The following is a 109,392-nucleotide window of genomic DNA, read 5'->3' on the forward strand; positions in this document are numbered from 1 at the left end:
AGTCAGGCTCTCAACGCCCGAGCGGAGCTGCTCTGCTCCCCCCTGCGCTTCCCTCCCCCTAATCACGAGGCTGCAGGAAAAGGGGACGAGGCAGGGAGGAGCAGGGGAGCTTCGTCCTGCTGCCGTGGGCACCGTTTGTCCCGTACGGCCACAGGAGCCGGGCGGTAGGTGCAATATGGTGTACAGGGTTCAGCAAGCCGAGACGTCCTTGCCACCCCCCCGGCCTTAACACGCTAAAACCAGGCAGGAGCACCCGCTCTGCTCCCACCCAACCTCCCTCTTTGGAAACACGCATGGATACTTTCACAGCTCCGAGAGAAATAAGCCGATTTCCCAGGAAACAGGCTCAAAATCCAAAGACGGATGGCAAGTTTGAGGTGTCTTCCCCCTCTGAGGGCTGCAGCCTGTCCTCCTGCATGGCGCGTCGGAGGTCCCGTCTCCGAACATCTCAGCGAGCGGATAAAGCCCTTCCTCCTGAATCCCAGCTGGCCCTCGCGCGGCTCCGCTCCCTCTCCTGGTGAGAGGCTCCTTTCAGTTTCAGGGCTGGGAAATCACATGCTTGATGGCTTCAACATGATGTAATTGTTTTTGGAGGAGACCTGAGCGCTGGTTGGGTTTGCTTGTTTTTCAGGCGCACACCGACGCCAGGAAGGGGCAGGCGGCGTGACCGTGACCAGCCTGGCCGTCCCTCCCGGCGCTGCTGGCGGAGCTGGGTGACCCCGCTGCCTCAGTGAAAACACGCAAGTGCTGTTCGATAATTATAGTTAACAACCGTCTATTTCATATTATTGATATTTAATAATATTAAACAGTATATTCTTAGTATTTGTGTATATATCTAATAGTCATTTAATAATTGCTCTCTGCAGCATTGCTAATTCCTGCAGAGAGGGAAGGCCCGAGAGCGGCTGGTGTGTGCAGTGACGCTGGAGAACGCTCCGCCGGGGTCACAGAGACCTTGCGGTCCCTCCTGGGCGCTCGTCCCCAAAAGTGGGAACTCCCACGGAAGGGCGATAAGCTCCAGTCCAGAGACAACATCCAGTTCAGAATGTCCCAAAGCTGCAAATTGCTGGAAACCAGGAGGGTTTGCTGGGAAAGGGCCCGACCTGGGGCACCTTCCCATCCACCCTGTTGGCTGCCTTGGGCTCTCCCTGTGGCACAGCTGGAGGAGAGGTTCCACGTAGAGCGGCTGTAGCAAACCCATCCCTCAACTCCAGAAGGCACTTCCAGAGAGCCCTTGCTCCGACACCCGTTGGTGACAAGGTGCTTTGCCAGATGGATCTTCGTTCCGCCTCATTAATAGAACATTTTATTTTTAGCGGTCAAGAACATGAACTGGGGCGCAACCTCCCATCCGCCTCTGCCCGCGGTTCCCCGGGGGTGTTGCATGGGTTTGTCCTCATAGAATCACAGAATGGTTTGGGTGGGAAGGGACCTTAAAGCCCACCCAGTGCCACCCCCTGCCCTGGGCAGGGACACCTCCCACCAGCCCAGGTTGCTCCAAGCCCCGGCCAACCTGGCCTTGAACCCCTCCAGGGCTGGGGCAGCCACAGCTTCTCTGGGCAACCTGGGCCAGTGCTGGTTCCAGATCATCCTGTCCAACCCCCTGCCAGAGCAGGGTCATCCAGAGGAGGTTGGACAGGAATACATCCAGGCGGATTTTGAACATCTCCAGAGAAGGAGACTCCACAGCCTCTCCGGGCAGAACCTGCGCGAGACGTGAAGTGTCAGCACAAGGACGGATGGCCTGGCCAGCCATCTGCCATCGTTCACCCGCTCTCTGCCCCAGCCCGGAGCCACCGCAGTGTCCAGAAACTCAATATCCAGGCCACGAATTGACCCCTGCAAGGGTTGACTTAACCCTGCCTGCTCCAGCAGACCTGTGGCTGAGAGCTGGAGACAGCACAGCTCAGGAGCTCTTTCCAGCACCATCCTGCCCAAAGCTCCCTTGCGCTTTCCCTGCAAGGCAAATCCTCTACAGTTCTCTGAGAAACACTCGAGGCAACCTTGGAACAAGTCCTCGTGCGTGTGGGGATGGACGATTCGAGTGTCCGTCTCCCAGAGCAGCTCGTGGACCGAACGAATCCAGGTGAGCGACGCTGCATTTGCATCGGGCAAGAGAATACACCCCGCTGGCTGTCGCTCGTTCGCACGGGCACGGGGGACTCGGCAGTTTGGGTTTCGGTCTGCACTTTTAACTGGATAAATACAGAGCAGGTGACAGAGACGCTGTTCCCAAAGCCCAGGAGCAAAGGGATCAGTCCTAAAAATGGCATCACTGGCAAAAGTCATCTTGGGATTTTTTTTAAATAGCCAATAGCCTTTGGTGAAGCGGGCAGAGACACGCTGCTTTCCGCCCGACCCGAGGAACGGGGGAGAACGTGCGGGGCCCCAGCTGACGCAGCCCTGGCCTGGCTGCCAGCTCAGGCTCCTTTAGCCAGAAGTCCGAGCACGCATATGGCAGGGGGGAGACTCATGAGAGATTCTACCTTCGAAATATATTTTACCTTTTTCAAAGTACATTCTACCTCCTTCAAGTACATCAGAATGAGCATCCTGTGGGCAGGAGGGGATGAAAGATGCTTTATATTCTCCTTAGACCTGTTTTTCCTAAGACAGACACCGGTTTCTATTTTATTTTCAGAAGTGACTTTTTAAACTTGTGCATTTATGTTAGAGAAGAACCTATTTCTTACCTTCACAGGGCAGAAGCTGCTTTCTATCTCATACGAGAGTTGTTGCTCTTATCTATAATAATTCTTTGATCAGCTAAGACATGCCTAAGCCCGCGTATACGGAGAACAGAACCAGGCTCCCATCTAAACTTGGCAGAGCAACAACTTTTCCCCGCGACGTCTGTTGCAAGGGTATCTTGGGATCCCATCAATGAATAGGGCTCTTTTCGCATCTGGTGTTACACGAGCCAAAACAAAGAGTTTGTCTCCGAGTCAAATCATTTACAGCGTAACACGGCACGGGGCAGGGATGGGACGTAACCCTTGGTTTATCTTGCGCTGCAATTCCATGTTGTGGCAAGAGTCACGTATTTTAACGCAGGAGTTGCTGCGGGAGATGGCCAAGCCTGCAGCTTAGACACTTGGTTTGACTTCAGGACTTCACTGATGGAGAACTGTTGAAGGGGATCCAACAAGCCTTTCCTGCTCTTCGTGCTAGCCTGAAATTGCCTCCTTTCTCCTCCTGGCTGTTGGCACTTGTTATTCTTTTATTTCTTAAAACAAATACCCTCTGACATCTGAATATTCATTGGAAACTGCGATTGAGTCAGTCCTTAATCTTTTTTTTAGTTAAACCAACTCAATATAGCATTGCTTTGGCCTGTTAGGTGGGTTTGCCCCGTCTCCAAGTCTTTCTGAACCCTTCCCAGTTTGTTTTTTGCAGTGGCGGCAGGAGACCAGCGCCCCCGTTCCAATAACCCTGGGGCCAGGTCCGGATAGGTCCCTCCTGATGATATTCGCGGGGGAGGCTCAAGCTGTCCGAAGCATCTGACAGTAACAGAAGTTGATCACCAAACACACCTTGTCCTCTTTCATGGTCCTGAGCACACCTGCAAGAACAACCTGCCTTTCCGGACCCAAACAGTGCAGGGACGGGGATGCGGACGGAGCCGAGGAGGGAGCTCGGGCCACGTGGATGCCGCTGCCCGGAAAGCTCTTGTTGACTCCGTTTCCTTTTCCTCCAAAACTTCCTTCCGATTTGATCAACAGAAATGTATCCATCTGGCCGACAAGGACCGGCTCCATCAGCCAGAGCCCAGCAGGAGTTTCCCTTCCCCTCTTTGCCCGGATTTTGCAGCAGCAGATACGTCGCATCAAACACGGCAAAGGACTGGGTGGAAAATTTGAAGTTATGGTGATGTCCAGAGAGGTTCCCTAAAGCTCAGCTTCAATCTTCATAAATCCAGCTTATAACAGGAATGAATCAAATGCGGCTCCCAAACTTTGCCTGGAGGACTGCGCGGATAAATCCTGGGCACTTTCACTGAGATTGAGAGAATTTAATCGAGCAGCGCTCCCTCACTTCCCCGCGCGACAGACCAGCGATGTTTGCTGGGAGGGCTTCACCCTCTTTTCAAATATCCATCTCGGATAAAGGACTCCCAGAGAAAGAAAACCGTGTGGTAACACCAAATGTCTGGGACTACTCGAAGGCTTCTGGTTCGTCGCAGGATGAGCTGACTCATTCCTCACTTTATTTCAGACGGCCTCGGGATGACAGATGGCCCTACGGGGAACCGTTTTTATAACAAAAGAACCCCCCGGAGAGGAGAGGTTAGTCTAACCAGAAGGACACGGGTTTAGGACAACAGAAACAGTGTGGGAATGGGTTGGTTGAGCCCCAGCGTCCTCTGAAGAGTGCGAATCTGTTTGTCTGGAGATCCAGCAGATTCACCACGGGGTTTCTTGGTGTGTTTTTCAAAGCCGTTTTCTTTTTTTGTTGCTCTTGCTCCCGGATTCCTCGAGCGAATAGCGTGTTCCAGCAACACCAGCACCTCGGCTTTGCAAAACCCAGCGCCAGACAGCGATGTGCGACTTCATCCGTGTGCGCGCGCTGTGGGAAACCAACAACCACTGCTTTGGTTGAAGTCCAGAGGCCGGGTGTTCGGCAGGGGCTGGAATGCTGCGGCTTTAACCCTTTCGGCTGTTCTCCGCAGCCAGGACCAGCCCCGAGCTTCCTCTGGAAAACACGACAGGTCACGGAACCACCTCTCTGGTGCAATCCTGCAGCGAGCGCATTTTGACCTCACCACCAACTCTAACCTGCACCATTGACATCAATGAAAGAACGGTTGGGCGCGCGTTGAGCAGCGCTCCAAAGAGCAAGCGGAGGAAATGAAAAGGTTTGCAAAGGCTGAGACATTGCACCCGCCTCGCGGGTATTGATCGTGCTGAAACATGCTCAGCCTATATCATAGAATCATAGAATGGTTTGGGTTGGAAGGGACCTTTAAAGGTCATCTGTGGGCCTGTGTGAACCTCATGAAGTTCAACAAGGCCAAGCGCAGGGTCCTGCGCCTGGGTCAGGGCAACCCCTGGTACCGGCACAGGCTGGGGATGGAGGGATGGAGAGCAGCCCCGAGGAGAAGGACTTGGGGGTGTTGGTGGGTGAGAAGCTCAACACGCCCCGGCAACGTGCGCTGGCAGCCCAGAAACCCCCCGCAGCCTGGGCTGCATCCCCAGCAGCGTGGGCAGCAGGGCGAGGGGGGGATTCTGCCCCTCTGCTCCCCTCGGGGGAGACCCCCCTGCAGCGCTGCCTCCAGCTCTGGGGCACCAACAGCAGAAGGACACGGAGCTGTTGGAGCGGGGCCAGAGGAGGCCCCGGAGATGCTGGGAGGGCTGGAGCCCCTCTGCTGTGGGGACAGGCTGAGAGAGCTGGGGGGGTTCAGCCTGGGGAAGAGAAGGCTCCGGGGAGACCTTGGAGCCCCTTCCAGTCCCTAAAGGGGCTCCAGGAAAGCTGGGGAGGGACTCTGGAGCAGGGAGGGGAGCCATGGGACGAGGGGGAAGGGTTTTAAGCTGGAAGAGGGGAGATTTAGGTTAGAGATTAGGAAGAAATTCTTCCCTCTGAGGGTGGTGAGCCCCTGGCCCAGGTTGCCCAGAGAAGCTGTGGCTGCCCCATCCCTGGAGGGGTTCAAGGCCAGGTTGGACGGGGCTTGGAGCAACCTGGGCTGGTGGGAGGTGTCCCTGCCCAGGGCAGGGGTTGGCACTGGGTGGGCTTTAAGGTCCCTTCCCACCCAAACCAGTTTGTGATTCTATGATCTAGTCCAACCCCACTGCCATGAGCAGGGACATCTTTAACCATATAAGATTGCCGAGAGCCCCATCCAACCTGGTCTGGAATGTTTCCAGGACGATATATGGGATATATGGGAGACAGCAGAGGGAGAAGCCCTGGCTCCCGCAGAAGCTGGGAGCGTGTGAGGTGGGGAACTGCCTGGCTGCAGTGGGGCAGAGCTGCCTCTGCTGCTCGGGGACTCACGGTGCCGGACGGTGCTCGTCCCCGCCGGGGACAGCCAGCCGCACCTCAGCCTGCGCCCGCTCCCTCCCCGGGCAGGGGCAGCGAGGCAGAATGCGGGCGACCGGTCTGAAGGCAGGAGCAGGAGGCGTTGGGGGGTGTCGCTGCTCTCACCATGCCCCACGCAGGGCGCAGGCTGCAGGATCCCCGGTGTGGGGCAGGCAGAGCTGGAGGGGGAGCACGGGGACAGGGCTTGGTGCCGCCTTCGTCATTTGGCCAGGGTGAATTCTCATTTTATCTAGTGGATGGAGCGCACCTGAAGACAAGACCTCTGTCCTACAGCGTGCATTCAGGGCTGTCGTTATTTTGCAATAGATTAATACATAACTCACTGTAAAGCATCGCATGCATTTTTCTGTAAGATTAATACCAAATGTCTGACTGAATTTTTAACCCATTTATGTATTTTTTTTTTAACAGTCTGGTTTAATTTGATTAGAAATTCCAGCCCCTGACACTTTTGATTTATCGTAATTAATTTCGTAAGCAAAGACCGAGCCAGCTGCTTTTGCTGGAGCGCTCCTGCTTTTAGGAAGAAGGTTGTGGGAATTGTGTGAAGACCTTTGTGTTCTGCCCTTGCTCCATCCTGTGGTCTGTCTAACCAGGATTCTGCCCAATCGTTACTACCAGAATTTCCAAGGCTGGAGCGAAGAGCGGAGGCAAGAGGCGCTGCCTGTTTCCTCCTGCGGGCGCGTTGAAGAAATCCCATTTACTGGCAGGGAAGCCAAAGAGAGCAAAACCACAAGCCCTGCGTTTATCAGCGCAGATAAACGGTGCCTGCGCGCCCCCGGTTTATTTTGTACAGGGCACTTTCCGTGTCAGGAAAGCAAAGATAACTCCGGGTGTCGGTTTTTGCATGTTTTGCCAGGTCCTAATATTAGCTGCGGTTTGCCTGCCTACAACAAACCCTGATTGATCCGTCCGTAAATATTTAGCCAGCGACCCCCCTACCTAGCAGTCAAGTCTGGTGAAAGAAATCTTTCTCCTTTCTAGGTCTTTTTCTCTCAGGAGGAGGAATGTCGTCTTCTTGTCCTGGCCTGTAGAGATGACTTTGGCCATGCCCGTACCGTGTTTGATGCCCAGCTCTGGGCCGCGGTTGCTCACCCGCAGTCGTGCCGGCTCTCCCCTGGGGACAAGCCATGGGAAGGAACCCTGGAGGTGTTTCTCTCCATCTCTCCTCACAGGTGGCAGTAGGGACGAGGACTGTGCCAAGCTGGGCTCCCTCCACCAAGATCATCCTTCTCCTGGGGATTTAAAAATGAAAGGTATCACAAAGGGGGGTTAAAGCTCTGGGGTTTGTGAGGGTTATCTTGTCTTACGGGCAGGGTTTTCACTGGGAAATAAAGGGAGGGAGGGAGGGACAGAGGGATGGATGGATGGATGGATGGATGGATGGATGGATGGATGGATGGATGGATGGATGGATGCATGGATGCATGGAAGAACGGAGTAAGACTTTGAAAGTAGGAGACCCTCAGAGTTGTGGAGGAGAACGCAGATGCCGATGGAGGTAGCACTGGGCTGAGGAGCTGGGTGGGGGCCTGGGGACATCAGGAGAGGAGAAGGACACCCAGAGTCACAACTGGATAAAGCACTGGAGGTGAGACGCCTCTAGCTGGGCTGTGGTTGATGGTGTTTGCTTTTTTGCCTTTCGGTCTCTCGGTAGCTGTTCCCACCACGTATGCGAAATAGGAGAAAATATGTGAATATTTCTAACATTTTATCATATTTCCAATCTCAGAAAATTAGTAACTCCCATTAGAATTGCACGTGGTCATTTTGTTACTTTGCACTACAGCAGCGCTGAAAGGAGCTGGTGGAGTTCCCAGGGTGGGTGGCAGAGGTGCCTGGGCAGGATGACAGCCTGGAGCGGTGCAAGAACCTGGGTGGGGGAGCGGGATGTAGCAGCCAAGTAAAGAATCACAAAATCACAGAGGAGTTTGGGTTGGAAGGGACGTTTAAAGGCCATTTAGTCCAACCCCCCTGCCCTGGGCAGGGACACCTCCCACCAGCCCAGGTTGCTCCAAGCCCTGTCCAACCTGGCCTTGAACCCCTCCAGGGATGGGGCAGCCACAGCTTCTCTGGGCAACCTGGGCCAGGGGCTCACCCCCCTCACAGCAAAGAATTTCTTCCTCAGATCTCATCTAAATCTCCCCTCTTCCAGTTTAAAACTGTTCCACCTCATCCTATCACTACACACCCTCGTAAAAAGTCCCTCCCCAGCTTTCCTGGAGCCCCTTTAGGGACTGGAAGGGGCTCCAAGGTCTCCCCAGAGCCTTCTCTTCCCCAGGCTGAACCCCCCCAGCTCTCTCAGCCTGTCCCCACAGCAGAGGGGCTCCAGCCCTCCCAGCATCTCCGGGGCCTCCTCTGGCCCCGCTCCAACAGCTCCGTGTCCTTCTGCTGTTGGTGCCCCAGAGCTGGAGGCAGCGCTGCAGGGGGGTCTCCCCCGAGGGGAGCAGAGGGGCAGAATCCCCCCCTCGCCCTGCTGCCCACGCTGCTGGGGATGCAGCCCAGGCTGCGGGGGGTTTCTGGGCTGCCAGCGCACATTGCCGGGGCGTGTTGAGCTTCTCACCCACCAACACCCCCAAGTCCTTCTCCTCGGGGCTGCTCTCCAGCCATTCTCCGCCCAGCCTGGATTTGTGCCTGGGATTGCCCCGACCCAGGTGTAGGACCCTGCACTTGGCCTTGTTGAACCTCATGAGGTTCACACGGGCCCCTTTCTCCAGCCTGTCCAGGTCCCTCTGGATGGCATCCCATCCCTCAGGCACGTCCACTGCACCACTCAGCTTGGTGTCGTTGGCAAACTTGCTGAGGGTGCAGCAAAGGTGTTGGTGATAAAGCAGATAAAGAAATCCATTAAGAGGATAGGCAGCATGGCGGCTCCCCATCACTGCCGCCGCTCCTGGTGGAGCTGGGAGCTGGGAGCTGAGCAGACATGGAGCTGTGGTGACCTTCTTGCCAGGCAGGGGGACGGCCGCTTTGCAGAAACGGGGTGGAAGTGCAACACAGCAGGCAGCAGCTGCTGGTTTTTAATTCAGACCATCTGAATGCCTGTAAGAGGAGAGAACTTATCGACTGCTCGGGATTTCTGAAGGTTCAAGTGGAGGACAGGGGCTGGGATGAAAGGGGACATTCCAGAAGGGAGGCTGCTCAGCAGCAGCCGCCGACAGCTGAGCCTCCTCGAGGGCTGCCCATCCCGGTGCTCCCAGGGCTTCCTCTGCTCTCCCACCGCAGCTCTGGACATGTTCCTCTCACAGGCGGCGTGTCCACGCTACCCACCGTTAGTGGGTGTGATGGCTCCGAATGTTTCAGCCTCGCAAGAACCCGGAGCAGCTCTTCCCGACATGGTTTGGGACTGCGCAGGGGCAGGGGGAATCCTGAACGCCTCGCCGACATGGACCTCAGGATGTTTTGTAACAAGATTCCAAATTATGGCATTCAAGAGCGATTGCAGAGCTGCGGACTCAAATTTGTCCGTTTGAGTTTGTTCCAAAGGCTACATCTGCAGCGCTGGGAGCAGAAACGCTTCCAAGCCCCTGGACCGGGAGAGAGCCCGTGTTCTTCACCAAGGCAGGACCCGAAGGTGACGGCTGCGCTCAGCCTGCCAGGGAAACACGCTGCTGTGCAGGACGAGAGAAGAGGAATGGTGTCCTCTAGTCATGGCACCCGAAAACACCGCCCATTGCAGCACCCCCTGCCCTGCCTGCCAGACCCTGCCCGGGTCTTTCTGGAGAAAAGGAGGCTGAGGGGAGACCTTCTCGCTCTCTACAGCTCCCTGAAAGGAGGGGGTAGCCAGGGGGGGTTGGTCTCTTCTCCCAGGGAACAGGCGATAGGACAAGAGGAAATGGCCTCAAGTTGCACCAGCGGAGGTTCTGGATGGATATTAGGAAAAATTTCTTCAAGCATTGGAAGAGGCTGCCCAGGGCAGTGGTGGAGTCGCCATCCCTGGAGGTATCTAAAAGCCGGGCACACATGGTGCTGAGGGACACGGGTGAGTGGTGGGTTTGGCAGTGCTGTGTTGATGGTTGGACTCCATGATCTTAAAGGTCCCTTCCAACCTGGATGATTCTGATTCTGTGATCTCCCACTCACCCAACCGTGCTGCCCACCTCAGCCTCCCCCTGCCCCTCGGCCGAGGCTCTGCTCCAGCTAACACACCAACCCTTCACACCCCCACCCTTGCTAAAGGGCATCATTTGTTCAGCCTCATTTGGCCTCACTGCCCAGCAGAGATCAGTCCCAGTGTGCCGACAAAACCTTGTCTGAGATGCAGGAGTACAGATGCGACGTTGTGTACCTTCCTACCCACCCTATGTACTGAGGAGAGAGGGTAATGGACACGAAAATCATAGAATGGTGGAGGTTGGAAGAGACCTTTAAGATCATCGAGTCCCACCACCAACCCAACACTGCCCAACCCACCACGGACCCATGTCCCTCAGCACCACGTCTGCCCGGCTTTTAGATACCTCCAGGGATGGCGACACCACCACTTCCCTGGGCAGCCTCTTCCAATGCTTGACAATCCTTTCAGTGAAGAAATTTCTCCTAATATCCATCCTAAACCTCCCCTGGCGCAACTTGAGGCTGTCTCCTCTCATCCCATCGCCTGTTCCTTGGGAGAAGAGACCGACCCCCCCTGGCTACCCCCTCCTTTCAGGGAGCTGTAGAGAGCGAGGTCTCCCCTCAGCCTCCTCTTCTCCAGGCTGAACACCCCCAGCTCCCTCAGCCGCTCCTCACAAGACTCGTGCTCCAGACCCCTCACCAGCTCCGTCGCCCTTCTCCGGACACACTCCAGCCCCTCAATGTCTTTTTTTGTGGTGAGGGGCCCAAAAGTGGACACAGCACTCAAGGTGGGGCCTCACCAGTGCTGAGTACAGGGGGACAGTCACTGCCCCAGTCCTGCTGGCCACACTGTTCCTGAAACAGGCCGGGATGCTGGTGGCTTCTTGGCCACCTGGGCACACTGTGGGCTCATATTCAGCCGCTGTCGACCAACACCCCCAGGTCCTTTTCCGCCGGCAGCTCTCCAGCCGCTCTGCCCCAGCCTGTGGCGTTCATGGGGTTGGTGTGACCCAAGTGCAGGACCCGGCACTTGGCCTTGTTGACCCTCACACCGTTGGCCTTGGCCCATCGATCCGGCCTGTCCAGACCCCTCTGTGCAGCCATCCTGCCCTCCAGCAGGTCAACGCTCCCACCCAGCTTGGTGTCGGTCATTTATAAAGCATTGGAATTTGGGGAGGAGGAAACTTTGAAACACGATTAAGCCAATCAGGTTTTGTCTAATTTTGGCCAATCCTATGGACTTCAAAAATTGCTAACTAGATTAATTCTTGTAAATGAAGGCGCTCGTACCCAGAATGCCTTGTGTCTACGTGCGTTCTCCTGTGGAAAGAGCACACCAGCAGATGTACTGGAATAAAATCAAGGCTTTCAAGCGTGAGGAGCACTGCGAAGTGCTGCTGCAACGCGGCAGTGAAAGGTAAGCCACCAGGTCGCTTGGCTGAACAGTAAAGCCAAATTCTTTTTGCCAGGCGTCATGCTTGCAACAAGCCACGTATTATTTTGGAATGACCTGCCCGCCACTGCTCAGAAACCCAGCAAGTCAACGTGGCTCTTGGATTCTGCCTGCCGCTTCTTAGCTTGGGAGCATATAACATAAACCGCCAGGGATCTAATAATACTTACTAGCATTTTACCTGCATTGTGTCATGTAGTGAAATTACAGCGGGATGTGACAAGACTGGCTATCTAAGAACAAAGTCCTCTTTATACACAAAGCAAAACCTGCAGAGCGAATATTGGCTCTGGCTCCTCCTTCTCCCAAACTGCTTCAGTCCTGATCTGCGTTAGCTGCCAGGGACGGGCGTCTCCGCTCGCTCCTCGGGTACTCATCTCCTCACATCGGGGAAGACAAAGTCCCTCTAGAAGCTAGTCCAGAAATCCAGCACAATTTCTCCCCGCAAAAAAGCACTGGATATGTAGATCTAAGTGCTAACGAATAAAAGTTGTAGCTGGTAAGTATTTCTGACAAATGGCTACAATGAGTTGAATTAGAGCCAGCTCCCCCGGAGGAAGCTGTTGCTCATTTTGGGCTAAGGAGTTACCAGTTAAAGCAAGGAGTATTCACTCAGAGTAGTACCGTCAACCTCTCAACTTCTTAGAATCCATGAGCTTGAGCTCTCCAACGTATATATAAAGAATTCTTTTTAAGAAAGCAAGATTTGAATTTTTCATTTACTGCTCAACTCTCAGAGCCGAGGCTTAAAAAAAAAAAACCCCACATGGATATTGTAATATCCTGACGAAGATTTTGTGCTTATTTTCTAATATGGCCTTTATGATCTGCGATGCTGTAAGGTTTATGTGGGTGGCAACTCTGCTTCTGATGCAACCTGTGACTCTCAGAAAAGTGATTTTTAGGGAGCTGAGTCTGGAAACCCTTTAAGCCCCCTGCCCCAAAAGGAGTCATCGTTACAAGAGAAATCCTGTAATCTACAAGAAAAAGAACGCTCAAATTTCTTTGAACTGAGCAGCCGAGGCCCAAAACCAGAGGCTGCTTTTAATAATCTTGGCTTTATCTTTCCAGCGCTCATTTCCCCTTTTTATACACTAGCGCTGGTGCCTCTGCAGAGAATCTGATGAAGATTCAGCTTCACGGAAGTCGGTTGGTGAAGTGCTGAAATCCTCAGATGACCTCCACGGCGGAGAGGCAAAAAATCAATGTTTACTCGATATTCCTAACCATAAACGAGCAAACGATAGCTACCCCTAGCCCTGCTCCGTACACACCCAACTCAGAGCGAGAGCTCGTTCTGAACAGGACACGCAGCTGTTAAAATGCTGACATGTGTTTCCTGATGATAGACCAGAGCCAAAAAGCAGAACTTGCTCAGAAAGACAAGCAATTTGATCATATTTTGGCAAAGATAAGAGGAAGCTGTACAGAAGCATATTCCCTGCAGGGGCCAAACTCCGATTAATTGGAACTGCTTGGTATTCAAAAGAGCTGATGAAAAACTTTTGCGAGCCGCTGAGGCTGCTCGTTATTTTTCACCGACACAAGCCATGAATATGCCATTCAGTTGAAAGGAATTACATCAACGTTGTGTAACCGAGATCAGGATCAGACCCATTCTACAAAGGCCTAAATTTGTTTGTTTCTGTATCTCCCACCCCGGTGAGATAACAAAACCAGCCTATTTATTTCCAGCGTTGGGATTCATTTCTGTGGACCTCTTCTGGTGTCTTTTAACACCAGGGAAAGCCATGGCCAACCTTATACAAGTAAGGGCTTCTAAGGGCTCCGAGACAGGGCTGCAGCGCTAGGCTGCTTTGCTAACCTTGCTCAAGTTCAAGTCTGGCTGTGATACAGGGCTTGCTTGAAGTTATGTTATGCAAGAGGATGAGATAAGACGGCACATTAATTTTTAAATCTATCCATCTAGGTGTCTTCATCTCTTCCTCAATGAGAAAGGGATATTACAAACCTACTCCTATTGAGATACACATAAGGAGAGAGAGGATATTTATATATTTATGCAGGATATTTATAAAACATCAGCACCTGAGCACTTCAGTCTGTGCACTCTACAAAGACAGAGCCTACTGTTTGAGTTTCCAGTATATATATGTACACAACACGTAAATAATGAGAGAAAAGTAGTATCAACTGTTTTACATGGGACTGAAACCAAGGAGCTACGAAATTTGTCAAGGATCATAAATCAGTAGCAGAACTGGAAATTAAAGCAAACTACCTTAAGTAATTCTTTTGGTTTGGGCAGGAAAGTGCTCTGAGATCTGTCGATAAGAGCGTGTATAAAGCACTGTTATTCCTAAAGCAACATCTTTAGCTATGTGATATCCAAAGAGTTGAAGAAGTGAATTTTTCCACATTAAGTGCCATAATTCTGGGTGCAATACTACTTCCCTTTAGTCTACGGCATCCCGCAGCAGCTCGCGGGCTGCAACACGAGTCTGTCCCGCAGAAGAGGTGGGTTCCTTGCCTTGTGTTTACTCCAAGGCAGCTCAAGGGTTAAGGCCCAGAGTATGCAAGTCACAAAGCATGCTGTGTCTCATGTGTGGGAGTAAATGTCATATCCCACTGCACAGGGTATTTATAGAACAGCACTGTTTGGGAAGTGAAACTTTTTAATGGTGAAGTTTTCAACCAGTTGCTTCAGGTTTAAGTTCTGAAGAATGAAACAGCTGAGAACCCCGTTTTACGCTTTCTGGCTCAAGTTGGCTCCGAATGTTACAGCGAAACACATGGGGTCTGAGCCCAGTTACCTCGGGTTTAAAGCTCCAGTCTCTCCCACACTAAAGGAGCATTTCTGCAGCTGACACATCAATCCCGCGTCCCTGCCGGAGGACGGAGCACTGCTTGCCATCCTTCCCCCCACTACCTGGTGGAGGAGCTCTCCCCACGCAGGAGGTACACCGTGGTCCCCCCGCCAGGGTCACCCTCAGGCAGGCGTGCAGCTCAGCGTGCCCTTCTCCTGGCAACCTGGCTGGCTTAGCACCCCGAAACCCCCGAGTGACCCCACACGGGTGATCCAGCGTCGCTGCCCACGGCCTGACACCGAACTTCAACACAAGAGGTGACCCTCTTTTCAAGGGGAGACCTTGAACGGAGAAGAACAGTAACACAGGCTGAAGCTGGGTTGGTGGGATGAGGCTGAAGATCAGCCAGGGGGGTACGAGCTGTCCCCACCTCTGGATCCGGACTGAAGCTCCCACTGCCAAAGTCCCACCTGGCTCAAGTTCTTTACAACTCCCTACTTGTAACACACTGCTCTTGACTCGCACGCATGCATCAAGCCCTAAACTTTGAATAACAGATCGAAAACTCCAAGTTAAAAGCTTTTTTTTTTTGATCAGCGGTCACAGAGTAGATCACCATAATTAAGCCAGGCAGGAACAAAAGGCCTTTTGTGAAACCAACTGTGCTCTCTGAGCTGTAACTATAATCACAGCACACATTCCGAGAAGTAGGTCTTGACATTATTGGGTCACCCAAAGGAAGGGCTATGCATATTCTTGCACCAATTATTAACGCAGCTATTTGTGTTAACTCTCCAAATCGAGTAACTGATACACCAATTTACACAAATAGGAACACAGCTACATTTGCATTCGCTCCATTCGTACTCACGTTGAGAACTACTTGTGGGTTTTATTGCCGCAATAGAAACCGGAGCTTGGCTGTACGTGTCCCTGTCACTACAAAGAAGGGGCAGAGCAGAGGTCGGGCAGCCAGCGCCCGTCTCCCAGCCTTGCCTTCACCAGCCAGGTGGGTTCTGCCCCATGGGTCGGACACGCGGGGCTCTCGCTACTTCAAACACGCTGTTTCTGCTGGAGAGGTGTCAGAAGCGCTCTGCCAGATCGGTACGTGCTCCTGTTACTTACAACTAATGGACTTCTCGCATCTTTGAGCTATTACTGTACGCCACGAATACTGCTTGCTTACTGCAGCAGTCATCATTATTTACACTTGGTTCGTGCTTTCAAGACATTCTTCACAGCTTCAAGAGTGACAAACTCCTCTACCGGTAAGCTGATTGAGACCATTGAGTCATTTCACATAACTTAACCACAAAAGAAACGCAGACTATTCTGGATTTCAGTACTGAATCCAGGCTTGTAACAGGTTCCACGTGTGCTCCTCAAACTCTCAGTCCCGTCCGCCTTCTTCAGACAATAATTACAGAATGGAACTTCAATGGAAATTGCGGCTCATTCAAAACCCACAAAACTAGCATTAAGGTCCACTGTATTTTGTTAAAAGTTTTATTTGATCTTCTTTCCACTGTGATAAAAATGTTGAGGTCATAAATACCTCTAAAAGCAACCTTATGATAACCTCAACTACTCTGGCAAAAATAACCTAATGACGACTCCCTCAGATTTTTAAAAGCAGAACTTGTCAAATTATTTCAACTTCTGAAAAGCACTGCCTTGCCTTGTAAAAATTTCTCTCGTTGTTCTGTATCTTGACTAGCAGATACCTCACATTCTTTAAGCGAGCATAAACTATCAAGAAAGGCTGAAAAAGCTGTGACCAGTCATCACCATAACTCCTTCCTCACTTGAGGTTTTCCTACTGCTTGAACACAAGGACGATTCTTTACTTGGGGGATGTTAGAGATCGGGTAGATCTCAGGTTCTGCCACCGTAATACGTGCTGCACAAGTGCAGGAGCACACAGAACATGACCCCCACCCTGAAGCTCCAGTCTCTCCATACACCCCCCTCAGAGCTGACCACGGCTCTGCTATTCCAGGAAGCACTGAAAAACACCTGTAGTAACTGGCTACCTCCATGTGAGAGCTGACCTGATGACAGCATCCCCACCCCCAGCATTTTCTATTTCCACTTTTAATCATTTCCTATTTCTACTTTTAATCATTTCCAAAAGTATTAGAGTAACCTGCAGAATAGCCTACTGACTATAACACACCATGTATGACACTGACCTACTGTGACATGTTCATTTAACTCTGGTTTTGTGCCACAACCGGGCAACAACACGCTATAGCTCTATTCTCTTAGGAAAGAGCTCTCATGACTGAGAAGTTCTCTCCAAACTACATGAAGAAGAGACACCTGTATGGAGCCAGTCTGTCCTGAAGGTGAGGGATATGGCATCCTGCTACTGCGAATTGCAAGACTGCTCCAAGCACCCTCGCGGTGGTTATCATACACAGGCTCTGCCACAACTGGGAGTCATCCTTATGCATGGGGAAAAGCATATAGTACGCCACGAGGAGCCCAAACCCAGAGGGAATAAGCAACTATGTCAGAGCCCTTTCTTGACAGTTCTGGAATCATTACTTCTGAAATTATTAATTTTTCATGGCCCCCAGCCCTCGGAGCCAAGGGCCAGGAGTTACCCAAACTGACCCCTGCCTTTAATGTCAAAGCAAAAAATGATGCTACTTGGGCAAATTAGAATCTGAAGATTTAACTATCACTTACTGGGGAGCATCAAAGACTAAATGGGGGGGGGGGAAACTATCAAAGTTATCACAAATCACAGAATGGTTTGGGTGGGAAGGGACGTTAAAAATCATCAAGTCCCACCCCCTGCCCTAGGCAGGGACACCTCCCACCAGCCCAGGTTGCTCCAAGCCCCGGCCAACCTGGCCTTGAAGCCCTCCAGGGATGGGGCAGCCACAGCTTCTCTGGGCAACCTGGGCCAGGGGCTCACCACCCTCAGAGGGAAAAAAACTTACACTGCTCAAAAATATCTCCACAGGAGGGCTGAAACCCTTCCAGTCACCTCCACAGCGCCTGGGGATGAAGGCTAATCATCCTCATCTCTCCCATGGCCTTGAGGCAGCTCTGATATCAGATGCAGACAAGCCTTCTTGCAGCTGGTAAAAGGTAACAGAGCCTTAGAACAGGGAATGAACAAAAAAAAAAAAGCGAACAGAAAGTCTCTGCTTCTTCAGCCAGTGGCTGTTTAATTTGTAAGAACCAAAAGAGGTAGCTCTGCTCTTCTCATTTAAAGCTAGACACCCCTGCAGCACCCTCACAGGCAAAAAAAACTTACTAATTTCTCTCAGGAAAACCTGTAGAACCGCTACAGCTTTACACCAGCGCCCTTCCTGAAGCAGGAGCCGCAGGGCCTCCCTTCCTGAGGCGGCGGCGGGGCCTGGGGGAGGCGGCCCAGCGTGGGCGGCGGAGCGAAGGTTCTCTCGCTCCACCGAGCACGCTGGGCCGCCTCCCCCAGGCCCCGCCGCCGCTCTCGGGTCCCCGGCACCGGTCGCGACAGAGACGACGATCGTGAAACGACCGGCGGCCGCTCAACGGTCGCCCGGCGCGCGCGCCCCGCGCCTGCGCACGGGGTGCCCCCCCCGCCTCCTTCCCGGAGCCCCGCGCGCATGCGCAGTCGGGAGAAGCGTCGGCGCCGGGAGGAAGCGGGGAAAATGGCTTGTCAGGAAGCCCCGCCCACTTCTGGGAAACCCAATGGGCGGGGGATGGAGGGCGTGGTCTCACCTCAGACGGTGCGGCGATTGGCTGAAAGGCGGTGGAAGGGGCGGGGCCAGGGCGGGGAGGGGAGGGGCCGGGCCGGCCGCAGCCTGTCAGTGAGCGGGGTGCCGCTGAGGAGGCCTGAGGGGCTGCCGGGCCGCAGCGGTAGGTGCGGGCGGGGGACGAGGAGCGGGGCCGGGATCCCGGGGGGCCGGGAGCGGTTGGAGCTACGCACCGTTGGGGCTGGGAACCGTTAGGGCGCGTCGGCGCCGGTAAAGGCCTGAGGGACCCTGCCGGCTCCGCTTCCGCAGCCGCCTCAGGGTGTGAGGGAGCCCGGCTCCGGCGGGAGGGGAGGGCCCCGGGAGTACCGGGGAGCTTTGAGCGGTACCTCTCGGCTAACGGGCCGGGCTGCCGCTGCTACCCCCACCCTGCACCCCCGTCCCGCTTCCCCGCAGGGTGCCCGGCGCTGCCCGTGCGGTATCGGTTAAAGCTGGGCGCTCCGTTCCCGCTGGGAAGCTCCTCTCCTCCGCACCCCCGCGCTCGCCGGTGCCGCCCCGCTCCCGCAGCAGCCGCCGGAGAGCCGTGGTGAAGCCGCGGAGCTTGGCCTGTGCGAGGGGTCGCTGCCCAGAGGCATCCCTGGCCCTGGAGAGGGGAGAGGGAGACGAATGGGAACGTACAGCTGAAAAAGAGCCAAAGTTCGGTTCAACTCTGCCCCTCGCCTCTTGCATCCAGCCGTAGCGCTCATCTTTGATGCGACTCTTTTTTTTTCTTTTGCTGGCAAAAGGTTAAAATGCTTCTTTGCTGATTAATAAGTTGCTGCTGTGGTTGATCTCAGATGCTTCCTGTCTGCTTTAATCGGTTACATTAGAAACATGTGTTCGGTGCTTTGCACATGTAAGAAGCAGCAATCTGAAAGTAGCATCCATAAACAACCTCTAAATTTCTTTTGCATCTGGCTTTCTGAACCCTTTTATGAGTAATAACTCACGCCTTCTTTGCTGTGACATTAGCGATAAGAATAATCGAATCGGGCTTTGAAATATGTCTCTGCAGTGTGCTGCTTTATTGCATTTTAACTGAGTTAAAATCTGTTATTGGCACAGCCACTAGATTCCTTCGGAATGAGTCATTTGCTATTAACTATTAAATTTTAACTGCTATAAGGGAGTGAATATCTTTGTGTAGCATGCTGTGAAGGAGGAGTGTAACAAACAAACATATAACAACCGAAAACCTAAAAGATTTGTGGGACCTGGTGCAACATGGCTGGAGTTAATGAACTTTGTCTGTCCTGAATCTTATTTCAGTGTTAAATGTGAGAAGGTTGAGCTGAGCTTTTGTTGTAACAGTGATGCGATGCCTAATTATTACTCTGGCTGCTAAACAGAAGGAGGCAAATGTGACCATGCTGTCTCTTTAACTTGCTTTCTGTGACTTTTGAAGTTTGCTGGCAAGTGTCAGTCAAATCTGTCAGGGGAGACAGAGGCATAGAGGTCTGGAAGACAGAAAAATCTCTAATTTCCCAGGAGAGCAGCTGGCTTGGAGTAAAAGAGACCTGGGTTAGGAAAAGGTCTGGAGATGCTGAGGAAGGGAGAGTAAGAGGACGCATGGAGGGACCAGAAGGAGGCCTATGAGGGCTAGACATGTGGGGCTTTAATCTGTAGGAATCTGGGTTTTGCTGGTCACAGTTTAGTGACATCAGGGCCCTGGGGCCTGAATAATATTGACCTCATCTTGCCTAAAAGGCCGTTCTCTCCTGCAATTAAAACGGGAGTTTATCTCATGGGACGTTGCTCAGGCTGGACAGTTCAAACTACTCTGGTCAGTTCACATTTCTACTTTACAGTATAAAATCATTGTCATTGAATTTGCAGGACCAATCATAAATTAAGATTACATAGGAATGCTTCTGTCTGTACTAAATTTAACTAAACCTTTGGGTTTGACTAGCATTTCAGCCTTACTGCTTTCTTGTAGCCTTTCATGGCATTTTATAAATGTAAATTTCAAGATGCGAAGCAATGTGTAGTAATAACTGGTGAAAACTCGGTCCTGCCTGCTTGGGCAGAATTGTTTTTAATATGTGTTTGTGGTTATTGCTGGAAGTTGTCCGTTTAGGTGCTTTATTATATCCTCTTGTTATAATTTAGGAAGTAGCTTCACTCCACAAGTGGGCCTTAAAAGTCAGGATGTCCTGAAAGCCTGTGTGGGAGCAGCTGAGCCAGACCGGAAAGCAAAACCTTGCCGGGTTGAAGTTTGTTCTGATGCTTTCTGTTTGCAAAGCAGTTTGGAAAAATTAGCCCCTTCTTTGAATGAATGGGGTTGCGGTGATGTTTATAAACGCTGAGCAAATGGTGCTATTCATATCTTTGTTCAACAACATGAAAAGAATTGTTGAGCAGTGAGTTGTACTTGAGGAAATGAAGATAGGTGTGTTTAGATACTTTTAGAAAGTCTGATGATGGTTAAAGCCAGGCAAATATTTTCCTCCAGACTTTGTAACCAAACTATTGGAATATACTAATGTCTGGCAACTAAAAAGACAGTTGAAGCTCATTATCCTGGTGTTTACAGTAAGCAGTACAAACGGCTGAAACGGGATTTTGAAGTATTTACTATCAAACCACTTTAAAGAAAGCGTTTACATACTTATTATCATTTGTAACATAACTTACTCGGAAACATCAGGCTGATAGTGAAATCCTTCAAACGGGCAGTTCCGGGGTGGTTTAGGTAGCAGGTTTACCTTTACCTGGTGATGTTCAGGTAAAGCTGCGTGCAGCGGTACTGGTGGTCCACGAGAGACCCCGAGGAACCAGACAAAGCTGTACAGGAGCCCCTCGTCCAGACACATGGGTAACACTGGTCAAAGAAGAGGAGGTGAAGGATGTGAGCATCCTGGAATAGCAACTGGTGATCTGACTCACCGGTATTTTAATCAGTCAGGCATTCTATTTATTTTTACTTTGGAACTCTTAGATATGCAAGGAAAGTCTTTTTTTTCTCTTAATTTAAAGTGGCATTAAGTGTTTTTTTAATGTAGGGGGGTGTGTTGAGTGCTACAACTTTTTTTTTTTTTTTTTTTTAAGTCCCTTCTGACACAAATTGAAACTTCTCCCTTGCTGACAGCACTGAGCTTGTTTAAATAACCACCCCGGGCCCATGCTACAATAATATGCCTTAAACTGACACGGCCGAAAACGGAACCGTCTGAATTTCGGTTCCATCTGAAACATGGGCAGGCGAGGGAGATTGTCGATAGCATCCAGCAGAGAAGGACTCCGGTGGGGAGGCAGGGACAGAGGGAAGTGGTGCCTGGGGTTTGAAAGGATTGTATGTGTGTATCTACTCCTTGGGCCCCAAACCAAATCATTAGTGTGATTCGTTTTTTATAACAAGTGTAATCTTTTTTTTGTTTTTTTCCTTTCTTTGGTGAAACGTGGGTTTTTATAAAGTTTGATGCCTTTGTATGATGATTTTCTAGCTAGTACTCTGGATAAGGTCTTTTGGCTGCAGACTTGGCCCTTTCTCGAATACCTACCGACAGTTGTTAGGACTGGAAGGTCCCCGAAAGGTGCATGTTCGTCTTCTCAGTTGTCATTCCCTGCTCTGGTGATGCATAAATTCCTGGCTCTTCCCAGCTGTTGCTGTGTTGTAGTGGTCAGCAAGGCAACATCGCTAAAATGCTAGTTGTGTTGTTTTAATAAACCAGTAGCAGCTGCACAAGAGAAGGCTAACCTAAGTTAATGCACTGTTCATAAAACCCTTCTCAATAAGGAAGTGGGAAACCTCACTGAGACAACATGATTTTTTTTCTTTTTTTTTTTTTTTTCTTCAAACTAAATGTCAATGTGAAACTGCTGCTGAGAATTTGCACTCAGATTAGGAGAGGAAATCTGCATACTTTGAAGCTGACTTATGAAGCCTTATGTATATTTTAAAGCTCTTTCCCAAGCCTTTTTTAACCAAATCTATGAGCTGTTCCACAAACTGTTAACCGAAATTCTCCAAAAAGCCATTGGCAAAGGAGATCTGACCCAGGCAGACCGAGCAGGACCCCGTATTATGGTGTGCTGCAGAGTGTTTTAGTGCTGGAGAGGTATTTGCGTTCCTTTTTTCCAGCTATGAGTCTCTCTTTCTGTATACACAGTAACTTCATGAAACACAGAAATGTTCTTTTAAGGTCCCTGCTACAAATAGCTTCCTGTTGAGATGGAAGAGCTGAAGAGGACGAACAGGGACTTGTTTAGAGAAGGGAGGAGGTTTTAGAGGAGCAGAAAGCGCGTGGTATCTCTTATATTAATAATGCTTGAGTGTCTCCTGAATTCAGACTCCCTACAAGTCTCGGCTGAACCTATTCAGTATATTAGTTTCGCACAGAAGCACAGTCGTTATTTGAGGGAGGAGTTGCCACTGCCGGCGGACCAGTGCCTCCACCGCACAACTGGTACCGTGTTTGGCTTTCATTCTGTAAAAACGCACTTTCTTTTTTTACAGCAGTGAGAACTAACATTAGTTAACCAGAGGCGAGTGTAAAACCCTAGTGAAGATAAGGAGCAAGTAGTCTTTAATGCTGCTAGCAAAAGCCCATTGTGGGTTAGGGGTGTAATGTGCACTTTTATCTGCTGCATCGTTAACCCGACTTCCCCTTTCTTCCTTGAAAACAATGAGCCCATACACACGTCTGCAGAGGGAAGAAAGTCAGGGATATTGAAATCAAGAATTACAGTTGAGTCTAAGTGACTTGGGTGAGGGAGAGGTGGTTTTGAAAACTGGAGAAGCAGTTTGGGCTACGAAACAACCACCGTCCGGCTCAACAACGTGAAGCTCCTCGTGTTGCACGTATGTAACTTGTGTCTGTACAGGAAGCTGTGCTCATCCCAGAGCAGTGGCAAGTAAATCGGCAGCTGAAACCGCAGCTCCAGCGTGTCTCATGTGGGTAAATCCCGTTCTTAGTGGTCTTGCCGTGGAACCTCAGGGACCCATTTACTGCTCCCAAGGCTCCCTTTTATCCAGAGCTTCCCTGGGAAGGGCTGCACAGGGGACCTGGGCCGACAGACCGAGCACCTACGTCCAAATTAACAGGGCTTATGAATGCTTTGGGTCTCTCTGGATCGCTGTCCCCTCCAGATCTGAATACGTAGCTTCAAGAGAAGTTATGCTTCAAAAATTATTTAAAAGTTCTGATTTTTTTTAAATTTTTTTTAAATCACAGCTCTTGCCAGCTGCGCTTTTGTTGTTCGTACCATAAAAATAGTTGGGTTTTTGATTCTTATAAGGACCTGAAAATTGTTCGGCAACAGTTAAACTGGGCTGGGCTTGCAGCTTCTGTGCCTACACAGCCTTGTAGACCTGAGTCACACATTAAACCGTCTGAGCGCTGGCGGCTGCTGTGTTTGAGGACGTTGCTTACAATAACTACCTCTTTTTTATTTATTTTTTTTTTTTAGTCGGCAAGTGAGGTATGTGCTTTGTTGACTTTAATCTCAGTAATGTTTCCTTGTTATTCTCTTCCATTTCAGAGGGCAACAAGGACTTGCAATTTTGCTTCTCCCCTCCCTCTGTTGTCCTTTAACTAAGCTGAGGAGTGACTGGTAGAATTGGGTATTTTTGGGCGATGGGGATGGGTTCGGGCTGCAGGCCTTGAAGGTCCTTGAAGGTGAGGGGAGGGCAAGGAGAGACAGAGTTAATGCAAATCAGGAGAGAGTGAGTATAAAAATAGCTCTGAACTTGTCAGTTTGGTCACTGGTGGCTTGGGTTAGTCATCTGGCAAGCTCTCTTTCTGCTGCTCCAAGGGATTATTTTACAGCACTGAGATTTGACATAATTTCTGTAGAGGAGAGGGAGCGGGACGGGCGTAATGAGTGGGATACTGTCATCAGCACTTCTTTTGCACAGCAGCTGTTCTCTGTTTAGCCACTGAATGTGGTCATTGTTGACTTTCCTTGTATACCTGCCAGGTTGTTAGGTGACTCATTTACACATCACACCAAGGTTCATGCACTTGGCTCCCAAACGGCTCCCTTTCCCTTTCCTTGGTGGTCCTTTTAGGCACCGAACACCCACTTGTTTTCATTTCCCCAACTGATTTCTGTGTTGCCAGGAGCCTGTTAGAGTAAATGTCCTGTTGTCCCAGGGAGGTGTTCCAGGCGGGGGGAAAAAAAGGAAAGGAAAAAAAGGAAAAGAAAATCCCTGGTGCAGATTTAAACTGATGAGCCTCAAAGATGTGCTCCTGTAATAGTTCTGAGATCTTGTTTTTGCTGGCCACTGTTCAAATGTCCCTCCTCCTCGTCTTACACTGGGTTTGTGGTACTTAACACCTGTACGAGTTTGCTAAGGTTTCTGAATTTTCATGGGTTGTTTAATGATGGAAATGTTAATTTTAAGATTTTGCACTTGAGCTGTGAGAGGACTGGCATGAGGATGTGACCTCTACAGTTAAGGGCCAGTAGACCATATTCTAGTTTAAAACATAGAAAACAACAATGTTTTAACTTTTCTGGAATCCAGAGTGAGAGGATCAGGGGCTAAACCAAAGCTGTATTTCCCGGGGGCTTGTGCTCAGTGTGGTTGTAGGAACTCCTAACTCTTCGTGCTCCTAACTTCCACCCCACAATATATCCCTGTCCCGTCCCGCGGTGCCTTGCTTCCATGCTTCTTCACGCTTCTCCCTTTCCACCCCTGGCTCCCTTCCACCTCCCTCCGCGCTGCCAATTGGCCAAGATTTGGCATGTGCTGGGACTTGTTGGGAGCTACATTTACGCTAACTGGTCAGCCAGCAGCCGTGCTGATTGACTCGCCAGCTGCTGCCAAGCCGAGGGGATCGTCTTTTCCAGCACCGTCACTGTCCTCTCGCCACCACCAACTCGCATTAATCCCATACGCCATAAGAGCTCTGCTTTTGCCGGGCTTGACCAAGTATTTCAAAAGTTATCGGTGATTAAGGGCATGGAAGGAGTTATGTATGGGCAGGCTGATTGCCTAGCCTTGTTTTATTGGAAGGAAAAATGAGAAATGGATTTGAGGGCGACTGAGTACAAGGAAGAAAGTAATTAGCAGGATTTTATGGCCATTTTGTGGTGTGAGAGCACAATGTAATTTCTCCTAGCTGCACTCTAGGAGAAAATCTTTCATGTCTTCTCTTTTTTTTCTTTTTTTTTTTTTTTGGGTGAATATTCTTCCTGTTTAGCGATATGAGAGTTCCCTCTTCTTTATGGTTTCACTGTTTGTGTTTAAGCTAAGGGAATATAACAAGAAATAAATTTCCCTTTGAAACCTGTGTGGTCTCCTATTTTTAGTACTGAGAATAACATTGATTATTCAGATCTTCAGTACAAGAACAGTACAATTATTCAGAAATTCAGGTACGAGTCAGGGATGGAGAGCTGGCATTCTTGGGTTGTTTTTCAGCTCCATGCTCAGAGGTTGGGTAGGACCTTGGTTTGGTTTAAATGATTTAGTAATCCGATAACCTTCAGCAGCCTCCTGTTTCTCAGGAACTTGAAGAGGCCTGTGAAGTTAGGTATTTTAACAAGTGTTTTGCTTTGTTTTTTTGTCTTTACTCAGTGACTCTCTGAAATGGCAGTGATGGGAATTACGTGCCAAGGAGCTCCTGATGCAGCCGTCAAGCACAAGAAGGAGCACACAGCTACGAAGGGGCTGAACGAGACAGTGAGTGAAAAGCAGAGCAGTGTTTGCAAAGTAGAAGATTCAAAGAAGGTCATCTTTGACAGTCAGTGGAAAATCCTGAATGATGTAATCACCAAAGGAACAGCAAAAGAAGAAACAGAAGGAGGCTGTGCATCAATTTCTATTATTGCCCAAGCAGAATGTAAGTAGCAGGGCGGTCTGCTCTTCATTGAGAAAAAGGAATGTGCAGGGCGGTATGAGATTTCACTCACTTTGCACTCCTGGAGAGCTGAGCTGAAATCTATTTGTAATCCCAAGTGGGGTGGAGTTGGTGACACATCCCAGTCTCTATTTAGGAAGCTCATGAAATCTCCTAATAATGTGGCAGCATCCACTGAATAAAGCATAAATAACAGAACAGCATGTGGCCATTGCACCTAGCTGCTTTGAGAATCAACCTGTGTCCTGCTGGGTCATCTGTTCTTGGCTGACTTCTGAAACGTGTTTTAAAAGAGGGGACGAAAAGAGAAGAAAAACAAAATGAAGCTATCAAGTGGGAAAGAGCTAAGGGCTCAGGAGATTGCAGTGCTGGGAAGCTATCTCCTGGTGGGGGAAGGGAGAAGATAGTGTGGATGATGTGGCACGACCGTGTGGTGACCTGTCTGGATCACTGTTTGGTTTAGCAAGTTGGTAGAGTTGTTCCTTAGTCCAGTTGTTACCAGGAGGGACTTTGCCTGATCTTGAAGACATGTGATGATCCTGTTTTCTTTCACGCAGGTGAAAACAGTCAGGAGTTCAGCCCCACTTTGTCAGAGAGATCCTTTATTGCTCACAGTAAGCGTTACAGGTGAGAGACTCCTTAACATGAATACCCACCTTCACTGTTGTGTGTGCTGACTTGTCCCAAATCACCCTGTGTGCTTACAGTGTTTTTTCCAAAAGCTCCTGTTTGGATTAGCTTTTCTGTCTGAGGCTCAGGAAGAGTGCGTCTTTTCCCCAAACATCTTCCTCTTTTTGTCTTACGAGAAAATATAAGTTTAAGCACAAACTACTCAAAACACTTTGCTTTGTCTTATTTTCAGTGCCTGCTGATTGTCTTCTACCTCTGTTTCTGGGTTGTCGAATTTGCTTTGGAATGACTGAGCCGTTTTTTGAGGTTGGTGGGCTTGAAGTAGAAGCATCCAAGGGGACATTTTCAGTCTCTTTGAACTGTCCTGATGCTTTTGAAACCTTGTTACACCATCCTCTTTGAAAAGTTGTGGGAAAGGTAGCTAGCAGTAGTCTTGAGAAAAAGGAACTGCTTTGTTTCTGGGGAGGTTAAACAGCAGGGGATGCGAGAAGAACCTTTGCTTAATGACCGCATCAGCAACAGAAATAGAGTTGTGAAGAGAAGCTGACAGTGGTAAAGGGCAAGTAGTGGTTGCGATAGAAAAAATGGAAGCCTGTGTCTTGTTTTTCTGAAGTCATCTGGGAGCAAGCCACTTTTTCTTCATGAAGAATATGTGCCCGATTGGGGCACACGCTGGAGCTTTATCAAGCAGCTCCAGCACTGGCTGAAGTGGGTAACTGGGATACAGAACTCAGTGCTGCCTCTCTGCTGGCAGCTTTCAGACACTGGTGAGGTGTATGGCTTGACATCGCCCACTGACTTGATGACGTTGTCCCATGAACCAACTGAAGAAATGGAGAATGAACCATTTCTTAGAGGGTTTATGTGGCATGGATGCCAGCTATATGGAATAGAATCATAGAATGTGTTGGGTTGGAAGGGACCTCTAAAGGCCATCTAGTCCAACCCCCTGCAGTGAGCAGGGACATCTGTAACTAGATCAGGTCGCTCAGAGCCTCATCCAGCCTGGCCTTGAATGTCTCCAGGGGTGGGGCCTCCACCCGCTCTCTGGGCAACCTGGGCCAGTGTCTCACCACCCTCAGTGGAAAGAACTTCTTCCTAATGGCTGATCTAACCCTGCCCTGCTCTAGTTTAAACCATTGCCCTTCGGCCTATCGCTACGTGCCCTTGCAAACAGCCCCTCCCCAGCTCTCCTGTAGGCCCCCTTCAGCTACTGGAAGGTTGCTATAAGGTGTCCCCAGAGCCTTCTCTTCTCCAGGCTGAACCCCCTCAACTCTCTCAGCCTGTCCCCACAGCAGAGGGGCTCCAGCTCTCTGACCATCTTCGTGGCCTCCTCTGTCCCCACTCCAACAGGTCCATGTCCTTCTTGTGCTGAGGGCTCCAGAGCTGGACACAGTACTCCAGGTGGGGTCTCACCAGAGCAGAGTAGAGGGGCAGAATCACCTTTCTGGATCTGCTGGCCACAGTGCTTTTGATGGAGCCCAGGATGCGGTTGACCTTCTGGGCTGCAAGTGCACATTGTTGGCTCATGTCCAGCTTTTCATCCACGAGTACCCCCAAGTCCTTTTCCGCAGGGCTGCTCTCTATCACATCATCCCCCGGCCTGTATAGATAAGGAGGATTGTCCTGACCCAAGCATAGGACCTTGCACTTGGCCTTGTTGAACTTCAACAGGTTCGGGTTCAAGGCAATGCAGTAATGCCATCGCCTAGAACTCTACTTGTTGGGTCTTTTAGCACTCAGTGGTGCGCTGAAACAGCAGGAAAAGACGCAGAGAGCAATGCTGGCTGGGAACTGCATCGCTGACCAGTAAGGGCAGATGATATACTGCATGGAGCAACAGAACAATTATGGTTCTTCATTTGAAGATCAAATATCCTGTTTTCTCTTACAACTTGATTTAAAAAAAAAATCTTAACTACTCTGGTTGGTATTAACTGCAGGCAGGTGTTCCTCTTGAGAGTGTATCTCTTTGTACAGCGCCCCAGTAGGTGAGCTAGCCAGTGCTGGTTTGTCTGTGTACGCGTTCCGAGAAATCACGTTGTAGTATTGAGCTTTACATGCCAGAACGTTTTGGCTTTTTGAAGCTATTTTATTTTAGTGCACTTAGTCATCCCTTTTCTTTGGCGCCAAGCCTTTTTTTTTTTTTTTCTTTCCAATAGAGCAGATGTTTATATTATGAGTATTTTTCTTAATTTTAACAATTTTTGAAAATAGGTTGCATTTATACATAATCTTTGTGTTCACTATAAATCATAGACTCAAACTGTCTCGGAGCAACCTGGAGACGTTCAGTGCTTTTCCCTCTACTTTGCTGTCTAGTCTGGCTGTTCTTTGCAGAATTTGCAAATACTGGGAGAGTTAACGCCTTGCTTCCACCACACCCTCCCTGTATTTCTTTCTTACGATGCCAAATATACTATTGTTCCTTGATATTGAAGTTACAAATGCAAAAGCTACAAATACAAAATTAGAAGGCAAGAAGTTATGTTATCGTTCTCTATTCTTTAAATCTCAGAAGGCAGAATTGCTAATTCTTGTTCTCGTGTTGTGGGTCGGAATTGTTAACTGGAGGCGTGCTTTCGCCGTCAGATCTAAGAGACTTCATGCATTTTGGTTTCCAATAGCCGGTCAGACAGTCTTGATCAAATCCCGAACAATGTGGCCCACGCAACGGAGGGGAAGATGGCACCTACCTGCTGGAGAGGGAGGCATCGTGGGAAGACGAAAAAGAAACGTCACAAGAAAAGATCCAAGCTGAAAATGCAAACAGTGGCTGCCGGTAGGCGAAGTCCCAGAACTCCAGAACAAGAGAGCTGCACCCCAATTCCCGTCCAGGTGAGAATCCTTAAGCCTTCCTTTCGTACTGTTGGAACCTCTGCAAACTCCTCCTAATTTTGGATGGCTATATTGAGGTTTCTGCTGAGCTGTTTTGTTTTGTTTTATTTTCTAGGAGGATGAATCACACACAAATAGTCTGTACAGAAACAGTTTTTGGGTTTCAGAATTTAACAAGGACTTGGTCTATGATCCGCTGCCATTTGAGAAACCTGAGAAAGGTCTGTCCACGGGCAAACTCCATTCACCGAGGAGCCCATACAAAACAGAACTGCACAAGTTGATAAGCCCTATTCAGTGCCTTAATCATGTGTGGAAACGACACTATCAGAGGGACAGTGTTCCACAGCCTGAAACTCTCCATCCTTTTCCCTACAACATAATCCCCCCCCATTTCCCACATCTGGACAGTCCTCTCCATGCCATGAAACGTAATGCTCTGGAGACGTACTTCCATGGTGATCTCAACTATCAAGACAGTGAGCATCGCTTATCTGGCCTAAATTTAGAATATAGTTTCCCCAAATGCGTCAACCAGTCCATGAAAACCAGTTCGGATAAAATTTCTGTGGAAGAATACTTGGTCGACGCCCTGAAGGGGAGCGTGAGTCTCGGTGAACCACAGAATTTAGCCAGCTTAGCCAAGACGTGGAGAGGAGGTGGTCTGGACCCGAAGGAACAATTTCACGAAGCGGATGAAAATGAAGGCGTGCTACTTAATGAGGTGATCTTCTGACCCTACGCACTAGTGTCGTGGAAGGCAGTGTTTCTCTTGGGCTTCAGAAGAGAGAGAATCTGCATCCACGCAATAATAATAACTTGCCTTCTGTAACGAGACTGCGTTTTCTGAATGGTTCTTGATACAGTTGAAGACTGCCAGTTAAAGAGGCGGTTTTGGTTTGTGGAGGATGTAAAGCCGTGTCTTAGCTTGGTGGCTCTAATTTGTTTGCTCATTCACAAAATATGCGTGCTTGTTTCGGAGAAGTGTTTCTGTGCTTAGTCGGTCTTCAGATACCGTTTCTCTCTTTGGCTGTGAAAGAACCCAGTCCATTCAGGTGAACAGCCTGCAATATTTTATTGGCTGTAGATGACCTGGGCTGTGACACAGACAGAAACCAGGGACGTGGAGATCGTGAAGGTGCAAAAAGCGTGTCTGCTGCCTCTGGTAGGAACCCAGCAACTCGCCCGTTGTGCCTTGCCAAACGTAGGGCTTGGGCATAGCAAATGCATGTAAATCTTAGAGGCGTGATTCATTTCTTCTGAATTCAGCTCTCTCTTGCTACCTTAAACTCCTCTTGGAGGACTCTTCTCTGGAATCAGTGTGACAGCGTCGGTATTGCCGGTGGAGTTCAGGGCGTCACTCACCCGCCTGAATATGTTTACTCTGAGATCTAAGGCAAATCTCAGTTTGCTGACTATAAAAAAAGGTTTATCTCGCACATAAATGCCTACATTTAGTTACGTGAATCTTGCGTTATTTGTAGGATTTAGCTTTGTAGTTATGCCCCCCATAAGAAGGGAATAGTTTGGAGCTCTGAAACTATCCAAATACTGGTAGCCTTTCTTTATAACACTCATTTACACCAAACAGAGCCCACAGAAACCAAGTAGGTCTTCCCGCATCGCTTCATCTCAAGCCCATGACAGAAGTCATTTGGCACAGGGACTTCTAGAGAGGTGCGGTGGTATCTATCCTTGCGCTTTTTCTGAAAATGTGGATCTCTGTCTGTGGAGCTCAACACTTAAGTGTTTCTTTCCTTGCTTCATCTTGTTTTCTGATTTTTAATTTCCAGAAACTAAAGCCGGTGGATTATGAGTACCGAGAAGAGGTTCATTGGACCAAGTGTCACGGTTCTTTGGGCATTGGCTCTTTTGGAGAAGTATACAAAATAGAGGACAAACAGACAGGATTCCAGTGTGCTGCCAAAAAGGTAATTATGTGTGAGAAAAGGGGGGTTTTCCTGACACAAGGAGGCGTACAGAGGAAAAGTCTTCCCTTTCCAGCTACATGGAGTGTAGGTACCATGTTGTACAGTTACAGTGAAATGCTGCTCTGGTTATGTCCAAGGCAAAACTTCAAGGTGATGGCACCGAGAGAAGGAGCAGGCGGAGACCCTGTTTGTGCTTAGCAGCCAGAAATAGGTTCATTTGGCCTTCAAAGCGTGCCACGAGGCGTCTTGGGTTTTGTGCTGAGACAGGCCAAGAGAGCAGAGATTTCAGAAAGATTGTAAGTGTGTTCCTAGAGACTGCGGGGGAGAACCGGCTGCCTGAGCTGTCTGCTTATCTAACTGTTCTCATCTTCAAACACATCTAGTGTAAATGGTGACACGGCAGGTGTTTTCTCTGTTGAAAAGGGAATAAAGTAGGAAAAAAATAAGGCAGTTGGTAGGCACTTAAAATGGAGAGAGCTTTTTTTCTGCTCAATGAGCGCTACATGCAATACTGGCAGGTTATAATGAGGTGGTTCTCTTACAGAAGCAACAAAGGATGTGTATTTTTCCAGAAGTTGGCATAATAATCTCTTGTACGTCAAGATATGCCATTGCTGTACGATGTGTGAAGCGTGTGGAACATAACTTGAATCGGGATATTGATTTGTAGGCAGCCCTGGGGGGGTGCTCCGAGGGGAAGGGAGAGCGGTGATGCAAGTAGATGATGAGAATGTAAGCTAGTTTGTTGGAACTTAACACTTGAATATGCAAAAAGAATCGGAGATCGCATTTTTCAATATAAAAGAGTTTGCTTTTTCTTGTTTACATTGGTCTCAACTCGACGTATTGCCTCGTGGAAAGATGTAAGTGGCAAGACTGAGGCAGCTTGTCCAGTCTTTTAACCATTTCATTTGTCAGTTGTATAGAAACAAAAGTATTTAAAGCACGTAGAAAACTATTTCCTATTTTGCATCCTTACATTTAAGATGCGGAATTTTGTGGCAACGTGACCGACTTGGTTTCTGGCAGTATGTAACTACTTAAATTTATTATCCATTTTGCAAATACACAGTTTTAGGAGAAATAGCTGCTACTAGTGCATATTTTCAGGAAGGAGAAGTGGAGCGCTGAAAAGACAGACATGAGAGTAGGAGAAACTGAAGTCTTTCAAAATGTCAATTACGTTTTTTTTTTTTTTTCCCCCCTAATTGCTGGAGGATTTCAAAGGATAATTCTGTAGATTAGAAATACGTCTCGCACCAAACTCTTAAACCAGGGAGTTCTAACGTGCAAGTTGAACGCTTAGGATTTATTTCGTTTTACATTGGTAACTGTCTGGAATTACTGCTGTCTGCCGGTGCTAGAAGGGGACTGCCTGCCCTTCCTTCACCATACTTGGTGTTGTAAGCACCTGCTCGCCCAATTCTTGAGATTAAAGAAAATTTAGCTATGGCTGGATTGCTGACAGTGAAGAAACATGATACATCCTTTTCCCACCAGAATCTTAATGACTCATGTTTTCCTTCTGGTCTTTAGCAAATTCTTGTTTTATTTTGTTTGGCCGAGCTCAGCGAATAGAATTTTTCTTTAACCGTTTTTCTGTGCAGGCCGAGTACCATCTAAAAAGGTGGTGTGTCAGTCACTGCTTGTGGCCGTATTTCATATTCCCTCCTGTTTTGGGAGAGTTCCATTTTTGCCAAGTCCTGCGCCATCCTTAGATATTTTATTTTCCTCTTTCATGAAAGCGGAATGCTGGAGTTGTCAGTATTATCTTTTTAACTGAGACACAAATTACTTTCCTCCTGAAGATTACCTGTACTCAGCCGTAAGCCGGAGGTATTGCAACCTGGCATCTTTTTTTGACAAATGTTAACGTTACTCAGCCACCGAGGGCTTAGGGACTCTCATTGTCCTTGTTCAGAATCGTTCTGAGCTTTTCCACTTATTGCTGTACCCACTGATTTCTCTTAATGAAGGTTATCCTTGTGCCTCCGCTGTTAAACGCTGCGGGACGCTCTGAGCCCAGCGTCAGGGAGGGACGATTCTGTGGGGATTCGTCACAAAAATTTGTTCAGTGCTTCTTCTTTGTTTCTCTAGGTACAAGTTGAACACTTCCGTGCAGAGGAGTTAACGACGTGTGCTGCAATAACAAGTCCTAAAGTTGTCCCCTTGTACGGAGCTGTGAAGGAAGGACCTTGGGTGACCATCTTCATGAAGCTGATGGAGGGTGAGAAGGGAACAACCAAATGGAAGCACCACTGTAACTGTTGAATGCAGTGGACATTGAGCTCCTCTTCCTCCTGCCCCAGTTACAAATCTGTTAATTCTTTGGTGTATCCAGAGTGTTCCTAGCGTTAATTCCTGAGCGGGTCGGGATAGGTATGTGTAACCCCTGCTGGTGTGTAGCAATGATCTTTCTTGGGGGAAATCGTTTCCAGTCCTGCCTCACGCCAGTTCAGGATGTGTTTCTCTTCAGCAGCAGCTGCAAATTCTCACTAAAACACATACCTGGTGCTGGTTTTTCCTTTCATGTTCATTTGCATGGCACCATGTACTGGAAAAAGGGACACTGTATAAGCAAACCTAGGTGCTTCTGTTGCCTGATAGTCTTTTTCCAGCCAGGACTGTGGAAGTCACAGCCTGTGAAGAATCGACTGGTGATAAGTAGCACCTAGAAATGTCTGATGTGATCACAGAGTAGTTGCTTTTGATACAAAGCAACGCCGCTAAACTGACACTAAGCAAAAGACTTCATGAAAGAGGCCAGTTTCTCTGGGCAGAACTCTGAATAAACAAAAGGAACAGACCTACATGTGGAAGATAAGGGCTGTCGGACCTGGCAGTTCTCATTTCTACATCAGAAATGACGAGGAACGCTGATGATGCTGGGAAGACTTTAAAGATAAGCTAACATGGACTTTCTGGATTCTTTTTTAGGTGGCTCACTAGGTCAGCTAATTAAACAGAGTGGCTGCCTGCCAGAGGACCGAGCCCTCAGTTATTTGGGCCAGGCATTAGAGGGCTTGGAGTATCTTCATGCTCAAAACATTCTCCATGGAGATGTAAAAGGTGGGATAGTACTTAAGGTACCTTATTCTTCCCTTTTTCTTGCAAGAGGCAAACTGCTTGGAGATTAAGTTACCGAGTGGCAGAAGGTTATTTAGTAGATTTTCAGCTCTACATTTGAGATTAGAGCTTAACTTGGTTCTAAACAGCTGGGCGTATTATAGAATGGTTTTGTTGGAAGGGACCTTAAAGATCATCTCATCCCACCCCCCTGCCCTGGGCAGGGACACCTCCCGCCAGCCCAGGTTGCTCCAAGCCCCATCCAACCTGGCCTTGAACCCCTGCAGGGATGGGGCAGCCACAGCTTCTCTGGGCAACCTGGGCCAGTGCAAGTATCATATTTGTCACCTCTTTCTTTCTGTCATCTGGTGGGTCTGGCAGGCTGCTTGCCCAGGCTGCCTCACCACTGGGGTAGAGCAATCTCCAGGACAGATAATTGGGAACTTATAAATAGAGATAATTATAGCTGTGTACTTGCTTAAGGCAGTGACACACCATAGGAGTAATAGACCTTGGTTTGGGCTCAAAAAACTGTTGTTCTGTGGGCTTTTGGCTTTTTACCATCTCGGTGACAAAGGAGACCGACTAATTAAAAACTTCTCGTTGCCAGCGGAAAATGTGCTCTTGTCTGATGATGGAAGCAGGGCTCTTCTGTGTGACTTCGGTCACTCTGCTCACCTTCATCCGGATGGCCTGGGAAAGTGCTTGGTCACAGGTAAGGATTTCCTGCTGCGATTCTGAAGAATTGCCCTACTGACTCATTCTTTCTTTTTGAACATTTACATACGGCTAATTTGCAAGCAACTGTAATTTCCAGACTTAACGTTGCTCATAGTGTCACATTTATTGATATTACTGTGATGTATCCCACTGACAGCTAAAATGAACTTACGGTTGGAAGGTGGTCCTTAGCTCCCAGTCTAGAAGGCCGATGTATTTTTTGTAAGATTATGTCAGCATACTACGTTCAGTGTTTTGTCCCTGCAAGACACCACACCGAAACTTAAAAATCTAACTCTGACTTGTCACGTAACCTCACTAAACAGCTGGGGAAGAATCCTGACCTCCACCAAAGCAAAATTCCTCGCCGACTTTTGGGCAGTTAAACTTTAGAGTGCTTCTTAGTGCAGCTGTTGAGAGAGAAGGGTATGTTTTCTAATGCCGAGCTCACCAATAGAGTGTCATGTTTTGCCTCCCAAACTTGCTTGGGAGGGGAATTTAATACCTATTTTGTGTATAAGGGATGAGACTGATATGGAGATGTAGCCTTTGAGCAGCTTATAAGAGCACACAGTGCTGCTTTTTGGGTTAAGGTGACCTGTTTCTCACTTTAACTGAAAAGACCAGGAGGCTGCCATAGGCTTCCCAGCAGCTGCACTGGAACAATTCTCTACTTTACACGCGGTGAGTTTTCGTTTGAATGGTTTCAGGGAACTATGTGCCTGGCACGGAGACTCATATGGCTCCGGAGGTGGTCATGGGAAAGCGTTGTGACTCCAAAGTGGATGTCTGGAGCAGTTGCTGTATGATGCTGCACATGCTGAACGGGTGCCACCCTTGGACGCAGTATTACAATCACCCGCTCTGTCTGAAGGTGAGTGGCCCAACATTTCCCCAGTAAAAGGTACGTAAGCCTGTAAAAATCTCGTTATACCCAGCTAGAGAGCAGTCGTTTCAGGAAGGCTGGCTGAGAGCCAGCTGGGCATCTTAAGACGATGCCAACCTTGCTTCATTTCTTACGCCTCTGAGACTGCCATGTATTACACATATGGGGGCTGTTTCTTTCCTATCCCGCTCATGACTTGGGTGTGACTTTTTAGCCATTCAGCTGTAATAAAATTACTGCTCATGTCTCTCATTTAATGCTGTAATTTCAGTTGGGAACGCTCTCGGGGTGGGAAGGACCTTTCTGAAATCAAACGAAGCCTCTCTGGTCTAACCTCTTTCGCTTCCTGTTTGTTACACAGATAGCTAAAGAGCCACCTCCTCTGAGGGAAATTCCACCTTCCTGCAACCCTCTCACTGCTGAGATTATTAAAATGGGTCTGGAGAAAGAACCGGTTCAGAGAGCATCTGCGTCTGAACTGAAAACTAAGACCAGCGTGGCACTTGAAGAAGGTAGAAACGTCCTGTATCTAAAGTTTCTTACCCGCCCTGGTAAAGCGGCCAGTTGCTAGTTGTGTCAGAGTGGTCCCGTGGGAAATACCAGTATGTTTTACTGTTCAGTATATGCTTTGCACAGGCCTCAGCATTGATGTATATTTTGGGGTTGATAGCTTTTGCCCACAGCCGGGTGTTTCTCACCCAAATAAATTAAAATTTCCTGTGTGCTGTCACATGCTCTTTCTCCTTTCTCTGCTCGAAGCAGCCGATGTTGTGCTTTATGTGGGTTTATTAAGGTGTGTGCTGCGGCTGGGCTGGCGCTCAGCTGAAGTATCAACTGCAGCGAGCGAGCTGGAGCCTGGCAGGCAGCAAAACTGAAAGCAGAGGTTTGTTGCATCCTGAGCTATAACTCATACTTGTGGTCCAGCCTGGCCTCTAAGCCGATCCCTAACTTATTTCAGCTTAATCCCGCTGAAAAGTTCTGTAATACGGCAAGAATTCGTAGAGGGGATCTGGTTTCGCCTTTTGAAGAAGCTGGGCATTTTACAGCGAGACACAGTTCAGAAACTCTTATTGTGAAGGAAAACTTTTACCTGTGTGTTGTTTTTGTTTTGGTTTTTTTTTTTTTATTTGATAATGTTTTATGCTTTTTGGTTTTGCAGTGGGAGGTGTGACAAGCCCCTGGAAAGGCGAATACAGAGAGCCGAGACATTTGTCTTTGAACAAAGAAAACAATCCACAGACGTCCCTGTCCCCCACAGTGAGCCCAGTTTCTGAGACTGGTCCTGACCCAAAATTGGCAGTCAAAGTTTCTGGTGCGAGCCCGGTCCCGCCACCACCGCCATGCCTGGAGCAAACGGAGGAGGTGGAGGGAACCCCTTGGAACGCGTGCAAGGAGTTATCAGAGACCTGGGATCCTCCGCCTCTCTCCTCGACTCCTCTCCCCCTGAAGAGCTGCGGCCACGTGGAGAGAGCAACAACCATTTCGGAACAAGAGCTTCAACAGCTGGAAATAGGTAAGCGATGTGCTATGGAGGGAATTCAGCTTTTCGCTTAGGAGCGTGATAAAAATACAGCTGCTTTCTTTTGGCTTCTTGACAGTTATTGCTGGGTTTTGAGCTTGGATGTCATTTTGTTCATAGTTCCTCTCTCGTTACACGAATCGCTCAGCCTTCCTTGAAATTACCAAAACTAGTAGTTCTTAACCAATTAAATACGCCGCAAAGGTAGCAGTTAGGATTTTGTCCCACTCTCTGAAGAGTGGAGCAAACTTCTGTGAGAGGCGCAGGAACCTCTCAAAAAAACCAGCCGGTTTCACACTTGTGCTTACGTGCACTGTGTAAACAGTGTCTGCAGTTCCAACTTCATCTGAAATTTGAGGTTTTCAAACATAATTCTTTTAATAAAGGGATAAGCCTATTGGGTGGGAGATGTCAAACGAAGCAGCATAGTTAAAAACGGTCTACGGCTGTTTGATTCTGGGCATCGGAAACGCTGTCGCCACCAGCCAACGAATTTGATTACCAGCAGCGATCCAGAGTTTGAAAACCAGCAGTAAGTTCAGCGTGGGAATCAGTGGAGTAACAGGGCAGTTCCATTGCCCCGGTATAACTCAGCCTTTCACTTTTTTATCCCATGTTTTCTAATCTTCGTAAAATCATTGAAAACTTCAAGCTAGGAAAAAAGTCCCTTGAAACGTAACTGTTGTCACAGAAAGGAGGAATGGCATTTTAGGGGTTGCTGAGGGCCAGCTTTCTTCTCAGGTGGCTTTGGGTCTTCAGCAGCCTTGTCAGGTCTGGATCTCATCAGTGCGTGTTACGGCAAGAGTCGAGTACATAAGTTTGACCTTTCCCTGGGTGTGATGTGGATGCATCTAGAAGGAAGACTGATAGGTGACATAATGGGCAAGAACTGGGAAATTCTGGGTGCTGGTTCCGTCTCTGGCATTTTGCACGTCATTGCACAATCCATCTGTCCTTTCTGGCTCAGTTTCCCTGTTCTCACAGTGGTAGCAGTAGCCCCTACTTAGCAGAGGAATTGTGTGTCATGTGTTTTGCAGATGCCGATATCAGTGTTTGTTAGATAATGCCGAAGCAGCTTTGGGTATTAATTGCAATAACTGTGATTAGAGCAGGGAGGCGTGAAAGGAATCACTGGAAATGTTTTCCTTCTCTTTCCTTTTGCTCGCAGAACTGTTTTTGAACAGCCTCTCACAGCCTTACTCGCTGGAAGAGCAAGAACAAATGCTTTCCTGTCTCAGCATCGACAGCCCATTTGTGTCAGATGCCAGTGAGAAGGTGAGTCCAACTGGATGCTAACCCTCTTGTTGTGGGGGGGTGGCAGAATAACCCCCGCTGGGAGACTGGAAGCCGTGACTGATCAACATCTGGAGTTTCTCGTGTTTGTTGCTGCTTTTTGACACCCAATTTGCTGGAGAATACCTTGGGAAGAAATCTTTGTTCTCGGACAGTGGGGTGTTTAGGACTGGAGTTGCTCTTTAGCTTAGAGTGCAGCGTGGGTCCCTTTCCCCCAGCTGCTCCGCTGTGCTGTGCGCTCACAGTGAGCAGCAAGTGTAGGGATCTGGAAAACATCAGCAGCTTTGACCCTCACTGTGCAGAAGAAAGGAACTGAAGAGGCAGTGATGAGCGTAGGAGCTGGACCAAGTCGGACAAACAGCTGTGCAGCGCAGGGTCTTCTTCCCGGCAATGGCCGCTAAAGGCATGTTTAGGGAAAGACCGGAAGAACAGAGACCCTAATCTTGGATATTCATTCCCAGCCTATGGTTCTGTTCTCCATGAACTTCTTTTAAACCATTCATACTAATGACTTACATGGTCTAAGTTACTTAAATAAGAAATTTAATGAATTTTGTTTGCTCTGTCTCTGGTGTTCGTAGGGCAGGGAATACCAGTGAGAAACACTGAATAAGCCTTGTTGAACCAGGGAAGGACGCAAGCCCTTCAATCATTGTTTTCAAAAACTGAGTCCAAAATTGTATAGCCTGCCATCTGCAGGAGTCATTTCTAACTGTGGTCATCTTTGTTTCCTATTTCTGTTCCTCTTCTCAGCCTTCTAATGCTTTTCGAGGAGGGCTGAGCAGGGTTCTGTACAGCTGTTAACACAGCGTGGGGTGCAGCATGGGATGTAACTCTGCTTTTGGGTTTTTTTTTCCCCTAATATCTAACCCTAATATTTAATTTGACTTTTGAATGGTACTTACCACTATGCCGATGTTGTCAGATTGACCTTCTATGACTCTAAGATAGTATAGACTTTTCCAAGCAGTACAGCGATGTAGGGTCCGTAGTTGTTTATGTACAGTTAACAGTTTTTCCTGGGCGTTGTCACTTACTGGCATTAGAATTTTATCTGGCGCTTTATTCTCCTGTCACTCAGTACAAGAAAACCCTTCTTTTTCCTCGTCCGGCTCTTCAGCTGATTATTGATTTGACCACTGAGAATAACTTATTATGTCTGCAAACATTGCTATTCATCCTCTTTTTCTAGACGGCAGGTAAATGTTGAATAACTCAAGGTCCTGCCTAGATCCCTGTGGATTTCTGCTTTTTTCTCCCTGAGGTTATTTTAATGTTTATGTTATGTAAGATCACTTTCTTTAGGAACCTTTGACAAACTTGTGCTTACTTCTGCAGAACTCCATGAAGGCTTCTCATAGCTTGCGGGACACTATGAGCTCCGGGATTCATTCCTGGAACAGCCAGGCAGATGGGCAGAGCTTCAGTTGGAACAACCTGCTGAACCGCAGTCGGCACACAGACACTCCCAGCTACTTCAATGGTGCGTCTGAATTTCTAAAGTTTGAATAAATGGTCGGGTCGAACTTTTTTTTCAGTATCTAGAGGGTCTGGGATGTGGAGTCTTTGAGCGCCTCTTCTCCTTTAGTTGAGCACAGACCTTCCTAAAAGGACGTGGGTTGTCGAGAGGCCAAGTCTGCCCCAGTCGTAGCTGGGCGGAAGGCGCTCACGCCTGTGTAGTCTAGTAAAAGCCAGAGAAGTTCTTGAACGCACAGACTCTGGCTCAGCTCTGTAGTGCCTTGCCTCGTGCAGCTACCATGTGCGAGGATATATGCTTTATAACCATAAACGTCTACAAAGTAATTTTGAGGGCACGTTGTGCAAATCAGTACATCTCTTCAGCTGCTTTCTTGCTAAATCCAGCTCTGCTCTGTGAGTCATCGTTGTCCTCAGCAAGACTCCACGCTCAGCGAAAGACCTACATAAATTAGACGCTTAAAGACAAAAACGAGTTCTTCTGATGTATGTGCTTCGCTACTCAATCTTTCTGTGTTGGACTGTGAAGTCATTATGCCTACAGCAGAAGTTAATGACTTCTCTTGCACATTTCAGGAGTGAAAATCCAGATCCAGTTGCTAAGCGGAGAAAATCTACACATCAGGGATTTCCACAGGACGAAGGTGGGAGACATTGCCACTGGGATAAGCAGCCAGGTGAGACGCAAAGCTGGGAGTTAAGCACAGCCTTTTGTCTGAGAAGTGATTTCTCCCACAATGCAGCCTCATAATGCCTTAAAACCAGGGACCCAGAAGTCCGTTCAAGGATCCTCATGACACATTTAGTAACATAACTTCGGTGCTGCTGTTAGGAGTGTGATACCAGAAGATGTTTTCTGAATCATAAGCCGTTGCTAACGGTCGTGGGGACTGTAGGGATCTCCATCTTAGAAAGTACCTGTGCTGCAGCTTAAAAATCCGTCTCCTCGACTATAAAGATAAATCCTTTCCCCTCTCCCTAAAGAACAATAACTGTATGACTTTTTCGTCAAGAGCAGTAATATCAGCCAAGGGAAATGGCCTGTCTTTGGCTGTGAAGCTTCTGACTTGTTAGGTTGGAGGAGATGTTGGCAGACTCCAGTGAACCTCACTGTGGGCCTCTCTGGCAGTCCCTGAAAGAAACTCCTGAGTGTTTGTGGGACTGTGACTCATCTGAGTGTAAAATGTGGCGATCATCTCTAAACAAAGAGGTTGCGGAAGTCCAGAAAATGTTTTAGTGGTGTTGGCTCTCTTTGGTGTACTTTGTTCCCTTGGCCATCACAAGGCCCAATATCGCTAGCCTTCAGAGGAATTCACAGTGCCCAGACACAGGCAGTCCAGGAACCACCAGCAATGGTCAAAAACCTGGGTGAGGCAATTCGACAGCAGCATGAATGCTACCTAGTCTGGTTTCTGAGATACTTTCCTACGAGAGAAGGTTAGGATGTTCCTGTTGGAGCGGGTCCAGAGGAGGCCGTGAAGATGGTCAGGGGGCTGGAGCCCCTCTGCCGTGAGGACAGGCTGAGAGAGCTGGGGGGGTTCAGCCTGGGGAAGAGAAGGCTCCGGGGAGACCTTAGAGCAGCTTTCCGGCATCTGAATGGTGCCTACAAGAAAAAGGTGGGGAGGGACTTTTTACAAGGGCATGGAGTGATAGGACGAGGGGGAATGGCTTCAAACTGGAAGAGGGGAGATTGAGATGAGATCTGAGGAAGGAATCCTTTGCTGTGAGGGTGGTGAGCCCCTGGCCCAGGTTGCCCAGAGAAGCTGTGGCTGCCCCATCCCTGGAGGGGTTCAAGGCCAGGTTGGCCGGGGCTTGGAGCAACCTGGGCTGGTGGGAGGTGTCCCTGCCCAGGGCAGGGGGTGGCACTGGGTGGCCTTTAAGGTCCCTTCCCGCCCAACCTATTCTACGCTAAGCAGAAGCCTCTCTCCAGGAGCTTTTCTTGGGTTGGGAAGCTATTTGCTGCGTTCGATAGAGGGATATTATGTTCTGAAAGAGACTTGAAGTGCCACTCAGATCTGTTCGTTCTGCTTCACAGATCCCAGTCCCCGCTTTCAGCCTGGTTACTAAAGAAGGCCAACCAGTCCACTACGACATGGAGGTCCCCGACTCTGGCATTGAGCTGCAGTGCACCCTTGCCCCCGACTGCAGCGTCAGCTGGACGTGGCGAGTCAAACACGGTCAACTGGAGAACAGGCCATGAAGCCGTTCCTGTTTTGGAGGTTTTTACCTTGTTGAAAGAAGGAATTGCAAAAGCTTCTGACCACCCCTGCCATGGAGCACCAAGTGCAGTTGCTGGTGTTTTGTGCTGAAGTAGGATAGCGGTTCAGCAGCTCACTGCTCTCAGGCCTCACTTCTGTTGTCTGTTCTGATCCAGTTCCAAGACATGTCCTGAGCTTAGATGTTCCCCAGAACAGTGGGAATTACTTGCTTTGGGTGTGAATGTTAGGTTGAGCTTGAGAATGGTGGGTGGAAATTCCTGCTTTTCAGAGGAATGCGATTGTGCTTTTCAGGAGAACAGGGGGATTGGATGAGAACTCCCGTTGCTCAGCCTCTGAGGTGAAGCTGGTAGTTGCTGGGCTTGCCCGAAGGAGGAGGTTGAGTATCTTCAGTGCAGCTGTGGTTGTTTGTGCCAAGGGGAGCTGGCTAACTTCCTTCTAGCTGGAGGAAAAACAACGTTTCTGTAGGCTTTGGGTAACATCATCTCTACCTCAAGCCTTTTGCACGGGGAAAATCGACAGCGGTAACTAGCTGGGTTCTTGGTTTCACCTCCCACCCTTCCCCGCAGACGCTTCGTTCTTGAATCAGAAAAGAACTTTGTTCCCAGAAAGAGCTTTGCTTGCAGCTCTCATCTTCAGGTCTCCTCCCCGATTTAGGGGCTGGTGCTCTCTCTCCGTTGTCTGGCAGGTAGGGCAGGAGGAGGGGGTATGGTGTTCCTTGGTGGGCAGGGTGGAAGGGTTGTATTTCTCCATCCTTATTTCCACCGCTGACTCGGGACTTCACGTGAACCGTCCCGTCCAGGCAGTTTCCCCTTGGAGGGGGAAGGGATGGCGGCTCAGTCAGCTCGGACAAAGTTTGAATTTTGCCGCAGCCTTTATAAAAGCAATCCGTCCAGCCGCTCGGCCCCTCCGCTGGAGATCAGTGCCCCAGTTCTGCGCCGTGTGTTAGCTCAGCCCGTCTTCACCAGCACTCACGGACTGGCACGAGGCTTCGTACTGCTCCCCTTACGTCAAAATGCGCTGAAGGAGTGGGATGGGCAGCTGGGCCCAGGGTGCCTTAAGCTTTGAAGTTCTTTGGGTTTTTTTTTTTTACTGATTTGTGAGTTGTTTGGAATATACTGAAACTCTGTGGGTCAAATTCAGATGGGCAGGTGTTGATAGCCCTTTTACAACCCAGGAAAAAAAAAAAACCAACACAGAGGGAGGTGTAAACTACGAGGCTCCTTGCTCAGGACTTGGCTCAAAGTCCTTGGACACCTGGAAGTCATGGTCACTGCGGCTCTTCCAGAGTGCTGTTAACGTCGGTGACCTCTGCGCAGGGGCTATCAACATCCAGGCTGAATAAAGAAACAACTCCCAAAAAACAAGGTGGGCCCTGCCGGATCCCTGCTGGTCCTGGGGGACGCAGTGGGGCAAGGAATATTTGCATTTTTCTCAAGCGAAGTTCACTTAGAAAATAGCTGGGAAAAGTTATGTTCTGGGCCTCCCTTTCTGAGGACCGGTGCTCCTTAAGGATCCCTCTGATCCTCTTTCCCTTTGGTCTCCCAGAATATCGGCTGGTTTTGATACGCTGGGCAGTGACATCCCTCATCAGAAAACCAAAGTTGTGATGTAATAAAGAAGTGTAACTCTTGAAGAAAAATTAAAGCTGTCACCACTATGGGTATAGTTTTTATAGCACTTTTTGTTCTAAAGCACTTAAAAACGTTGTCCGAAATAGGCACGTAATTGTATCTGAAACAACCACATTAAGAGTCTTTTTAGTAAACAATTAGCACATTACGCACATCTCTTCCAGGAAGGAGTGGGGGGAATGGGTAGGTTGGCTCAATTTTTTTTTTGTTTTTTTCAGATGCCATAAACGACTAAGAATTGTAGGCTCTGGAGCAGGAAGGGGGGGATCAAAATGCCTTCCCGGGAGCTCCCAAGCGCATACTCAGTGCCCCAGCCAGTCTCCCCACGCCTGGCACCCTTCCTGGGCTCCCTCTGAGAGGGGGGGAGGAGAAAAACCTGTTGGTTGTTTCTAAGAAGAGTCTGTTGGTGACGTGTCGGTGTGACACGTCGCTGTCGGTGATGCGTCAATACGAAAGCAGGGTCTGTTCCCGTCCCAAAGGCCGCGTCTCGTGGCTTTCGCTGTTGTCTGCGAAGTGCTTCGACGTACGGGTGCAGGGTTCCGAAGGTCGGTGGGAGACTCGAGTTCTGCCGAGCGGCGGGGCAGGATGCGGCAGCCCTCTGTTTGCAGGACTGCTGAGCTTTCCACCTCAGCTATAGCATTAACCTTAATCTCCGGCCACCTACACGAGTGGGTGGAAGGCAGTAAACCCTTGCGAAGCCGGAATGTCTTTGTTGGGTAGATGGAGGTGTCCGTGTTCTCCTGTACTCTCACACCAGCATTAGCCAGCATCTCCATCCTCTTCGGGTTGTCCAAAACCTTCGGTCTTGTTTTGCGGCCACCTCAAGTGGAAAGGTGAGGCTGCAGCTTTCCACCTAACAAGCCTTTTACGTGACAGCCGGCCAGACGCGCGGGCTGTGGCGTCAGCCGTCCCTGCCGGACGGGCAAGACGCTTGGGTCAATACCACAAACCACTGGTGCTTTCTTACTCTCCTGAAACGTGGTTCTGCTCTCAGGAGCATCTCCAGGGTTGTCACGCTTTTGTTACCTGCCAGCTTGGGATCTCCTCAACTCTCTCCTACTGCCGGGACACTTTCTCCTTAATTTGGCTGGTCATTTTTTTGCTACGACAGGCATAAAAAGTTCAGCTTCCAGATGAAAGCTGGCTGTGCAATACTGATAGAAGTGGAAATCAGAAAAGCTTTTCCTTGTCCACGTTAAAATTGGGCTGAAACGGTGTATAATAACGTAACTAATCTTTAGGACAGAATCCCAGTCCCGGGTAGGGAGGACAAATAGCGGTAGGAGTGATAAACGCAGGTGGCTCTTGTCGCGTGGCTCCTTCCGAAAGTCTGGAAAAAATCACTGTTGGCAAAGCAATGTGAAGCTGATAATCTCTTTGGGATGGGCAGTACGGGCGTGGGTGAAGGCGGCGGAATGACTAGCTTGTATCGAACGAATGACACTTTATAAAACTGTGATTTCTTGACATGAACGTTTTGTGACCTGCATTTTCACAGGGAAAAGAAAAAAATAAAGCTGGGAAAATGGAAAAAAAAACCAAAAAAGATTCTTCATTCTTATTGCTAGTGGTTTGATGTGTTATTCCAGAGAACGAGACAAGGGTGGGTAAATAGGGCATTTTTTTTTTATTTTTTTTTTTTCTTTCCCAAAAAGAGGAGCCTGGTTTGATTAAACTCTGCCGTATTTTACTCTAGTTCTGGGAGGGAGGCAGGGAGAAGTCATTTCTGGGTATGAATCCGGGATTTGCTAAACACACTGGCATCTCTCTCTGTTTCCCAGCACCTCGTCCCTTTTCCTCCTCCCGTCCCATCCCGGGTGCGGGGATTTGCCCTGCTGGGAGCTGCTGAATCTCCCCCTCCATGTGCAAAAGTAGGTCCGCGCTCCAGAGGCGGTAGGTTGGGCAGGGAGAGCTCCGGAGCTTCGCCCCCCCGCCTTCCCCCAAGTGCCGCTGCCGGCGCGGGAGCCCTTTGTCTCCACCGAGGTGGTGCCTTCCCTTCCAGTTAAATCGTGGCAGCGGAGTGGAGGCAGTGCCAGCGAGCCGGTGGGGTCGGGTATCTTCAAACATCAGCCCCAAATGGAAGCCGGGGCGAGGGGGGGGGGTTGTTATCGCGTACCCGTCTTTGTGCTGTGAACACACAAGTCAGATCCATTGGCCACAAAAAAAAAATTTTTAAAAAATGGGTGTTTTGGCGCTAGACTTCCCTGTCAAGATACGGATCAGCTCAGGGAAGCGCTAGACCTCTTGTCCTCTGCTGACAGCCCCGCTGGGAAGGAGCTTCTGCTGGGCCTTTGCCCCGGACTTTGCCTCCCCCCCGAGCCCTCTGCTCCTCCGCGCTGGGGCGGGCAGAAGCTGCGGCCTCCTCGCCCGGGTACGTGTCTATGAGGTGCCTGGGCTCTGGTAGCCTTCTCCTTAGGGACACTCGTGTAGTGAGAAGTGGGACTGGCCCTTGGAAGAGCCACAATTCCTGGCTTTTCATAGAATCACAGACTGGGTTGGGTGAGAGGGACCTTAAAGGCCACCCAGTGCCACCCCCTGCCCTGGGCAGGGACACCTCCCACCAGCCCAGGTTGCTCCAAGCCCCGTCCAACCTGGCCTTGAACCCCTCCAGGGATGGGGCAGCCACAGCTTCTCTGGGCAACCTGGGCCAGGGGCTCACCACCCTCACAGCCAAGAGTTTCTTCCTCAGATCTCATCTCAATCTCCCCTCTTTCAGTGTAAAACCCTTTCCCCTCGTCCCATGGCTCCCCTCCCTGATCCAGAGTCCCTCCCCAGCTTTCCTGGAGCCCCTTTAAGGGAGTGGAAGGGGCTCCAAGGCCTCCCCGGAGCCTTCTCTTCCCCAGGCTGAGGCTTTCCCCTTCTGTTGTTCCGTGGCGCTCTTTATTCGTCAGGTTTTTCACCCATTAGATCACCCCTGCCAGAGGCTGCCAGGCCAGGCCGGGGCTGCAGGGCTGAGCAGAGCCTTGTCGTTGCCCTACCCCCGGCTGCAGTCAAGGGCAGGTCAGAAATACTGAAAAAAAATGTTCAAAGCCACCGCTCCTGGTAGCTTTTCCTTACACCAGAGGGCACGCGTTGTTAATGGAGCAACAAGCTCGTGCATCCATCCGTCTCTCCCTCCCTCCATCCTTCTCTCCTTCCATCCATCCCTCTCTCCATCCCTCCCTCCCTCCCTCCATCTATCCCTCCCTCCCTCCATCCATCCCTCCCTCCATCCATCCCTCTCTCCCTCCATTCATCCCTCCATCCATCCCTCTCTCCCTTCATCCATCCCTCTCTCCATCCCTCCCTCCCTCCCTCCCTCTCTCCACCCCTTCCTCCCTCCCTCTCTCCCTCCCTCTCTCCATCCATCCCCCTCCCTCCATCCCTCCCTCTCTCCCTTCATCCATCCCTCCCTCCATCCATCCCTCTCTCCATCCATCCCTCTCTCCATCCCACTCTCCCTCTCTCCATCCCACTCTCCCTCCCTCCATTCATCCCTCTCTCCATCCATCCATCCATCCCTCCATCCCTCCATCCATCCCTCTCTCCCTCCCTCCATCCCTCCCTCTCTCCATCCATCCCTCTCTCCATCCCACTCTCCCTCCCTCCATCCATCCCTCTCTCCCTCCCTCCCTCCATCCATCCATCCATCCATCCATCCATCCATCCATCCATCCCTCTCTCCATCCCAGTGTCACCCCCAGCAAAGCCTCACCCCATCTCACAGACGAGTCCTCTCTCCCTAGACTCGTTTTATTACCCGTTCTGCTTTACATTAAACAGGCCTTCAGTATATAAAAATAATGTATACAAATTAGCAGTTAAATGGTTTACATTTCTGGCTTAAAGGCATTTATAAGTTACACATTCACGTCCCTTCCCTCCCCTCGGAGCGATAACGGAGCCGGTCATTGGCGCGTAGCATCTTAATTACAGCAGGAAGCAGTCGCTGCTCTGGCTCACGGCGAGGACTCGCCCCGCTCGGAAAGCTGGGGCTGGCGGGGATACACACGGCGGCCCCGCGATGGGGCGAGCGGGCGCCGTTTAACAAAGTCAATGCATTAATTGCGACAGCGCGCGGTTGGGATTGACCCAGCAGCAGCAGGGCAGGGGAGGAACCGAGTCCAGCGCGTTATTTTGGGAGGTTTGCGCAGTTCTCCGGCCTCTCTCCTCCCACGGGATTCCCGCAGGGACCCCGCAGCGGTTTGGGAGGGGGGTTGGTGGCTGCAGGGCGCATCCTACAGCTGCAGGTACCGGGGAGCAGCCTCGTGCTCCCCGAGGGCCCGCGGCCACTGGTGACCCCGAGAGGCTCCAACCCCGCCAGCGGCGGCGGACGCCGGGGATGCAGGAGGATGCAGGAGGGTACCATCTCCCAGCGACTTGAGGACAATAAATCCCTGACCCTGCTGCTGACGGTCGGAGCTACGGAGCCTCCCCCGCGGTGAGGAGCCGCTCACCGCAGCCTGGGGAGACCCTGTACGTGGGTGTCCCGGTCCCTGCCCCCGTAGCACAGCGAAATTTTTAAGGAAGACGTATAAAATCACTGTAAAATAGCACCCCTGCCAGCTCCTGGGGGACGGCAAGTGCCCAGGCTGGGATCTTTGCAGCAGGCTCCTCGCTGGGGAGGAGGCGCAGCCTGTGCCCGCCGGGCTCCGCGGTGAGGGCACGGCTCTGGAAGGGCTGGGGGAGACGGGGGGAGATGTGTGGGGACCGCTGCGGCCCTGTTTTTTTCACACACACCCCCCCCCATCCCCTCCTGCAGCGGGAAATCAAAGGCACCAGCGAGCTGAGGGGCACAGGGCTGGCCCTGGGACGGGCGTGCAGCGGAGCAGCTCTGGGGCAGGGATGGGGCAGCCCCTCTTTTCCTTCCAGGACAATTCGGAGGGCATTCTGTGTGCCCCCCCCCGCACCGCCACTCCCTGCCCGTGCCCGGGAGGGTCCCCCAGCCCGGAGGAGAGGAGCTCAGAGACATTGCGAAGCAAGCACCGGGGGATCCCCGCGCCGGACACGCAGGGTGGGAGCTGGCACGCCAAGGAGCTGGGAGCGGGCACCGTCCCTCTGCCCCACATCGTCCCAGGCTGGCGGGTCGACATCCTGCGGTCCCGTCTGCGTGGGGGGAGGATGGTCCTGTCCCCGGTCACAGCGAGATGTCCGGCGTGGCCTGCAGGCTCTGCCCCACAGCCCGCTTCTTGGCGCTGCCGCGGCTCTTGTCCGCGCGCCGGTAAGGGTTGTTCCGCAGATCTGCAGCGGGGAAAAAAGCCGGAGGGTGGCTGAGCGAGGGCTGGGACCCTGGCACCCACCCCCCCCACACACACACACACCGCCCAGGAGTCACCCCCGCTTTGGGTACGAGGGTGCTCGGGAGGAGCCCGGCCGGCTGCAGGCAGCGACGGGAGGAGCAGCAGCTACAAACAGCCCACCCCGGGGCACCCCGTCCCTCCGCCCCGTCGGTGCCCAGCACCTTATCACGGGGCTGGGGCTAATGCCATGATGACACCACCCGCCCCCCAGCCGCCAAGGGTTGCCGCCTTTCAGCGTGGGGCAGAGTCCAGCCCGTGCTGAGGGGACTGGAACCCCTCTCTGATGGAGAAAGGCTGAGGGATTTGGGTCTCTTCAGCCTGGAAAAAAGACGGCTGAGGGGGGATCTTATCAACGCTGATAAATACTGAAAGGGGGGGTGTCAGGAGGATGGGGCCAGGCTCTTCTCAGTGGTGCCCGGGGACAGGACAAGGGGTAACGGGCACAAACTTGCCCCTGGGAAGTTCCATCTCAACAGGAGGAGGAACTTCTTTGCTGTGAGGGTGGCAGAGCCCTGGCACAGGCTGCCCAGAGAGGTGGGGGAGTCTCCGTCTCTGGAGACATTCCAACCCCGCCTGGCCGCGTTCCTGTGCCACCTGCTCTGGGTGACCCTGCTCTGGCCGGGGGTTGGAGGGGATGATCTCCAGAGGGCCCTTCCCACCCCGGCCAGGCTGGGATTCCGTGATCCGCCACGCAGCCGGAGGGGACGATGGGCAAGAAACCCAGGAGGGTGGCAAAGCCCGGCAGCCCCCGCCTGCGCCGTGCCCTCGCCCCCGGCCCCGCTGCCCCCACGTTACCTACAGAGGACTCTCCTCATTGAAGCTCACATCGCAGAAGAGCCGGGACGAGCGTTTGCCCGTCCGGGCCGTGAAAGGAACAGTTTTCAGAGCTGAGCAGAGCGACCCAGAGAGACAGCGAAGAGGAGGAGGACGAGGAGGAAGAAGCAGAAGAGGAGGAAGAGCGATGAGACAGGGCAGAGAGCGCTCAGCAGCTTTGCCGCGTGGGATGGGAAGGTGCTACAGGGGGGTTTGGTCCCCACCATGGGGCTTGGTGGCCCTACGGCTCCCGGTCATGGCAGCCCCCCATCGCCGAGGGTCTCCCCGCTGGCTCCGAGCGCTGGCTCTGCTGCAGGGGGGCGGGGGGACGCCCAGCCGCTCACCTGAAATAATGTCCTCGATGGCCCCGTCTTTTCCTTCGTAGATGAGCGGCTCCTTCACCATCTGCTTCTTCTTCAGCTCGGCGATCATGTCCATCTGCTGCCGCTTGGCTTTCTGGATGGGCAGCTGCGGTTGGGGACAGCACGGGGTGAACGGAGTGGCCTCCCCCCCCGGCCCCCAACCCCCAGGACCTTCCCCACCACGCAGCCCCCTCGGGGCTGTCCCCCCAGGACCGAGGGACACCGGGGGCACCTTCACCTCGGGCTGCTCCTCGCTGCCGGGGGGGCTGGATTCTGCCTCTTTGGCCGCCGCCTCTTGTTTCTTCCACAGCTCGATGTCCTGCTCCGCTTTCTTGGGAGAGGCACAGGGAGGGTGCGCTGGGCCGGGGCCGGGGGGGGTCCTGCAGCCCCCACAACCTCCCCTCGGCAGCCCCCAGCTCACCCCAACCCAGCTCCGGCATCTCCCACCGCCCCCACGGGCAGCACCGAGCCCCCAGCTCACCTGGGGCTTCTGCTGGTTACCCCAAAGTGGGGTCAAACCCCCACCCCCCACCCCGCCCTGCCCCCAAATCCCCTCCCAACCCCCAGAAACAAGGCACCCCCCCCCGTCCCTTCCTACCTTGTAGGCTCTGATGAAGCGCATGAACATGGGGAAGAAGGTTGTGGGGGGGCTGGTCTTGGGGTTCTCCCCGAAGTACTCCACAGCCGACTCGTACGCCTCCTGCGGGCAGAGACACCCCCACCGGGGGGGGCTGGGGCCAGGCCGCATCGCCCACTGCCTCCTTCCAGCCTCTCCCACCCCGCCGTCCCCCTCCGTGTCCCCCCCAGCTCTCCTGCTGGAGCCACATCCCAACCGGGACCTCTCCCACGGGAGCAGAGGGCCACCCTGGGGTGTCCCCACGTAGGAATTAGGGGGGTGGGGGGGTGGGGCCCAATCCTGCCCCGTGACCCCACACCACCCGCAGCCCCCACCTTGGCGGTTTTGCTGTCAGCCTGCAGCTTCTCCATCACCTCCGAGTTGACCTTGAGGAAGTCCTTGAGCACGGGGCTGTCGTCCTGCCGCATGAACTCCTTGCGGGTCAGCTCCATCCCCTGCTGCAGGCTCCGCACGTCCTGCAACACGCCGTCCAGGGAGACTGCGGGGAGGGCGAGCAGCGCCGGGGTCAGGGTGGGCTCGGAGACCCCCCCCACACCGGGGCTGCAGCCTGCCCTGACCCCCCCCTGCCCGGTACCCTGGGTGCTACCTGTGCCCGCCTTGTCGAGGAAGTGCAGCTCGGTGTGGAAGCCGGTGAGCTCAGGGTACTTCTCCATGATCACCCGCACCAGGTAATGCAGCAGCGTTTGCTTGCGGTCCGTCGACTTCATCTCCAGCAGCTGGGAGAGAGCGGCGTCAGCCCCGACCCGCGTCCCGCCGCCCCACCTCACCTCTGCTCAGGGCGGGCTCTGGGCGCCCTCCATCCCCACGCTGGCTCTGCATCCCTCCATCCCCAGCTGCTCCCTCCATCCCCGCAGCTGGTTCCCACATCCCTCCATCCCCAACTGCTCCCTCCATCCCTTCATCCCCAACTGCTCCCTCCATCCCTTCATCCCCAACTGCTCCCTCCATCCCTCCATCCCCGCAGCTGATTCCCACATTCCTCCATCCCCAACTGCTCCCTCCATCCCTCCATCCCCAACTGCTCCCTCCATCCCTTCATCCCCAACTGCTCCCTCCATCCCTCCATCCCCGCAGCTGGTTCCCACATCCCTCCATCCCCAACTGCATCCCTCCATCTCCACAGCTGGTTCCCACATCCCTCCATCCCCATGGCTGGTCCCTGCATCTCCCGATCCCCACAGCTGCTCCCTGCATCCCTCCATCCCCATGGCTGATCCCTGCATCCTTCCATCCCCACAGCTGGTTCCCCCATCCCTCCATCCCCGCGGCTGGTCCTTGCGTTCCTCCTTCTCTCCATATCTGGTCTCTGCATCCTTCCAACCCCACGGCTGCTTCTTGTCTATCTCCATCCCCTTAGATCCTCCCCAGGTCTCTCCAACATTACAGATGGTCCCTGCATCCCCCATCCCCGCAGCTGATTCCTCTGTCCCTCCATCCCCACGGCTGGTCCCTGCAGCCCTATAGATGCTCCCCATGCCTCTCCAGCCCTACAGATGGTCCCTGCATCCCCACAGCTGAATCCCGTGTCCCTCCATCTCCACGGCTGGTCCCTGCAGCCCTATAGCTCTTCTCCATGCATCTCCAAACCCTACAGACGGTCCCTGCGTCCCTCCATCCCCACAGCTGAATCCCGTGTCCCTGCACCCCTATAGCTGCTCCTCGCATCCTTCCATCCCCACAGCAGGTTCCCAGGTTCCTTCATCTCTACAGCTGGTCCCCGTGTCCCTCCGGCCCTGAGGTGGTCCCCGGGCGGTGACAGTATCCCCGTACACCAGGAGACCGGGCGGCCCCGCGCCCACCCTACCGCGTCGAGGCTCTGCAGACGGAAGCCGTAGGCTGCCCCGCGCTTGCTGCTGTTCATGTAGTTCCCGAAGGCCAGGACGATCTGTGGAGACACAACGGCTCAGGGACACAACCTGGCACGGCCGCGGCACCCCGGGGAGGGGCACGGTGCCTACACACGCCCTGGCAGCACCCGCCCCAGCCTGACGTCCCCCCACCGTGGCCACCGCACCCTGAACGCCCCTCACCTCGAGGATGTTGCGCAGTTTGCTGGAGGACTTGAGGGACATGGAGGCGGCGATGATGGCGTTGAGTTGCTGCGGGTGGGAGGAGAAGCGTGTGAGTGTCGCCGCAGGACGCCACCCCCTCGCAGCCCCCGCCACCCGCAGCCACCTCCTGTCCCCTCCGACACCCACCGGCATGAGCAGCTGGGCCGTGTCGTTGAAGTTGCCCAGGAAGATCATGACGTTCATGCGCTCGGCCAGGCGCGGGATCTTGCTGAAGCGGATCATGAACTGGTCCTCGTCTGAGAGCTCCTCCAGCGGCTGCTGCTCCCGCTCAAACTTCCCGATGAGCGTCCGCTCGTACTCGGTGGGCAGGAAGCGCAGCAGCAGCTCCAGGAAGTCGAGGCTCAGGGCTTGCTGGTCATACCTGCGGGTGGTGGGAAGCCCCGGCACAGCCAGACCCTCAGCAGGTCCCTCACCACCCTCTGTCGCCCATGGCTGGTTCCCATCTTCCTTCCATCCCTCCATCACTGGTCCCTGCATCCCTCCATCGCTGGTCCCTGCATTCCTCCATCCCCACAGCTGATGCCACCACTCCTCCAACTCCAGCACACCCCACACCATCCCAACCCCTCGGTGTAACTGGGCTTGCGCCCAACCTTCTCCTGACCTTCTCCCATCAAGGAGGGGACACTCACGTCTCGATGGCTGTGCAGATGTCCTGGATGCTGCGGCCGCCCTTGCGCAGGGTGATGGCCAGGTTCTTGGCTCGGTTGGACTCCATGAGGGTGACCTTGCTGGGAGCCTTCTGCGTGGCCTTCACCTTGAGGGCACTGATGTCCAAGGCGGGGCCCTGCGCCTTCGTCTTGAACTGCTCCTCAAAGTCACTCATGTCCAGCTCCTGTGGGGAGACAGGGCTGAGGGCACGGTGGCGAGGTGACGCAGGACATCTGGGACGAAGATGGGGCCAGAGGACCGGGACAAGGGGGAGAGGAGTAAGAGGACGAAGGTAGAGCAAGGGGATGAGGTCAACTTGAAGGGGTGAGGATGGAGCAAGGGAACAAGGACTGGGACAGGACAACAGGACACAGGGAGGGGGTAAGGAGGGGATGAGGTGACCAGAGGATGAAGATGAAGAAGAAGACATGGACAGGATGTGAGGATGAAGCAAGGGGACAAGGACGGGGTGACAGGAGGACAGCAGATCCCATGTTGTCCCTCTCCATGGCACCAAAGAGCTGCTCCAACCCCCAGCTCCTCCAGCAGCAACGAGACACCACAGATGGGGGCAAGGTGGGCACGGGGGGCAACCTCAGCACGGCTGTGGCGTGGACCGGGGCACGGGCCCACCCTGTGCCCAGACCCCCCCAGGCCCCCCTGTGTCCTCACCTGCAGCACCTTCTCGTCATTGAGCTCGGTGAAGACGGTGCCATCGATCTGGCTCGGCTTCAGGGCCACCCAGTTGAAGACAGGCATACGGAACTTGGTCTGGATCGGCTTCTTCACCTTCACTGCGGGGGGACAGGGACCGGGGACATGTCACAGGGTGGGGGGGGATGTCCTGAACCCACCCCAGGGTGCCCCCAAGCCCTCGCTGGGGGACATCCCCACCATCCCTGGGTCACACTCACCTGAACCGCCGGCGGCGGGGGGGGCACCGGGCCCAGCTGGGAGCTCCCCACCGAGGGGTGGGGGCGGTGGAGGCGGGGGGACGGGACCCTCCAGCGCCCCAGGCAGCGGTGGGGGGGGTGGTGGCACTTGGGCGCCCGGGAGCGGAGGGGCTGGAGGGGGGACGGTGCCGGGGGGCAGCGGGGGCGCGGGGGGCAGCGGGGGGCCGGGCTCAGCCCCCGGCAGCGGTGGGGGGGGCGGAGGCGGGGGGGGCAGGGGGGCGGCGGGTGCTGGCGGGGGAGACGGGGCCGGAGCCGGAGCATCTGCAATGGAAAGAAGAGGTGGGTGAGATGGAGCCACCGCCACCTTCCCTCCGCCACCGAGTGACCCGGCGTCCCCGGGCACATCCCCCTGCCTCAGTGTCTCTGCCCAGACACACGCTGCCACCCCTCCTCTGTGCCGGGTGTCCCCGTCGGGAAAGGGACATCACGGGCTGTCACCGTCCCCCCGCACCTGTGGTATCTGTGCCGGTGGCAGCGGTGGCGGTGGCAGCGGTGGCGGTGGCGGCGGTGGCCTCTCCGGTAACCACGGGGGCTGCTGGGGTTTCTATGACGACGGGGACAATTTCGATGGCGACGTCTCCGTCGGGCCCACGCAGGATCTGCACCAGCCCCTTCTCCTCCAGCTCCGCCAGCCGCCGCTCCAGCGCCAGCCGGTAGCACTCCTGGGGCTGCGGGGCCGGTGGGCTGGGTGGCCGCGGTGGGCTCAGCTGCTCCTGCAGCGACGACAAACCCCGGCACGTCACCGGTGTCCCACCGCACCCCTTAAACCCCGGCCCCCCAGGCACCCGTCCCTTCCCACGGCGCCGTAGCCCCCATGGCTGCTCACCCGCAGCGCCTCCAGCTCCCGCCGCGCCTGGCTCAGCTGCTTCTCCAGCTCCGCTATCTTGGCCATGGAGTCGTTCTCCGCATCCTGCAGCTTCTCCGTCAACTGCAGGGGACGAGGCGGCGGCGCTCAGCCCCATCCCCGTCCCCTCCCTCAGGGCTTGCGTCAGCAGCTCCTGCCCACGCGCCCACGTCCCACCTGGTTGACGTGCTCCTGCAGCTCCTCCATGTGCTCCAGCACGGCCGTCTTGGTCTCCGAGTCCTCCAGCATGGCCCCCACGTCGAAGACGTTGTCCAGGTAGGCTTGGATCTGCACCTGCAGCTTGTCGCTCTCGGTGAGACGGAGGGTCTGCCATGGGACAGCCGGTGGCACCGTCACGGCCGGCGGTACCCCCTCCAGCGCCCTCCCCCGCGCCTCCGGCATCAGGGGCTCAGCGCCGGGGCGGCGCAGGATGACCCACCTCCAGGTAGTGGTCCAGCCCCAGGTGGGTGAACTCGTACTGCAGGAAGACGCGGAAGTTCATGTTCTCCACCGAGTGCACCACGATGTTGATGAACTGCATGCAGGCCACCTGCGGGACGGGCACAGGCTCAGCGCGCGGCCACCGGCACGGCTCGGTGGCCCAGTAGTCCATGGGGACACGGTTCCCTGGGGACTGCACAGTGGATCGGTGGCCCTCGGGGACACGGCGCCCCTGGGGAATTCATGGTGGTTTCACAGCCCTGGGGACTTGGGGAAGGACCAGCGGCTCAGCAGCCCCTGGGGACGTGGTGCCCTGGGGACAGTGTGATGGCTCAGCAGCCCTTGGGGACACAACGGTTTGGGGACAGCACGGTGGCTCAGCAGCACCTGGGGACACAACGCCCCGGGGACAGCACAGTGGCTTGACAGCCCTTGGGACGCGGCACCCCGGGGGTGGACGAGCAGCCCTTGGGGACACAACTTATTGGGGACAGCACTATGGCTTGGCAGCCCTGGGGACATGGCACCTCCAGGACAGCATGGTGGCTCGGCAGCCCTTGGGGACACAGTGCCCCAGGGACGGCAGAGCACCAGCCCCACCAGCCGCTCACCATGAAGTCGATGTTGGTGTCCTCGTTTCGGAAATACTCCATCAGCTTCTCGAAGCGGTTCTTCTCCCCGCAGACCTGGGGTGGGAGCAGGGGGCTGAGGGCCGGGAGGGACACGGCCAGGGTGGGCACCCAGGGGAGTGGCATGGCAGAAGGCACCCACCGGTGACACCATCCCAGCCCTGCCAGGTGCTGCCTAGCTCCTGGTCCGGCTGGGACATGGCCCTGGGGACGCACGCTGGCACAGGGACATCGAGCCCAACAGCTGGAGCATCCCCAAGCGAGTCACGGGATGGGCATTTTCAGGATGGAGGATGCCCCGGTGACGCAGGGCTCTGCCACACACGGGGAAACCGAGGCGCGAATCCAGCCGGAACACAGGTGACAGCGTGGGGACCGTGCATCCCTGCTGGGGACTCACCTCCTTGAAGTTGTCGAAGGCGGCCAGGATGATGTCGTGGCCACCTCGGACCAGGCAGACGGCGGCCAACAGCTCCAGCACCAGCGCCTTGGTCCTGCGGAGACACGGGGTGCGAGGGGGTCGGGGCCGCAGGGTGGGCGAGGGGACAGGGACACGGGTGACAGGGGACAGGTCCTACCTGGCGTTCTTGTTGTTGAGGCTCAGGGTGATCTCGTTGACGCAGGCTGGGTGGTTCATCACCAGGCTGAAGCCAGACTTGGGGAGGGGAGGGAAAGGAGCGTTAAGGGGGTCACGCGTCCTCCCGTCCCACCCCAGGGATGCTCTGGGACATCCCCGTGCCGCGTTCCCACCAGACGTGAGGTTGAGCGAGGACATCTCAGACAGAGCAAGGGCTTGGAGAACGGGTCCCAGCCCAAACCCCGGCCCCGAAGACGGCACCGCAAGGGCCGGAGACTTTGGGGGAGCCCCGGGTGGGTCCCCGAGGACGCTGCCCTCTCCCACCTGGTAGTTCATGATGGCGCGGAGACACATGATGCAGACGTGGACGTCGTCCTTCTGGCTGACAAGGCGGGAGTTCCTCAGCGCCTTCCTGCTGTGCGAGGGGTTCAGCCTGGGCGGGCGAGAGGGCGGCTGAGCCGGGGCCGGGGCTGGGGCGGGGGGGGGGCGGCCGGCGGGGACGCAGCGCAAGCGGGGAGGTGGCAGCGCATGGGGTGGGTGGCAGCGGGGGCAAGGGGACACCAGGGGACCCACGGGAGAGACCCCGATATCCGCGCCCGTCTGCAAGCCCTGGGGCTGGGGGGACGATGGCGCGGGGGTGGGATGGAGATCGGGGGGCCCTTCGTGCGCACGGGTGGTCTCGGAGGCTCACCGGGGCGGGCAGGAGCTGCCGGGTGACCTGGGGCAACTGTCCCCATCGCTGCCCAGGGCGCTGCAGGGGACGCTGGGGTGGACGTGGCGGAGGAGGGTGTGGATGTGCTGGTTCGAGAGGCAGCAGCTGGAGGCGCGTTAGAGCCTGCAGGACAGGAGGGAGAAAGGGGGCTCCCGCGTGGCCCCTGGGACACCCCGGCTTGGGGACACGGCTGGGGGGGGGACGACAGCTGGGACACCCCCCCCCCCCTGCTCCTCGCGGGTGCCACATCACTCCTGACCTGCCCCTGGGGCTCGGGCTGGGGGGACACCTCGGCTCCTCCGGAGCTGCTGGCAGGCGGAGAGGGACCCCCGCGGTCCCCGAGGTGCCACGTTACGGCTCCCGGGGTGACCACGGCGGGGTGTCCCCTGGGACCTCCCCTGCCCGCCTGGGACGTCCCGCAGGCACCGTCCCCAACGCCGGTGACCGGCAGCGGGGTCCCGCCGGGGCGTCCCCGTCCCGCCAGCACCCCGTCCCCATCACCTACCGTCAGCGCGTCCCCCGGCAGCGTGCAAGAGAAGAGCGGGGTTAGAAGGGGGCTGCGGGGGCGAGCGGCACCAAAAGCGAGAGCCACCGGCCACCGGGACCGGCTCCGAGGCGGGGGCGCAGGCCCGTTCCTCCACCCCAGTTTTCAACCAGGGAGGGGTGTGATTTGCTCCCCCCAAAATCTCCAATTTTTGCTTATTGATGGGTCGCGGTGCTGGGCTGGGGGGACGGATCCAGCCCAGCCCCCGGCAGGGTTTATCCCTTGCGCGCACGCACGCACACGGGGACGTGGCTTTGTCCCTGTCCCCCCCCCAAAAAAAACCCCAGCGCTGGGGACCTATTTTTTTGGAGCGGGCCTGCGTCTTGCCCCTCTCCGAGCACGGCGCGGCCGGGGGTGCAGCGAGGCAGAGAGCGGGGGGACACGGCGCAGGGACGGGGCGGGGGGGGGGGACAGAGGGGACACGGGACCGTGCGTTACCTGACGGTGAGGTGCCGCACTTTGGAGGAGCCCTGGGTGGGGGACGAGGAGCTGCTTTTGTTCAGGTCCTCCAGCGACCGCTCCAGGACCTTGCCCTTGTCGGAGCCCGGGCTGCCGTTCTCGGCACTCTCCATGTCATACCTGGTGGCCCGTGGGGACACAGAGACGGGTGAGATGTGGCACCTCGAGACGGGCAGGGACAGTCCCCCCTGGAGTCCCCAGGGCTGGGGACGTGGGCACGGTGGTGTTGGGGACGCTCTGCTCCACCTCAGCCATGGGAGCGTCCTTAGCTCCATCACTCCGGTGATGGGGGAGAGCAACCCCAGGGACCCCCCCCGGCCCCTCGGAGCCTCCGGGGGAGGCTGATCCCAGCCTTGGGGACGAAGCGCCTTGGGGAAGGGGGACGTGGTGGGGACGTACGCGACAGAGCACTGGGCGAAGGCGAGATACTCCAGCAGCACGTCCAGCCCCTTGTTCTCCTCGTTGAGGAACTCCTGGACCCAGCTGGGGGGGGGAGCAGGGGGTTAGTGGGCTCCCCCAGCCCTCCTCATCCTCCCTCCTGCCCGCCCCCGGCAGAGCCACCCCCAGGCCAGAGGTCCCCAGCGAGGGGGGGACATGAGGTGGCACCGTGAGCTGGCACCTCTCTGAGGCAGGCAGGTGCCATGGTGACCCCCTGACGCACAGGGGACACAGCCCGAGGGCTCTGCTGCCACCACCGTCACCATGACGGGACAGCCCAGCCCTGGGTGGTGGGACCGTGGGCACCCGTGGCTCAGCCCCCACCACACCGCGGGGGTCCAGGGCCAGGTGGTGGTGGAGGCCAGGATCCATCCCGGCACCTGGGGGGACCAGGGTGGCACCCGCCCGGCAGAGCCAAAATGGGGTCCTACGGCACCCACGGCACAGCCGGGTGCTTCAGCACCTCCGTCCCCCCCTCAGAGCCACCCCAGAGGGGCAGGACGAGGCCACCAGCCCCCACATCTCGCTGTCACCCCCACGGCCAGTAGCCACCATCACGCCAGTCCCCGTCGCAGCAATGCTGGGGACGGCAGCGGCAGCGGCCGGGTGACAACGAGGACGCCCCCAGCTCCCCCTTCCTCACCCGATGTAGTTGGTCCTCAGGGAAATCTCCAGCTCCCGGAGCACCTGCGTCGACTCCTGCACTCGCCTCTTGAACTGCGGGATGGGGAGAGCCGTTGGCACCGTCCCCGCGCCCGACCCGGCATGGGGACAAGGGGTGGAAGGGGGAGCCCTCACCTTCCTGCTTACGCCACCCGTGTCCAAGTAGCTCTTCAGCTTCTGGATGTAGGCGGAGGGTGGGTTTTTCACCTGGAAACGTTCCTACGAGCCCCGGAGAGAGGCTGAAACCGGGCCACTCACCCACGGCACAGGGACGTGCCACCGTCCCCGCGGCAGCCACCGGCTCCCCATCCCCCGCCCCCGCCCCCTGCTGCAGATGCTCAAGCATCAATGTTTAATCAGGTCAAGAAGGTGCCGACTCATTAATGGAGATGGATGCTGGCCCTCAGCGCGTGCGGGGTTGATACCTGCGCTGCGAGTGGCACTCGGGGACAGGGACGGCACCGGGGACGCCGTGATGCCCAGACCTCACCTGGTCACAGATGAGCTCCCACTTCTTCTCGTTGTCGTACTGGTTGAGCAGCTTCATCTTGTCCGGGGGCAGGTTCATGGAGTTCTGCGGGGTGATGGGTGTCAGGGCTGGGGGGGGGTCACCCCCAAAAACACCCCCCGGGGCTGCGGCACCCACAGCTCACCCAGCGCCGGGTGTCCCTGCTCAGCGGTGGGAGGATGGGGACACCAGTAGAACGATGGGGACACCAGTGGGACGATATGGGCACTGGTGGGAGGATGGGGACACCGGTGGGGTGATGGGGACCCCAGTGGGACGATGGGGACACCGGTACCACAACACGGACACCGGTGGAAGGATGGGGACACTGGTGGGACGATGGGGACACCGGTGGGACGACGGGGACACCACCATTCCCAGGATGTCAGCATCCCACCAGCCATGGACCCATCAGCAACGTCACCAGCTGGGGGTAGGGCAGGGGGGGTTAGTGGGGGGACAGGTGGGAAAACTCGACCCGTCCACCCATGTCATGAGTGCACAATGCCCCTGGCCTCAGCCAGCCCCGTCCCGGCACAGCCACTGGGGGTGAGGGACAGGGACACGGGCTGGTGACACAGATGAGGAACCCGAGAGTCTGGGCCCCGCTCGAGGGTGATGGTCACCTCCAAGTGCCCCCACCGCGGGCGCGTGACGAGCCCGGCCAGTGAAATCAGTGTTTCTTTGGAGACATGATGTCAGGGCAGGGTCTGGTGTGTCACCACAGCCCTCTGTGCCCCTGTTGCACAACAGGGGCCCCCGCCGCCCTCCCCGGGGCCGCCCCGGCAGGACATGACGTGGTTTCCGCTCCCCGAACGGCACCAGGCGGCTGCCGAAACCGCTCCGCGCCACGGCCGGGGGCTGCGGGGGGCCCCGGGTGCAGCTCCTGCCTCTGGGTTGCTCGGGGACACAGCGGGTCCCTGAGGGACACCATGGGGTGACCAGCAGAGCCTTTAATGGGCCACCGCGGCCTGGGTCACGCTGGGAGCTCAGCCCATTTCATTGCCCAAAAGACCCATTTCTTGGCAATCTGACCCCGAGGGAAAAGCAGGAGTGGAGGCAGCTGCTGGCCCAGAGAGCCCAGACGGCACGTGGAGGAGACGCACAGCCCCAAATCACCCTTAACCTCCAGTTTTGGGGTCCCCTGATGTTGAGGATGGGGACGTGGGGTGCAAGCGCCCCTGGAACACCCCACGTCCTTGGGGAAAAGGCATCTCACGGGGGTTTGGTTGCCCACAGAGGAGCAAGTCCAAGAGGAGAGGTGCCACGGTGGCAGGCAGGAGCGGAAACCTCACCGCCCACCTCCGCCAGGGACCTGTCGAGCTGCTTTCGCAAGAAGCCAAAACCAGGGGACGTGGGCGGAGAGGAGCCGGCGCTGGGCTGGAGGTGGCCAGGGGACGGCTCGCACGGAGAGCTGGGCAGGGAGGGTGAAATTCGGCTGCGGGGTCAGAAATAGCCTCGTCACAAAGCTGCCGGGGCTGCGCCGGAGCTGCCGGTGGGTCCCAGGATGGGCAAGGTGGCAACAGCACTCAGATGTCCCCTTCGCTGGGGAGGCCCGTCCTCGTGGTCCCCAAGGTGCCACCATTGGGATGGATGAGACCCTCCAGGAGGGTCAGACAGAGGGACAGGGATGTGCCGAGAGGGACCGCGCACCCAAGCACCCCACCCAGGGCTCCGGCAGCACCCGTGGGTGCCCTCAGCAGAGAGGGGATGGTGGCACCCACCCCATGGACCACCTCCTCCAGTGACCACGTGTAGGACCTTGAAAAACCAGGACCAACCATCACCGGTGGGACAGGACCTCCCATGGTCACCCTGCCGCAGGGACACTGGTGGGGCGGGGGGGATGCTGGGGATGTCCCTCTGGAGGTAGCTCTGCCACCGAGCCCCACAGTCCTGTCCTCGCAAGCAGGGCTGGGCCGGGTGTCAGGATGTGGCACGGTTTGGGTACAAACTGGGTGGTGGCTGCGTCCCACCATGGCCCCAGTTGGGCACGTTGTGCCGGGGAGGGGAGGAAGTGGCTCCATTGTGGTCCCTGGCATCAGCCGGCAAAGCAAAGAAACCGGTTCTCGTTTCCTGCCGGGGAGGGGGGGGACCGATGTGGGGCTGGGCGGGAGATGTGGGGCTGGGCACCCTGGAGGTGGCAGAGGAAGGACTTGGTCTTCCACCTCCTTGGGGGATGAGGATGGAGAGGCCATGGGGACTTGCCCCCAGCAGCCTCATCCCACCTGCCTGTGCCGGGATGCTCTCCCGAGCCAGCATCCAGGGATGGATCCGGGCATCCAGGGGCATCCCTGTGCTGGGATGCTCCCCTGAGCCAGCACCCAGGGACGGATCCAGGGGCATCCCCGCGCCGGGATGCTCCCCTGAGCCAGCATCCAAGGATGGATCTGGGCATCCAGGGGCATCCCTGTGCTGGGATGCTCTCCTGAGCCAGCATCCAGGGATGGATCTGGGCATCCAAGGGGCATCCCGGCGCCGGGATGCTCTCCCGAGCCAGCATCCAGGGATGGATCTGGGCATCCCCGCGCCGGGATGCTCCCCTGAGCCAGCATCCAAGGATGGATCTGGGCATCCAGGGGCATCCCTGCGCTGGGATGTTCCCCTGAGCCAGCATCCAGGGATGGATCCGGGCATCCAGGGGCATCCCCACGCCAGGATGCTCCCCTGAGCCAGCATCCAAGGATGGATCTGGGCATCCAGGGGCATCCCTGTGCTGGGATACTCTCCTGAGCCAGCATCCAGGGCCGGATCTAGGCATGGGGGGCTGATCCAGCCACGCAGGGAGACCCCCGCAGCAGGACACCCTCCTCATCCGGCGGGGGCCAGATCCAGTCACCCAGGGTGGAACACATCCCCAGCACCTTCATCCCACCCCAGCACGGGGCTTCCTCATCCTCCCCCCAACCCTGCCAGCAGCGTCACAGCGTTACTGAACGGATGCCACCAAATATCATCCATCGAGGTGCCACGGAGACCACGGTGCCACCCCACCCACGCCCGGCGCCGGGACCCCCCCCCATCTCCGCCGAGAGGGGCCGTGGGGCTGAGCCGAGCTTCACCCTACACCTAAACCTGAGACCGGGGGGAGGCAAAGCAGCGCCTACATCATTTTCCGGTACGAGAAAAAAAAAAACCTTTTCGTATCGCAGCACCCGCAGCGCCGGGGGCTGCCGATGGGAGGGGACGGAGCTATTTTGGGTGTCAGGCACCTTCTTTTTGTTCCGCACGCGAGCGGAGCCGGGCTCTGCACCAAACCCCAGCGCAAAAAAAAAAAAAAAAAAAAAAAAAAAAAAAAAAAATTCAAAGCGGCCTTTGCGGAAGTGTTTGCTCTGCAAAAACACCAACCGACGCGGGCTGGAGCGAAAAGCAAGGCTGAGCCCAGGGAGCAGCGTTTCTGGGGCACGTGGCGGGGATGCGCATCCACGGAGCGGGGATGGGAAGCCTCCACGTGGCACGGGAGAGCATCCCGGTCCAGATGTCGGGTACCAAACCTGCCCGCCGCAGGGAAGGGGTTGGAGCATCCCTGAGATGGCGATTTAGGGGCTTCCACCGACCGGTTGGCTAACATCACCTGGTGCCCGGGCTAGTAGCCAAGGGACCACGGCGGTCCCGGGATGCTCCATCCCTCGTGGCCACGGAGCGCGATGCTCCCACCCAAGGGGGTTCGGGCTATGCCCAGCCCTCCCGTGGTGTCCCCTCCAGCGACCCCAACCGCCACCAGACCCATCCTCCAGCCTCTCCTCCAGGCTCAGCGCCAGGCACCCAGCAGGATCAGGCCCACCCAGGGCTCTCCCAACCAGCTGGGGAACGCTCCCGGGACCAGCTCATCCCGCCAGGGAGTCCCTGGATCCGGATGGGTCCCAACCCCACCACGTGCCAGGCAGGGACAGGCCGGTGGCAGAGCAGACGCGTCCCCACCGATGGCCGGGTCCTGCTGCGGGGGTGGCGAGGAGCGGGATAAGGGATGGGCGGCCGCTGCCGCCTGCTGCTCCCGGATCTATTTTAGGAAGAAGCAGAAGCTGCTCGTGGCACAGGCTGGGGGAGACCAGCCTCATCCAGCCACCGTGCCCGCATCCCCCCCGGCTGCCTGCCCACCCTGCCCCGCGCACGGGGCGATCCCTGCACCGGGACGGTCTCCCGAGTCAGCATCCAGGGACGGATCCGGGCATCCAGGGGCATCCCTTCACTGGGATGCTCCCCTGAGCCAGCATCCAGGGACGGATCCGGGCATCCAAGGGCATCCCTGTGCTGGGATGCTCTCCCAAGCCAGCATCCTGGGACGGATCCAGCCATCCAGGGGCATCCCTTCACTGGGATGCTCCCCTGAGCCAGCATCCAGGGACAGATCCCGGCATCCAGGGGCATCCCTGTGCCGAGATGCCCTCCTGAGCCAGCATCCAAGGACAGATCCAGGCATGGGGGCCTGATCCAGCCACGTGGGGGTCGGATCCAGCCATGCAGGGGGACCCCCGCACCAGGACACCCTCCTCATCCAGCCAGGGCCGGATGCCGTCACCCGTGGTGGAACGCGTCCCTCTGCCGGGATGCTCTCCTCACACAGCCAGGGCCGGATCCAGCTCTCAGGCCGCTTCCCTTCCTATCCAGGGCACGCATCCCCCCCTGGGGACACCCCACCGCAAGCCCCCGTGACACCCAGCTGGACCTGGCCACCGTGCTGGGACCGGCCTGGGGATGGATCCAGGGAAAGCCAGCCATCGGGTTTCTTTCCCAGTTGAGCCCAGGCCGACACCGCAGCCGGAGCTCGCTGGTGACCGGTCCCACCGCCGGGGCCAGCGGCACATCTGCAAACATCTGCAAACATCTGCAGCGGTGACGTTTGCCGCTCTCTCCTCCAGGAACCGGGAGAAGCGACGGCAAAGCCCCCGCCAGCAAAACCTCCCGGCCGGAGCAGCCCCATCCCCACCAGCTGCCGTCTCCGGGATTCAGCCGAACCCCCCCCCCAGCTTCACCTCCACCAGTCCCCCGACCCACACGTCCATTTCTATATTCCCGATTGCTCCCTCCTGACACGCGCAAGGGGGGAAAAATATCCCCATCCCAGCCCCAAAAACACTCCCCTTCCTCCGCTCCATCCCAAAAAGCCACCTCGGCGCATCCCGAGCCGCTTGGCATTGGGACAACCCTCCCGCCGCGCTGCCAACGCGGCATCTGCCACGGTGCCCTAGCTGGGAAGAAGCCAGTTTTGGGGGAATTAAACCTCAATTCCCCGTTTTCAGGCATGTGATGGATTTATCCGTCCCCTTCCTGGTGGCAGCTTGGATCCCCCGCGCTCCGCCGTTGGCTTTTCCGCCAAGCTTTGCCCCACCGGCTCTCCCAGTTTGGGATGTCCAGCCCAAAACCGGTGTGGTCGGAGGTGCGCTGGCAGCATCGCCGTAGCCATGGCAACGTGCTGGCTCTGGATCGGGCCCCACCGGGAGATTCCCAACCCCGTCACTGACCTCAGGAGATGGAAAAATGGAACCCCCCCCAGCAGTTGGGGTGGGCGAGGGTAGAGGAACCCCCCTGCCCCCATCCCCAGGGGGGGTCCCGCTGCCCCCCAGGCCGTGACAAGGGGGAAGGGAACCCGCCGAAGGAGGAAGCGAGATTGGGACAGACGATTTCACAAGACGCCCGGTTCCCGTCTGGCCCAAACCCAGCCCCCCCCACCAGGGCCTCCCCCCCCCGCCAGCTCCCGGGAAAAGGGCTATTCCCTGGGGACGGAGGGGGCCCGGGGTGGGGGGCGAGGACCTGGAGCAACATTGTCCCCTTTTTCGGATGGTTTTTGGGCTTAGGGTGTCCAACCTGCCGCCACCCGGCCGGGCGGAAAGCATCGTTTCCTGAGGCCTCGCAGCAGCAGCGGAAGCACCCCGAGGTCCCCGGGCGCCCGTCCCCTCCTGCCACCGCGGCACCCGGGAGCCACCCCAGTCCCCGCCACCCCTCCGGCACCCCCACGGGCACCATGGGGATTTCGGGGGGTCGCCGCCTCGCCGAGCCCTTCGCCGTTATCCCCCCCCGCCCCGGCCACAGCGATGCGAGCCAGCGATGCCCATCCCCAGAAAAAAAATCCTCCTTGGAAACACCACGAGATAAAAAAACGCTTCCGAATAATTTGCGCTCGGGGCTGGGATGCTGGATCCCACCCAGCAGATCCCGGCGTGCCGGAGCTTCACCCGCAGCCACGGGCTGGGCACCGGCTCCATCTCCCGCTGGGGGATCAAGGGATTAAAGCGGGAATTTTTTTTCCCCGCTCCCAATTATTATTTTTTTTTTTTTTTCCCCTCCCCTCCGCTGCGGAGCGTTTTCAGGGAGGGCACGGGATGGAGCGTGTCCCCCGGCTCCCGCGGCGGGACGGCGAAGGTCACGGCCGGCCGGCCGCGCTCAAGGACGGGGACACGGGAGCGGAACCCCCGGGGTCTCAGGGAGCTGTCACCCCCCCGGGGACGTGGCGCCGGCATCGCCCGCATCTCACCGCGGGAGCGATGCCGGGGAGAACGGCACCGAGGAGGATGAGGATGATGAGGACATCCGCAGCACCGGCTGCCTGCGGCGCGGCTCCCCGCCACGGCCCAGCGTCCCCCGGCAGCCGGGGTCACCCCGACACTTACGGGCTGGGTGTCCCCATGTGTCCGTCCCCGTCTCCCCCCCGCAACGAGAGCACCCGGCGTGGGGCAGGGCCCAGCACCCCCGTGAGTAACGGGGCGTGGGGGGGGTTGGGGTGGGGGGGAAGAGGTAAAAAATTAGGAGTAGTAAGGAAAATAATTAAATAAGAAATAAAATAAGGGATAAAAGTGATCAAACAGTACACAAAACAATAAAATAAAATGATAACCGAAACAATGCGATTAAATAATGGCATAAAATCACGGATAAGATAATATAGTGAAATAATAAAAATAAGAAAATAAAATAGTGGATGTAGTGAATATAATACAATAAAATAATGATTATAATAAGAAAGTGAAATAATTAATGTGATAATAAATTTAAATCAGCAATATAATAGAAAGAACGGGCATAATAATTAAAATAGTAAGACTATAAAGATGCTGCTGCTGATGATGACAAAACCGCCCGTAAAAAACCCGGGCAGGGTTCCGGAGCCACCCCCCGAAGCAGGGCGCCCCCCCCCCCGCCCCCCTCCATCCCTCCTGCCCCCCACCCCCCCCCGCGCCCCCCCCCCGCTCACCAGGACGCGGCCGAAGCGCTCCTCCAGCTCGGCGGCGGCGGGCATGGGCTGCCGGGCGGGCGGCGGGGCGGCGGCGGCGGCGGCGGCGGCGGCGGCGGCGGGGGGGGGCACCGGCAGCCGGTTGTCGCGGTTCTCCCGCCCCGCGGCCCCCCCCTCCATGCCCCCGGCCGCGTTGCCCATGGCGGGGAGCGGGGGGGGGCGTCGGAGCGGTGGGTCGGGGTCGGGTCTCGGAGCGGTGGGGGGTGTGGGGGGGGGGGGGTGTGGGGGGGTCCTTCCCCTCCCGCGGCGCTGCCGCTCTCCGGCGCTCGCAACTTGGGCCGGGGCGTTATCGCGGCGGGAACACCGCCCCCCCCCCGCCCCCCCCCCGCCCCCGCGGGCCGGGCTCCGGCAGCGGGAGGGGCCCCGGCACCTGCCGCCCCCGCCGCGGGGGGGCCGCGGCCCCCACCTTGTCCTGTCCTGTCCTGTCCTAGCCTATTTATTTTATTTTATTTTATTTTATTTTATTTTATTTTATTTTATTTTATTTTATTTTATTTTATTTTATTTTATTTTACTGTATTTTACTGTATTTTATTATTTTATTATTTTATTTGGGGGTCTTATTATTTTACTTTATTTATTTTATTATTTTATTGTTGTATTTGGTATTTTTCTTTTGTTTATTTTATTACTTAACTATGTTATTTAAATCTTATTTATTGACAGGTTGTTATTTTTATTTTCATTTACAATTTTATTTATTTTTTATTTCATTCCATTATTTTTATCGCCATTTTTATTTCATTATTTTCCTGGTAGTTTCTTATTTGAGCTCACTTTACATGTATCTTATCTATTTATGGACTTTTAATTTTTTATTATTTTCTTTTCTTTTACTTTATTTTTTATCTTATTTAGTTTATTATTTTATTTTATTTTATTTTATTTTATTTTATTTTATTTTATTTTATTTTATTTTACTTTATTTTTTATTTTATTTAGTTTATTTTATTGTTTATTTTCTTATTTATTTTATTTTACTTCTTTTTTTTATCTTACTTAGTTTATTTTATTATCTTATTTACCTTTAATTGTTTTTAAATTACTTTCTGTCATTTTACTTTAGTTTTTTATCTCATTTATTTCATTTTATTGCTTCTTTTCTTTTATTTACCTTTCAAATTTATTGATTATTTCATTTTCTTAAGGGGCGGGTGGGAGCGAGGAGGGCAGCCAGGGGGGGTGTCGGGCTCCCTCCCCTCGTCCCCTCTCTCCCCACCTGGGCCACCGCAGCAGGGGGAGCTGAGCCCGAGCAAACTCATCGCATCCCTGGGCAGGGAAGCTCCAGAGCGTGTGACACCCGGTCTGGGGGGGGGTCCCTGGGTGGGGACACACACCCAGTGCCATGGTGGGGAGGGACAGATCCCGATGGCCGGGCCGGGATAAAGCCGAACGAGCAGAACCACCTCGCCCAAGGGTGCCACGGGCAGGGGGCACGCGGGCACGGCGCCGGCGTTGGCGTCCACGCTCCCCGACGCCTCTCCCCGGGGACCGCCGCGCCTGCCACCTTCAGTCGGGGACGTGGCAGCGGGTTCCAGCCCGTCAACGCGCATCTCCTGCCGGCTCCCTGCCCGCCCAGGTCAAGGACCCACACGTCTCCCCGTGGCTCCTGCCGCTGCCGGGACGCGAAGGGCGTTATTCTGCTGAGATTTGGCGAGATTTGTTGAAATTTACCGAGATTTGGTGGGATTTACCGAGATTCGGTGAGATTTACTGAGATTCGGCAAGATTTGGTAAGACTTGCTGAGATTTTTGCGAGATTTGACGAGATTGACTGAGAGCTGGTGAGCTTTGGTGAGCTTTGCCGAGATTTGGCAAGATCTGTCAAGATTTGATGAGATCTGATGAGATTTGATGCGATTTGCCGAGATTTGGCAGGGCTTGGCGAGTCTTACTGAGATCTGCTGAGACGGGATGCGTTCTGCCGAGATCTGGCGAGATTTGATGCGTTTTCGCCGAGATTTGGCGAGATTTGAAGTGATTTGCCCAGACCTGGTGAGACTTGACGATACTTGCCAAGATTTGGTGAGATTTCTGGTGAGATTCGGTGACATTTGGTGACATTTAAGGCTCGAGGAGAGACCCACTGTGGGATGGGTGGAGGTTGGATCCAGATGGGACCCCGGGACGCCCGTGATCCGCCGTGGTCCGGCACTCCCCCCGCGCCACCCCGGGGCCAGACGCTGGCGTTACCACGTCCATCCGGCTCCGGGTGGCATCTCCGGTTCGGCAGGACCCGCCGAGGTGCCGGCGCTCGGCACCGCAGGGAGCGGGGGAACGCGCCGGACCTGTTCTACCAACCCCTCCGCCCTCCGCAAAGCCCAGCTCCCAACCCCTGGGGACGCGCCAGGCAGCCGTCACCGGCTCCCGAGCTGCCCTTGCCGCCACGCTGCCTCCTCCCCATCATCTCCGGGGCTTTGGGGAGGTCGGAGATGAGCCACCGGTGGCTCAGCGGCGCCGAAATCGGGGTCACCCACATTTGGGTTTGTTCTCATTTGCCAAAGCTCAATTTTGCAGCTGAAATCTCATCGTTTCATTAAATATCTCAGCAGCTCATTAAATATTTTGCATTTAATTCCCCGATCCTGATTTGCAAACTTCAGTGGGGATGGGGATGGCCACCACGACGCTGTCCCAGAGGTGTTCCCAGGAGGACAGATGTCACCAGGACCATGCGTGAGGACCAGGGCTTTCACCCAGAGCTGTCCCACACCAGCAACAGGCTCTGCTATGGGGCAGGCTGTCTGTGGGGACCTCAAGGTCTGGATCCCACCATGAGCGTCCCACCCACATGCCGGGGTGAAACCTGGGTGCTGTTGGAGCACCCACGTTCATGCTGGCAACACCTTCCTGACCACAGCTGGAAAATGGTTCAAGGACCTTCCCTGCTGGGAAGCTCCAGCGATGGGATCCCAACCTGGGAATGAAGGGCAGCAGTGGAAACCCCAACCCAGAAGAGCCGGTGAGGACAAGGTGGTGGTGGTGGGACAGGCTGTGCCAGGCTTTGATCTCAAAGGCCCCACCAGGTCCCTCCTGACTTGGGGTGGGATGTCCCATGTCAAGGGCAAGAGCGATCAGCGCAGTAGGCAGGGCTGGGCAGGATGGGGTTGACCTGAAGGACAGCTGTGGCTCCCCATCCCCAGGAGAAGCAGGGATGAGGCCAATGGTACCATCTCCTGGCCATGGCAAGGCCTGCGACGGTGAGATGAAGGCCGTGAAAGCTGGGCAGAAAATGGGGGCTGTGCACCAGGGCTTGTGGCCCTTTGTGCTCAGGGAGGTGTTTCACGAGAAATTCAGGGTTGGGCTGATCCCCACAGGCAGGGCCCTGAGCTGCAAAGAGGGACCCCCAGCCCTGGCGTCTGTGTTGGACCTCAGTGCTGGAGGTCCTTGGTGCAGGTAGGACATGGTAGTCCTTGCACCAGGAGGATGAGGTGGGAGGAGAATCCTGCTCACCCCTCATCTCAGCCCCACAGGCTGAGGTGCCTCTGGAGGTGGTAGACCAACCAGAGTGCCTTGGTGGGACCCTGCCCTTCTCTCGGGCCAGCCCTGCACGACCCATCCTGGGCACCACACCTTGGGGTGATGGTTGTTGAGCTCCTGTGACCACAAAGAGCCTCCTGACCTTCCCCCAGAGCCTGGCCAGGACTTGGCCATGTCCTTTGAGAGGTGAGGACACCCCGCTTCCCTCAGGGAGCTTTGCTGAGGGACGAGTGTGTCACAACTCGGGTGTTCCTGGTGTTCCCTCATCACCTGCAGCTTCTGTCCTCATGTAACTGCCTTGGCATCTGTTGCTACCAAGTCCTCGTGCTCTCGTGTCTTCTCTGCGTTCACCACTTTTCCGGGGTTTGACCTGCGGTACGCGAAGGCTTTTATCTGACAACTGAAATTACCTGGTGGCTGTTCGCTCCCTGCTATAATAGTCCTTAAAAAAAAAAAATTCTAGAAATGACGTGTTCAAATAATAGTCTTCAGGACGTGCCCAGGGCTAATTATTTTTATTTTTTTTTTTTAACATTAAGGTTGACTTCAGACTTAGGTTTGCTTTCTTAATTCATTTTAATTCACTGGAAAACACTCAAGCAGGACATCGTGCTCTTCTGTTGGTTTTTTCTCCTGAATCTTCAGGTCCACAAAAAAAAATAAAATAAGAATACTATTTCTCGATGTCAGACCTACGCAGGCAACATTTCCTCATCCCAAAAAGCATTCCTAGACCTCGATTGCGCAGCCCAAAATAAACCCAAGGTTATCGCGATAACTTGGCACTGCAGGGTTCAGCTCCAGAAGTTCGAGGGTGCTTGGACAGCTGACCCCCACCTCACGCACCCCCGCGGAGCCAGACCGAGGGGTACCTGAGACAGGGAGGGAACCGTTTCTCAAGGTTCCCCAAGGTCGTAGAATCACAGAACGTGTTGGGTTGGAAGGGACCTCTAAAGGCCATCTAGTCCAACCCCCTGCAGTGAGCAGGGACATCTTCAACTAGATCAGGTCGCTCAGAGCCTCATCCAGCCTGGCCTTGAATGTCTCCAGGGATGGGGCCTCCACGCCCTCTCTGGGCAACCTGGGCCAGTGTCTCACCACCCTCAGTGGAAAGAACTTCTTCCTAATGGCTGATCTAACCCTGCCCTGCTCTAGTTTAAACCATTGCCCCCCGGCCTATCGCTACCTGCCCTCGCAAGCAGATCATCGCTCTTCCTCTCCACCGCCAGGGAGGATTTCCCATTTGAAGGCCTTCTCCGAAGCTGTGCGGCTGAAGTGAAGGTCAACCCAAAAGCCTTCCTTGGTGGAAGGGTCAAGATCTTAATTCCTTTGTCTCCGAGGTGCTGAGATTGGATTTCTATTTTCAGTGCTGCTGAATTTCTCGGCAGCTGTAATGAGTTCCAGGTTTAACTCCGCTCTTCGTTTAGCCCGTTGCTTTCTCAAGGGCACATTTTAATGCGTTAAGCCCGGGGAAGCAGTGGAAGGAGAAGAAATGTGTGCCTTCTGTAGGTAAATCAGCTTCTTCTATAGGTAAATCAATGTTTACCGTGTAAACCACAGGATCACAGAGAGAAAACTCACGTCTGGAGTTCTGGGACATGGATTTTCAGGGTTGGGAGGAGTTTGGAAAACAGATGAAGATAAACATAGTCCCCAACCAGAAATATTTTGGTAATGTCACATGGTAAATAGCTCATCAAGGGATTGATTATACGTAACTTGGTGTTTGCTTATCATCTGCAGCTTGGAGGCATTCGGCTTGGCTCCCAGGGGATGCGTGTGAGTTCAGAGTCTGTGTAACGAGGAAAACACGGAATAAATAACGGGCAAAAATTAGGATACGATGTGTGTGAATATCGGGAGAAGAGCAGCAGAGGAGAAAGGGGTTCCTCAGCCCCTCTGTGTTACTCGGGAAGGGAAAACAAATGCCGAGGAGCGAATATGGAATACTTTTGTTTGTTTATTTGTTTCTAAGGAGCTTCTCCTCCAACTCAGAGCAGTGAAGCCACTTCTCCCGCTGAAAACATGGGAGGAACAGAAAGAACGTGAGCTCTCTCAGGAGATATCTCACCCGACCATTAAAGAGCCAGGGTTGAACCCTGTGAGGAATGACCTAGAGTGTGCCAGGCAATGGAAACATCAAGGTGGCCACACCATCGTTGTGGGGAGGGGGCCTCTCTAAAAGGGCTCCCCGTGCTCCAGATGTAGGTCTGGGCACCCGCTTCCAAACTAAATTCCTTCTTAAGTTCCATCTACTGTATCCAACACGGGAAGAGACCACCAAGCCTCCGGCTTCCTTCCCGTGGTCAGATGTACCCAGAAGCAGCCATCAGCCGTGGACGTCATTCACAGGAACAGGCTTTTGCCGCAAAAATTCAAGTCGGGCCTGGGCGCCGATAAAGCCTTGTCAGCTGTAGAGTCGACGCCACAAAAACGGGACAGGAAGGTGACAGCATCCCTCTCCATCAGCCCAAGAGCAGAGCAGATAAGAGGCATGAAGTGTCCCTCAAGCAAGGGGCCACAGGCACTCCGGCTGCTCTGTCCCTCTCCGGAGGCAGCAGGATGCCGAATCCCGATATGGAAACCTCCTGCCCTGGTGGCCATCAGCTTCCTAGAGGGTTCAGCAAACTATCCGAAAGCGGGTTCGTTATCACCACTCCAGGAGGGGCTCTGATGGCTGGTGTCCCTTTCATCTGCGTCCCGTGGGTGATCCCGGCCAGAGCTCTCAGATGCGCGTCCCCGCTGTGGTTGCCAGAGTGGGCGGATTTGGTTCTGCTTAATAAAAACAACACTTTTCTCCTACCCCCTGGTGGCCTCGCTCAGCAGGGGAGGAAGAAGAGGAAGGAAGGGTCGAAGTGTGCCTCAGCCCTGCGTTGTGTGGCACGGCCACCCGGTGGCAGCAGGCACAGGCCTGGGCCACTCCGACCCCACCAGGGCACCTTCACCAGCCCTCCAGCTCCAGCATGTGCTGGGGGAGAGCAGCCCCCAGCCCAGCTTCAACCGGAGGTAGGTTTTCACAGAATCACAGGGTGGTTGAGTGTGGAAGGAACCTCCGGAGGTCAGCTGGTCCATCACAAGTCGCCCAGGATCACTGCTAGACTGCTTTTTAGTATCTCCAAGGATGGAGATCACACAGCCTCCCTGGGCAACCTCTGCCAGCGCTCCATCACCGGTAAAAAAGTGTTTCCTGAGGTTCAGATGGAACCTCCTGTGTTTCAGTTGGTGCCCGTGGCCTCTGGTCCTGCCACTGGGCACCACTGAGAAGAGCTCCTCATCCTAACCAGCCTTCAGGTATTTCGTGGAATGGTTTGGGTTGGAAGGGACCTTAAAGGCCACCCAGTGCCACCCCCTGCCCTGGGCAGGGACACCTCCCACCAGCCCAGGTTGCTCCAAGCCCCGTCCAACCTGGCCTTGAACCCCTCCAGGGATGGGGCAGCCACAGCTTCTCTGGGCAACCTGGGCCAGGGGCTCACCACCCTCACAGCCGAGAATTTCTTCCTGAGATCTCATCTCAATCTCCCCTCTTCCAGTGTAAAACCCTTCCCCCTCGTCCCATGGCTCCCCTCCCTGCTCCAGAGTCCCTCCCCAGCTTTCCTGGAGCCCCTTGAGGGACCGGAAGGGGCTCCAAGGTCTCCGCGGAGCCTTCTCTTCCCCAGGCTGAACCCCCCCAGCTCTCTCAGCCTGTCCCCACAGCAGAGGGGCTCCAGCCCTCCCAGCATCTCCGGGCCCTCCTCTGGCCCCGCTCCAACAGCTCCATGTCCTTCTGCTGTTGGTGACCCCAGAGCTGGAGGCAGCTCCCTCAGCCTTTCCTCATAGGTAAGGTGCTCCAGCCTCTTCATCTTCCTCCGTTGAGCTCTCTCCAGTAGGTCCGTGTCTCTCTTGTACTGGGGAGCCCAGAACACAACACAGTCCTGCAGGTGTGGCCTCACCAGTGCTGAATAAAGGGAAGGATCACCTCCCTCCACCTGCCCGCAACACCTCATCTAATGCAGCCCAGGACACCCTTCACCTTCTTTGCAGCAAGGACACATTGCTGGCTCGTGGTCAACCTGGTGTCCACCAGGACACCCAGGTCCATTCCCGCCAAGCTGCTGCCCAGCTGGGCGCCCCCCAGCATGCACTGGGGAAGAACAAGCCCAGGCCCCAGTCTGTGCACTTCTTGTTGAAGGAGAAGGGTGCCCCAACCCCAATTTCTGCCCAAGCTGCCTCCTTAGGAGGAGGTTGGAGGTCACAGGGCAGTTTCTGGGCTCCTTCTAGCCCTGCTGGTACCGGAGTTGGCCCAGAAAGGGAGAGACCAGAAGCCCCAGGGCTCACCCTGGCTCCTCCTGCCTGGGGGCTCAGGACACAACACCGTCCCCCCTGGATGAGGGGGGAAGGTGCTTCCAAGCAGGGGTCACCAGGGTAGCTGCTAGAGCTGTCCCCTACTCAGTCCCGGTGCCACCACCCCTCCTGGAGAAGATAAGGGTGGTGGCCCAGGTGGAGGAATAGCCTGGTGCCAGCTCCCGAAGGGTGGACACAGCTTGGGCAGCTCTTTCCCACCCCTCCCAGTGATTTTTTTGTGGGGGGAAAAAAGGAGCGGCACAGGGAGTGCAGAGATCCTCGGTGCTTTATTGGTGACAGGCGGCCACGCAGAGAGGATCGCTGGTTCCTTGGTGGGGACAGCAAGCGTGGGACACCGTGGCACCCTAGAGCTCACCAAGAGGAGAGGAACCCTGGGTCTACCCAGAGCTGTTGGAGGAGGCGTCACCCCCATCGTTCCCCGCTCCTCACTCACCAGCTGCTCTAGGTGGCCCGGGGCTGGGGTGACATGGCCACGCTGACGCTGCCCTCTGCTTCCCCTGCGCTCCCACCTTCCTCCTCCTCTTGGCTCGCCGGCAGCTCCGAGAAGCTGGGTCCTCGTTGGAGCAGAGACCCAGAGGCTTGGTTCTCCTCCGGGCTGCAGCCCAGGTCTGTGGGCAGATGGACAGAGGGAAAGGTGAGGATTTGGCCAAGTTCAACCTCCCTCCGCCGCTGGAGGAACACACGTGGCACCCATGGACCAGGTCCTGCGGGGATCAGCTCTGGATCTCAGAGTCCCACACAGATCCCAGCCCCACAGAGCAGGGTGCGCCCATTCCAAAGCTGCATCGGAGATTGCTCCTCGGGGATGGAGAGGACCTTGGGGCGCCGAAGCTGGAGCGGCAATGCCACACCGGGGACATGGCCGGGTGCTCAGTGGCACGGGGGCAGGTTGGAACAAAAGCGTGGGAAGCCACCTGGGAGCACGAGTTGGGGGTGGCAGAGCGGAGAGAGTGGGTTGATGGGGTGTGTTGGGGATGATGCTTTGGGGGCCATCACCTTCCTCATCCTGAGCCTCCGATGCTTTCCTCTCCGGGCTCTGGGACAGCAGGGTGAACCTGTTGAGGGCCAGCAGAGCTTTGCCTGTTTTCTGGAGAGAAGAGAAGGAGCACTGAGCCCCACCAGAGCCATCCTCATCCCCACGTCCTCATCATTCCCCCCACCACCACCAGGTACCTGCCACTTCCGACGCGTCAAGAACTGCCTGATCCTCTCCTTCGACAGCGCCTTGGTGGTGCTGGGCTGGGGCTGCTGCAGCCAGGGGTGCAGCAGAGCCCCCGTGCTGGAGAGACGGCGGCTGGGGGCAAACGAGGTGGTCACAAGGGGACCTCTCCACCATCAGACCCTCAGCTGCTGGCACAGCCCCATGGAGCATCCCCTCCACCGACCCCATTCGGTTCCCATCTCCTTGGCACCCCAAAAGCCAGCCCGGTTCCATCTCAGCACCCCACAGCCACCCGCCAGGTCCTACCAGGGGTCCTTCTGCAGCAGCTGGCTGATGAAGTCCTTGGCCTGCTGGGAGATCTCCGAGAAGGTCTCCTCCTCGAAGTCCCACCGGGCAGCTGTGATGTTGCTCAGCGTCTCCATGTCATTGTCCCCCTGGAAGGGGGACTCCCCACTCAGCCTGGAGAGGTGACACAAGGACATGAGTGACAGCTCAGCCCCCTCCCGCCTGACCTGTTGTCCCCAGGAGGCCACTCACAGGATGTAGCAGATGACACCAACGCTCCACATGTCCGTGGAGAAGCCCACGGGCTCAAAGGCGACCACTTCTGGAGCCATGAACTCAGGGGTGCTGTGCAACACCTTCACAGGGGTTTCTGGAGCTGTGAAGAAGATGGAGACCATGGAGCAAATGTCCAGCTGGGACCTCCCCAGGTCAGCCCAGCAGCACCCCAATGCATGCCAGGTGGATGAGCCCCTGCATCCAGGTGGTCCTCCAGGACCCATCACAGGTCTTGGCGATCTCCTAGAGCATCTCTGGGTGCTGGGCACCCTCAGGGGTGAGGGTCTCAGGGGTCTCCCCCTCAGAGGCAGGGCTGGGGACACGCAGGTTTCCCCAGAGCATCTCACAGTCACCAGAAAGGGCCCTGATCTGGTGCCACGGGGCTGCCCATCCCAAAGGCATGGGCAGGAGGATGCCAAGTTCCTTGCTGACGTGCCCAGAGGGATTGTGTCCCTGTGATGGTGACAGCCCCTGCCCTGGTGCCCCAAGACCCCCCCCTCCTCGCTCACCCAGCTTCCGCGCCAAGCCAAAGTCGATGATCTTGAGCCAGTGGCTGCTGGGGCTGACACAGACGATGTTCTCGGGTTTGAGGTCAAGGTGGACGACGGCTTGGCCATGCATGAACTGCAGCCCCTCCAGGATCTGCCGCATGTACTGGGTGCTGCTGGGCTCTGTGTGCTCAAAGTCATCGTCCACGATGCGCTCAAAGAGCTCCCCGCCTGCCACGCTGGGGGAGGACACGGTGCTGGGGACCCTGCTGGGGTCTACCAGCCCCGAGGAGGAGAAGCCCCACCGGGGAACCCAGGCTCAACACTCTGGGAGGATCTCACCACCTGCATCTTCAGGGTCTTCAGGTTCTCCATCCATCCTACCCCCCACGCCAGCACCCCACAGTGCCGGGATCCCTTCCCGCCTGCCACACTGGGGGAGGACAAAGTAGGGGGGACCCTACTGAGGTCTGCCAGCCCCAAGGAGAAGCCCCACCAGGGAACCCAGCACTCTGGGAACATCCCACCACCCATACCTCCAGGATCCGCAGGTTTTCCTTCCATCCCACGCCCCATGCCAACACCCCACAGTGCAGGGACCCCTCCCCACCTTTAATGGTCTCCCTGGCAGAGCCCAGCACTGTCCCCACCACCCCCAAACTTGACTCTGCCCCCCCCTTCACTCACTACTCCATCACCATCACCAGCTCGGCGGGGCCCTGGAAGGCGGCGAGGCACTGCACGAGGCGCGGGTGATGCAGCAGGTTCATGAGCTCCACCTCAGCCCGAGCCGCCTGCTTCTCTTTAGCCGTCCGCGTCCGGAAATATTTCCCGGCTCGGATTTTGCCGGTGGCTTTTTCCTGCAGCCGGTACACCGTCCCGAATTTTCCCCTGGGAGGGAGCCAGGGGGAGGGATGGAGGAGCCATCACCACCACCGCCACCACCACCCTGCATCCCCCCATCCCGTGGACAGCCATGGGCCACCCCCAAGCGAGGGGGACGTTGGGACCCCCACTCACTCTCCCAGCTTCTCCAGCTGCGTGTACACGTCCGAAACCTTCTCCTGGCTGTTGACGACCACGTCGCGGTATTCAAAGGTCTCCTCGCCTCCTGGGAGGGATGGAGCGGGGTGGTCCGTGCACGGATCCCTCACGCTTTGGGGACCAGCTGCCTGCGCCTCCCCTCCAGCGCGTATTTCTGTGCTCCCCCCCTACCCCCCCCAGCTCCATCTACCCCCCCACGCGGTGCAGATGGGACCAGGGAGGGGACATGGGGACAGGGGCTTCTGCCACAGGAGCTCCTGGAGTGGCCCAGCACCCTGCAAATCAGGTTTTGGGGCAAAAGATGCTTTTAGGATCAAAAACCCAAGCGAAGAGAGGCCATTAAATAGGATGGGATGAAGAGTGGTGCTGATTTTTGGGGGGGGGGGGGGGGGGGGGGGGTTCACACCAGCTCTGGGGTCCCCATGCAAAGCCTGCGCCTCCCCCGGGCCAGACCGAGGGCCGTGCCGTACCTTCTGCCTGGGACATGGTGGTGCCACCAGTTCCCGGCGGGCGCCGGCGCGGTCAGGACGGGTGCTGGATGCAGGGCCGGGGGTGCTGAGGCAGGCGATGCCCGTGTGTCCGCTCCGGCTTCTCCCCGGAGCCCCGCACCGTCTCCCTGCCGTGCGAGACCACCGGCATCTCCGCACCCGGACCCGCACTCCCGTCCCACCCGGGAGCCGACATCCCGATGGACCCAGAGAGACCCAGGAAGGGGCCCAACCCGATCCCAAAGCCAGGACCCTCCCCAGGTGGGGACAAGCTCTTCCCAGTAGCGCCTTCGGCTCAAAGCCAACGTTTTTCCCGTGCCCCGTCTTGCATCAGCCAGGAAATCCCCAGGAAAAGCCACATTTCTAGGGCAAAGGACTTGTTTCCTTACGCACATCCCCTCTTCGCTCCGTCCAGGAGGACAGGGTGACAGCACCCAAAGGCGATGGGTGTCAGCACCCAAACCCCAAGCCAAAAGCCACAGCACTGACCTGTCACCGTCCGGTCCCGTCCTGTCCCAGGCCACCAGCAGGTCCCTGATCCTTCCCGGTCACTGGGGAGCCATCAGGGAGCTGGGGGGGGCGGAAGGAAGGGGCGATGCTGGGAGTTGAGGACAGCTGGGACCACAGGGATGGGGATGTCTCGGGGAAGTCTCCGGGCACAGCCGGGAGCATCCCTCCCGCTACGGCGGTGCTGGGAACAGCCCCGGCTCTCCCCTCCCTTTCCTTCCCAGCGGAGAGTTTCCGGACTGGGGGGATAAACAACCACCAGCACCATTGCTGAGCCCTCCCCAAACCGCATCCACCGCCACGGTCCCAAACCCCCCCCCGACACCCCATTTAGCACCACGCAGGGTCGTGGGTCTGCGACACCGCCGGGGGTGGTGGGGGGGAACGGTTCGGCCACAGAAATCCCAAGGAGGGATCTGCAGAGACCTGCCGCACCTCATCACACGGCAGAGCTCAGCCATCCCAGCACGTATCCCGGCCTCGGAGCTTCTCGGGAGCTAAATGCACGGCAGCCCGGTCCCGGCACACCCCCGCCTCCTTCCCCACCCCCGGGTGGGGTCCCGCAGATGGGCTGAGCACCCACACCTGATCCCCTCTTCCCACCTCCACCTGCAGCCAACACCCCGCCGGAGCCACCGCTCTCCCCAAAACCCACCCCGGGCTGCGGGCTTCCCCGGCTGAACTCGGCTCCGGGTTCAGGGAAGCCGGGATGAAGGGGAATGCGGTGTTGCAAAACTCCTCCGGGCCTCTGAAGCCGGTGGTTTGAAGGAAAAATGGGGTTTTCCAGCCTTTTTTTCCGCAAAAGCAGGACTGCACGGTCACTCCGGCACCCAGGGCGCTGCCGTGCCTCAGTTTCCCCTGCTATAAAGTGGGAGTAACACCCTGATTTCCTCCCGGAGCTGACTCCAGACCCGCAGATCGGGCAGCAGCACAGCGGGGGGGGGGACGTGTCCTCCTGGGGCAGCTCCATGTCACAGCGTCCCTCCGAGAAGGGGGGGTGTCACCCCGGGGTTACCTGCTGTCCCAAGCCGGGTCTCGCGGGCGTTGCGGGGCTCTGCCAGCGCCAGCAGAAGCGTCGCCGCCGCCGCTCCCACGCTCCGTGCAAAGTCCACGGCCGCCGGCAGAGCGTCGGGGACAAGCGTCCCCAGCGCCGGGGTGATGGCAGAGCCACCGCCGCCTCACCGCTCGCCCGTCACCGTGACCTTGCCACCGGCGGGGCAGAGCCGCGGGGTGGGGGTGCCGTGGCCCGGGCGGGAAGGGGGTCCCCACTCGTGGGCGAGGGATGTGGCGGATGCTCCCGGCTCGGCGATGCCGTCAGCGCGCTCAGCGCGACCCCGCTGGGATATCGACTGCCGTGGCCGGGCACGCTGGGGACAGGAGTAAGGACACGGCGGTGGCCTGGCTGGGGACAGGCAGTGGGGCGGTGATGGAGCGCGGCTGGCCGCATCCTGCCTGGCGGTGGGGACACGGCCGGGATGATGTCCGGCATCGCCGGTGGTGGCTCCCGACCCTGCTTGGCTCCGAGCCCCTCGGCAGGGCAGGATGAGGCCGTGGGGGTGATGCCGGGCTGCTCCCAGAGGCAGGATACGGCCCTGGAATGTGAGGGATCCCAGCAGCCACTTGATGTCAGTGTTGGCCCGATGCTGGTCCCGGTGACGTGCAGGAAAAATGAGCAGGAAAAAAAATGGCTGGGAGGGGGGAAAAAAAAAATTGGGGTCTGGGGGGACCTGTGGAGGGGTGACAGCGAGGACACGCCGCAATCCAGCACTCGGCTGGAGGGTGAATCCCTCGGGAGCCGCTTCCCACCCTTCTGGATGGAGCCGCATCCATGGGACGACCCCGTGACGCCGCAGTCCCTGGGGATGCCACGGGGCACCTGGGTGACCCCCGCGGTGACGGGCCACCGCCCTGTGCACCCTCCGGACTCAGCTCCTTCCCACCAATGGATACAGATATATTTTTTTCCCGGCATCCATGAGGATAACGAAGGGCTGAAGGCCAAGCGTGGGTCTGGGCAGCACGGCCATCCCCGGCCTTCATCCCGCACCGGTGGTTATCCCGCTCCCAGCCTTTAATTCCCAGGGGAACGGAGCCCGGCTCAGCCTCCCCCGAGCCCGCGTGGGGACAACGTTTAATTTTCAAGCTCTAATTTCCCCTCGATCTCCTCTCCCGGAGCATCCCCAGGAGTTTAAGACCAACGGCAGGAAAAGCCGGAAGATTTTTAAGGAGCGAGGGCGAAGGAGCCGCTCCGGGGGCGGCCGCGTAGATCCCTCCATCCTTGGGGAATTTCCAGCCTCCGGAACGAACCTCGTTCCCGGCAGCGCTTCCCTTGGCGGCCACCGACCCCCTGTCTTACGCCTTCCCTTTGGGGTCGGGGAAGGCGGCGCATCCGAAACGTCCGGCGGTGCAGTACCCGCCAGGGACATCCTCCTCCCCTCCCGCCTCGTAAATTAATTAATTAATTAATTCAATGAAGTCATAAGAAAAAGAATTAATTAATCCGTAGCGCCCGCCCGCGCCCAGGCGCCCATGGGTTACCCCCTTGGGTGATGGCGTCGTCCCCCAGCCGGCCGGAGGAGCTCCTGGCGGAGCCACGATGGGATTTCCAGGTGACGCCCCCCCCACCCCCCCCAAACCCGCTTGTCCCCACCATGGGGTGCCCCACCGGACCCCCCACGGCTCACCCCGGCCCCCGGGCTGAGTCAGCCCCCTTTCTGTGGGGCGCGGGACGGATTTAGCTGCCTCTGCATTTTTGTAGGTCCTACAACAAACGGCGTCACCCAGGGTTCAGCCGGGGGACCTTGACGCCGGGTGGCAGGGGGGTGGGGTGGGGGGGGGATGGGGGGGGGGTGGGGGGACGGGGACACCTCACTGATCCCATCGTGCCTGAGGGATGGGCTCGATGACCCCGGGGGGGGGGACACGTGGTCCCCACTCCCCGTCGCCCCCGGGGCGGGGTCTCGGTCCCTGCTCCCCGTCGTCTGGGGACACAGCACTCGGTGTGAGCGCCCGGGCCGGCTGTGTGGGGACATGGGTGACGTGGCAATAGGGAGGGCATGGGGGCATGGAGGACACAGGGGACATGGGGGGACGTGGGGGACATGGAGCGTGCAGGGGACACAGGGACACATGGAGGACATGAGAACATGGAGGACGTGGGTATGTGTGGGACATGGCGTGCACAGAGGACATGGGGACATGCGGGGCACATGGGAGACATGGGGTATACGGGGGACATGGGGACACGTGGAGGACATTGGGGCATGGAGGACATGGGGATATGTGGGACACGGGGTGCACAGGGGACATGGGGACACATGGGGGACATGGGGGACATAGAGTGTACAGGGGACACGTGGAGGACATGGGGACGCAGGGGCACAGGGAGGACACAGGGACAGAGGTGGGTACTGAGAGGACGGGGGGACCAGGGGAACATGTAAGGGACACCGGGGAGGTAGGGGACACTGGGGATGGTGGGGACATGGGAGCCATAAGAGGTCACGGGGGACAGATGGGGGACGCAGATGACACAGGGGACACGGGGGCACACAGGGGGGACACAAGGGACACTAGGGACGGTGGCATGTGGAAGCCACGTAGCACCTGGGAGGGTCTGGGGACACCAAGGGACAGGGGGAGCACTCAGGGGACCTGGAGACACACAGAGGGGCACGGGGACAGGAGGGGACACGCAGGGGACACGGGGACACCCAGGGGGACACGGGGACAGGGGGGGACACGGGGGGCCGTGGGGGGCAGGGGGTGTGACACGGGTGGCCCGGGGGGACCGGCCCCCGCGCGCGCTCGCTGCTGGGTGGGGCCGGCTGCGCACGCGGGGGGGGGGGCGGGGCCAGGAGGGGGCGGGGCATCCGCGGGCGGAGCGTGAGGCGGGGCGGGGCCAGGACGTTGCGCAACGAGGTGGGCGGGGCCAGGGGCGCGGCTCGCTGTGGGGGGCGGGGCCATTGGCCCGATCGCGGCGGTGGGCGGGGCCATGGCGGTAGTGGGCGGGGCCAGGCGGGGCGCACGGGGGCGGCTCTGGCGCCCCGCGGCGAACGGGGCGGGCGGGGGCAGCTCCGCATTGGGAGCACTGGGAGCACTGGGAGAGCGGGAGGTGAGAGCACGGGGAGGTGGGAGACGGGTACTGGGAGGTGGGTACTGGGAGATGGATACTGGGAGATGGATACTGGGATACTGGTACTGGGAGGCGGGTACTGGGAGACGGATAGCGGGAGACGGATACCGGGAGATGGATGCTGGGAGGTGGGTGCTGGGAGATGGGAACTGAGTACTGGGAGATTGGTACTGGGAGGAGGATACTGGGAGACAGATACTGGGAGATGGGAGATGGGTGCTGGGAGATGGGTGCTGGGAGACGGGAACTGGGAGATGGGTGTTGGGAGACAGGTGCTGGGAGACAGGTACTGGGAGATGGGAACTGGGAGATGGATGCTGTAAGCTGGGTGCTGGGTGCTAGGAGATGGGTACTGGGAGATGGGAACTGGGTACTGGGAGACGGACACTGGGAGATGGGAACTGGGAGATGGCCGCTGGGAGACGGGTACTGGCAGGTGGGTGCTGGGAGACGGATACTGGGAGGTGGGTTCTGGGTGCTGGGAAATGGATACTGGGAGGTGGTTACTGGGAGATTGGTACTGGGAGACGGACACCCAGATAGGTGCTGGGTACTGGGAGATGGGAGCTGAGAACTGGGTGCTGGCAGATGGGTACCGGGGAGATGGATACTGGGAGATAGGTGCTGGGAGACTGATACTGGAAGATGGGTGCTCGGAGATGGGAACTGGGAGATGGGAACTGGGTACTGGGAGATGGACACTGGTAGATGGGTGCTGGAAGGTGGGTTCTGGGAGGTGGGTGCTCGGAGATGGGTACTGGGAGATGGGTGGGATACAGGGAGGTGGTAACTGGGTGCTGGGTAACTGGGAGAAGGGAGCTGGGAATTGGGTACTGGGAGATGGGTGCGGGCAGATGGGTACTGGGGAGACAGATACTGGGAGATGGGTACTGGGAGAGGGGTGCTGGGAGAGCGGTGCTGGGAGCTGGGTACTGGGAAACTGGTACGGGGAGACGGATACTGGGAGCTGGTTGCTGGGAGATGGGTGCTGGGTACTGGGAGATCAGAATTGGGAGGTGGACACTGGGAGATGGGAGCTGGGTACTGGGAGATGGATACCGGGAATTGGGTGCTGGGAGCTAGGTGCTGGGAGATGGATGCTGGGAGATGCGTTCTGGGAGACGGATAGCGGTAGATGGGCGCTGGGAGACGGGTGCTGGGAGATGGGTGTCTGGGCTGTGGGAGTGGGTGGGAAAGGCCGTGCTGGTGCTGGGGGATGTTTCACATCAGCTTCGGCCTGACAAGAGAAACAGCCGCGCAAACCGTCCGAGGTGACAGCAGGGTCACAGGCTGGGCTTTCGGGTGCCCTGGGGACAGCACTGGGGGGGGCGTGAGGGCACCCGGGCGCTCCCGAGGGCACCCAGCGGCAGGGTGTGTGGGCTGTCCCCCCGGCAGGGCTGTGTGTCCCGGCCACGGCGCTGCCCACGGCGGCAGTTTGCCGGGAGAGGCAGGTCTGGGAGCCGCATCTGGGCTTGGGGCCAGGTCTGGGCTAGCGAGGGCCATTTGCAGGTTGCCAGCCTTGGGCTGCCTCCGCTCCTCCTCTGCCCCAGCCGCCGAGGGCTTTGCTCAAGCTCAGGCCGGTCCCAACAAGCAGCTCCCTGCCCCATCCAGCCCTGCTTCATCCGGGGCAGCGGCGGGATAACCCCGGCTCCGACTCCAAATCGAGCCCCAAAACTGCTCTGGAAGGAGACACCCCCCACCACGTCACCAGTTTAAATCCAGCCTGAGGCACTTCTCCCCCCCCGGCAAAGCCTGAGGGAAGGCTGGGGACGGACCCAGCCGGGTCTGCCACCCCGCGGGAGGCCAGTTCTGCAAGATGAGGTTTGTACAAATGTCCCATGTCCCCAAAATATTCCCGAGAGGTGCAGAAAGGGTCACAGCACTCAGGCTTTTGGGTGCCACCAAGGGCAGGATGGGGTGATGGCTGTGCCCAGACCTGGACACACCAGGGAGTGGAAGAGGTTAAAACACGGCTGGAAAACACACAAATACAGGGGAAAAAATAAAATAAAAACGGGGCTATAAAATATAAAAACCTACGGCACTGGCAGCTCAGGGCTCAGCCTGTCCCTGCGCGGGGTCGGCTGCCAAATCGTCCAGCTCCTCCGTGCAGCCTTGAGCCCCCCGGCACCGCCGGGACCTTGAACCGGTTCCTCCAGCCCAGGGAAAGCGGAGTGTCTCAGGGACGGGACCGCCAGCGCTTTCACGGAGCACCCAGGGGAGCGGGATAGCCTCCGGATCCATACAGCGACCCCGCGGGCTACTGGGGCCAAAAAATATTGGCACGTGGCAACCTCACCGTCGCTCCCGCTGGTAAATGTGACATGTATGAAGTGACGGAAGGGCCGGAGCCGGGCGCTGGCTGGCTCGGCACATTTGTGTGTGCGCAGCTCAGCTGTGCCGGGACGGCCACGGGCTGAAAGATAAGCTCAGTGCCCCGGGAGATGTGGGTTATCGGCACACCAGGCCGTTTCCCTGCTCCTCTGCGTCCCCGCCTGTGCTGCGGGCAACCGCAGGCAAGGGGAGGGCAGGAGCGGGCAGGGGGGAACACGACAGGAACACCCGTGACCTAGCGGTGTCATTGGCTTCTGACCCTCTAAAGGCACAAAAACCCGGGAAATGGGACACGCAGGGAGTCAAACCCCCCCTGCAGTAGGTGAGGAATGTCGCGTCCTTGAGTTGACAATGCCACAGCTACCCAGACCTTGCTCCTGAGAGAGAAACCCCCCCAAAAAAAGGGGGTTCTCCGGGGTGAGCTGGCACCAGGAGCACACCCCACCGCACACCGGGAGCTCAGGGTGCGCTGAGGCGGTGCGAGGAGCAATGACCGTGGCTCTGCCTCCCTCCTCTCCCCCCCACTGAAGATCCCAACGTCTCCCAGCCCGGGAGGGGACAGGGACAAACCCCCGCGGAGGAGGCGAGGGGCTGCGCAGGGCTCCTCCCGCGCTCCCTGGCGCTGTGTCAGCCATTGCCATCCCCGCCACCACCACGGAGCGGGGCGAGCCTGGGCTTGCCGCTGGCTACCGGCCCTGCCTGCCCCTCCTGGCACCGAGCCCGGGGGGGCCAGGGAGGGTCCCAGAGGGGCTGGGGGCAACCGGTCCCACACCAGGGGTGACAGCCAGGAGCTCCCTCGGGAGGCAGCGGCCTCCTTCACAGCCCCCCTGGCCCTCTGCAAAGGGGGGTTCTGCCCCCCGCTGTCCCCCGAATCTAGAGCAGGGTCGTACTGGGACAGACAGAGGGGGAGCGGTGGACCTGTCCCCTTCCTCCCTGCCCAAATCCCAAGATTTGGCCCATTTTACACCTCCCCAGCCCCTTTTCCGTTCAGGAACAGCCAGGCCATTTCCAAGACCAACCCTCCAGCCAGAAAACGTCCAGCACAACTAACCCTCACTCACTAAAACAACGTGTGTGGGGGCGTGGGTGTGATTTTGAGGTTTACCAGCCCAGAAAAAAACCCACCTCTTCTTTGCCTTTTTGCAACAGAAAAACTCGATTCAAAAAGCTTCCAGCAGCTGCACAGGCTGATTCCCTGCATCGTTCTTCCCAAAAATCACATGGGGACACAGCCTGGGCCTGGCCTGTCCCACACGTCCCTCCAAGGAAGGAAAACCCAAGATGTTTGTCTTCGTATGGGCAGCCTTTTTTTTTTTTTTTTGCCTTTATGCAAACAAAAATTATTGCTTATTTTTGCTTTTCAAGCGTCCTGATCCCCAAAATACACATTATTCCCTTACATACTTGCCAGATGGAAAACCCCGTCCCCAACACCTGCGGCTCAGGCAGCGAGGCCACCCGCGAGGAGCACGACCCAGTGCCAGCGGCAAGAACGGGAGCTCTGGGAAAAATCCCGGCTTAGAAAAGCTCCTCATCGACTTTGCTCTTTGGGTCGCTCCTCTCCCCGAGATCCAAGATGGAGCCCAGGCTCGGCCGGGAGGAGGAGGAGGAGGAGGCAGAGCTGGAATTAATTGGGCAGAGGAGGCTGATTTGGGGCGAGAACCGCCACCTCCCGAGGACGGTCAGCTCTCACCGTGCCGGCTGGAGAGGCTGCGTTCCCCACGGGGAGACGTGTCCGTTAATTGCCATCCAGGCCTGTTAATTGCCATCCGGGCCTGCTAATCGCCATCCGGGAGCGCTGCTGGAAGGAGGAGAAGGGGCGTTAAAGGGTTAAGCGCCAGCCGGTTGAAGCAGAAGGCCGGGCCTAGAGCTGGGCCCCCCTCCCTCAGCCGGGCAACCCCCTCCTTCGAGCCGGGCAACCCCCTTTGGGGCTGGGGTCGCCCCTTCGAGGCAGGAACCTTCCTGGAGCGAGGCCTCGGCCTCCTGTACCACCGCCGGGCCGGGCCTGGCAACACCCGGGGCCGATTTCAGTGTCTCTATCCCGGTCATAACCCTTCTCCCCGGGGCTCGGCGGGCCCTGAGCGCCCAACGCGGGAGTTGCCACCGCCGAGGGGCTTAGGGGAGGCCGGGGAGGGCCGGCAGCGCCCGGTCGCAGCTGCGTCAGGGCCTGAGGGAGGCCTCGGCTCCGGCTCGCCGCTCCCGGGAGCGCTCGGCGGCGGCAGCGGCGGGGTCCCGGCCCGCCTCAGCCCCCCGCGGCGCCCCCCGCCCGTCGCCACGGCAACGCGCCGCTCGGCATCACGGGAAAGCGAGTCCGAGGCCTCCCGCTCCCCACGGTCCCGCCGCTGCGGGGGACTACATCCCCCACAACCCCCCGCGGCGGGCGGTGCGCCCCCGCCTCTTCCGCTACGAACCGCGTTTCCATTGGCTCCGCGGCTCACGGAGGCGTCTGATTGGCGGAAGAGCGGCGGGGCCGAGGCGCCGGCTATGGCGGCCGAGCGGGCGGTGGGGGAGCGGCGGCGGCCGCCGCCATTTTGTGTGTGTGGAGGCCGGCTCCGGGCCTCGCTGCCCGCCGCCGAGGCCGGTGAGCGGCCGGGGACCGGCGTGTGGGGGGGGGAAGCTCCGCGGCACCGAGCCGGGAGCGCGGGGCGGCCCGGCCGGGCTTCCCTTCCCCGGCAGCGGAGCGCGGCTCTCCCCGCCGGCCCTCAGGTGGGCGGCGGCGCCGCGCCCGCCACCGACCGCTCCTTCTGTGAGGGCTCCGGGGGACGGGGGGAGCTTTATCCCGGCCGGGAACGCCTCGTATGGAGCCGGGGGGGACCCGGGGCCTCGTCCGGGGGGCTGCGTGCGCAGTGGGGCGGGGGAAGGCCCGGCCCGGCCTTCCCCGCCTCGGCCTCCGCGGGTTTTCCTGTGGTGGCTCCTCTCGCAAGCGGCCCCTCGGCCCCCGCCTCACCTGTAATGCTGGGGGGAGTGCGGGGGGGTGACGTTTTTCTGGCAAAACCGGCGTTAAACAGTATCTGAACGTTGCTCGGAGGCAGCAGCCCGAGCTCCCCGCAGGGCTGGTTCTGCCCGACCCCCGGCAGTTGAGGGGGGGGGTGGTGGTTTTGGGGGAACGGCGCAGGTTTATACTGAAAGTGAAATTTTGGGTGAGGAAACACGTTTTCCTGGAAGGGTGAAAGCTGCTCCCCGTCCGCCGCGCCATCGCACAACACCCTTTTCATACGCGGCGGGGAAAAAAAATAATCCCTCATATTTAATCCTTTGTTTCACACGTTTCAGCCGAACCGCGGCCGGGTTCCCGGAGGGGGTTCTCCTCGGCCGGATCCAGTGGATCGCTGTTAATATGGCCTCCCCTCGCCTTGCTGCCGTCTACCCAGGCAGCGGTTAACCGCCGTGGCGCTTGGAGAGACGTAAAAACAAAAGCGTTCGCCTGTTGCCGGGGCCGAAGGGGTAACTTTTGGAGCTGATAATAAACTGGAGCGAACCTTGTCTTGGAGTTATAAATGCCACTCCTCCGGCTGGTGCAAATGAGGGCTGTGGAAATAACTGAGCGGGGTGGTTTTTTCCCCCCCCCCGCCCTGTGCAAAGTCGTGGAGGGGAAAAAAAAAAAAAAAAAAAGCAAGCCTGTTTTTTTTAAAAAAAAAAACCAACTTTCTCTTCTTGGTTTTTTTTTTTTTTTTTAAATAAACAACTCCGTGCTGGGGAGTTTTTGAGCTGACGGCCTCTGTGCTCGGTTGCCCGGTGAGGCTCGGGGCACTCGGGGAGCCCGGGCTGAGTTCCCGGTTGCGTTACGGGCCGAATTTCTTTAGGCGACTGCCTCGGCCGCGTTTTTCTTCCCTCTGCAAAAGGCAGATAATGCCGGCTTATCCCCTGGTATTAATGGGACTTGGTTTAGATGTAAAACAGTGAGATTTTGGAGGCTTCTGGTTTAAGCGCAGATTGTGCTGTCAAATGTGGACTCTTCCAGTTAAAAACCGGATTATTTTCCATTTATGCACTTGGTGTTCTTTTTTTTGAAGAAAGCGCTTTGTTGAAATGACTCTGCCGACAGTTTGTGACTCCCACGTTCCTTTATTAGGTCCTGAACTCCGAAGCTTCGTATTTTTATTTTTTTTTTATAAACTGCTGCCTTTCCAAAGCTGGGAAGTTGAGCGTCGTGTGTGTCTCTGCGCGCTCACGACAGCTGAAGATCTAATTTCAAGTCGATTTTGCCAAACCGATCAGGGCTGGGCTTAGTTCAAGCCTTGCACCTTCCCGCGTCGTGAGGGGTTTTGGTTTGTTAGTTTTTATTTTTGTAGGGTGGGAGCAAAGGCGGGGGGCTGATGCTAACAGCCGGGGTTTGATGTGTTACAGATGGACCAAAAGCCGCCAGCTTTTCGGCGACGGCCTCGTCGGCAAGCGTTGGGAAACCTCTTCCGCGCGCGCGGGGCTCGCTGTGCCGCAGATTCTCCTTCTTTTTTTAACAAAATGCCGCTTATCTCGCAGGAGAATCGCCGGGATATCCCCAAGAGCGGCGTAAGTATATCCTCCCCACGTCAAGCTAACGGAGTTACATGCAATTAGCGCAAGTCGAGTCGTAGGCAGGACGACAGCGTTATTGTCAGCACCGTGTCCCCGCTTTATAAAACCTGGGACGTTAAACCGAGGGGTGTAACGGATTTCAGGAGCCGGTGGCTGCGCCGGGGGGGTACCGGCAGCCCGCTCCGTGAAGCTTCGTCCATCCCGAGGGGGAAGACGAGCTGCACCGTCCCCTCGGCCGGCGTTCAGGGGCAGGATTCGGGTTTCACTTCACGCCAACATTACGGCATTAACGGGCTGTTAAGATGGACTACTTCCTTCTTTTTTTTCTTTTTTTTTTTTTATTATTTTCTTGCAGCCGGCAGCGTTTTCAGGGACCTGCTCTGTCCTTACACCAATGCGTGGAAGAGGAATGGCCGCAACCGCAGGTGGGATGTTTTACACCCCTTTTCTTGTGCGTTATTGTGATCATTTCTACCTCTCCCCGGGACAGAAGCGCGGTCCTTTCCTCAACAAGCGGAAACCCTTGCGAGAGGGGGAACTGTGAAAGCCCTTTAGCCCTCTGCGCCCCGTGTTTCCAGGTTTCTTGCGGCAGAGCCGGTGTCGGCGGTGCCCTCCCGCAGCCGGCGGAGCGACGACGAGCCTCTTCCTACCCCTTGGCCCCGCAGCCGAGCTCCGACAGGCAGGTTCCCTGTGCCACGGCGCAGCTCATCGGGGTGCTGCCCTGCCGGCGGCGTTCCCGGGCTCGCCGGAGCAGCCGGAATAAAGGCCAGTTGGCTCAAACAACCCAGGAAAGACCAAAGCGGTGGCAGCGAGAGGAGGGATGTGCTTCAAAGGCTTGGCAGGCGTTGCTGCTTTGCCCTCCAGGGAGGTACTTGCCCTCGACTAGTTAAGACAGCGCTGCCTCCTCCTCCTCAGGAGGGACTAATTGTTGCCCTTTGATACCACATCACAACCCGGCTGGGGCACCTTTATCGCCGGCGATCGCTAGGATTTGATTTGTTCCTCTGGAACAGCTGAGCTAAAGTCGAGCTCATCTCTTCCGGATCAGCTCCGGAGCGGCCGGGGTGGGCGAGCTCAGCCCACCGGCCGGGAAGGCGAAATGCCGACGAGCTCCGCGTCCGTTACTGATCCACTCGGAGGTTTCAAAGGTTCCCCGGATGCCGTGTCTGCCAGGAGGTTTGGATGCCGGAGCTGGAATGAACCTTCGCAAGGAGACGCAAACACCCCCCAGCTCCGGCAGCGGGGATCGGGGTAACCTGCTTCGTGTGAAGACTCGGCTTCGTTAAACCAGAGACCAGAATAAAGTGGGAAGAGTGAGTGGAGGCAAAGCAGGTCGGGGAGTCGATCGTTACGGTACTTTTAGGGGATTTGGAAGTTGTGTTTGTTAAAGCAGTTGCAGATAAATGAAATGATTTATTCCCAGGAGTTCAATGTAAGAAGTTTGGGGTAAGTAGATGGGGGGGGGGGGCGAACCCTGGGGGTGCCCTAAACTTGGTAACAGCCATCACTGTAACCACCCCCCCCGCGGCATTTGACTAATATTATTTCCTTGCCTTAAGTTTTTCACGTTACCCAGGCGCTAGGAACGACGTTTCACGGCCCTGGTGTAGCACCCGCTGCTGGAACGAGCTGGCCTCGGATACGCAGGAGAAAAGGAAGATCCAGGGGCAGCAGGATCCGGAGAGGGAATTGCCGGAGAGCAGCGCCGGGGATGGACACGGGGATGGACACGGCGTTCGGCGTCGCTCATCCCGGGCAGCAAGATCCCGATTCCCTCGCTAGCGCCGGTGCCTCCCTCCGCAGCCGCACCGGGCGCTGCCTCTGCCCAATGATGTCATGGCAGCGGGGAAGGGAGCGCGGGCGGCTACCGGCCTCTTGAGCAAGTAGCCCTGCCGGAGTTGCCTCCATTCCCTCCCCGAAGCCCAGGAGCGGTGCCAGCCCGTGCCCCGCGGCAGCTCGGGCTTTGCCGGGCTCCTGCCAAACCCCGCCACGAGCCCCGGGGGTCCCTGCGCTGCCGTAAACCCCCCAAACCCCCGCACCGGGGCCACCTCGGGCTCCTCCTCCCCTACATCTTAACCCCTTTATTTGTTGTGGGTTTTCTTTTTATAAAAAGCTGTTTCCACCCCCCTCCACTGTAGCCTTTGCGGGGGGGGGGGCGTTTCCCCTGCTGCTCCCCCCAGGTACACGTTCATTAACACCCCCCCAATTTTCAGCCCAATGCCCTTCGATTACGCCACGGCGAAGCGGAGCAGGCTCAGGACCTTCCAGTACTTTACCCTTTAATTTACCCATTCCCCCCCCCCCCCAAAAACAAACCAACCCCACAGACCACGCAGCTCCTCCTGGGTTTTTGCCCCCCCGCCTCCCCCCCGCCCCGCAGCAGGTTCTGCAGCCAAAGGTTCAGCCTTCGCCTCCCCCCCAGCCCTCCGTCAGCCATTTCGGAGGCCGAGCGACTACTAAAACTTTTCCCTGGGCTGCTCCAAAAAAACTTTTTTAAGTCGTCCCGTCCGTTCCCCCCGTCCCCGTCCCCCCCCCATCACCTGTAGCTCAAAGTCCATTTTTTTTAGGCAGTTTTCCCCCAGATTCCAGCTCCCTGACCTGCCTTCCTGGAGACCCGGGAGGGAAGAAAGTGAAGTTTAGGCGAGCCTTTAGGCAAACAAATAGACTTTAAGCTTATTAATACTTCAGCAGCCTCCGTCCTGGACACGCTACTGAGAGTGGTTCTCCCTCCTCCAGGGATTTTTAACTATTTCAGTCGGTGGAGCAGGATTAGAAATGAGAATTTGGGGGGGGGGGGGGGGGGGGAATATAACGAAAAAAGGGTTAAGTGGGAAATTACAGGTAGTTTTAATCAAACAACGCCACAGAGGGGTTAGAACACCATGAAAATAATTCAAAACGTATTCCCTTCTGGAATGCCATCCTGAATATTTTCTAGAAAGCACACCGAAACGGTTACAGTTACAAGTAATTAAATTTATTAGACTTCTATATTTATTTTTTTTTTTTATATAGTCAGTTTGGGCCAATTTACAGCTTTCCTGGGGGATTTTTTTTTTTTTTTTTTTGGTTTAGACACAAAAAATAAAATTAAACCAGAAGCCGGGTATCACCGATACATCAACCCACCCACCCCCCCCCCCCCAATAACCCCCAGGGATGAAGGGGCTCCCCCCAACCCCCTCCCACTTTATCCCCCCCCCCTTAAAAAGGGTCCAATGTACAAGGTGGCCTGTCCCGTTCCCCCCTCCCCCTCCGGTAAAAAGCACCCCCCCCGCCCCCGTCCCCCCCCCCAAGGGTCACTCCCCCAGCTTGCAGGGGCCTTTCTCCTGCCGGGGCAGGTCCTTCTCCCGCAGCAGCCGCAGGTTCTCGGCCCGCAGCCGGTCCACCTCCAGCTCCAGCTGCCGCACCCGCGCCGCCTCCCCCCCCGCCCCGGCCTCCCCCCCGTGTTTTTTGCTCTCCATCCTCAGCCGGTTGTTCTCCTCCTCCATGCGGGACAGACACTTCTCCAGCTCCAGGTATTCCTTCACCAGCTCCTGCTTGCTCATGTTCTGCAGGCTCTCCACATGGTACCGCTCGTAGGTCTCCGAGAAGTCCCGCTGCAGGAACTCGCTGCCGTCCCCCCCCATCCCGTCGCTGCCCCCGTCCTCCTCCGTCCCCTCCTCCAGAAAATCCTCCTCGCTCGTGTCCTCCGACTTGGCGGCCCCTCGCCGCGGGTACAGCCCGGTTTTCAGGTCCGGCTCCTCCTGGTCGTGGTCCTCCATCAGGAACTGCGTGGTGTTGTAGGGGGCCACCGGTTGCCCCTTGGCGAACATCTCGGCCCGCAGCCGGGAGGCGCGTAGGCTCTGCCGCTCGTCGAACTGCTGTTTCTCCTCCCAGCTCAGCTTCGAGTAGGGCTTCCAGCGCCGCTTCTTCTTCGACGGCCGCCGACGGTGCTTCTTCTTCACCGGCCACTCCTCGGTGCGACCCACCGCCGGCCGGTACCGCGGGCCCAGGCCGGGACGCGCCGCTCCGCCCGCCGCCGGCCGCCCCTCGGCGCCGCCCGCCGCCTCCTCCGCCCCGGGGGGCGGCAGTCGCCCGGCCTCCCCGTCCGCCGCCGCCTCGCCGCCGTCGGGCTGGGGCTGGGGCTCGGGCTCCGCTTCACCGCGGGGCTCCGGTTCGCTCTGGGGCTCCGGCGCCGCGTCGGCCATGGCGCTCGGCTCCATTCCCTCGGGGACCGGCGCTACCCGCGCCGCATGGGGCCGCTCCCCCCCCACCACCCCCCCTCCCAAACTCCCCGTTTCCCCCTCAGGCCGCCCGGGCCATGGCGCGGGGCCCAGGCCCCGGGGGTCACCGATACCGGTCGCCGAGGGGTTAACGCCGCCGGGCCCGCCCCCCCGCGCGCATGGCACGCGCCGCCGCCTCCCCCCTGCCGCCTCCGCCGCGCCCCGCCCCGCGCTGCCACCCGCCGCCGCCGCCGCCTGCTCCCGACTGCCGTTCCCCGCCCGCTCCCCCGCCTTAAATACCGGCGCGCGCCCCGCCCCGCCCCGCGCAGGCGCGCTGCCCCGCCCCGCCCCGCCGCGCGCCCCGCCGCACGCCGCGCCCCGCCCGCCGCGCGCGGGCGGTGCCGCCCCCGCCGCCAATCGGCGGGCGAGGAGGGCGGGAACACCGGCCACGCCCCGCCCACTACGCCCGGCGGGAGCTGCGCCGCCATTGGACGCGCCGGGTGTCACTCCTGCGCGGCGCCGCCAATCCGAAAAGGGAGAAGGCGGGGCCGGGATGTACCACACGCTGAGCAAGGTGGGGGGGCCACCGGGAGCGGAGCCCGGCGACCTTCAGGGCCGCGTTCCCCCCCCTCCGGAGCAGGTGGAGCGGCCCGAAAAAAGAGTCCCTCCGCAGCGCGGAGGAGTCAGCGGGATGTGCTTGGATGTCGTCGTGTGTCCCGTCCCCCCCCTGCCTTTTTCCCCCCGGGGGATGGAATCTGTAACGGGGCGGGCGGCGGGGACGCCCCCGGGAAGGAAGAGGGGGGCGGGGGGGGCGGTGGGCGGAGGAACCCCGCAGCCGCGCTGCGTGGTGTGACTGTGCAGGCGGGCGGAGGGAGATGTAAACAAACCCGAGCGGTAAACAAGTCCCGCCTTAAAGGAACCGCGTCCTTTTTTTTTTTTCGGGGGGGGGGGAGGTCAGGGTAGCCCGGGGCCTGATCCTGCCACCCCCACAGGGGCGGTGTCCCCCCGTCCTTCACACGGTCCTTGAGCGGGGGCGGTGGCAACCCCCGGGCGGGGGGGGGGGCTGGGGGTTGCCACCCCGAGGGTCCCCTCCCGGCACCGCCACCCTCTGCCATGGCCTTGGGGACCCTAAGAATGGGGACAGGATGTGGCCAGGGAGGACAAGTCGAGGTTTGGGGACAATGCCCTGCCACACCTCCCCCCCCCCCCCAAAAAAAAAAAAAAAAAAGGGAACCTGGCAGCTGCCACCATGGCGGGGGTAAGGGGGGTGGCCAGGGTGATGGCTGTCGTCGTCCCCCCCCCAGCAGACAGCCCGGGGACAGATTGAAAAGGCAACTTTAATTGAGGTTCAGATGTCCAAGCACGTCATGGAACCCGGGGACAGGGACAGTGTCTGTCCCCCACCGCCCCCCCCAGCACCAGGTCCCTCTGTGCATGGCAGGGAGGGGATCCCCCCGCCCCCCCGCCCCCTTTGTCCCGGGGGGATCCCTTTCGGGGCGATCCCGCACCCCACGGACAGACATTCCCGTGTCCATCCCGGCAGATGAGTGACCCTGAGAGTGACGGTGACAATCAGCGGTGCGCAGTGGCGTCCCCGTCCCCCCGGGGATGGGGGGTCCCGGCCCGCGGGAGACCCCCCTGGCTGGGTGAGGCCCTTCCCTCGGTGATCCCGTGGCGCGTCTAAGCGGGATGGTGACATCCTGCACCCCGAGTCGGGGCCGGAGGTGGCATGGGGGACGCGGCTGTCACCTCATCTTGCCCTGCCAGCGGCGCAGCAGCCACTGGGTGACGAAGGGCCAGGCGATGAGGAAGAGCAGGGTGCGCGGGGAGACGGTCAGGGGCCATGGGGACGTTTCCTGGCGAGGGGACAGAGAGAGGCACCGTGGGGAGGAGAACAAAGGTGGCACCGGTGTGACCAGACAGTGACCAGACAGCCCCCCAGCCCTCTGCTGAAAGGCCAGTGGCAGCAGGCCACTGTCACAGCCCGGTGGTCCTTGTCACATCCCTCATGCCACCACCTCCAACTCACCTGTGGAGCGAGCGAGCGGCCAGGGTCGGTCCCAGCTGCATCCCCCTGCAAGAGAAGGGAGTTTTGGGGTGCAGGTGGGGGCTGGGCACCCCCTTTCCAGCCCCTGCGGCCCCATGAGCGGGAGGGAAGGGGCGGAATTGAGCCCACTCAGGGCTCCTGCGAGGGATGCGGATGATGAAACCGGGGTGGGATCCCTGGGGGCGATGGAATGAGGGGGGCAGTGGCTCCCTGCCTGCCTCCCCCGGCTCCCTTCCTGCCCGCCGGCACCCTGCCTGCTCCCTGCATGCCTCTCCTGTCTCCCTGCCTGCACAACAGGCACCTTGCCCGCTTCCCCCAGCTCCCTGCCTGCGCCCTCCCTGCCCCCCCAGTTCCCTGCCTGCCCCCCAGGGCAGATGAGAGCAGCACAACCTCCGCCCTGCCAGGATGTGTCACCAAACCCCGAGGTCTCCCCGGGCTGAGCCCTGCCAGCCTGGCCTACACCGGCGTGGGCATTGCGGCCTGGCCGGCATCGGCACATGGCAGCTCCCCGCGTGGCACCTACCTGGGCAGAGGCGAGCGTCTCCAGCTCGCTCAGGCGCTCCAGCACTCGCCGCATATCATCCTGCAGGGCCCGGACGGTGCCGGCCACGTGGGTGTCCAGCTGGTCCGGCAGCCCCTGGGTGCTCTCGGCATCCTGCTCCCCCCCGGCGAGCTGGAGATCTGTGGGGCACAGAGATGGGTGCTGCTCGGGGGGGGCACAGGGTGCCCATCGGGATGGGGCCCGGCAGCCCGAGCCCCCCTCACGCTCCCCCAGGACCCCTGTGCACTGTCACCCAACGGGGAGCGATGGAGCTCACCGGTGCCCGCACCGCACGCTGTTGGCTCAGCCCACACTGCAGCCGCTCCGGGCAGAGCCGGGAGCTCCCAGCCCAGCCACCCCCTCCTCGGGGACACAGGCCACCACCTCCCCCCCAGGTGGTGGCAGTGGGTGACCTCCAGCCTGCTGCCACGGCGGGTGCAGGGGTACATGTGGGTCACCTGGCTTCACCTGGTGCTGCCGGGACACTGAAGGCCATGCAGGATGCCTCGCCTGTGCCGCTGCCCCCCTGCCAGGCCCCAAACCCGCCCGGCTGCGGCTCGGCAAACACCCGGATGACCGGCGCTGCGAGCGGGAGACAGGCAGGGGCTCGGTGCCAGCCCCTGTGGCACCCAGGGGACGGCCCAGCCTGGCTTCATCCGCCTCCTTACAAGCCAACTCCCAAGGTCAAGCAGCCCAGGAGGGTTTTCCAAAACATTAACTTGGGGGGGAAGATAAGCATGAGATGGGTGGGCTGTGCCCAGGTGAGGCGGTGGCATCACCCCTGCTGTCCCAATGCCACCCTGGAGCAGGCACCCAGGGACCCGCACTCCCCAGCCAGCTGCTGGAGAGGAGCCAGTAGAGCATCCCCCAAATTTAAGCCATTTAGTGAGAAATGGGCAACACAAGCCACATCCTAGAGGGGTAAAGACACCAAACTGCTTGGGGACCAAGGGATGATGAGAGGGGACACTCAGGACTGCTCACGGCTACCGAAGGACCTGGGCGCTGGAGCCAAACCGTGCCCCGTTGGTGGTCGCAGCCCCCCGGAGACCCAGCCCTGGGTGCCGGGAGGTGGGGAGGGAGCAGCGGGAAGGCACGCAGGAGCCAAACGCTGCACCCACCTCTCTCGGAGCCATGGGCTGCGAGGCCAGCGCCGCTCCTCCCCTCTCCTCTTCTGCCTTCGCCCCGTTCCCCCTGCCCGGTGCCGCGGGGCATGGGGGGCTCAGGCCCGGCCCCGACGCCATCCGGGGAGAGACCCAGCGGCCGCCCAGCCTGCGCCAGGGGAGAGAAGAAGGGCCCTGAGACCCCCGCTGCCCTCCCCAGGGGCACAGCCGGTGAGAGGCGGGTGATGCCAGGGCAGTGGTGGTGTCGTCCCCCAGCCCCGCAGTGACAGTGTTGGTGGTGGAGGGCACGTGGGGCTGAGTGAAGCTGAATCCCACCAGCAACACCAGTGAGCACAGGGTTTGGGAGGTGACAGAGCAGAATGCCCAGGCTCGAGGTGGCAAAAGAGCTCCAGGAGAAGCCGGGCAGCGGGGACTGGTGTGTGTGCCCACCCTGAGCCTCACCGTAGCACCCCAAGTGACAAACGTTGCCCGGTGGCAGGGAGCAGAGAGCGAGTGGCCGGGGTGTAAGCAAGGTGCCCCCACCAGCCCCACTTGGGGCTACTGGCCTCATTCAGCCCACCAGTGCCCCACAGGAACCGCACCGCAGGAACATGGGGGGCTATGGGTGGTACTGGGGCACACTGAGGGCTCCTCAGCCTCCCCTCGGTGACGGGGACCCGGCTCCAAGAGGGACACAAAGCAGAGAGGGGTGCAGCCGGGTGGCCTCGTAGGTTTTGGGAGTCTCACTGGGCTCCCAGCACAGCAGTGCAGTGCCGCGGTGGCGTGCGGAGCCGAGCACGGAGAGATCTGCCTGTGCAGCGCAGGCAGGGCAAGGCTGGCAGCAGGTAAAGCCTCCCAGCGCTTCCCAGCCCTCCGTTACCTGCTCAGGCTCCATAAGCTCCAGGGTATCGCAGTACACGTCCCCCTCGGAGTCACTGGTCACCTGGCTACCCTCAAGCGCCTCGGCGGCAGGAGCCAGCCCACCTCCTGGAAGGGAAGCACAGGGCTCAGCCGCGGGCAGCGCTGGCAGGGCACAGAGGTGCTTCGGCCATGTCCGAAGGGCAGCAGAAGCTCAGCGCAGCCGCAAGGCAACAGGTCCACAAGCGGGCAGGAGGGCAGCGGCCGCGTGTGCAAGGCAAGGCAGGAGGAGAAGGAAACTGAGGCACAGAGGGGGAAGGAACCAGCTCTGTTACTAACTCCCAGATTACAGTCGTTAATCCAAGGACTGAATTCCCCCTTCTCCTGCCCACGGTGTCACAGAGCCCCGCTCATGGGCGGGCACGCTCCGACGCGGTGCCATTTTAGGGTTTCTCTGCCCCTGTGCAGCTCCCACCTGGGGACAGGGCTGCCGTGGCAGCCAGCCGACCCCCCGGCACGGCGGGGAGCTCCTCCAGCGGGATCCACGGCCCCAGCTGCTCTGGGAGGGAGCAGGGACCGTTCCCACCACACCAACTGCCACCGGGGTGATGACAGCACGCCCCGCCGCGCAGGCAGGGACGCTGCCCAGCTCCCTGCACGCTGCCAGCCCAGGCGTGCTCGAGGAGGGGCACAGCCTGGACGCAGGCGCTGGCTCGGTGACCATATATGTTTCTTGGGGGAGGGCCGGGATGGCAGCAGGAAGAATGTTTCCCTCCCTGGCGCACCCTGCCCAACGCAGGGCACAGAGAGAGGCCCCTCCGGGCTGGGAGAACTGCACGTGCCCTCAAGGGACACAGCGGTGGGTGGGTGAATGTGCAAGGGGGTGTACAAGAAAAACCAAGGACCGAGGCGTCAGCCCCGGCACAGGCAGGGAGAGCTGGGGCTCGGCACCATGGGTCCCAGTGCTGCTGAAGGGCCGGACTTGGCTTCAGCCGATGGAGAAGGTCCCCTCCCAGAACACGGACCTTCCAAGGCAATGTTTTCCCAGTCCACAGGGAAACACCCTCGCCTTCTCACTGCATTTAGCAGAATCAGGCCCCTTGGCACAGGTAAGAGCAACACGGAGTCCAACCACCACGCTCAGGGTTACCCCGGCGTCGAGAACAGCACCAAGAGCCAGACCCACAAACAGCTCTGGCTCGCCGTGAGTTGGGCGACACCTGCAACACCCGCAGAGTCAGACCAGAGGTGCCTGAAGCCCACAGTTCCCCAGCCCCGATGCCAGTGTCTCCTCCGCGGGGTCTCTGCCGGGTGCTGGTCACACCAGGGAGACCAACCTGGCACGTGCGGCCCGTTCCGCTGCTCCTCGGGCAGGGCGTCTTTGGGGTGCTCCGGAGCCGGGCTGCTCGCTGGGTCATCCTGGTTGCGGTTGGCTGTCTGCTCCTGACTGCCTGCACGGAGGGGAAGAGGCAGAGGAGAATTAACGCGTTGCAGGCGATCCTCTCAGTGCAGGCTGGGCTCAGCACGGCTGGGGGACACACGGATGCAGGGCCACCCTCCTGCCAGGCAGGCCAGCAGCCTCCGGACAGGCACAGCGGCTAGCAGAGATGGAGAGGGGCTAGCTCCATTTGCCCACGCCTGGGAATCAACGCAAACTCAACTGGTCAGCAGGGTCTACGCCGGGCAGAGCATCTCACTCACCCGGGGGTGACAGGAGAATCCCTGTTCCCCGAGCCCCTGCGGCAGCAGGCAGAGGGATCAGCACCAGCCAACAGCTGGGTTAACACCAACGGATAACGGCCACCATCCTCGTCCCCTGGCAGGGCACACGGCACATCCACGGTAACAAACAGAGCCTAACGCAAGAAGGGTTGGCTGGGGAGAGCCTTGTCCAGGCAGCGCACGGCACATCACCTGCGGGAGCTTTCAGCTGGCAGCAGCACCCCAGGTTGGGCCCGGGGATCCAGCCCTCCCCGCCGAGCCCGCGGGGTTAAGCCCAGCCACGTTTCCTGCTGCCCCTGGGGACTTTGCTCCCTGCTCCTGGCCAGGCAGGTATGTGGCAACCTGCCCTGCCTGTGCCTTGCCTGCACATCTCTGCCATTCCCAACCTGCCTTTGCCACCGCAGCGTGCCCATGGCTGCGGGACCCCCCAGAGCCCAGCCCAGGTGACTGAACGCCCCTGGGGAGGACGAGGGCAGCCCTCACCCCACACAGCAGTTAGGGCCAGGGCTGCTCTGCTCAGGGACCATCGCTGTCCTCAAATCTCTCCTCAGCGCATGTGCTGTGGCCTCTAAACCTACCCCATAGCAGGGGAGGGTGCAGGCAGGGTCCTGCCACCTCACACATCACTACCTTGCTCCAACTCCAGCCCCCTGCACCTGCAGGGCTGGCAGGGCAGCACCAGGCCTGCTCATTAAAAGCTTAATTGTCAGTTACTGCTTGCTTCAGAGTCTTGGCCTACACATACAAGATGCTACACATACAAGAGGCTTTAGACCTCTTGGGACCCTGAACTGTTCACGATTTGGGTTCCAAGTGCCACTTTACGGTGTGTTGACTTTGTAAATGAACAAAACCAAACCTGCCCGGACTCCCCCGGCACAGCGCCTCTGTTCCCCAAAAGCTCCACAGCCGCCGAGGGCCCTGTGCCTTCCACACACCCCTCCCACCCGCCGTGGTGTCTAAAACCACCTTTCTCCTCTGGCTTATTGGTAACAGAAGCTGCAATCACACAAAATCTGAAGGCGGTTTTGAGAACCTTTAACACAAATGACTCAACAGCATAAGATGTTCAGCAGCTTAAACCAGGCGCCTCGGGCTCATTCGCTCCACAGATGCTACTGTGAATTTAAGTGACAGTAGCGCAGGATGACACTCCCATGAGGGTAATGACCAGGAGTTTTGACCCAGCTTTTATGTTCCAGAGAAAAGCCGAGTCTATTTGCCTTTTAAAGGAGATTCAGTGTCAAAATGGAGAACAACAGCACTTGGGTACCACAGGAAGGCGCAGCCATCCTGAGGTCAAGCCCTACAGGCGGCGTGTTTTCAGCATCCTTGTTGGAAGCAGGGGGTGACAGTACATGTGACAGACGCAGGACAGATGCCTGGGGACAGGCGGGGAGCGAGGCTATTTGTCAGTGCTCTTCCAACATTAGCAAAGCACTGACAGTTTACACAACCGCTGCAAATATACCCTGAAAGCTCATCTGCTGCTGAGCTCATCTACTGGAGACACGGCACAGCCAAACCTCCAGACACACAGCTCCGCACCAGTCGACGCTTTTCTGAACCACCACGTCCAGCCCCTCACTCATGCAGGCTTCTCACAAGTCAGGTACACCGAGGACTGCCCTGCTCCGGGGGTGGGACATGTCCCCAGCCACCTCTCAGCCTGAGGCAGCAGCCACAGGCATAGAAGGACTCTGATCTAGCACCAGGCGGTCCCAGTAATCCCGTTTCTCAACCCCAGTTTCTCCATATCCACTCCACGGCAAAAGCTGGCCGGCCTATCCATATGTTTACATGAGATGACCCGCGCTCACTGTACACAGCCCGCCTTACCCGGAGGTGGGCCAGCACCAAGAGAAAGCACAGCCTGCTTGCCCCAACACCCCACGGAAGCCGATCCCTGGCTCCAGGGATAGGGGCGAAGGGGCACTTGGAAGCCAAACCTCAAGTCCTCTTCTCAAAGTTTTGCAGAGAGAAAGCCCAAGCTGAAAAGACACCTGCGTCACTCGAAGAGACACTTGTTTGGGGGTGCCCAAACAAGCAGCTTGGCAGCAGCTGGGTGATGGCAGGGGAGTCAGATGGGACGTGGTGCGTCCATCCTGTCCCCCCCTCAGGGGGGAAAGAACGATGTGCCCTGGTGAGGAGCAGAGCCCAGCGGTGATGGCCACACCAGCGCGGAAGCAAGCAGGGAAGAGTGACGTGCCAGGAGAGAGGAGTGTGGCACAGAGGTGGGGGACGCGCTGGGCACAAGCGGGGCACAGCGGCTCCCACTCACCCCTTTTCCTCTTGAAGAAGGCCTCAGGGGGCCGGGGCATGTCATGGATCACCTCGTAGAGCGGTTCGAAGTACCCAAACATCTCCTCTGTCGTCTCGTCCATGGGCACCGTGTCGATGACCTGGGGGGTCAGGAGCTCACCAGGGGCACCACCAAGCACCCACCGACCCCGCTCTCCCCCTCCTCGTTACCTTTTGGGCCACTTTCTTCATCTCGGCCACATAAGCTGCCATTGCCTCCTCTTTGGACATCCTCCCCAGGCTGTGCCAAGCATCCCTGTGGGGGGCAGTGGCCGTGAGGTGAGGAAGGGGCGGGGGGGAACCGGACCCGGGGCGGGATGGAAGTGGGGATAACTGGACCCGGGCAGGGGGGGGAACTGGACTCAGAGGGAATGGGGTGGGGGGATAACCGGACCTGGGAGTGGGGGGAACTGGACCAGGGGGGATGGGAGGCGGGATAAGCGGACCCAGGATGGGGGGAACTGGACTCGGAGGGGACAGGAGGGGGGATAACTGGACCCGGGGAGGGGGGGGTGGAACTGGACCCAGGGGGGACGGGAGGCGCGATAACCGGACCCGAGGGGAACGGCACAGGGGATAACCAGACCCGGGTGGGGGGAACCGGACCCGGTGGCCTTACCACTTGTACCGGCCGATGGGGTCCCAGAAGCCGGGCCTGGGTCCTTGGCAGCGCCCCGCCGTCGCCTGCTTGTAGTAGCTGTAGAAACGCAGCATCTCCTCATAAGACGGCCGGTAGGAACCTACGGAGGGACGCGACTTCAAGCAGGGCCGGGAACGGGGCCGGGAACGGGGCCGGGGGCGGCTGCCTCTCGGCCCCGTTCCCGGCCGCAGCCCCTCCGACCCCATTCTCGGACCCCCAACTCACCGCTCCGGGGCAGCCCTTGGATAACCTGGACGGCGGCGCGGAACTGGGCCCCGCAATCCGCCGCCGCCTCCTCCATGGCGCTACCGGCCCCGCTGCCCGGCTCTCCCTCCGTGAGGGGAGAGGGCGGGGACCAATCAGCGCCCGCCTTCAATCAACACCCCCACCCCTCTACCAATCAGAGCGCCGCTTCCGAAAGTCGTCGCCCCGCCCCTTCGCGCCCGGCAGCCAATGGGGGGAGGCGAGGAGAGGGACGGCGGCAGCGCGGCGCCCCCTGGCGGGAAGAGGGGGGAACGCGGCGCGGGGTGGGGCGGGGGAACGGGTGCGTGGGGGGGGGGCTGAGCACCGGGAGAGGGGGTGTGTGCGCCGGGACGGGGCACCGGGACTGTGAGTGTGGGCACCGGACTGGGCACCGGGACTGCGAGTGCACACTGTGTGTGCACCGGGACAGGGATTGTGTGCAGCAGGACGGGGCACCGGGACAGGGCACCGGGTCGGGGAGTGTGGGCACCGGGACAGAGCACCGGGATGGTGACACTGTACACTGGGACAGTGCACCGGGGCGATGCCCTGAGACAGTGTGCAGGAATAGTGCTCCCGTGCACCGGGACAACGCACCGGGACATGGGAAGAGGACAGTGTGCTAGAGCGTCAGTGCACCGGGACAGTGAATCCCAGGGCTCCGGTGCACCGGGACAGTGAATCCCAGTGCTCCGGTGCACGGGGACAATGCTGGGACAGTGCTCCAACACAGCAGGACAGTGTGCCGGGCATGTGCTCCCGTGCACCGGGATAGTGCATCCCGGTGCTCCGGTGCACGGGGACAGTGAATCCCAGTGCTCCAGCGCACCGGGACAGTGCAATGTCACTGTGCCCAAGGATAGTGCTCCAGGACACGGGGACAGTGAACGGGGACGGTGAACCTGTGCACCGAGACAGTGAGCTGGTGCAGCGGGACAGTGTTCCACGGCAATGCACCGGGACGGGGCACCGGGACAGTGCTCCAGCACACCGGGACAGGGCACCGGGACAATGCTGCAGCGCAGCAGGACAGCGCGCAGTGACAGCGAGCAGTGACAGTGCAGAGGGACAGTGCTCTGGTGCGATGCGCCGAGACTGGGCCCCAGCGCGGCAGGACACGGGGTGCTGCACGGGGACGTGGCGCGGGGACGGCACAGGGGACATTGCACGGGGCCACCCGGTCTGTGCAGCGGGACGGGGCCCAGGCAGCGCAGCCACGCGGGGGGGTGACACAGCGGGGCAGCAGGGCCGTGTCCTGGGCACTGGGACAGTCATCCGGGATACTGGGGCCACGCACGGGGACGCTGGGGCCGTGTGCTGTGGCACCGGGACGGTGCGCTGGGGTGGTGCAGCTGGCATGGGGACAACGCGCGGGGGCCATGCGCCGAGGGCCCCAGGGGAATGCACCAGGGGACAGGGCCGCTGCACCGGGGAACTGGGATATCGCACTGGGACAGTGCACTGGGGAACTGGGATATTGCAGTGGGACGCTGTACTGGGGAACTGGGATATCGCACTGGGACAGTGCACTGGGGAACTGGGATATTGCAGTGGGACGCTGTACTGGGGAACTGGGACGCTGCACTGGGGAACTGGGATACTGCACTGGGACGCTGTACTGGGGAACTGGGATACTGCACTGGGACGCTGTACTGGGGAACCGGGACGCTGCACTGGGACACTGCACTGGGGAACTGGGATATTGCACTGGGACGCTGCACTGGGGAACTGGGACGCTGCACTGGGACACTGCACGGGGGAACTGGGATATTGCACTGGGACGCTGTACTGGGGAACTGGGAAAATGCATTGGGATAATGCAGTGGGGCACTGGGACACTGCACGGGGGAACTGGGATATTGCACTGGGACACTACTGGGGAATTGGGATATCACACTGGGACACTGCACTGGGGAACTGGGACGCTGCACTGGGACAATGCAGTGTGGCCTGGGGCACTGGGGAACTGGGATATTGCACTGGGACACTGCACAGGGGATCTGGGATATCACACTGGGACACTGCATTGGGACACTGGAACACTGCACTGGAGAACTGGGGTATTGCACTGGGACAAGGCAGTGGAGCACTGGGATGCTGCACTGCGGAACTGGGATATCTTGCTGGGACACTGCACTGGGGAACTGGGATATCGCACTGGGACAATGCACTGGGGCACTGGGAAAATGCATTGGGATAATGCCGTGGGGCACTGGGACACTGCACTGGGGAACTGGGATATCGCACTGGGACACTACTGCGGAACTGGGATATCCCACTGGGACAAGGCACCGGGGCACTGGTCGGGGGCTCGGCCCCACTGCACGGGGCAGGGGGCAGCTGGGTCTAGCGGAGCAATTGAATACTGTTAATAATTATCAAACTTTATTAATTAGGGTGGTAGGGAAGGGGTGGAACTTGGGGTCCCCGAGCCCCCGAGGCGAAGCTCCTTCCCCCCCCCGTTCCGAGGGCTCTCCTTGCAGGCGGGGTGCTGTGGGGACAGGGGTGACGTGGGGACACGGGTGCTGTGGGGACACGGGTGCTGTGGGGACAGGGGTGACATGGGGACACGGGTGCTGTGGGGACAGGGGTGACAGAGAGATGCTGTGGGGGGTGGGGGGTGTTCTGGGGCTCCCCGGGGCCCTCGCCCTGGGCTGGGTGCTGGCAGGGGGGGACACAACGCAGCTGTCACCGCCCCCGAGCCGTGCTTCGCCATCACCCCACGCTCCGATTTGCCCCCGTTTTGGCCAATTTCCTTTAATCCAACCCCCAACTCCCAAACCCGAGTGGGGGGGAACCCCCCTCAGCCCCTCCCCCCCCCCCCGCCCCCTTATCCCCATCCCACCTCCCCTTGGGGAAAAAAAATTCCTCTAAAAATTCCCAGATCCACCAGCGAAGGGTTCGAAACCTCCCACCGCGGCCCCGCTGTGAGTCAGGATTCCTGCTCCGGGGCCCCGGCTCCCAGCCCGGAGCCCGCGCGGTGACTCACGGGGACACGCGCCGAGGTGCCATCAGCGTTCGGGAATGCGAGTTGGTGCTTTCCGTGGGGCTCCTTCCCAACTGGCTGGCGGGGGCGGTAGGAAAAGAGCGAGGCGGCGGGGGAGAGGGGGGGAATCGCAAGCGGGATGGATTTCTTTTTGCCGGGGAAGTCGCGGCGTGAGGCGTTTAGCCCGGGTCTTTCGCCGGGCCCACGCCTGCGTTGCGGAATTCCTGGCCATGCGATTCCCACGGGAGGGAGAGGACTCAGAGCTGAGCCGGGTTATGGGATCGCAGGGCACATTTTTGGAGGGTGGGGCGGGGGGGCGCCGCGGCTGCTTCCCCTAAGATTTTTTGGCAAAACGAGACACATTTTGCATCAATAAATTCAAAATATTTTGCAGCTTCTGGGGCGGTAAAAGCCTCGACCCAAACAGGAGGGGACATTGCCCCGGGCTGGGCTGGCCCCCTCAAAAATCCCTGTGTCCCCATGTCCCCAAAGGGTTCAGGGATGGCTGTACCCCGCCCCTGACAACGGCCAAGGGGCTGCCCAGATGTGGCCCCAGCTGCCCAGATGTCGCGTGGCTTGCCCAGGTCTTGACCTGCAGCACCTCGATACCGCCCCAGGACGTTCAGGTGTTGCCCGGGGTGCCCAGATGTTACTCTGCATATACAGATGTTGCTCCTGGATAACAAGAGATTGTCCCAGGGATGCCCAGATGTTGCTCTGGGCATCCAGGTGTTGCCCCGGGGTAGTCATATATCACGCAGGGGGCCCAGATGCTGCCCAGCGTGTCCAGATGTTGCCCCGTAGGTACAGATGTTGCCCCGGGATAGTCATATATACCACCCAGGGTGCCCTGATGTTGCCCCAGGCTGCCCAGATGTTGCCCAGAGTGTCCAGATATTGCCCAGAATAGCCAGATGTTGCCCCAGGATACTCAGCTACCACCCAGAGTGCCCAGGTATCACCCAGAGTGTCCAGATGTTGCTCCGGGATGCTCCGATACCTTGGGTGCTTGGGTATCACCTAGGGTGCCCAGATGTTGCCCTGGGTATCCAGATGTTGCTCCGGGATGCTCCGATAACACGCAGGGTGCCCTAATGTCGCCCAGGATACCCAGATGTTGCCCCACGATACTCAGATATCACCTCAGATGCCTAGATAGTGCCCCGAGGTGCCCAGATGTTGCCCCAAGGTGTCCAGGTGCTGCACTGCATGTCCAGATGTTGCCTCAGGATACTCAGATATCACCCAGGATGCCCAGATGTCACCCCAGGTTGCCCAGAAGTTGCCCCTGGGTGCCCCAATATTGCCCCAGGGTGTCCAGATGTTGCCCCAGGATACTCATGTATCACCTTGGGTGCTTGGGTATCACCTGGGGTGCCCAGATGTTGCCCTGGGTATCCAGATGTTGCTCCAGGATGCTCCAATATCACGCAGGGTGCCCTAATGTCACCCAGGATACCCAGATGTTGCCCCGCGATACTCAGATATCACTTGGGATGCCTAGGTATCGCCCCAGGGTGCCCAGATGTTGCCCCAAGGTGTCCAGATGTTGCCCCAGGATACCCAGATATTACCCAGGATGCCCAGATGTCACCCCAGGCTGCCCAGAAGTTGCCCCTGGGTGCCCCAATATTGCCCCAGGGTGTCCAGCGGTTGCCCCAGCTGTCCAGATGTTGCCCCGGCATACTCGGGTATCACCTTGGGTGCTCGGGTATCACCCGGGGTGTCCAGATGTTGCCCCAACATTGCCCCCAGCTGCCCTGCCGTCACCCCCGGGCGCTCCGCCGTCCCACGCTGGGTCTCGCAGCCGTGGGCAG

The 109,392-nt window shown here is 57.4% G+C and overlaps 5 protein-coding genes and 1 long non-coding RNA gene across 15 annotated transcripts; 1 reads left to right on the forward strand and 5 right to left on the reverse strand.

Moving 5' to 3' along the window:
* Window positions 1–904: 904 nt before the first annotated feature.
* On the reverse strand, window positions 905–17,703 carry LOC134524611 (uncharacterized). Its single transcript, XR_010073607.1, has 3 exons — window positions 17,588–17,703; window positions 7,135–7,274; window positions 905–4,695 (listed from the first exon to the last, which is right to left on the reverse strand). It is a non-coding gene; the product is annotated as an uncharacterized LOC134524611 (long non-coding RNA).
* A 396-nt stretch (window positions 17,704–18,099) lies between these two features.
* On the forward strand, window positions 18,100–45,589 carry MAP3K14 (mitogen-activated protein kinase kinase kinase 14). The gene is made up of 16 exons (XM_063354510.1): window positions 18,100–18,171; window positions 25,573–25,837; window positions 26,413–26,482; window positions 29,113–29,323; window positions 29,439–30,047; window positions 31,117–31,254; window positions 33,352–33,481; window positions 34,192–34,323; window positions 34,931–35,035; window positions 35,751–35,914; window positions 36,288–36,438; window positions 37,086–37,439; window positions 38,614–38,720; window positions 40,077–40,221; window positions 40,791–40,891; window positions 42,250–45,589. The coding sequence occupies exons 2-16, from the start codon at window positions 25,585–25,587 to the stop codon at window positions 42,412–42,414; spliced, it is 2,835 nt and encodes a 944-aa protein (XP_063210580.1). The 5' UTR covers window positions 18,100–18,171; window positions 25,573–25,584; the 3' UTR covers window positions 42,415–45,589.
* A 2,198-nt stretch (window positions 45,590–47,787) lies between these two features.
* Window positions 47,788–68,030, reverse strand: FMNL1 (formin like 1). Of its 5 annotated transcripts, XM_063354516.1 has the most exons (28): window positions 67,836–68,030; window positions 60,629–60,712; window positions 60,274–60,357; window positions 60,119–60,192; window positions 59,437–59,520; window positions 59,017–59,157; window positions 58,014–58,139; window positions 57,647–57,755; window positions 57,324–57,400; window positions 57,146–57,239; window positions 56,728–56,802; window positions 56,115–56,225; window positions 55,853–56,002; window positions 55,658–55,759; window positions 55,283–55,544; window positions 54,793–55,092; window positions 54,551–54,672; window positions 53,860–54,062; window positions 53,354–53,588; window positions 53,186–53,254; window positions 52,960–53,040; window positions 51,742–51,871; window positions 51,470–51,633; window positions 51,117–51,218; window positions 50,757–50,849; window positions 50,501–50,624; window positions 50,139–50,230; window positions 47,788–49,284 (listed from the first exon to the last, which is right to left on the reverse strand). In XM_063354516.1, exons 1-27 carry the CDS (start codon window positions 68,013–68,015, stop codon window positions 50,139–50,141), a joined length of 3,468 nt encoding a protein of 1,155 aa, XP_063210586.1. In that variant the 5' UTR covers window positions 68,016–68,030; the 3' UTR covers window positions 47,788–49,284. The 5 variants fall into 5 exon arrangements, with proteins under 5 accessions (XP_063210586.1, XP_063210585.1, XP_063210588.1 ...); XM_063354515.1 differs by lacking the exon at window positions 50,139–50,230; XM_063354518.1 differs by lacking the exons at window positions 50,139–50,230; window positions 58,014–58,139.
* A 7,929-nt stretch (window positions 68,031–75,959) lies between these two features.
* Window positions 75,960–81,655, reverse strand: LOC134524587 (myosin light chain kinase, smooth muscle-like). Of its 5 annotated transcripts, none has more exons than XM_063354747.1 (13): window positions 80,961–81,655; window positions 79,928–80,008; window positions 79,421–79,566; window positions 78,927–79,017; window positions 78,594–78,797; window positions 78,256–78,339; window positions 77,928–78,145; window positions 77,395–77,518; window positions 77,164–77,316; window positions 76,869–76,989; window positions 76,692–76,782; window positions 76,129–76,303; window positions 75,960–76,039 (listed from the first exon to the last, which is right to left on the reverse strand). In XM_063354747.1, exons 3-12 carry the CDS (start codon window positions 79,434–79,436, stop codon window positions 76,137–76,139), a joined length of 1,269 nt encoding a protein of 422 aa, XP_063210817.1. In that variant the 5' UTR covers window positions 79,437–79,566; window positions 79,928–80,008; window positions 80,961–81,655; the 3' UTR covers window positions 75,960–76,039; window positions 76,129–76,136. The 5 variants fall into 5 exon arrangements, with proteins under 5 accessions (XP_063210817.1, XP_063210819.1, XP_063210820.1 ...); XM_063354749.1 differs by adding an exon at window positions 80,549–80,806 and having other exon boundaries at window positions 75,965–76,303; window positions 80,961–81,654; XM_063354750.1 differs by adding an exon at window positions 80,549–80,806 and having other exon boundaries at window positions 75,965–76,303; window positions 79,421–79,801; window positions 80,961–81,654.
* Window positions 81,656–94,213: 12,558 nt separating this feature from the next.
* On the reverse strand, window positions 94,214–95,394 carry HEXIM1 (HEXIM P-TEFb complex subunit 1). Its single transcript, XM_063354616.1, has one exon. It carries the CDS (start codon window positions 95,132–95,134, stop codon window positions 94,229–94,231), a length of 906 nt encoding a protein of 301 aa, XP_063210686.1. The 5' UTR covers window positions 95,135–95,394; the 3' UTR covers window positions 94,214–94,228.
* Window positions 95,395–96,454: 1,060 nt separating this feature from the next.
* Window positions 96,455–104,705, reverse strand: ACBD4 (acyl-CoA binding domain containing 4). Of its 2 annotated transcripts, none has more exons than XM_063354663.1 (10): window positions 104,572–104,705; window positions 104,326–104,446; window positions 103,878–103,962; window positions 103,687–103,807; window positions 101,021–101,134; window positions 99,706–99,812; window positions 98,844–98,994; window positions 97,705–97,862; window positions 97,164–97,208; window positions 96,455–96,990 (listed from the first exon to the last, which is right to left on the reverse strand). In XM_063354663.1, the coding sequence occupies exons 1-10, from the start codon at window positions 104,645–104,647 to the stop codon at window positions 96,880–96,882; spliced, it is 1,089 nt and encodes a 362-aa protein (XP_063210733.1). In that variant the 5' UTR covers window positions 104,648–104,705; the 3' UTR covers window positions 96,455–96,879. The 2 variants fall into 2 exon arrangements, 1 of the variants encoding a protein (XP_063210733.1); XR_010073599.1 differs by having other exon boundaries at window positions 96,901–96,990; window positions 98,844–99,032.
* Window positions 104,706–109,392: the final 4,687 nt, after the last annotated feature.

This window comes from Chroicocephalus ridibundus, chromosome 17, assembly GCF_963924245.1.
Source record: "Chroicocephalus ridibundus chromosome 17, bChrRid1.1, whole genome shotgun sequence".
Taxonomy (NCBI): domain Eukaryota; kingdom Metazoa; phylum Chordata; class Aves; order Charadriiformes; family Laridae; genus Chroicocephalus; species Chroicocephalus ridibundus.

What these genes read in the sequence shown, in the direction of transcription:
- MAP3K14 (XM_063354510.1), top strand. Translation starts at nt 25,585, where the DNA reads ATGGCAGTGATGGGAATTACGTGCCAAGGAGCTCCTGATGCAGCCGTC. An exon ending in AAGGCGTGCTACTTAATGAG is followed by an intron (nt 30,048 to 31,116) that starts GTGATCTTCTGA and finishes TTTAATTTCCAG; the next exon opens with AAACTAAAGCCGGTGGATTA. An exon ending in CACTCCCAGCTACTTCAATG is followed by an intron (nt 40,222 to 40,790) that starts GTGCGTCTGAAT and finishes TGCACATTTCAG; the next exon opens with GAGTGAAAATCCAGATCCAG.
- ACBD4 (XM_063354663.1), bottom strand. Translation starts at nt 104,647, where the DNA reads ATGGAGGAGGCGGCGGCGGATTGCGGGGCCCAGTTCCGCGCCGCCGTC. An exon ending in TGAAGAAAGTGGCCCAAAAG is followed by an intron (nt 103,808 to 103,877) that starts GTAACGAGGAGG and finishes CTGACCCCCCAG; the next exon opens with GTCATCGACACGGTGCCCAT. An exon ending in AGCTTATGGAGCCTGAGCAG is followed by an intron (nt 98,995 to 99,705) that starts GTAACGGAGGGC and finishes CCCCTGGCGCAG; the next exon opens with GCTGGGCGGCCGCTGGGTCT.
- LOC134524587 (XM_063354747.1), bottom strand. An exon ending in CTGGTGATGGTGATGGAGTA is followed by an intron (nt 78,340 to 78,593) that starts GTGAGTGAAGGG and finishes GTCCTCCCCCAG; the next exon opens with TGTGGCAGGCGGGAAGGGAT. An exon ending in TGACGCGTCGGAAGTGGCAG is followed by an intron (nt 76,783 to 76,868) that starts GTACCTGGTGGT and finishes TCTTCTCTCCAG; the next exon opens with AAAACAGGCAAAGCTCTGCT.
- HEXIM1 (XM_063354616.1), bottom strand. Translation starts at nt 95,134, where the DNA reads ATGGAGCCGAGCGCCATGGCCGACGCGGCGCCGGAGCCCCAGAGCGAA.
- FMNL1 (XM_063354515.1), bottom strand. Translation starts at nt 68,015, where the DNA reads ATGGGCAACGCGGCCGGGGGCATGGAGGGGGGGGCCGCGGGGCGGGAG. An exon ending in CCTTCGACAACTTCAAGGAG is followed by an intron (nt 56,803 to 57,145) that starts GTGAGTCCCCAG and finishes CTCCCACCCCAG; the next exon opens with GTCTGCGGGGAGAAGAACCG. An exon ending in ATGACGAGAAGGTGCTGCAG is followed by an intron (nt 54,063 to 54,550) that starts GTGAGGACACAG and finishes GTCTCCCCACAG; the next exon opens with GAGCTGGACATGAGTGACTT.